The sequence below is a fragment of the Hibiscus syriacus genome, unplaced genomic scaffold, assembly GCF_006381635.1.
Source record: "Hibiscus syriacus cultivar Baekdansim isolate YM2019G1 unplaced genomic scaffold, ASM638163v2 tig00007043_pilon, whole genome shotgun sequence".
Lineage (NCBI taxonomy): Eukaryota > Viridiplantae > Streptophyta > Magnoliopsida > Malvales > Malvaceae > Hibiscus > Hibiscus syriacus.
Window position 1 is genome coordinate 200,663 of NW_024062124.1, and position 144,179 is coordinate 344,841.

General features: G+C 32.8%; 14 protein-coding genes, 1 long non-coding RNA gene and 3 pseudogenes across 22 annotated transcripts in view; 4 read left to right on the forward strand and 14 right to left on the reverse strand.

Moving 5' to 3' along the window:
• Positions 1 to 3,860: 3,860 nt before the first annotated feature.
• Positions 3,861 to 5,830, reverse strand: LOC120201209 (annotated as a pseudogene).
• A 650-nt stretch (positions 5,831 to 6,480) lies between these two features.
• On the reverse strand, positions 6,481 to 10,109 carry LOC120201207. The gene is made up of 3 exons (XM_039201864.1): positions 9,776 to 10,109; positions 6,925 to 8,693; positions 6,481 to 6,811 (listed from the first exon to the last, which is right to left on the reverse strand). The coding sequence occupies exon 2, from the start codon at positions 8,606 to 8,608 to the stop codon at positions 7,541 to 7,543; it is 1,068 nt and encodes a 355-aa protein (XP_039057795.1). The 5' UTR covers positions 8,609 to 8,693; positions 9,776 to 10,109; the 3' UTR covers positions 6,481 to 6,811; positions 6,925 to 7,540.
• LOC120201179 lies at positions 6,641 to 7,418 on the reverse strand. The gene is made up of 3 exons (XM_039201838.1): positions 7,299 to 7,418; positions 6,925 to 7,242; positions 6,641 to 6,811 (listed from the first exon to the last, which is right to left on the reverse strand). The coding sequence occupies exons 1-3, from the start codon at positions 7,416 to 7,418 to the stop codon at positions 6,641 to 6,643; spliced, it is 609 nt and encodes a 202-aa protein (XP_039057769.1).
• A 5,361-nt stretch (positions 10,110 to 15,470) lies between the features above and the next one.
• Positions 15,471 to 18,299, reverse strand: LOC120201180 (zinc finger protein HD1-like). The gene is made up of 5 exons (XM_039201839.1): positions 18,255 to 18,299; positions 17,219 to 18,037; positions 16,671 to 16,793; positions 16,151 to 16,279; positions 15,471 to 15,578 (listed from the first exon to the last, which is right to left on the reverse strand). Exons 1-5 carry the CDS (start codon positions 18,297 to 18,299, stop codon positions 15,471 to 15,473), a joined length of 1,224 nt encoding a protein of 407 aa, XP_039057770.1.
• A 614-nt stretch (positions 18,300 to 18,913) lies between these two features.
• On the reverse strand, positions 18,914 to 20,712 carry LOC120201210. The gene is made up of 5 exons (XM_039201865.1): positions 20,565 to 20,712; positions 20,340 to 20,468; positions 19,827 to 19,922; positions 19,533 to 19,631; positions 18,914 to 19,337 (listed from the first exon to the last, which is right to left on the reverse strand). Coding segments are annotated over exons 1-5 (579 nt in total). The 5' UTR covers positions 20,566 to 20,712; the 3' UTR covers positions 18,914 to 19,083.
• Positions 20,713 to 28,492: 7,780 nt separating this feature from the next.
• LOC120201186 lies at positions 28,493 to 30,924 on the forward strand (annotated as a pseudogene).
• Positions 30,925 to 40,004: 9,080 nt separating this feature from the next.
• Positions 40,005 to 42,428, forward strand: LOC120201211 (probable folate-biopterin transporter 9, chloroplastic). Its single transcript, XM_039201866.1, is given in 4 exon segments — positions 40,005 to 40,186; positions 40,188 to 40,265; positions 40,267 to 40,364; positions 40,881 to 42,428. Coding segments are annotated over 4 exon segments (1,368 nt in total). The 5' UTR covers positions 40,005 to 40,145; the 3' UTR covers positions 42,032 to 42,428.
• Positions 42,429 to 48,701: 6,273 nt separating this feature from the next.
• On the forward strand, positions 48,702 to 49,697 carry LOC120201192 (S-adenosylmethionine decarboxylase proenzyme 4-like). The gene has a single exon (XM_039201849.1). It carries the CDS (start codon positions 48,702 to 48,704, stop codon positions 49,695 to 49,697), a length of 996 nt encoding a protein of 331 aa, XP_039057780.1.
• A 3,496-nt stretch (positions 49,698 to 53,193) lies between these two features.
• On the forward strand, positions 53,194 to 57,567 carry LOC120201212 (putative E3 ubiquitin-protein ligase RF298). 2 transcript variants are annotated; one of them, XM_039201868.1, is made up of 5 exons: positions 53,196 to 53,245; positions 53,378 to 53,433; positions 53,530 to 53,575; positions 53,792 to 55,940; positions 56,854 to 57,567. In XM_039201868.1, the coding sequence occupies exons 4-5, from the start codon at positions 53,799 to 53,801 to the stop codon at positions 57,394 to 57,396; spliced, it is 2,685 nt and encodes an 894-aa protein (XP_039057799.1). In that variant the 5' UTR covers positions 53,196 to 53,245; positions 53,378 to 53,433; positions 53,530 to 53,575; positions 53,792 to 53,798; the 3' UTR covers positions 57,397 to 57,567. The 2 variants fall into 2 exon arrangements, with proteins under 2 accessions (XP_039057800.1, XP_039057799.1); XM_039201869.1 differs by lacking the exon at positions 53,378 to 53,433 and having other exon boundaries at positions 53,194 to 53,245.
• Positions 57,568 to 57,800: 233 nt separating this feature from the next.
• On the reverse strand, positions 57,801 to 59,578 carry LOC120201181 (pyrimidine-specific ribonucleoside hydrolase RihA-like; the record flags this gene model as incomplete). The annotated part of the gene is given in 8 exon segments (XM_039201840.1): positions 57,801 to 57,864; positions 57,866 to 58,080; positions 58,176 to 58,408; positions 58,411 to 58,477; positions 58,620 to 58,821; positions 58,905 to 59,158; positions 59,258 to 59,455; positions 59,528 to 59,578. Coding segments are annotated over 8 exon segments (1,284 nt in total), but the record flags the coding sequence as incomplete, so codon positions are not given.
• Positions 59,579 to 60,809: 1,231 nt separating this feature from the next.
• Positions 60,810 to 64,020, reverse strand: LOC120201213. Its single transcript, XM_039201870.1, has 4 exons — positions 62,893 to 64,020; positions 62,677 to 62,784; positions 61,113 to 62,189; positions 60,810 to 61,038 (listed from the first exon to the last, which is right to left on the reverse strand). The coding sequence occupies exons 1-4, from the start codon at positions 63,976 to 63,978 to the stop codon at positions 60,814 to 60,816; spliced, it is 2,496 nt and encodes an 831-aa protein (XP_039057801.1). The 5' UTR covers positions 63,979 to 64,020; the 3' UTR covers positions 60,810 to 60,813.
• A 3,345-nt stretch (positions 64,021 to 67,365) lies between these two features.
• On the reverse strand, positions 67,366 to 74,151 carry LOC120201187. Its single transcript, XR_005523629.1, has 4 exons — positions 74,026 to 74,151; positions 73,791 to 73,898; positions 72,548 to 72,690; positions 67,366 to 67,376 (listed from the first exon to the last, which is right to left on the reverse strand). It is a non-coding gene; the product is annotated as an uncharacterized LOC120201187 (long non-coding RNA).
• Positions 74,152 to 74,969: 818 nt separating this feature from the next.
• Positions 74,970 to 81,127, reverse strand: LOC120201214. 3 transcript variants are annotated; one of them, XM_039201871.1, is made up of 12 exons: positions 80,846 to 81,127; positions 80,615 to 80,692; positions 80,384 to 80,497; positions 80,152 to 80,265; positions 79,642 to 80,040; positions 79,454 to 79,510; positions 76,694 to 79,047; positions 76,339 to 76,608; positions 76,182 to 76,262; positions 75,965 to 76,076; positions 75,813 to 75,879; positions 74,970 to 75,420 (listed from the first exon to the last, which is right to left on the reverse strand). In XM_039201871.1, exons 1-12 carry the CDS (start codon positions 80,970 to 80,972, stop codon positions 75,330 to 75,332), a joined length of 3,864 nt encoding a protein of 1,287 aa, XP_039057802.1. In that variant the 5' UTR covers positions 80,973 to 81,127; the 3' UTR covers positions 74,970 to 75,329. The 3 variants fall into 3 exon arrangements, 2 of the variants coding, with proteins under 2 accessions (XP_039057802.1, XP_039057803.1); XM_039201872.1 differs by lacking the exons at positions 80,152 to 80,265; positions 80,384 to 80,497; XR_005523631.1 differs by lacking the exons at positions 74,970 to 75,420; positions 75,813 to 75,879; positions 75,965 to 76,076 and having other exon boundaries at positions 76,237 to 76,262; positions 76,339 to 76,525.
• Positions 81,128 to 82,333: 1,206 nt separating this feature from the next.
• LOC120201215 lies at positions 82,334 to 85,601 on the reverse strand. Its single transcript, XM_039201873.1, has one exon. The coding sequence runs from the start codon at positions 85,431 to 85,433 to the stop codon at positions 82,599 to 82,601; it is 2,835 nt and encodes a 944-aa protein (XP_039057804.1). The 5' UTR covers positions 85,434 to 85,601; the 3' UTR covers positions 82,334 to 82,598.
• A 4,621-nt stretch (positions 85,602 to 90,222) lies between these two features.
• Positions 90,223 to 95,046, reverse strand: LOC120201216 (annotated as a pseudogene).
• Positions 95,047 to 122,023: 26,977 nt separating this feature from the next.
• LOC120201188 (CASP-like protein 1D1) lies at positions 122,024 to 124,189 on the reverse strand. The gene is made up of 3 exons (XM_039201845.1): positions 123,885 to 124,189; positions 122,509 to 122,635; positions 122,024 to 122,363 (listed from the first exon to the last, which is right to left on the reverse strand). The coding sequence occupies exons 1-3, from the start codon at positions 124,154 to 124,156 to the stop codon at positions 122,139 to 122,141; spliced, it is 624 nt and encodes a 207-aa protein (XP_039057776.1). The 5' UTR covers positions 124,157 to 124,189; the 3' UTR covers positions 122,024 to 122,138.
• A 12,862-nt stretch (positions 124,190 to 137,051) lies between these two features.
• On the reverse strand, positions 137,052 to 139,620 carry LOC120201217 (E3 ubiquitin-protein ligase MIEL1-like). 3 transcript variants are annotated; one of them, XM_039201875.1, is made up of 12 exons: positions 139,464 to 139,620; positions 139,268 to 139,355; positions 138,799 to 138,855; positions 138,663 to 138,695; positions 138,515 to 138,592; positions 138,083 to 138,126; positions 137,959 to 137,999; positions 137,748 to 137,830; positions 137,576 to 137,667; positions 137,409 to 137,478; positions 137,296 to 137,334; positions 137,052 to 137,204 (listed from the first exon to the last, which is right to left on the reverse strand). In XM_039201875.1, the coding sequence occupies exons 1-12, from the start codon at positions 139,520 to 139,522 to the stop codon at positions 137,079 to 137,081; spliced, it is 810 nt and encodes a 269-aa protein (XP_039057806.1). In that variant the 5' UTR covers positions 139,523 to 139,620; the 3' UTR covers positions 137,052 to 137,078. The 3 variants fall into 3 exon arrangements, with proteins under 3 accessions (XP_039057806.1, XP_039057805.1, XP_039057807.1); XM_039201874.1 differs by having other exon boundaries at positions 137,052 to 137,207; positions 139,464 to 139,613; XM_039201876.1 differs by having other exon boundaries at positions 137,075 to 137,217; positions 139,464 to 139,618.
• Positions 139,621 to 142,572: 2,952 nt separating this feature from the next.
• The window catches only part of LOC120201219 (lipase-like), a 3,707-nt gene continuing 2,100 nt past the window's right edge, over positions 142,573 to 144,179 (reverse strand). For 2 of the 3 annotated variants that reach the window (XM_039201878.1, XM_039201877.1), the window contains exons 9-11: positions 144,008 to 144,179; positions 143,438 to 143,526; positions 142,573 to 143,061 (exon numbers count right to left, since the gene is read on the reverse strand). The exon at positions 144,008 to 144,179 is cut by the window's right edge and continues 23 nt beyond it. In XM_039201878.1, the coding sequence (XP_039057809.1) occupies positions 142,842 to 143,061; positions 143,438 to 143,526; positions 144,008 to 144,179 (481 nt within the window). In that variant the 3' untranslated portion in view covers positions 142,573 to 142,841. Of the gene's footprint in view, positions 143,062 to 143,433; positions 143,527 to 144,007 lie in introns of those variants that run through there. The other variant, XM_039201880.1, reaches the window with a different exon arrangement.

Consider the following 144,179-nt stretch of genomic DNA (forward strand, 5'->3'; position numbering starts at 1 on the left):
GTCGTACGCCATTAAACTGGTATGAACTCAAAGATCGAAGTGTTCTTGGTCTGGATTTGATTCAAGATGTGGAAGAGAAAGTTCGAGATATTCAACATAATCTCAAAGTGGCATTTGATCGACAAAAGTCCTATTCTGATCTCAAAAGAAAAGAAATTGAATTTGAAGTTGGAGAAAAAGTTTTCTTAAAAGTTTCTCCTTGGAAGAAAGTATTGTGATTCGGTCGGAAAGGAAAATTGAGTCCTAGATTTATTGGACCTTTAGATTGTAAAGAGTAGGATGTGGCATATCAGCTAGCTTTACCCCCTGAGATGGAAAAGATACATGATGTTTTCACGTTTCAATGCTTCGAGATATAGATCTGATCCCTCTCATATCGTGACACCAGAAGAGATTGAGGTTCGACCTGACTTGACTTATGAGGAAGAACATGTTCAAATATTAGCTCACGAAGTGAAACAACTAAGGAATAAGACTATTCATTTGGTCAAAGTGCTATGGAGAAATCATAAGGTAGAAGAAGCAACGTGGGAACGTGAAGAAGATATGCGGCATCAGTACCCCTATCTATTCGTACAATGAAAATTCGAGGACGAATTTTCTTAAGAAGGGGAGATTTGTAACATCCTCAGTACCGGGTTAGTGATTTAAGTGTAAGATATTTTTTTTATTCAATGACCAAACTAAATAAATTGAAAAGTGAAGGAATTAATTGAAAGATGTTGGTGTAGGATTGATTAATAAGTGAAGGAGAAATAAGAGGGTAAAAGGGTCATTGAGCAAATAAAGGAATAAAATAATAAATTGTGGGTATTATAATACCCATATGAATGAATTGAAGAGATAAGTTTTCAGAGACTTATCTTCTTCATCTTCTTCTCTCAACGTAAGGCACCCAAGCTTAAGGTAAGAATCTAAACCTTGGTCGTTTCTTTGATTTTTAGTTTGGAAATTGAAGTTTGGATGTTATATAAGCTAAAGGAAAGCTTATATGACATTAAAACAACAAGATAAATGTTTTAGAGATAGATTTGAAAAATGGGTTTTTAGATGAAATTTTGATATGGATGAGTTTTTGAGGTTTGAATAAGATTTTTGACTTGTCAAGAGGTTAATTAAGGAATATAGAGTGTTAGAATTGATTAATAACAGGTTTGAAATTTGGGTATGATTCTTAGTTTTAAGAATTTGGATGAAATATTGGAAATAATAAAGTGTTGAAATGATAGAAGTTAGTTAAAATGGTTTTAGTTAAGTTTGGTAGTATGAAAGGAACTTTGTATGAGAAAATTTAGTGAAGGGTTGATGATTTTCGGGCTTGAATAGTAAAATTTACAGATTTTGCAGAGGGAACCGATACCCCCTGGGGGGAATCGATTTTCCCTAAAGGAAAAGTTAAAATTGGTTCATTAAATTTGTTTAAGCTGTTAGAGGTTAATTGCAAGGCTTAGGATTTTGATAATTGTCTCGAAAATTATGTTCATGTAGATATCGAGCCTAAACGAGTTCCGGAACAAGGGACAAGTAAGATCGATCGAGGGAAAGGCAAAGAGATTTAGGTGAGTGCATATGCATAGCATGAACATAGTGTTATAATCAGTTTCTAGACTTGTGATAAGTCTAGATTCAATATTTTGATACATGATCACATTCCATATTATGATACATGACATGAATTTATATTATATGCATTATGTGACATGAATATGCAAGAAAAGTTATATGAGTGCAAATTTAATTTGTACTTATTTTTATATAATAAACATTAACTTGCGATGAGTCAGTGACGGAGTTATTATAGTAAGAAGGGACTCCTAAAATTATTTTACATGAACTAGTAACCCGTGCCCACGCCTTAACTAAAGACCTCTTCTGCGATAGCTTAGAATGAATAAGCCGTGCCCACGCCTTAACTGAAGACCTTTTTTGCGATAGCTCAAAATGAATAAGCCGTGCCAACGCCTTATGCGAAAACCTCTTCTGGTCTTTTTGTATTTAAATGTATGATTCCATAAGTACAAACATGTGAATGATATGATACTTATATGTGCATGAGTACCTGAATGTGAGTATATGTGTCATATGTTATTATATGTGACATGATTTATGATATATGAATATATGAAAATATGATATGTCTATGAGATACACTACGTGAAATGTAAAAGCCCATGTTATGTAGATGAACTATAAGTATAGTTGGCATGCCAAGAGTAGATGGTCTACACGGTCTTTGGGAAAAAATTATACGTGGTCCTTGGGACGTATATGTACGTGGCACTTCGTGCATCTCTACGCGGTCCTTCGGACAAATTCTACGTGGCACTTCGGTGCAAATTTATATGAGTTGTGGTGACAACATAGTGTACAACCTCACAGTACTCACATATCGGGTTCAGTATTGTATCATGGGCTATTGAATCTATTGAACTTATAGAATTATTATATGAATTTATGATGATTAAATTGAGAAGATTTTGGTAAGGTACATTGTTATAGCTTACATTGATTACATAGATGTTTTCGTTACGTTTCATTTTATTATAACATCATTGTTATATTTCATTGTTATTGTGATGCCTCACTAAGTCTATGACTTACTGTGTAAGCAATTTAAGCGTAGGTACGAAGAACCAAGATTAGCAGAAATAGAAGTGGCAAAAAACAACAACACTGCTAGAAGATAAGATCAGAATAATTAATAAAGTATGTATTTTGATTGTGTATAATGTTGGTATGTAAGAAATAATGAGTTGTTAATACTAACGCTCTAATCTTTTCTAATGTTTTGAACGTATTTATGTAAATGTAAATGTATAGTAATGGACAGTTAAATTTTTACGAGTTTTATGTACTTTACGAAAGTACTGTAGTAGGTACTATAGCATTACCGTTCACGGTACTATCGATTGTTGTTCATTCGTATTTTAATGTACACAAATACTTTTTACCTAAAATTTATAATAAACATAATTCATAATTTATATAGTATTTTCTTAAAATATGTTCAAATGTTTTTATTTTGTAAGGAAATGTTTAAAAAGACAATGTGACATCTCGGACTCGTATTCGGATCGGATACGGGTTGGGGTGTTACAATATATTTAAGAATAATTACAAAATTACCCCTCTATATATACTTTTTTCCAATTAAATCACTTTTTTATTGAATAAAATACATTTTATTATTATTTCAAGTCAAGTTAGGTTTCTAAGTTTATTTATCATGTTGGGTTCGGGTCGGTTGAATCTTGTTTTGGTTGAGTCGATATCGGGTGGAGGATCCCTTTCTCGGGTCGGGTGGACCAAAAACCCAATCCATACCCATCCCTAGATACATATTTAAAATTTTCTTAGTTACTTAACAAGAAATGACCATCCAGCTCAGTTGGTAGAGCATAAGGTTTTTAACCTTGAAGTCGTGGGATCGAGTCTCATGGAAGGCATTTCATAATTTGGAGGTCTCCAACGGAAGCTGTTTTCAACCTAGTGTTGGAGACAGCCTACTATCTTACCTTCCCCTTACCCCATTACATATGAGAACAATGAACAACCATTTTTAGTTACTTAACATTAAGACACACTTTCTTGACACAATTGTTCGAACTCAGAACTCCTTTCTTTTTACCATAAACACCATTTAATGGGTAGATTTTTTCTAAGAAACATCATTTTAGAAATAATACAAATACGTCAAAATCTATATAAAAATTGACACAATTGTTCGAACTCAGAACTCCTTTCTTTTACCATAAACACCATTTAATGGGTAGATTTTTATCTAAGAAACGATCAATTGGGTAAATTAAAGATTCATAAAATATGGTAATTTATCATATGTAGAACATCAAAAATCTCTCTTAACATAAAATTTTGATCTTGGATGGTATTAACTTAGAAAAAAAACAACTCACGTTCAAAATATTCCAATTATCCGAATTCGAATCCGAAATTAGAAAACACAAAGATATTCAAACATTGTATCGGCCTTTGCCGATCTTCCTTTCTTGAGTCGTCCTACAACGATCAAAGCACCCGGTCACAATAAGAGATAAGCATTTTAGGTCGCAAATACCAGCCGAATAAACACTTACATGGAAGCTATATGTAATTTTATCGTTGACATCGATTATCTCCTTCCACTTCCTACCAATGCCCATCTAGAAAAAAGGGTTCGAATTAGCGCCAACACGTGCAATTAGAAGAAGTTCAAAATCATACATCGGTCAACAAATGCGTGACATAATCGACAAGTGGTGACCAATACCTCAGTGTACTTTTACAAATTATACATTACAACCTATGTTGCTCGGACTCGATATGAATGTCATATGCATAAACATGTCAAGCAATGCAACAGCAAACAGAGGTAGATTTAAGCATGTCATTGTCGTATCAAAAGCATAGAAACATCAAAACAAGTATGAGCATAAATTTCACATGCATAAACCAATAAACAATATTTTGCAGTGGTCGATCACTAAGTTCGAAGTAGAACTTAGAAAAGCTTATGAGCATAAATTTCCCGGGGGGGGGGGGGGGTCAGGATAAATGAGCAAAAAAATTAAATCCATGAACACATTTAGGAAACATTGATACTTAGACGGTCTCACAAAATATTCCTATACCTGAGCAGCCTCGTTTGTTGATGTCTTGGTCCACAATGCAAGTTTGTTCTGCCTTTGACGTACACTAGCCACCACGCCACAAATCTCATCCGACTCATCAAATTGCTCCCCGATCAATGCCATCAACTGCAAAACAAAAGACGACAAGTAAACCAAAATCCCGACGTATCTGTCTATGATTCACATCGCAGTAAGCATATTGGTTAGGCACAAAGTACTCACAGTTTCAAGCCACATCGTCTCGAGATTAGCCTTTCCATTGCTAATAACAGTCCACTTCCCACCATTAGCACATTCGGGGTCTTCCATTTGGGTTCGACTCCAGCCTTGAACAAGTGAAATCAGCATTTCCCGGGGGCAACTTGCTCGGCTTGAATATTTGATCATACAAACTGAAACATGAAAAAAGGTTATCTCCATACTGTAATTGCAACAATCGAAAAATAACAAAAAAACAACTCAAGTTCCCTCGAAGCTAACCGGCAGAGATACCGATTAACTGAATCACAGGGAAAAATGGACAAGTTCAACAATATCACACAAACATGAACAAAACATTGAAAAATAACTAAACCATGAAAATTATACGATATCCAATGATATGATACAAATTCACACACACACACACACACAGATATATATATATATATATATATATATATATATATATATATATACCATCAATTATATAGTACAACATTAGAATGTCACATCGAATGCAGCTAATAGCTAAGAATTCAGATAAAACACCAAATTTCACATTTTAAACACAAAACAAAATACCATTTCTGTTTAAAAGAAAGCAAATCTACAATAAATAAATTCAGATCAACCACCCAACCTATAAATCGAGCAAGACAAAAAAACAGCTGAAAATCAACAGATCTTTGAAATATAGGTGAAAAGGACAGATGGGTGTTCGATAAAAGTACCACCAAAATTCTTCAACGGTGTCAAAAGTGTAAACTTTGCGTAAAGTAGAACCCCAAGCGGCGCCTTGCTTAGGCTTGATTCTTTATCGAACCAAAAGGTCCATTTTCTATCAAGTTTATGTGGTTGTTTCTCTGCTACAACCTCCTCCGGTACGGCGTTAACTTCCGCCGCCGCGCTTGCCATGCGTTCTCTCTCTCTCTCTCTCTCTCTCTCTCTCTCTCTCTTTTAGGGAAAAAAGACAACAGAGTAGGATTTTCAGTTTTCAATCTTCTATGGTAGGTTTGGGTTTTGAACTGATTAATGGGTTTTGGTCATTCTCCATAATTAAAAGGCTGATGAAATAGATAATTTTGGCCCAATACTGTAAACGGGCTAATTATTTAGCCCATTACGACATCAGATTTTTTTTTATTTTGGGAACTATAACATTTACCACAGTGACTTTGACAATGACTTTGAATTTATTCCATCAAAAATATTATTTGAAAAATCTCATTATATGGACGTGACGAGTTTGCCTTGTACTGTTTCATTTTCGGTAGATCCCAAATTAATTTTCGAGATGGTCTAATGTGCTACTTTTTTCACTCACTTGACCTATTTGGCCAATTTTACCAAGGAAATAAGGGCAAAATTGGCCCATTACAGCTCCCGGGTAAATTATTTTGCCCTTATACCCGCGTGTCAATCGGTCCAAATTAATCAAGGTAAGACTTTGAAATCGGGAGGACAACAAAAAAAAAAATAAAAAAATAATATATTTTGATTATAATTATTGTTTTATCGTCTTGGATTGTTATACCTCTAACACTCCGATCCGATTCGAATATATCCAGTTTAGACATGTATAAGAAATCTTTAAATTTGTTCAAGCATAACTGCAAATCTTAGTTAATGGTTACAAGGTATAGAATACATTTGGTAAAAATTCACTCAATCTAACTCTCCATTCTATTATGAACAACCGATATAAGATACCGATCACGGTTCGTGTGTAAATACCTAAATTTTCAAACTTACATACTGTCATGGCATGGTGAGAAGGTGACAACTAACATGAACTTCGGACCCGGAACTTGCTACCTCGTCGGCTTTATGTTTTCCGGTCGGAAACCCGGACTTTGCGCATGGATGTATGCGACTGCAATTGAGAAAGACTGCAGGGCTGAGAGTGCTGATTGAAAATGAATATAATACAGGCCATCACGAACGTTTGCTATCCTCAACGTCGGAGAACCGTTCTTCAAGCCCTGAAAATTTTCGAAGTAGAGGCAATGGTTATCGCAATGATTATTCGGGTTGTACCATCTGTTGTTCGATATTTTCTAACATTGCAATTGAGGTTAAATCATAGTGACAATACCTGAACGAAAAAATCGAATAGCTTGCACGCATCGAATGTATCCGTCGAAGGCAAACATGGTTCTTTACTTGATCTGGATTTAAGTACAGTCAACGGACAGCCCAAATCCCAGCCGCCGCAGTCGCAATGTCCACCGGATCTCCATCTGTCGATAAGACTAGAGGGGCCACCATTTCTGGTTCTTGGACCATCATGAATACCTGCAGGAACTAGAATATCCATACTTGTCGAGCAATCACCGGTATTCAGAGAACAAGCACATGAAACTGAGGCTTCCACGGTTTCAACATGTTGCTTACCCGCCGTTCTCCGGAGAAACTTTAAGCCCCAACCCCCGACTTCGGGCAGAGGATTTTAGGAAGATGGTTCCTCACAACAATAGCAGTCAATTCAAGATTCGGTGGAAGTTCCTTCTCTGAGTGATTTGTCGTCGTATCGAGTGAATCGGAATTGTTGACTGCATCTTGGCATGGACCCCAAGAAGAATCCTCCATTATGGAAGTAGACGACCTTGTTCTCAGCTTGGACGAATGACTGCTCTTGAATGCTTCTACCACCTTTTTCTGTAGACCCTTATTCTTCCTGTCGTTATGGCTCGAAGTTTGAATCTCCGGATTCAAGTTTCGATACCACCAAACAAAACAAACTCCGTCTCCTTGATTTTAGAACCTTTGGGACATATCGAGAACGAACTCGATACCTTCATCTTACCGACAAGGTTCGACTCGATGTCACTAATCCCATGTTCCTTGTGTCTACCCTTGCTTGAATGGAACAAGTAGATACAGTCCGGACTGTTACCCCGAGCTGATCCTTCCTTCCACATACTGGCTACGTATAACTCCCTCTGATTATCCAAGGAGAAAACGAAATACGGATTCCCACCCTTCCATGTGCATTGAAGCATTCCCCGAGAAATTGTCGAAGTCGAAGAAACGGACTGATCAGAATATGTTGAGTTTGTACTCGACTTGGAACTTAACCTTTTATGCACAGTCTTGGATCTGTATTTACGATTTTCGGACATGGGTGTTTCGCTTCCTAGCTTATGCGAGGAATAGTTACTGAAACCACCGGGAGAGCTCATTAAGTCATAACTTATCCTTCTTTTAACGTCATTTGAACTTGGATCGACGTCGAGTGGACCAAATTTCTGTAACAATGGGCTCTTCGAGATATTTGCCATACTCCGACTGCGCCTTTTAGAACCTACGACCCACTGTTCCACAGGATGAATGACTACTCCAGCGGTCCCAACTGCCGGTGGACAGTCGAAAACAAACCTTCCGAATTCACAAGCATCTTCATCCCCGATTTTAGCTGAATTCAGTGCACCAGACAAAATGTCCATTTTTACTGAGCTCAAGTTCACGGGTATGTCGCAATGAGCTGCTTTCGTCGTGTTGATACGAAGCAATTCCAGGCAACGTCGAAGGTATTTCTCATCTAGAGTAATCATATGCCTCGGAACCATATTGCCTAAGCTAAAAATACTTGGAAATCGTTTACCAGCATTTCCTATTAGAGAATGCTGTGGAGTTGCCCTTCTAGCCAGCTTTTTCGATTTTAATTCGTAATAATCCGTTCCATTCTCTCCCAAAACATCCCTGTTTTCTTCCAAGTTTCGCAGTGACTCGTCTTTACCCTCGTCGTCTTTCCGACCATTACCAAATGTGTCGTCCATCTTCGGTCTCGGATCAAATATATAGTTCCTAATGATGGGCACACATCGTTACCATTTTCCGCCCGATTCAAACTCCACAAGAAATCTGTCGAATAAGATGATGAATTACATCATGATCTCTAGACACTGAAAAAGATACAAAGAAAGGTATATATGTATATTCATATACACACATATTGACATACATACATACACACACACATACATTTACAAGGAAAACATACATTCTGAAACCTTCCAAGCATCACAGGAAATCTAGCAGCCATTAAAGATCTTGAACAATGTATGTATGCATGTTTGACATCCAAAGTAAGCGATTCCCCTGCATAACCAGACACTAATATTCCCATTGTCCTAATTATGTTAGCAAACAAAGTATTCTAGACACTGAGAAAGATACAAAGAAAGGCATATATGTACACACACACATGCATACATAAGGAAAACATACACTCTGAAACCTTCCAAGCATCCCAGGAAAGCTTGCAGCCATTAAAGATCTTGAACAATGTATGCATGCATGCATGTATGTATGTATGATATCCAAAGTAGGTGATTCCCCTGCATAACCAGGTACTTAGATTCCCATTGTCCTAATTAAGACAGCAAAAAAAGGTAATCTACAAGGGAAAAAAACAGCCAACTCAGCCAAAATTACCTAAAATCTCCAAGGGGAAAAGATTAAATTTAAGAAGAAAATGACAACTTTTAATAAGTGAAAGTAATCAACAAGAACATATGCTTTCCCTTGTCCTTTTTTACATTTATGCTCCTGGTGTCTGTATATGATATAAAAGCAAAGCAACATGTAAATTAGAAGTAATTAATTAATTAACATTCAGAATCGATACTTATAATACTTTCTTTTCAATGTCTATGTACCATAATTATGGCCTACAATCAAATTTAAAAAGCTTGACTAAGTCAACATCAAGATCATGAGCAAATCACAAACACACAACACATAATAGCATTTAAATTGAACTCAGAACCATCCAATAGTATGAAAATGGGGTTTCTGAAATTCAAAAGAAAATGAAACAGTTAACCAGAAAAAAACACTCAAACTTTAGCACAAAGCTGGGAATCAATTGCTATCAAAATCAAAGTTAGAATAAAGAAGAAGAAGTTGCAAACTTTTATGCATAGAAAAGTAAAAAGCTGAACCTTTTTGTTTCTCTTGCCTCAAAGAAATGGATCCAATAAACAATGATCAACAACTCAAATCCAGAAGAGCTTAATCACCCCATTAATCCTTGAGCTTAAAAGCTTCAACTTGCACAAAAAAAGGGGGCAGCTTTACAGTTTGATAGAAAGAGAAGAAGAAAAAAAGGAAGAAGGCAAACAATACAAGCTTCCAAGAACTGTGTGTGTGTGTGTGTATATATATATATTGTTAATAGGAAAATTTCGTAAGTTGCAAACTGTTTTTCAAGGCACTAATCAAGGTTCTTCTTTTGCTTAATGAAGAGGAAGGTTGAGCTGGAAGGCATGACATGAAGAGGAATCCACTAGGGCCAAAATAGAGCAACTTGCATCAAAGTGAACTTTCTTGTTGTTTTAATGTTTGATTTTATTTGGAATTTTTTATTTTTCAAATAAATTAAAATGTTTCCAAGGCCTCATGTGAAGGAGAGAGAAAGAGAGGTAAAAGAATAGTCTTGGTTTTGAATTTTCTTGAGTCATGGCAATGATCAAATCAAAGTTTATTCAAGTTGGTGTAATATTCTTTATGTATTAAGATTTTCAATATTAATTTTTTGTTAGAAAATCTCTTAGACCCCTTTTAATTTTAAAATTAAGCAAGTTAGTCCCTACTTAAAAAGAGAGTATTTTAATCCTTATCAAATTCAAAAGTTATTTTTTTATTAAGCATCCTTAATCACTCGATCAATTAATTGATCTTCAAAAGTCAACTTTTAAAGATTTCATATTTTTTAAATTTACAAATGTATGAGTAACATAATCATAAATTTAACTCTTAATATTTACACATTATTTTAATTTGGTCCCAATTTAAAAAAAAAAAATTAACACGCACATACTATGCAAAAGTTAAAGGTTAAATTTGTTATATTTATTAGAATTGATTAGGATTTTAACGAGACAATGTGCAAATATTAAAAGTAAAATATATTAATATGTCAACAGAAATTATATATGATCGGCAGAAAATATTGACATTATGATTAGTTATCCTTGATTCACGTACTGACCGGCGTTAAATTGTTCTTTTCTTAAAAGGACTAAATTGTTTAATTTTAAAATTAAAAAGACTAAATAACGTATTTAACCCTTAGTTCCGCCAATTGATTTTTTATAATTAAAATTGTGAATTGTGTTTAGAATATATGCTGCTGCATCTTTTGCATGTTGTTCTTGTCTTATTGTACAGTTCATAAGCTCTTTTAAGTTTATTTTATTTCTTTTTGTTGAACCCTAATTTGTTTTTTTATTTAATTTATTTTTTTATTCACTATAACCGATTTTACTCGAATATTCCAAAACATCGTCAATTTTAAAGTTAATTTTAATAATATATCATCACTTAATTCTTTAATAAATTATAAATTATATACTAATAATGTTAATTTGATTATTATTACTAAAAACTTATAAATTCAAACATGTTTTTTTAATTAATATGGGAAAGTGCACCCTGACAGTGTATATTCAAAGATAACTTTTAATTATTCGATAGTGAACATTCACACACTTGATATTTCTGGTACTCGAACCCGAGACATTAAAGAATAACAACAATTCTTTTAACACTAAGGTCGACATGCATTATCTATTTCATATTTAACTTTTTATTATCCATTATAAATTTGTTAGTGGTTGATGGTCTCAATGCCAAAGTGAGCCCAATTAATGGGCCATACCACATGAATTTTGTGTATAAAAAAGTTGTTAACTCCACTAATGGGGCATTAGGTGCCATGTGACATGGACAACTCAAATTCAATTTTCTTCTTCTAATGTCTTTAAACATACAAATTTCAAATTTCATTATTTCATTTGCCTCTACTCCTTGACTTTTTATCTTTAACTACCACACTAGAAATGTTTAAAGTTTGGGGTTGGATTAAATTTTTATAATGATTTTAAAAGGTGAACCCAATCTATATTTTTATTTAGTTTTTTTAATTAATTATTGTATCCGATCTATTGATCGACTATCTAGATCAGGTACTACAGAGACGAGAGCGACTCTCCCAACCCAGTTCGGTCTATTCGCAAACGCTAGGATTCGAACTCCTGACCTTGCTTAAGGGACCTAGTGCCTCATCCCACTAGACCAACTGGTTGTTGGTACTATTTAGTTTTTTTAAAATAATATTAAAAATAATATATATATATATATATACACACACATATACTTTAAAGAAATTATTTATTGCATCATATATGAAAAAAATATTATGCAAACATTGATTTATTATTATCATGTAATTTATTTGAAACTTATAATTATATGTTTTGGAATTCAAGGTTTTAGTTTTAAGGTTAAAATTATTTAAATATGTTAAATAATATTAAAATAGATATATTTGTGGAATAGTTTTTCTCTACAAGAAGTACATAAAATAATAATTCATATTTTAATATTAAAAAAAGTACTAAAGTTAAATTAAAATAAAACCTTTTTAATTATGGATTTAAATAATGATTAGATAGTAAAATAGCGGTCATTATATAAAGATAGCAACATTATTTAAAATTGTTAACGTAAAAAATAACAATACGAGGCGAAATCAGTCAAATCACACTAATATTGGTGGATCGCGATCTTAATTTAACGAGTAACGATCAATTACAACAATAACAAACCATTATTCTCGTTATTATTTCACTAATTTATTTTTTAAAGCAACTCTTTCTAAAAAGTAAATTCTTTTAAAAATATTCATGGTCATAATATCTACATTGGCCATAATAACATTTGTCATGTTCGTAAACTTGATAAATACAATACAACTGAAAATACAATCATAATCATCACTAGTGGAACACAAGCTAGACTAGTGGGGCCATGAGCCCCCAAAATTTTAAAAATTATAATTTAAACCCTTAAATATTTAAAAAATTAATTTGGCCTCCCAATACTTTTAGAAATTCATATTAAATTTTAAACTTTTTGAATGTTTTTAATTGAACCCCTCCCATAATTTTTAAAAATTCTCATTCAGCCTCTAAAAATTTCAAAAAAAATTATAGGACCTTAATTTTTTGGGGAAAAATAAACTAGACCCTTCAAAAAATTAAAATCATAATTTAAACCTCTAAAATTTTAAAATTTTAAGTTGACCCCCAAACTCTATCGCCAAGTTCCGCCACTGGTAATCATAATTTAAATCATTATTTTTAAATATTCAAATCATTTCCGGAGGACTTACTCACCAAATTCAAATATGCAACATGGTCGTCTAAATTAGTCAAAGCAAACCTTAGAATCGGGAGAAAAAAATTATCCAATCCGAACTATTTCCCGAACCAATTCCTTAGTAAGAGAGAGTAAATGGGCCCACAATATCATATTTTTTTGGGACAATTATAGATTTTATCAAATGAAAATCAAAGTTTTAAACGAAGCAACCTTTGGATCTTCTTGGGAACCGGCTAAGCAACAACCTTGTTGACAAAATGACAACCTCTTTTGTTGTCTTGCTAGAACCGAAGCCTCATGTTCCAAAAACATACCTAACTTCATAGCCTTTCAATTTTGTCAAATCATTTCCCTTCTATATAGTATCATTCAAGTTGTATATAAACGAGCTAAATTTATTATGATTAGCCACTTTTAGCCATGTTAGAGATGTTCGTGGGTGCAATGATTAAGCATAATTAGACATAATTAAAACCCCATTTATCATGATGTACTTATGGATGTATAATTATGTATATTATGTCATATTCATATTATTAATTTTTTCTACATTGTAATTGTCTCATCCTCTCAGGTATGTTAATATCGACCGAGCTCGGATCAAACATTGAGAGAGATAAAATATTAATTTTAAAAATAATAAGGACTTATTATGTATTTATCTAAAATTTAGGGGTTGGACAAAATTCCAATTTTATTTAAGTTTAAATTGGTAAGAACTTAAACTACTATTAAACCAAAAATTTTGGGAGTGGCAAGAGCGCCTCCCAAGCTCTATATAGCTTCGTCCGGGTATGTATGCAATAAATTGTTTCGAATTTTTTTATGTTATCGGTTTTCTATTATATGAAAATTAAAGATAAATTCCACGAGAAAATGAGAAAAAAAATTCACGAGAAAATTTTTGGATAATTTCAAATACATGGGTCGAGTCTGATTAGATTTTTATTCTCCAAAATTCGACCTGGACATAACACTCCTCTACCTATTATCCTACATGAAACCTAACATGATTTTTAAGGTAAAACCTCACACTCGGCCCGGTTTGTATATAATTTTTATTAGGTAAAATATGAATTTAATTGAAAAAGTATAGAAAGAAGGGTACTATAGCAAGTATCTCAAAATATACAAATGTAGATTATGCTATTATTTTCGAATAGAATATTTTTTATCTTAAAGTCGAACTCGATCCAACCTTACCCTCAAAAACCGATCTGACTTGAACCCGAAATAAAAAAATGATCCTATATAGTCGAATCGGATCAAAACACATCAAATTTGAATTAAATATATATTTTTAATCTCATACATCAATTTATACTCGTATCCAGTGTGTCTCTGTGCGTGGGTGGGTGGGTGGGTGGGGGTTGAAGGAATAATTGGAAGTCTTTACTAACATTATATAATAAGTTTGGTACTTTGAAAATCTAAAGCACTGTGGACCACAATTAAAAGTCAACTATTTATTTCTTATTTGGTATTCTATAGATTTTAGAATTCAAACTTTTGAATTAGCCTTTTGAAGGAGGACGACTTTAGTAATATTTCACTATCAAGTACCTCTTTTTTAGGGATGGCAGTATGACCCGAACCCGACGGGAAAACTCGAAATCCGGTCAAGTTCGGGTCGGGTCGGGTTGAATGATATCGGGTCGGGTTCGGGTTCGGAGCAAGGTTTCCCGCCCCGCCCCGATTTTATATATATATATAATGTTTTATATATTTTATATTAATTATATATATAATATTTTATATTTTTTATATTAATTATATATAAAATATTTTTGGGTTCGGGTTTGGGTATAATATTTCGGGTCGGGTTCGGGGACGGGACAAAAAAAATCCCCGACGGGGCACTCCGATAAAAAACCCGTCGGGGATCAGGTCGGGGATGGGAATTCATTTCGGGGACGGGGCGAGCAAAACCCGCCCCGAACCCGACCCGTTGCCATTCCTACTCTTTTTTCAATATATTATGAAACCACAATGGGTCGGGTCAGCCCAAAAAACAATATTCTATTTAAAAAATTAATATTGAAAAATTCAGATATTAATGTTTATAATAAAAATAGTTGCACGGTTCGAGTGTTCAATATCAAATGATTAAGAGTTATCTTTGAACAAATATTGTCTTGTATTTATCACAGATTGATCGAAAAATAATAATAAAATAGTTTTTATTGGGTAAATAATAATTCGGGTAGGACATTTTTTTTGGACCACAAAAAGATTAGGCCTTTTTCTAATTTCATAGTATTAAATAATAAAAAGAGTCCAATTGTGTTATTGGGCTTGGTGGATTTCTTAAATAATTTTACTAAATCTCCATTTTCTTCATTTTTTACATTATTTTCCTATATAATTAGACAAATCAATAATTTTTATTTAATTATTTTAAACTATATTTTTTTAAAAATTTATACCGATCCAACATAATAGATAATCTCGTATTATTTTAAAATTATATATTTAAATCCACGATTGAATTGAATAACTTGGTTTAAAGGAGTTGACACCATTGATATGAGCAAAAATATCCCAGGAATTAACCATGTCTTCATCTTCTTTCATGATAACCTGCATGAAATCGAGATAGAGAAATTAAACCAAAATTATTGTCAATATATATATGGGTTAATTGGACCAGCATTCTTGAACTATCGTCTAGATTTTAAATTAATCCTTAAACTTTAGAAAGTTCTGATTGAATTTGTAAAGTATCAATTTATATCGAAAGAGTCCTCTTATCGGCTTAGCCCTAATTAATTCAGACATTAAACTCAAACTTATATATATGACATGGAGCATATTTAAAACTCTTTAATCACATTGTAAATATGTGTACACATATACAACATGAACAACTTGGATACGACGTATATACAAAATATACAGTTTTGTTCATACAATAGATATATACGTATTAACAATTTGATCCAAATGTTTTCGATATGCTTTGTACGTCATATTATAATTGAAATTAATTTAATGTCTGAACTAATACTTTTGAGCTTGATAAATTGGTCTGATCCGATACGATATTGATACTTTATGATTTAAGAAGAGCATTTTCAGAGTTTAAGGATAGATTTAAAATCTAGATGATAATTCGAGAACGGCTGGTGGAATCAGCCATATATAGATCTTACTTGATCGTCATCATCATCTTCCTCAAGATTGCTAGAAGCTTGCCTTTGGGTTTCTCCAAAGTCATCATTCTTTGCAAATCTTCCTCTCACTCGAGGTCGGCTATCCGCTAATGTCTTGCGGCAGGCATACTACACACATATATTTCATTGCAACATAAGTACTTTACTACAAAGCAAACTCTGGTTCATGCATGCACATGCATATACGTAGATGTATACATATATCTGGTACCATGATATGTATATGCATATGCATATGCATAGGTATAGGTATAGGTATAGGTATAGGTATAGGTATAGGTATAGGTATAGGTATAGGTATAGGTATAGGCATAGGCATAGGCATAGGCATAGGCATAGGCATAGGCATAGGCATAGGCATAGGCATAGGCATAGGCATAGGCATAGGTATAGGTATAGGTATAGGTATAGGCATAGGCATAGGCATAGGTATAGGTATAGGTATAGGTATAGGTATAGGTATAGGCATAGGGATAGGCATATGTATATGTATATATACCTTGATTTTCTTGGTGAAGTTCCTTTCATTGCGTTTCTTCAGGTACCTATGGATCTTTTCTTTTCTTTGTTCAACGGAGAGTTTTCCAACTCTGTTAAAAGATGAATCTTCCAAGCTTGAGATCTATGATGTTAAAGGAGTTGAGCTCATTGTTGCTCCTACCACTTGTTGATTGTCACAGCTTAGTTCCTTTTGCAACCATCACAAATAAAAACATGTTATTTTGATATAAATATTAACATCGACGCAGATCTGATGCTAAGTATATTTAATACACGTGGATAAAAATTTAACTATTATGGTCATTTGGTTCGTGCAAATAGATTAAAACATAAGTATGTACGTACTTATTGGAAGGATATAAAAAAAATACAATTCTATTAAGTTTTAAATATGCTCTACGACTAATTGGATCTAACATCAAATGACCCAGATAACAGAATGATACTTTCAAAGTTCAATTAGGATCAATTTAGAATTTAGATTAGATTTTGGGATGTTTAGTGCAATTAAACTGGATTAATAATTTTTTTAAAACATGTGTATACCTCTAGATCTCCGGGTTTAAACATCCGTTGCATTGAATCCGGGCAGAAAATCCCAGAATTATCGCCTTGAAAATCCAAGTCTTGTGGAAAAAGTTCACGAGGAGCCGTGAGAATGTTGCTGGCGGCAAAAATCTCATTATTATTAGCAGGTAAAGCAGCAGTCATCGGCATGAAAGCCGCCATAGAATGACCGCCGAGAAAAGAGCAAGAAGGAGATGAAGGGTTTAAAGGCAGATAAAAAGAAGGCATCGAGGAAAAGCAATCGTCGTCGAAAACAGACGTCAGTGATGGCGGTGATGGCCCAATAAGCGAGGCGGTCGTAACAATGTGACGGTGATCACCGCCTCCATATTGAGAGAGCCCATCGTCGACGGGCATCTGAAGCTGATTTTGCACTAAAGAGAGGTCAAATTGGTGTTCTTGTTGAGTAAAAAATGATGGGGGAACTGAAAAATTAGAAGGGGATTGAAGGTGAAAGAAGTCTATGGAAGCTGAAATGTCGTTGTCGATATCGTCCGGTGAGTCGAAGATTATGGACAGATTGTTGTTGTAATCATCGTCGTCGTTGGTCATGTTTTTGTCATTGTCAGAGGTGGCGGCTGTGACGGTGGTACTTGTGGTGGTTGTGACGACGGGGTTGTTGGCAGCAGCAGTGGGAGTCTCTGAAGGTGGCAATGTGAGCTTCTCGCCGTAGTTATTGCTTTCATCGAAGGAGCAATTACCATAAGTCACCTCCGAGCTTTGCACGCCGGCGTCGGAGAAGGGATCGGCGTCGAAAAAATAAAAAACCGGTCCGCTAATCGGACTCGAAACATTATCCTGTAAAAAGAAGACAATTTCTTAGGGTTTTTGAATTATACGTAAACTAGAAGATTGGATTAAAATCTCGAATAAAATAGCAATTTATGAGAATTTCATACGTAAAACCACATGCAAGCAAAAAAAAACATAAATTCTTCAAAAATCTCTTAATTTTCCCGGAAATCTTATATATGTGTGTATGTATGCATGCATAATGAAGAAACTGGAGAATTACAAGGGGGAGCTGCTGCTCTTGTGGATGAATCACGTCTTTCAACATTGTTTTTGATTCACTTTTTCCAGAAAACATTAACCCTAATGATCTCAAAGCTCCTTTGAAATACTTAAAATGCAGCGAAAAACATAACCCAAATTAGGGTTTTTTGTTTGGGGATTTCTTGAAAAACAAAAGCGAAGTGTGTTTAGCTGTACGGGAAACAGGGAAGGAAGATTTAGGGTATGGAAAGCTGAGTTTATATAAAGAGAGCTGGAGGAGTTTTTAGGGTTATGACTTAAACCCGGTTCGCCACTCTGGCACTCCCTGTATCCCCTCCGACAATCGCGTCCGACCAAGGGTTCGAAAATAATTCCTAGATTATTGGGAGTTCTTTATTGAGTCCTCAACAATTAAAATTTACAAAATGGTCACTTGATAATTCATTATGTTCCAAACTCGTACTTTTCGTTGAAAAAATGTCGATTAGTTGAGTTGGACGTTAGCATGCTGACTGAGATACGATAGTCGTTTGAGATTATAAAATTATATTTTATAACGGGATGTTTGGTAAACAACTTTTTGCTTTTTTGAGCATAAATAGTTTATTGATAATCAAACCCTCCATTTTTATCGATTGGTAAACATCTTTTTAAAAGAACTGGTTGTGCAAAATAAGCTGAAAATGAAAACGTTGGAAAATCTAACTATTTGAGAGAGTCGATGGTAAAATAAGAAAATAAGACGTTAAATGACTTGACATATTTGACCTTATTATTTCCATACATCCTTGCCATAAAAACTATTTGTTTGGATATGTATCTCTTTCTTGAATTATTCAGCTACACTTCTAGGGATCTTGCCAGCTTGGTCTTTCGGTTAAAGGTTGTTTCGTCCGAGCCGAAACAGTCGTTCCCGATCCTTTCTTCCCTCTGATTTCGACATCACGACCATCATCATTCTTGGACCTGGTCGTTCTTACCGGATTTCCATTAAATACGTGGGTCCGGGTCGTGTGTCGGTTTCGAACCGTGCTATGATCCTTCGAAACTCTCCGTTGTCTCCCTTCGATCTTGTTTTTATACCCGATCACCGCATCGTTATCTAAATTAAAAAGAAAAATGCGTAAACATCAATGAGTTATAGAGCACTCCATTGTTGAACGAGTTATAGATCCTTTTCCCATACACCTAATCATTCGTGTTCGACGAATATTCGAATATCGATACGATCTTCCATGAATCCTCCGCTTATATGAGAAAAACTTTAAATCGAATTCGAATAACACGAGATAATTACCGGGACTAGAAATGATGGCCCGGGGCCGTGGAGTTGAACTCACTCTAATATTTGGTCTAGCTTCCTCCTCCTCGGACTTCGTCTTGCTTTTCACTGAGCCTGCATATGACCTATATTGCATTAAACTATAGCATGTATTCGAATCCGATACGATCCTCTGAATATACGAAAAACTATGAAAAAGAAACTATCTCCGATAACAAATACATACTCGTATCCGACACTTATTCGAAATTCGAATAACATAAAAAGTAAATGAATTAGGAAGTGCATAAAGGGGAAGAAAAACCCTACCTTCAGATGAGGTATCTGAATGTTTCTCTACTTGCGGTACATAAGACTTTGGAATTCTTGCTGTAGGCATTGGAGAAACATCTTCATGTGTTTTCACTGTTAAATACGATAGCGTTATGTTATTCGAATTCTTAAATTTCTTCTATATAAACATCGTATATTTACCACGAATCAAGTAATCTCGGTAATAAAGAAATTATTATTATTCTCGGAGGTTTCGGGATTCGAATTCTTCATTTTCTTCTATATAAACATCGTATATTTAGCACGAATCAAATAATCTCGGTAATAAAGAAATTATTATTATTCTCGGAGGTTTCGGGATTCGAATTCTTCATTTTCTTCTATATAAACATCATTTTCTTTGCAGGCCATATTTGATTTGCTTTAGGAAACAGATATAATTACATAAATCAATCATCTTTGACAGTGTTTCAAATCAATCAAAACACGATAATCAAGCACGCCCAGAACCCAGAAACTGATTTACAGAGACAGAAAAGAGAATAATACCTGGAAAACAAGAATCGAGCATGGAGAGAAACAGGACATCTTTCAGAGACAAAACAGAGTTCATCTTGTAATCCTTAACAACTTGTTCATCCTCTTGGTTTTCTTCTTTCACTTTCACCCCTGGAATCACTACAAAATCCCCAAAAACAATTAAAAAATCAAAAACCCACTTCAGAACAAATCAAACTTCCAGAGAGAGAGAGAGAGAGAGAGAGAGAAACCCACTTGGTTATTTAATCTGTTTTTTCATAAAAGAATGAAAGGATGAACTTTTGTTTTGAGGGATGAATTCCGGGAATCCACCATTAAACCAAGGCGATGATCGACATGGAGGAGTCGTTTAAATTGGAGAAAGAATCGTATGTGGGATCCATTAACCATAATATTTTTGTCTAAATAATGTTTACAAAATCAGATTGAATACGCCACTTAAGTTGACCTTTCCATCTTTAATGGCTCTGGTTCTCTGTCTCCACAGCTTTCGACTTTATGCCCACTTGCCATGCGTTGCACACGCGTGGAGATTAAATGAACTTTTTAAAAAGAAGGTTTAATACATTTGAGGTGCATAAATTATATCTAAAATTGATTTTTTTTTGTTTAAATAATTTTTCGTTAAAAATAAGTGTTTAATATTTTTTTCGTTGCATTTTAGGTGTCTACCGTTATATTTTTTATTTTTTATTTTTAATAACAATAATATTATTTAAAAAAGAAAAAAATTCAAAAAAAATAAATCTATGTGTCATCCCTCTCCTTCTCATCTCCCTATCTCTTAAGCCCGTTCCAAAAGATATATAGGTATTATGCTACTTTTTAAAGCGAAATCCCTAAAATATTTTATAATAAAGTGAAATTGTAAAATATCAAAAATTTAAGAAGATTAAAAGTATGATAAACATAAATAAAAATAAATTGTTCGTTAAACACCATAAATTTGATGATTTTTTAAGAAAAATTTGATTACAATTAAATTATTGAGATAATATGAGAGAAAAATAGAAGGTTTTTTTTGTTAAAACTTGTCAAGAAAAAATATTTTTTTTAGGTTAGTAGATTTTTTTCCCTCAAAGTGTGGGCCTTTAAATTTGGGGTATTGTGATGTATCACATGCTACACTTGTCAATGGACGAGCTTGCCACCTCCGACGACGACGAAGAATTACCATCGATTGGGTTTTGTTCGGAGCAAGGCAAGGAATTCAATGGTGGTGGTCGTATAATGTACAACCAGTTGTAACAGTTGAAATTGTCAAAAACATCGAAGGAAAACTTAGAAGACCAACGATCATTCGCAATCGGCATATTTTGGGGACCGGATTTTGGAGCAATTTCACGACGATTGACACAATTTCATGGTGGGTGAGTGATTGGATTTTGGTCGCAGTGGCGAGACGGTTCTTATGGTATCAACGATGACAGTCATGGAGCGGGTGGCTAATCGACGATGGAATCTTAGGGTTTTTTTGGTTTTTTAATTATAATAATATTTTTTTGAAAATTTATATGCGTGAGATGTGTCAAATAACGGTAAAATTTAATGGTCGTTATAGTCTAGACACCTAAATGTGCAATGTTGAAAATATTACACACCTATTTTTAGCGAAAAATTCTTTAGACACCAAAAGTCAATTTGAGGTATAGTTTAGACACCTAAATACACTCGCCAAAGACGAAAACGACTAAACTTTCAAATTGAGTCACAAATCCCTAAACTATGACCCTTATTCTAAATTAATTCTTATACTTTTAAACATTCTAATTTCATGCCTAAACTATGACGCCAATTCTAAACTCTTTCCTAAACTTCAAAATGTTTTAATTTTATCCCTGAATTATAACTCCTATTCTAATTTGATCTCAAACTTTTAAATGTTCCGTTTTTTTAAACCATTGATATATGCTAATAACGTCCTTTATTAACAAAATTATTAAAAAAAATATTAATTGCCATGTGAACAATCAAAAATATGTATTATGTACAACATAACTTAGTTTGACGATTAGTTTAGACCCTTCAAAAGTTTAAAACAATTTAAAAGGAGAGTTATATAAATTAAAATGTTTAAAAGTTGAAAATTAATTTAAAATGAAGATCATAATTTAATAACATATGGTGCAATTAATTTTTATCGAATATATGATTCGATTAATTATTCCCTTCGTGATAATCAGTAGGTAATGTTTTTATTGAATAATATGTAGAACATATGGGTTTAAATTTAATTAGTTTAAATTTGTTCTATGTTTATAATTTTTTTTTGTTTTTTTAATAGTTTAAAATGGCTACATGATGGTATTATTAAAAAATTTATTTAATTTATTTACAATATTCATATACTTCCAGATACAACTGCTTAAATTCAAATATTTAAAAGAAAATTAAATCCTTTACTAATAAAGCTATTCAATGATTTTAAATCATTTTTATTTTTCAAGGTATAAGATATTCATGCCTATATTATTGAAAGGCTTAAAGTAGAAATAAGTCCTTAAATTATATTTTTTTTCGCTTTGGATACTTAAAATTATTTTTTGGTCAAACTAAATACTTATATTATATTTATTTATTTTAAGTCCTTCAGTTAGAAAATTATTTTTCGACCAATAAGATATTGACACGCCTTATAAAATCGGGTACTTATTTTAACTAAAAATATAATTTAGGGGCTTAAAGAAAAAAGGAATATAGTTTAGGGACTTATTTTGATAAAAAAAAATAGTTGAGATAGTTAAAGTGGTTATATATAATAATTTAGGTACCTAGTTTGACCAAAAATAATTTAGATGTCTAAAACAAAAAATAACATAATTTAAATATTTTTTGAGTTTAAGCCTTATTAAAATATTAATTATACGTTAAATAAAATTAAGATTCAATTCACATAATCATAATTTTTAGGTTTAATACACTTTTAGGTGCCTAAACTATATCTCAAAGTGACTTTTGGTGCCTAAAGATTTTTTTCGTTAAAAATACAACACTAACGTTTTCTCCGTTACACTTTTAGGTACCTACCGTTATATTTTTTTAAATTTTTTTAAGGCTCAACACACTTTTAGGTGCTTAAACCATACTTCAAATTGACTTTTGGTACCTAAATAATGTTTTGCTAAAAATAGATGCATTATGTTTCCAACGTTACATTTTTTGGTGTCAGGACCGTAACGACCGTTAAATTTGGTTGTTATCTGACACGTGTCACTCATATAAAATTTTATTAATTTTTAAATATTTAATATTATAATTTAAAAAACCCCAAAATTTCATCATCAATCTAACACCGTTAGTCCGTGGCCATCGCCGTTGACATCATTAGGACCATCTCTCCGTCGTGATCAAGACCCAGTCCCCTACCCACATTGAAACAACGTTAATCATCGAGAAAAACATCACGTAGGGTCATTGATTTTCTAAGTTTTCCTTTGTTATTTTCTGATGATTTCGATGACGACAATTGGCCATACATTATACAGTCGTCACCATTGAGTTCCTCGCCCTGCTCTGAACAAAATTGTAATACCCCAAATTTTTGTTAGTGATTAAAATGAAAGTTTTAATAGTTTGGTGGCTAAAGTATAAACTTTGTAAAATTTTAGAGACTAAAAATGTAATTTTTTAAAAAATATATATTTTAGACTGTAAATAAACATTTTGGTCTAAAACAATAATTTTCATGAGAATCAGATTTTTGGTACGATATTTGTATTAAAAGTTATAAAGCAATAAAGTTCAGTATAGAAATCGGGTAGTCGGATATAATCAAAATTTTACGAAAATTTGAAGGATACTAGACAAGGGTTGGAATTTTATTTCCATGCTTTAAATCAGTGAAATTTAGCATGGATCAGTGAAATTGAAATTAATTTGATAGATTTGGCCGAACAATAGAAATTTAGTGACTAAAATGCAATTTTCAAAAATTGCATGGTCAAAGTAGAAATTCAAAGCCAAATTAATTCATTTGTGACCAATGAATATTTTAATGGAATATATTGCAATCATAATTCGTAAATATCAAGTTTCATTAATGGTATTTTGGGGATTTCCCATTAATTAAATTTTAATTTCAATTAAATTAGTTTAAATGCCATGTGTATTATGAAAATTACTAAAAAAAATCAAATAACCCTTCTTCTCCATCAACTTGCTGCCATGAACTCCTCCAAGGTGAGAAAAAAATATTCTTCTCCATCAAATTCTCTATAATTCGGTATAAGAAATACATGCTAAACATGCTTGGATGATGAGATTGAGAATTTGGGTTCATGGAGAACATGTTTGATTTTGAAGAATTTATGGAAGATTTTTATGTTAGTGGCATTAAGGATTAATTCTAAAGCATGTGTAATGATCAAAATGATGTGTATGTTCTTATATATCATTTGGCCATGGCTAGGGTTTTAAGAGATGATTGGATTTTGATTTAATTTGGTGTTGTAATGATTAGAATAGCATGAATTTGATGTAAGGAAGTTGAATTCATGCTTGAAATTGAATGGAAATCAAGCTCTGTGTACTTCAATAGGTTCGGCCATATGAAGAAAATTAAGGGAAAATGTTGAAAATTTTCCTATGGTCTAGGCTTTATATTAGAAGTGTTATATGTGATTTGGAGATCAATTTGGAAACTTGAATTAGAAAAAGGACTAATTTACAAGTTTTGAGAATATTGGGACATTAATGAGTAAATGCAGAATTTGAGGTACTTAATGTTGATTTATAATGATTATAATGCTGGAAATTTTATTAGTATGCTGAATTTTGAGTTTAAATATTAGTTTGGGATCAAATTGCATTATCATTAAAGTAGGTTGTTGAATTCGAAAAATTTAAGGATATATAGGATGAAATTGCAATCTTTTGAATGTTAAGGCATTGAATTGAGCATATTAATAAGGTGCTGGAAATTTTGGTAATTAGTGTGAAATGATCATAATGGTGAAGGGCTATTATGAATTAAATGGAAAGGTTTATATGAATTCTAAAAATATTTCATAATTAGTAGTTTGATTGCGAAATTGGAAAAAGTTGGAGGGTGGATGATGAAAATGAATATATATGGAATCTTATGAGTACTTTGGGAAGTTTGAAATTATGATAGAAATATGATTTAGTTTCATTATTAATTTAGTATCGATTTTATTTTATAGATTTTTATATTGTTAAAGTTAGCTTATGCTAGTATAATACTAACATATAGTTAAATATTTTGTGTTATTATTACAATGTTGTCAGACCTCGATAAATCTAGCGACCCAAACACCCCAAAGGAAATGATAAAGCATGTGATTAGGAATATCGTGTAAAAGATTGGGTAGTGAGAAAATGTGAGTGCAATTTACTTATTTGATTATTATGTTCGAGGACGACTTGCGATAAGTCAACCTCGTATTATTTTAAAGAATGTTTTTATTTTCATTGTTGATTATTTCCATGATGTTTTTATAAAGTTTTATGAATTATTTAGGATATAACTGCTCAAATTATACTTTTATGAATATGATTTAAAAGTAAATGTGATTCGGAAATGTTGAATATTAAATGAATGTAATATGATCTGGAAGTCCATTGTATGTTGTATTGAGAGTCTTAGGTACAATTGGCATACCATGAAGTGAAATTATTATAAATTAGTTTCTAGTACATTTGGTATATTCTGTGTAGCATCGTTGGTACAAATGTTATGATTGCACTTGGAGTGCATATTCTAATTTTGATGATAGCATCGTGAAGTGTTTATTGCACACACTCGTCTGACTCACGTGCTTTATATTCTCTTAAATATATTGTTGAGAAAACATTTTGATATTTCGATATAACAAAAGTGTTAATAAATTTTAAGATTGAATTTTAAGATTTTATATTCGATTCAAAATTATATATTCGATTCAATTATTCGAATATCAAAAATAATACTCCAAGTTTTCAAAGATCAATTTTTATTCCTTACTTAATGAAATTTTTTGATTTATACTTAAAATATTTTTAGAACAATTTTTACAAAGTATTTCGAACCATAATTCGAGTCAAAATTTGATAGGGAAGTACCGATACCCCCTTAACAAGTATCGATACCCCTCAAACATCGAATGCAAAAGAGGTACGGATACCCCACAGGGTATCGATACTCTTTTATATAGGAGTACCGCTACCTATCCCAAAGGTACCGGTACCCGTCATTTGGTTTTGACTCCGAGAAATAACAGAATGCAATATGAGTATCGATACCATGACAGGTATCGATACCTATTTATATAGTAGTATCGATACCCCCTTGAGAAGTACCGATACCATTGGTTTTGCAACGGTCAAAATATTTGAATTTTATACAGGTAGTACGCTCACAGTAGCTTTTTCAAGTGGATTTTCACACTACAACGACTCTATTATCACCAATTTGATTTCCAACGGTCTGAATTCATCCAAGGTGTATTTAAACAAGTTTTGAAGCCTTTGATCATTAAGTATTGAGAAAAAAACAAGTTAGAAACAAGAGAGAAAGCATCAAACATCAAGTTTGAGCAATTCAAGCCAAATTCCTTTCAATATTCATTTTGCTTTCAAGAAAACACTTTGTGCTCAATTGTATTTATCTTTGACTGTTCTATTCTTGAGGGTATAATTCTTGAGGGAGTTGTAAGATTACTCTTTGTCCTCAAAAGAAAGACAAATTAGTGAATTTGTGGAAAATCCTTAATGTGGATAGCTAAGGTAGTGGACGTAGACTTTGGTTGAGAAAGTTGAACCACTCTAAATCGCTGTGCAAATATTTTCAATTTTCTGTCAAAGCTTCCACCAAAGTTTTAATTGTCAATTCACCCCCTCTTGGACGATTCATCCGATCGATTAAACTTAACATATATTTTGGGCTAAGAAAATGAAATATGAAAGTTATGAAATTGTCCGATGAAATGGTTATTTTACCTCGTAATGTTTTTAATGATTTCAAATAAAATCATGAGATGAATTGATTTTCAGGTTTACGATGAAGAAATTGGCTTGAATAAGTTAGTTTGATGTTTTATTTAAATGGATTTTAATGTTTTACGTATTTATAATAATTTATATTTAATCTCACCTTAGCTTATAACTATCTCAATAAGTTATATTTAGCGCGTGATGATTTTCATACGTAGGTTCTAATAGACATGTGAACATTTAGTGAAGAGCCTATCAAGCATTTTTTGGATATCCTACCTATTACATGTATCAGTAAGACATCTCTGATGTTATTTTTGAATGTTAGTGTCATGTATATTTATATTTGTTAATTGCTTTATCAGATTTACTTTTATAGTGTCTGTAATAGTAAATTAGAACTATATCGCTTTGGTTGGTTTTAGTATATATAAATTATGTATTTAAAATGGTTTTCAAGTTAAGCAGAATTTATGTAGTTTTAAATAGTTTATGAAATAACATTAAATTGTCTAATTGCTGCTTGAAATCAGTTTCGATTTTTATGATTAAATATTATTTTATGATTTTACACAATTAATAAAATAGTATTTAAAGTTGAAAAAGAAATGATTTTTTTTTAAAAAAATAAGCTTGTATGCTCGACAAAATTCTGTAATATTGATGTGATATCTATAACTTGCATTTCGAAATGTATACAGGTTATGAGTGTTACAAAAAGTCAATCGATGGTAACCCTTCATCGTCGTTGGAGATAGGGATGAAAGGGATCCGACGACGATGAAAGGGAGAGTGACGACGTGGGGGAAGGTTTATTTTTTTTAAAAAAAAATTATTATTATTTAAAAAAAATAAAAATTATAACAATAAACACCTAAAAGTAAAATAGAAAAATGTTAGACACTATTTTTAATGAAAAGTTCTTGAGACACTAAAAGTCAATTTGAGATATAATAAACACCTAAAAGTATATCTTATTTTTTAAAAAAATCTTTTGTAATTTTATATGGCACAATACGCATTATTTAATGATCCAAATTTAACAATCGATGTAGTCTATACACCTGAAAATATGATATTAGAAACGTTAAATACTTATTTTTAATAAAAAAATTAAATATAAAAAATCTAATTTAAAATCTAATTTATACACATAGAAGTATATTACTCCTAATTTTTAAACTTATAAATCATTAAATCTATGCTTTTTTTACTCAGCCCGTTCTGGATAACTGATATAACCATTGCCAACCCATCTGAACTCATCTTATCCTCAATCTTATCGGACAGAATCTGGCCACGTCAGCTCGGATAATTCTCCACCATCCCCTTTTTCTTTCATCTTCAACCTCCCACCGTCACTAATTCCCTTTGTTGTTCGATCGACAATAACATCCACCATGGCTGCGACAGCTGCAGCAGCAGTGGCTTCATCCTTTTCTCAGTCCATCAACGCCGTCAAATGCATGCGTTTCAAGCAACTCACGCCCGATCACCACCATCAGTCCCTCAGGATCCCATCCGCCACCGTATCATCTCGTCTTCGTCATCATCACTCTTACTTCACTCACGAGCTTTTTCCCACGGTCCGGAAGCGGCGAACGCCCGAGGTGTCCGCGGCTGTCGCTCAACAGGAGACGGCGGAAGAAACCGCCCCGGTGGAAGACAGCTCGGCGGAGGAGAAAGGAGAAGGTGAAGTCGAGACTGTTGTGAACACTAAGCTCTACTTTGGGAACTTGCCTACAATGTTGACAGTGCTCAACTTGCTGCGATTATACAAGATTATGGCAGTCCAGAACTTGTTGAGGTATGCCATTAATTAATTTAACCATCAATTAATTACTAATCTTATATTCTGTATGAGCATTGAACATGAATAAAATTATAAAATATGTATTTAACATATGAAGGATCCATAGTAATGATCAAATGTGTGGATTTTGTTCGATGTAGATTAATCATTTTAATTACCAACGGGTTAGGTTCAAATGGTAAGTAGCTTGATATCGTTTAAGTAAATTTCGAGTTTGAGTCATTGAGTATGCATAAAATCCTCACCTAAGACTCACACACCAAAAATACCAAAAATATGATCTGAGTCGATCTGATTAATCAAGACAAAACTTTGAGAATCAGAAGGACAATCTTCTTAATTGATTGGATTTAGTTTAATTGATATTATTATTGATATTACATATATAAATGTTCAATATCTTATGATCTATGGATGAGAATAGGGATATATATTTGATTCTAACTCAACCCTATAGGGAAGTTTTTTTCAAGGACGAGATTGAGTCGGATTTAAGGTGAAAAATATCCGATCCAATCTCACCCGAGAATAGTAGTATAATTAATCTTCATGTATTTAGAGATTATTATTATAATATCTCTTTATTTATATATATTTTTAAGACCTTATTTCATCTAATAAAAATAGAACATAATATATACTTGTGTCGGATAGGGTTTCGAGTCTAATGGAACTTCTCAGAATCTAGATCAGAGTGATCTTATTTTCGAGTGAATCAAACTTGATTCGATTCGATTTATGATCATATCTAAATAAGAAAATTTATAATAATTTTTCATATCCATGAATGTGCAAATTATCTCATTTTTCTCTTATTTCCGATAAATTTTATGAATGATCTCAGGTACTTTACGACAGACAAACTGGGAAAAGCAGAGCTTTGCATTCGTCACAATGAGCACCATTGAGGACTGCAACAGTTATCCAAAACCTTGATGGAAGCGTAAGAATACTACTCGTCTTAATTAAACACTATTAACACGAACACGAATGTCTCGACAATTCAGACGATGTACTCATCGATCTTTTGGTATTTTTCTTTTCCCCAGGATATCTCGGTCGAACGTTAAGAGTGAATTTTTCCGACAAGCCTAAACCGAAAGAACCGTTGTACCCCAACCGATTCAAGCTTTTTGTCGGAACCTGTCGTGGTCCGTGAATCGGAGACCTTAACGCAGGCTTTCCGGGAATACGGGAACGTGGTCGGAGCTAGGTTTTGTACGACGGCGACACGGGAAGGTCTCGAGGTTATGGTTTTCGTCAGCTACTCACAAAATCAAGATGGAAGCTGCCATTCAATCTCTCAACGGTGTGGTATGTCTTGCATATAAATACATCTAGATTTCCTTTTCATATCAAACTTCTAAATTGATTGGACCTAAATGTTATAAAACCAAAAGTTTCGGGTCTAATTATAGACATTATAAAACACCGTTCTTCTTCAACGTATACTTTCTCAACATTCATGTGTGCCATTTTGGGTCTAATTATTTTTCCCCGCCCCTAGTTTTTGAATTAGACAAACTAGGCCCCTCCTAGTCTTAAATAACCCTAAGTTTTTTAGGTCCAATTGCATTTTAGCCCCTCTTAGTTTGAAACTCGTAAAATTAAGGTCTATGAATAAATAAATCACTCGTATGTTTTATTGATTGATGTGTTAGGAACTGGAAGGAAGGGCATTGCGAGTGAGTCTGGCTCAAGGAAGACGATCGTAATCAACCTGAAGATATGAATTTCCACAAAGCATTATTGATATTTAGCTAACGGAATGTAAAATTATTTAAAGTACAATTCATTAAACTTTTTTATTATAGATTTTGGGTAAATTATCTATTTGACATTTCATCTATTTTTCGGGTTTTTTCCAATTAATTTCCGGTACATTACGTTTAGTACTAAACTATCAGTTTTTTGTCCCTTTTAGTACCTAAATTTTTAATTTTTTTTGAAATCATACCTACACTTCAGTTTTTGTTCATTTTAGTACCTCATTCAAAATTTAGTGTAAGTTTTGAAAAGATCGAAGTTTATGTATTAAAACGGATCAAAACTGATAGTTTAGGTACTAAATGCATTAAGTTTTAACGGCATATACTAAAATGAAATAAAACTCAACGTTCAGTATTGTTTTTGAAAATTTTGAAAGTTTAAATATTAAACGGACCAAAATTGTGATAGTTTTGGCGATGAAAATTTACCATCTTAGAAAGGCTATTCCTATTATCAGAATGAAGAATTGGTGAAATCTCTCCTGATGGTTCTTTAATATTTAAAATTCTTATCAATTTAGTGCCCATTCTAATTTGAAATTATTAATAATTATTAATGAATTAATATTTTCTTATTAATTTAATAATTTATTAATAATTTAAATAATCAAATAATAATAATTAAATTGTAAGAATTTATTAAACTAATACAATAGAATGATACTAAAGTGTTTGTCTTTTAAGGTTGCTAGACATGAAGTATTTCTAAACAATATTAGAATTACATAGTCAGGGAAACAATAATTATTATCGTTTTCAAGTTTAGCATAAATTAAGTAATAAAACAATCATAATTTGAGTTTAATAAAAAAATACATTAAGAATCTATTAGGAATTTCCCAGAATGATTAAAAAACCCACTAATATCTCCAATTACAATAAAAATGTACAATCATAATCGTAAATTAAGCACGTAATTAGGAATATTTCCTATAATCATTGAAATAAAACTAGCAACCTAAGATCACATAAGGACCATATAAGGAAATATTAAATCTAACCAAGAACTCGAACAAAGATAAATACAAACATATCTAATAGCATCGACAAACGAATCACAAAGGTGATCAAGCTATTGAAAGACACCGACAATCCACAATCAAAATCGAGCAACGTGAAAAGCTATCCACGAACGCAAATTGGGTATTAGGTATTCAAATCCAATATGAAGTCCAAAGCAGGGAAGGTCACAATATATTATATAAGTGTCATCTTGATCAGTCGTGGCGATGTCAAATTAACCCTTAAAAAAATAAATGAAAATACGACCTAATAACCAAAAAAACATGTAAAAAAACATAAGAAACGTGCCATAAAAACATATGAAAACGTGCAATACAGACAAACTTATTAAATATATATATATATGATATAAAAAGAAAAATACAATAAAACAATATCAGTGGTCGACAACCAACATTAAAATCGATACTGCCACCGACCAACAAAGACGAAAAAGAAAAGAGTTTGACTGTACACAATAAGAGAAAACTAATTTTTTTTATAGAAAACTTCTTCAAAAAACTTTTCTCTATCATACCATATATATATATTGATTAATTTAAAGACGATAATAAGATAATATATGTTCGACAATAAAAGTTAAAACACCTCTAATATACGATGTGTTTGAATTTGAGACCTTTTATAATAACAATAATTTATTTAATCATTGAGGTAGCTTGATTCATTGTCAGACAATATATATTTTAAATGACTACTATGATAAGATAAATATAATTTTTGGTATTTATATATAATATTTTGTTTAATTTTTTTATAATTAAGTATATATTTTATAGGTACAATTAGATCTAACTTGTTAGTCTAAAATAACATTCTAAAATTAACGTTATAAAATCAATGGCGGATCCAGAATATTTTTTAAGGTAGATACATGGGCTAACAACACATATTTTAAATGGGTGGACACAATTGAAATTTTAAGGTGGCCAGAAATAAAATTTCAATGTAGGCACCATCAATAAATAAGAAACTAACTAAAAAAATTATGTACACCCTCAAATATGTGGCTCCGCCGCTGTCTAAAATGATCGACTATTAATATTATTTACGTAAAAAGATGTGAATTTGATTATGTTTAAGTATACAATGTTCTCTAATTTAGGTGGTTAGAGATCATATCCTAAAACAAATGTCAAAAGATAGAATCCATTCAAATTCAATACTTAAAATATATTAAAAGAAATGAATATAACTTTTAGTCCCTAAATTTAATATATTTTAAAAATTGATCCTTCAACTTTTTCTGATCCGCATTAATTTTCAATTTGACACAAACTCAAAATTTCTTACAAAATAAATAAAACTAAGAAATGTTAAGTATATAGACTAATATGGACAAAAATTATTAGGGACTAAATTACGAAAAATTGCCAAGTCCATGTATCAAAAGTTACTAACCCAAAAGAAAGAAATGAAAACGTGTGGAATAACAATATATACAACACTGGTAACAATCTGCGCTTGTTAGCAATTTGGGCTGTTTAGTGAAAAGTTTAATTTTTTTATTAAAAAAAATGTTCCTTTTGTTTTAAGAGAGCCCACAAGTCTCATTTCACAGTGATCGGGATTAAAAATCAGATATCGTTTAGGTTTCATTTGGATTTTATCAAGTTAGGTCAAATCGAATAATAGGTCATGTTAGGTTAATTGATGGTTCGACTCATATTAGTCGGATTCAGATCAAATCAGTTCAGTCAATTTTAGGTTGATTTGACATCAGATTCAGTTTAGGTTCAGATCGGTTTAATTTCAGTTCTAATCAATGTCAGTTCAGGTCTGAAGCAATTAAATTCCAGGTTAATTAAGATTCAGATGGACTTCAGTTAGATATCGTTCAGATCGGTTCATCATTAACATACAAAATTCAAGACGATTCTTATTGGGTACAGATTGAGCTCAGGTCTCATTTTGGGTTAATTATTTTTCTTCTTTCATGAACGACAAATTGTAATTTATACTGTATATGATTTAGAGTAAATATAAAAATATAAAATTATGGGTCAATTTTAATAAAATATAATTTTAAGGACTAAATTGAACAAACATGAATTACAAACAAGAATTTAAATAAATTAAACAACACGCATGAATAAGACATCAAATCAAATAATTATAAAATATTATGTTGAAATTATTTAAAAATGGACAAAATTTAATCCATTTGAAAAAATGGTGAAAAAAGTTTAAAGGATTTGGAGATTATGATATAATTTATAGAGTTTGAAATGAAGTTTATTATTTTGATTTATTGCGTTGAAGTAAATTAAAAAATAGAAATAAGTATGGGTCAATTTCAGATACAAAAAATTTTAAGGACTAAATTAAATAAATATAAAATTATAAGTTAATATTTAATAAATTAAACAACACCTAGGGATTAAATCAAAATAATTGTAAAATATAAGCTGAAATGAATATAAAAAATACTGAATCGCATTCATTTCAAAAGTTGAGCTAAAAGTTTATAAGGTTTTGGATTTTATAATATAATTTTAAGGACTAAATTGATTAAACATTAAATTACAAACTATAATTTAAATAAATTAACAAGGCTCAAGGATCAAATTGGAAGAATTATAATATATATATATATATTACAAAGCTCATATCCATTTATTTACAAAGTTCATATATTTCTCTCTAAACTCATTATATAAATACCCATTTATAAAAGAATTCTGGAAAGCCCACTTTTTAGCCCAATATGAAGCTTGGGAAAAGCTGGTGGGGCCCACGATTTTATTGCATTTATGATTCTGCCAAGTTGGTAATCCACGTGGAAAAGGATGAAATAGTGGAGACCTTTGATGAGGCTTGAAATCCAAGGCCTTAGATTCTGCCACGTCATCCATTCTTGTGAAGGAAGCAAGACCAATCTTAGTCAATGACAGAAATTTAATTCAAGGGTTTTGATTGCAGCACGTCAGCAATCTTTGGGACAAAGCAGAAATCAATCACAGTCGTTAGATCGGGATTGCATCTAACAACCGAAAATACATCCCAAAATATAATCGTTCCTTGTTCATTATCGGCATGTGGTCGGTGCATGTGGTACGCGACTACGCGTGCCCGTCGGTCGTCTCACCGCCATATTTTCGACGTTGTGCCACATTCTTCATTTTTACGTTTGCCGCCCATCGTCCGAACATGGATATATATCTTTGTGTGTGTACTTAATTACATATAAGTATATATATATATATATATATATATAATTATATATATATATATTTATATATAAACTTAGATTTGATCGATGATGTATGTACATAAGTTTAAGTTTTCATACTTTCACAAAGTTTCGAAATTTTCTTCAAAAGTATCAAAATACATATGCAGATGGACTTTATTGTATGTTTTTAAAGCTTTCCAACGGTTATATCTCGTCCCCCAACAGTTATAAACAGTTAGTAACTCATTTCACACAAGTAAAACAATCCAAGGATATAACACTCATTTCAGTATACGTCCCAATACACGAGTCACAGATGTCACATGACTTTTAAACATTTCCGTATTTGAAATCAGCAAAAAAAATTTCTTTACATAAAATATATTTTAATATATAATAATAAAAACGTTCATTAATTATTAGTAGGTAAAATAACCATTAAAGTTCTAAATAGTAAATACTACAACATCATAAGTCAAATACATTCCAGAGCATTATCATAAATCTATTACATGCCATCTAGTAAGATCAAAAGTAGATATAAATGTCATACAGTTATGATGAAGCAAACTTTAATTTACGATGTCAGCTTTACTCCTTACTTCGCTCGTGTGCTATTTCCTACGCGTGAACCAATCACACGCTAAGTATTCACCTAGTGAGACATAATAATATAAAGGGGGAAATCAAAACATCACATATCATAAAATATCATAATACAAATTTAATCGTATAAATAATAATATGCATAAAACTAATTTAATAAGTCAAATTTCTTTCATATAACCTGTGAAACATATTTAGTATGCCCAACACCCATATTCAATAATTTTCCAAAGTATCCATTTATTTCCCAATATATGTCAAATGAGAATGCAAGGCTATGGGTGTAAACGTGTCGAGTCGAGCTCGAGTATGCTCAGCTAGACTCGACTCGAAAACTCGCGAGCTTAAAAGTTTTAAGCTCGACTCGAACTCGAAATCCTGAACTGAAGCTCGTGAGCAGCTCGAAAAGGCTCGAAATGAAAAAAAATCTTAAACTTAACTAGATTGAATCCTCAAACTCAAACTCGAGCCTGAACCTTAAATACATGAAAAACCTTACTGTATTTTTTTAAAAAAATCAACACATAAATGTTAATATTATTAATAATTTATTTAAAAATAAAATATTATATATTAAATTTTCGAGCTGCTCATGAGCTTTTCGAGTCGAGTATCAAGGAGCTCGTTTCGGCTTGTTAAGAATTTTAGTCAAGCTCGAGTTCAACTTGAGTTCGTTCGATCCGAGTATTTATCAAGCCTTGACCGAGTCGATCTCGAGTAGCTCGCGATCTGTCTCGTCTCATTTACAGCCCTATACATGAGTAACACCCAAGTGCTAAGCGATCATATGTTATGTGATAACAACAACAATATACTAAGGTAACGAAATGGTAATTCACAAACTCATTATGAATATCATGGGTTGTACATAGTGCCAAAATTGTAATTCACAAACTCATTATGAATACCATGGGTTGCACACATAGTATCGAAATGGTAATTTACAAACTCATTATAAATACTATGGGTTGCACACATAGTGTCGAAAGTACACATAATATTGATACGAAAATGCAACATATGCATTAAACAAAATGCACCTATGACTCTCAATGCATATACAATAGGCCTTTAAGTCAAATTCGCAGATTAAACATTTATTTTGAAACATCGATAATTGTTCCAACAATATAAAGTTCGTCAATTTATTTTAGGGCAATTCATACCCTAAAATTATTCGTAAAATCATTTTCAAACTTTATGAAAATATTTCAAAATACAATAAAACTGCTTTTATAAAAACATTCGAGGTTTACTCATCACAGTCATCCTCATATCATATAGGTACAGAATAAATGCACTCACCTAGTATGCCTCAATATTATGCCTTAATGTAGTCTGACTATTCTGAAACCTTATCCTTGCCTTTTTGTTTGCTTGTCTCATGAATTTAACTACGATCTACACAAGTATCCATAATCACACATACTATAAAATATAATGTTAGTATACTTACTAACATTTATAGAAAATTAATACTCAAAAGTACTATTATTTATTAATTCTTTTTAAAATTCATCATAACATTTCCTTTTACTTATTAGGGCCTTATAATAAATTCTTCAATTTCAGCCCTCAACAGTAATTTCCACTAATATACATCAAATATTAACAAATTCACATTTACAAAAACGAAATAAACCATCCACTTAAAATTTCAGACTAAATAGTATCGGTACCCCTCCACAGTATCGATACTTTTTTTCTATGGTACTGATACCCTCTTCAATATTGATACCATTTTGCATTCTGGAATTCCATTTTTCAATTACAATATCGATACTTCATCTTGGTATCGATAGTACTTCAATAAGTATCGATATGTTCATCAAATTCATATCTTTCCTCCAATTTAACCTTATAGTATCGGTATTGTTCTTTCAGTACTGATACCCTTACCCAGATTTACTTATTTCACTTCGAGTTTTACCCAAATTTCACCTAAATCTCTTACTCTTATCTTCAACCATGTCATAAAACTCATTATCACTTATTCTAACTAATTTACATTCGTAAATCTCCTTATAACTCCAGTTTCTCCAAATAACACTTAAAACTAAAAATCACACCAATATTTAAACATGCTTTCAACCACTTCTAAGACTCCAAATCTCTTACTTACATCTTTAACAAGTCAAATATGCTTTTAAAATCCAATTACCGACCAATTTCATCAAATCACTTAAAAACTCATTTTACTAATTCATTAATAAATCACTAATCTCTTAGTTTAATCATCCTTAAACTTTCATTAAGCTTCTATATCACTCAATGCTTCAAAACCAACCAAAAAATGAAAGGAAAACCCAACTTGAAATATATCTTACCTTAGCAACTGGAGTTACGGGGAAGAGAAGAAGAATAGAGAACCAAGTTCCAAACTTTATCATTTTTCCCATATTCATCACTTAATAAATATCTCTAAAAGAAATGAATATTAAATTCATTTCCTACTAAAATTATCATAACGCCCATTCCATTTTCCATCCTTAATAATAAGTCCTAAACACAATTTCCAAAAATCGATGCTTATACTTTTCAATTTCATCAATTTAAACCACCAAATTTTAAATCCTTACATTATAGTACTGACCCGATGTTCGGGGAATTACAAAGGACACTTGAAAAAGGTTACTACACCTATCCAAACTTAAAGATCAAGAGAAAAAGAGTTTTCATTCTATTTTTATTTTCTTTTATAGTGTATGGAGGCTTATTGAATATCTTGTATTCATTCTTTGTGAGCTTAAATATTTGTAAACACCTACTAGTGAGGTATTCTTGTTTACCCAAATCAACATTGTAAAAGAGGAAATCTCAAATTCTAGGATTTTTAATTTGGGGTAAAACGGGTGTTACAATAATGGTTTTTTCTTTCCAAATAATTTTAGGATTTACATATATATATATATATTAATCTATTTGGATTTTTATTTGGTTTTAAAATTAATTAGGTTTTTAAAATATTAATGGGTTTAAAGTTAAAATTATTAGGTCTTAATATTTTAACGAGTTTGGAGAATGGACTGAATATAAATGAATGAACGTAAACAAATATAAGCGAACATACATAAATAAACGAATGGATTACCGAACGTCAATGAATAATAAACCCTTTGTTCGTATTCGTTATTTAATTAAATGAACATAAAATATTATCCATATTTGTTCATTTAATAAATAAATGAACTTCTCACCAAACGGTTCGTTGAGCATTCGTTTCGTTTACGGGCTAATCTTATAAGACAATGAAATTCCAAATAAATAAATACAAGCAAAGCAAGGTGGTAGTCAAGAATTTGATAAATAAGCTACATCATTATTATTTTACTATTTTATTATTCATGGTTGATGTTCCTTGATTCCTTTCTTTAATTGATTTGTTTTGAAAATTCTTTGATTATAATTTTAGAAAAAAAATATTAGATCAAGATATTATATTTTCAAACTATTACGATGATTTAAATTTATATAAAAAATAATATAAGCATCTTTAATTCTTAATTTAATTAATAAATTTTTTAAATTTTAACAACTCTTTGTTCTTTCCTTTAAATGATTTTGTTTCGAGAATTGTTTAGACTTAGAGCTTAGGTCAAATGATCCAATTTAAGGAGAAATTATTTGAGGATTCTGGTTCACGATATTATCTATAATTTCAGTAAATGAGATTATAAATTTTAAAATAACTTTTAAATAATTATTTATTTATTTACATATACGAAAAAGATAAAAAACATCTTAAAAATAAATAAAATAAAAAATTATTATTAATTGAGACAATAAGAATGTGATAGCCGAGATCATCGAATAACTTTTTCACCTTACGGGATTCAACGGTTAGTAAGAATTGCGAACAAAAATGTCACACGTGTCATCACATTCGTAGCCCAAAAAGGTCATCATCATCATTTTATATAGATTGGATATGGCCCCATAACTCCAAGATTGAAGATCCTATGAAAACCAAATTCCATGGGACCTTCTCCAGAAAACAACAAGAACAAGCGAAGTTAAACAACGAAAATGGCTGGAAAGCTCTCAAATTTTCTCATCGATTCTCTCAAATTATTAGTTTTATATTCATGGCCTCCGATTGCACCACTCAAAACCTGTCTGGAACTTTCTCTCTCCTCAAACACTAAGGATGTATAATTTCTTCTTCTTAGAGCAACATATCTTCAAAGTGCCGGAATGTGGGATTTATAGCATACTTCTCCCCCCCCCACCATCAATTCTCTTCAAGCTTTTACCAAAGCCAAAACCATGGTTTACCCGTTGGTTCCATTAAAAACCCTGTCTTTTTAACCAACCCAAATACCCCAAGAGTCCAGGAGAGATGCTCAAAGTTTTCAACTTTTCAATCATTCAGGTCTTTCCAGCAACAAAAACCCAAGACCCAGTTTTTATACCGTGTCATAGGAGCCAGCCCTGGTGAATTATCTGTGGGAGAAGGGAAGAGAAATAAGGGAAGTTTATGGCAAGATGGATCTCAAGAAATGATGAGATTGTGTGGGTTGGGGTATTGGGTTCAAGGGTTAGGTGTTTTCCATGGTTTGCTTGAACTTCCACATGACTCGTAATCTTAACTTGGACCCTTCAACATTGCAGCTTGTGCAGAACTTGGGAACTGCCCATGGTGGCTAAGCCACTTTGGGATTCTCTCAGATGCTTTTTTATTGGGGGTGCTCATAGAATACCTTATATTTGCATTGGAGGTCAGTTTGATATGGCCTTCCATTCATGTTTGCTGCTTGATAAATTGCACTGCATTTTTTTACCTATTTCTTTTGATTCAATTATAATGTCTGTGCTTTTGATTTTGTGTTCTATAGTGCAAACATTGTTGTTTGTATTATTCCTTTGTCTGGTTTCAAGTTCTTAACATTTTCCCCCCATATTTTGAAGACTTATGGATGTTGTAAATCTGTTGAAATAAAGCTGTTTGTCAAGAATTAGATTATGGTTTTTATTTTATAAGGAGTTGCAGATGCTAGAATTCGAACTTCGTCTTTGTCGTAAAGCTTGAGTTTATGAACTAACTAGACTAAGCACTCCATTCAAGTGATAGTAACTTTAAATTTATTATTATCAGAGAAGAAAATCTAACATCCTGTGTAAGAAAGGAGGAATTCATACTCTAGATTGACTTCATTGGAAACATTTTGAATTCAAGAAGTTTTGAGTTGTTGATTGAAAAATGGATTGAATCTTACTTAGAATCCAACTTTCAGTCCTTCTGCAGGTCCTGTCTTGGGGTCAATTGGCTTTGTTTCCAGTTTCAGGTCAAGCCCTTCCCGCTCTCATGGCATGTGTTCTTCTCAGTAATACAGGGGCAGCCATTACCGAAGTCGCAAAGGATGCTCTTGTTACAGAGTATGGCAAAAAAAACCGAATTAGCGGACTTCAGTCTTATGCCTTCATAGCTTTAGCTGCTGGTGGGATCTTGGGGAACTTACTAGGTGGATATTTCTTACTCAAACTACCATCCAGAATGATGTTCCTTGTTTTTTCGGTTCTATTGTCCCTCCAGCTTGCAGTTTCTGCATCGGCAAGAGAAGAATGTCTTGGTTTAGCTCGACCTTTGGGTCATATTCCAACAGGACAGTCAGTTTCAGAAAATATCAGAAAACAGATGTCTGATCTTATGATTGCCATCAGTGAAGACAGCATTTTCTGGCCTTTAACTTGGATTGTAGCTTCCATTGCTTCGGTTCCTATTCTGTCGGGCTCAATCTTTTGCTATCAGACTCAGTGCCTACATCTTGATCCCTCAGTTATTGGAATGTCACGAGTAATTGGCCAGTTGATGCTTCTTTCCTTGACCGTGCTTTATAACCGTTATTGGAAAGAAATTCCCATGAGGAAGTTGATCGGTGCTGTGCAAATTTCGTATGCATCTTCCCTTCTTCTTGATCTTTTTCTGGTAAGACAAATCAATCTCTGTATCGGAATACCCAATGAAGTGTTTGCCCTCTGTTTTTCGGGTTTGGCAGAGACTCTTGCACAGTTTAAGATCCTTCCTTTCACGGTGCTACTTGCAACTCTGTGTCCACGGGGTTGCGAAGGATCTCTTACTTCTTTCTTGGCATCAGCATTGTGCCTATCATCAATTGTTAGTGGATTTTGCGGAGTCGGGTTGGCTACTTCTCTTGGAATACAATCCAGTGATTACTCAACGTTGCCTATAGGAATTTTGATACAGTTCCTTGCTGCACTGTTGCCTTTAGGATGGATTCATCGAGTACCTATGTCTCTATCTGATGAGAAGAAAATAAAGAAAGGTCTGAGTAAAAGAAACCGAAAAACTAGAAGGGTTGGAAGAGTTGTGGTCGGTTCAGTTTATGCTTACCGACGAGAAAGAGAATCTGATGCACAGAAGTAGAGAAGCTATTCAACTTGGATGTGAGATCTTCTTATGAGCATATGAGCTGAAAAAGCAAGAACATGCCGGACAGTTGAAGTCTGTTATTTCATTGAGCTAGGGTCATCAGCAGTACGAATTCACCCAGCAGTTTTGCAACATACAACAAGGTCTTGCTTCCGAACATTGCATTTCTTTTGTTTTGAGCTCCGGCTCTAAGGAGATCGGCTTGCAGTACCAACCAGATCATGAGGCTGTTGTTGCTGACAGTTCATATCGTCTCGGTGGTGTCGATGTGCGGATTGAGGTTCACCATAGATTTAGTATGATGTGCAGATGAAAATTTTGTAAGAAAATTTTTGATTGGTTTATGTTGTTTGCTCTGTAACAATGATCTTAGTTCGAGGATAATGAGATTACTCCCTGTAAGATTATAAATAACTAAAACAATATGCCATGAGACTAACCTGAAACAGTTGGATCTTTCTATCAAGAGAAAATAACTTCAGTGGCCGAAAATGTCTTATAATATACGATTTTAACCAATTTTTTTGGATTTGTGAAAATAACCAACAAAATTGCAACGCGAACACAAGCTTCGCAACACAGTTTTCAAATTCGTAACACGATTCTCCAAAATCGCAACACGGTTTTCAAATTCGTAACGTGAATTTTATTTTCGCAACGCTAATTACCGATATAGGTAAACACACAACTCAGTTTTCAAATTCGCAATGCGATTCTCCAAAATCGCAACGTGGATTTCGTTTTCGCAACGCTAATTACAGATATAGGTAAACACAACTATTCGCAACGCGAATTTCGTTTTCGCAACTTGAATTCGCCAATTTCGCAACTAAATTACCGACATAGGTAAACTTGGTAGAAAAATTCGGGTAAAAGTCCGAATTCGACAATTTGAAATCTGAATTGTGTTTACCTATATCGTTAATTAGCGTTGCGAAAACGAAATTCGCGTTGCGCGTTGCGAATTTGAAAACTGAGTTGCGTGTTTACCTATGTCGGTAATTAACGTTGCGAAATTCGAGTTGCGATTTTGGAGAATCGCGTTGCGAATTTAAAAACTGAGTTGTGAATAGTTGTGTTTACCTATATCGGTAATTAGAGTTGCGAATTTAAATATCACGTTGTGAATTTAAAAATCGCGTTGCGATTTTGGAGAATCGGGTTGCGATTTTCTTTATCATATTTATATTAGAAGAATTTATATTCAAAAAAATATATATCAGAATAAAATAGGCAATCAAACATGTTGGAATTCTAATTAATCTCTATTTAATTTTATAATTAATTACTTATCTGGCATCTATAAACAAAGGTAAGATAATTTTTTTAATCTTCTATATTTATAGTTTTGATCAATTTAGCCATAAACAATATAAATGTAAATTATTTACAAACTATTTAAAAAAAACTTAAAGTTTTATTTTATTTATTTTTATAATTATCATATCATAGAAATAAATTATAACGACCAAATTTTAAATTTTAAAATTCTGTAAAAACCTTTAACATATTTTAAACTTGAATGTACCGTTTTTTCAACTTCATGGTTTAAGTCAATAATCATATTTTAAACTTGAGTTTTTGGCTGAAAATTAATTGTTTGGGAATGTTTTTAAGTTTCAAACGAAATTTTAGATAAAATGAAAAACCTCCATAAGCATTTTCAAAGGGCCTTATAGCATATACTTATTTCAATATTATTGTCAAATATTTTAATAATTATTTAAAAAATATTTCATTACATGGTATTTATACAAATCTAGTTAATTGCATCATAGGTTCCTAAACCATAACCTTCATTTTAAATTTATCCTTAAACTTTTGAATATTCTAATGTCATCTTTAAACTATGACCCTCATTCTAAATTAGTCTTTAAACTTTTGAATATTTCAATTTCATCCCTAAATTATGATTATCTTTCTAAGTTAATCCTTAAACTTTTGAATATTTCAATTTCATCCCCAAATTCATCCATATATGTAATTAGTTTCAACCATGGTTTAACCTAATTTTCCCCCCAAACTTATACTAATATAATTTGGCCTAACGATTCCATTGACAAGGGATGTGAGTAGTATATACATATAATTTAGGATGAAATCGGAATCTTCAAAAAGTTTATGGACCAATTTAGAATGAAGATCTTAGTTTAGGGATGAAATTGGAATGTTCAAAAGTTTAGGGACTAATTTAATATATTTAAAATTTTAATGAACAATTTAAAATTAAGGTCATACTTTGAGAACATATGTTGCATTAACTCTCTAATAAATCTATTTACAATAAGAGTAATGTTGTAATGGTTACAAATATGAATAGTTTGAGATGGTTACAAGGTAGTATTTATTCATAACTTTCTTAATTAATTGACAAAACACTCTCTGTAGATGCAACTGCTCGAATCCATGATCTTTAGGGCGTGTTTGGCTCACGTCTTATTAGATTACCGGGGGAATGGAATGTCATTCCCCTGTTTGGTTGGCCATCAATCATATTCCCCGATAATCTTTTATTCCCAACAGTGGTATTTTTGGGGTATATTATCGGGAATGTGATTACCCCCATTCCCTTAGGTATTGTTAGATTATCGGTGTTTTGGACTAAAATGCCCTTAAAATTTTATTTTTTTCTTCAAAAATATCCTTCTTCTGTCGTTGAATAATAAAAATTCTACGGAGGTTAAATTACAAATTTATCCTTAAGCTATTTTAGATTTACAAAAAAAAGCCCATAATTATAATTTTATATGAAGTTTAGGGGTTAAAATAAAATTTTACCCTTTCATTAAACCTATTTATCTTTTCAATTTTGTCAAAAAAAATTATATAAATTTTATGAATTCAAATTTTTTAAAGAAAATATATAAATTAATTATAGTAATATTATAGTAGAATTCAACTTGTTAAAAAACAAATATATAATAAGGACAATTTGCTAAAATATACATTCCAATAATCTTTTATTCCTTTTACCAAACATTGTAATCTAACATTCCTGCTAAACGAATCAAACACAAAATACAACATTCTTAGTAATCTTATTCCCGCCAGTAATCTTATTCTCACTGATAATCTTACATTTATGAACCGAACGCACCCTTAAGGAGAATATCATTTTCTTTTACCGTTGAAGCCACTCGATAACTTCACCATCATAATCATTTTATTATAAGCATTGAATTGTAGAACTAATTTAACTATTAAGATATCAATCAAACGCATATATTTGTGGAGTCTAAATTTTAGAGTAAGTGTATCGAATAATACAGTGAAAGCATTGTGGACCATTTCTACAAAATGTATGCGTATGATACAGTAGTTCTCTGTAGAGTTACGAGGAAGAACGCTCAGCCGCCATGTGATCCTTGGTTCGAAAAGCTCTATCAGAGTTTCCCTTAATTCAACCGGTGGGAGGTCGAGTCCATGACCTAGGAATTCGAGGCATTCAAACAGGGTATTAGCATTCATAACCTTAACTCATAATTTTGATTGTCGGAGGTCTTTCTCGAAAGTTGCTCTCAACCTAGCGTTGGGGGCAATCTACTATTTTACCTTCCCCTCACCCCATTATATATAGGAATATGATCTGCTAATTTATGTGATAACCTTAACTCTAACCATTTAGTGAAAATAAGTTAACAAAATTATATTTATTTAATTAAAAAATAATATTTAATTAATGTAGAATTAAAATATAATATTAACTTAATTAACAATATTTTATACATATCATTATTAGAGATGTCAATAGATAGGATCGAACTAAGTTTCTAAATGAAAATAAGATTGACGAGTGGAGAGATTGGTGTAGTGAGTTTGGTGGGGTGCGCATGCTGCAGCAGAAGTGAGTATTATGGTCATAATGGGGTGTGCCACCCACCCATAAGTTAATATTTACATTTTGAATCATTTCTTCCTTTCAAAAAATTGCAAAACCTTTTTTTTAATATAATTGGTATCATATTTATTAATCAATTAATATGAACATGTATTATAAAGACGAGAACAACCTTTTAATTCACTTTGCTCCATTCGGTAAATATCAATATTCGAATCTTTAACACCACAAAACTTTTATTTAAAAACTCACCATTCTCCATCATTGCCTCCCAATTAGGGATGGGCACGGATCGGGTTTGGGTCAACTTTCGATTGGCCCGATCCGACCCAAAAATTTTACACCCTGAATTCGATCTGATTTTTTGAGATAAAATCTGAACCCGATCTGATCCGCTCCAAAATAATATATGTATTAAAAATATTATTTTATTCAATAAAAACATATTTTATTGAAAAAAGGTATTAAGAGGGGTATTGTTGTAATTATTCTGAAATATATATAAGATAAAATTATATTTTTTTCTCAAGTCGGGTCAGATCGGATATTTTTCATCCTAAAACCGAACTTGATCCAACCCGACTCAAATACAACCTCTAAAAAATCTAATCAAATCCAATCCAAACCTAAATCTTTTTTTTAAAAAAAATCTCAATCAGGTCAAAACTCGTTGGGTTGAAATCCCATGTCCATCCCTATTCCTAATCCTCTTATTTTGTGTATATTTTGTTGTCCTGCACCACCATTTCTATTTCTATAGTAAGCTAAGTTAAAGAAATAATATTTTTGAAAAAATAAATATTAAAGGCAACTTAAGAAAATATAGAACATTATCTTATTGAATCAACGTTTTGAAAGCAACAACGAATCTAGTTGATATAATTAAAATATTATTTTGTTATATTATATTCTAATCAATATATTAATATCTAAATCAGATAAATATCATATTTATAATAATTTTTAACGTTTTGATAGTTAATTAAAATAATTTTTATTCAATAGTTAATTAATTATAAATACATATTATTAATGATAGATTCAAATATTTGTAAATAAAAATTAAAAATTTAATACTCATTATTTCAATAAAATGAGTATTTTAATTTTTTATTCCATTAATATATTAAAATATATTTAATAATTTATTAAAGATAATAGATATGCATTTGACCCCTATTAGTTCTAATAACTTATAGAAAATAATGAATATGCAATAGACCCCTCTAGTGCCAAAGTACATCTGCTCATACATTTTTTAATGAGATATTTTTATATGTGTTTAATTGATAATGTTATATATTTTATTATCACTTTATGATATAATATATATTATATTATTATTTTAAATGATGCAATGCATGTCACAATATTATTTTGATGACATCATATTATTATATTGACATAACATGTATCACATAATTAATTAAAAAATATAAAAATATTATATTAATAATAAGTGTTGATTGTTAGTCAACTAAAGATTTAAGTTAAAAAATAATAGTAATTAAAATATTAAATACTTATATTAATAAAATTATTTATATACTTACATAAATTTATATATATATATATATATATATATTATAGAAATAACTAATTTTATTCAAAATATGAAATATCCTAAATTACAATAAAAATTTATATTCACAATTGTAAATTAAACATATAATTAGAAAAATCCCTATAATCATTTAAACAAAACTAGCAACTTAAGATCACATAAGGATCATACAAGGAAAAAAAATTAAATCTAACTAAGAAATTTGAACAAAGATAAATACAAACAAATCTGATTGAATCGACAAGCGAACCACAAAATATGATCAAGGTATTCAAAAATCACCGACAAAACTGTAAATTAGACTCGAGTGATGTGAAAAACCATCAACGAACACAAATAAGATAGGGGCGGAACCAAGGTGGGGCAAAGGGAGCCTTGCCCTTGCCAATTATAGTTTTAATTATTTTATTTTATAAAAATATATATTTTTTAAAATAAAAAAAAGTTATCAGATGCCCTCAATTAAAAGAAATTTTATTTATGAAAAATAAAAAAAATATTTTAGCCCATGCTATAATAAATTTATAGTTTCGCTCCTGAAATCAGGTATTCAAATTCAATATGAGAGTCCAAAGTAGAGAAGATCAACAAGATATTAGATAAATGTCATCATGATCAGTCGTGACAATGTCAAATTAATCATAAAAAAATAAATAAAAAAATCCAAAGAACAAAAAAATTATACGAAAAAAACATAAAAAAATATGTCATAAATACAAATGAAAGCGTACAACACATATACATTTATTAAAAATAAAAAAATAAAATAAATATATAATATAAGAAAAAATAATCGACAATCTATATCAAAATTAAAGATGCCGTCAATTAATAAAGATAAAAATAGATAAATGGTACACAAACAAGAAAAAATTAGGTTTTTTTCTTTATAATTTCTAAAGTATATATATATATATATATATATAATTTAGACAATTTTTACATTAGGTCTGGAATATCTATAAACACTGGTACCGTACTTAGTATCGGCATTCCCCATGTAATTAGATACGATTACATGTCTTATCAAAGATCTTCCCCCCAAATGAAATCCCAAAGTTAAGTTGGCAACATTAATCATCATCTTCCTCACTTCATTAAGCCTACAAATCATCATTCTTCCTTGCCCTCAACCCTCATGCCTTCCCACTCCCAATCCCAATCTCCCTATAAACTCCCCTCTCTTATCCTCCATCAACCTCCCACCATTTTGTTCTTCTTTTCAACTCTGTTTTTCCGATTTGGTCAAGGTTTTTCCGGCAATGGCTGTTTCTGGTTTCGAAGGCTTCGAAAAACGGCTAGAGCTTCATTTCAACGGAGACGACAATGGCCTGGCGGCAGTCAAACTCGGTCTCCGGCGAATTGATTTCGATTCAATTAACAAAGTCCTACGTCTCGTCCAATGCGACGTCGTTTCGGCCGTCGGAAACCATTTCTTCGATGCTTACGTGTTATCAGAATCGAGCTTGTTTGTGTACCCAACCAAGATGATCATCAAGACATGTGGGACCACTCAGGTTCTCAAATCGATCTGGCCCTTGATACGCTTGGCGAACGATCTCGGCCTCACGTTATGCGGGTGTAGGTACACTCGAGGCAGCTTCATCTTCCCTAAATCACAGCCGTTCCCTCACGTTAGCTTCAAGCAAGAAGTGGTTTACATCGAAGAGAATTTACCGGACAATCTTTGCTTCAGGAAAGCATCTGTTATGCTCTCGAAACTCCCTTCGTGTTCGTGGCATGTTTTCTCCGCCGGAAACGGTGATCATTTCCTTTCCGGTGACACTTTCACCGTCGAAGTTTGCATGACGGGACTTGACCGAGTAATGGCTCGGAAGTTCTTCCAAACAAACCACCACTCGTCGGCTGCAAAGGGAATCGAAAACATTAATCCCCGAGCTTTCGTTTGTGATTTAGAGTTCGATCCTTGTGGTTATTCGATGAATGGGGTCGACGGTGATCGTTACTCGACGATCCATGTTACGCCTGAAGAAGGGTTCAGCTACGCGAGCTTCGAGTGCGTCGGATCCGTTTACGATGACCAGGACGACATTTTCCACACCTTGAAGAAAGCGGTTCAGGTCTTCAAGCCGGCGACGGTTTCGGTCTCGACTACGAGCCATCAACGTGAGGGTCGGACGAGGGTGGCTCGTGCCATGGAACCGTTGGGACTCAATTGCCGGAGTTTTGCTATGGACAAGTTCCCTGCCGCCGGTACGATTGTTTTTCAGACGTTCACGGCGGCTCGCAGAAAATGATACCGGGAAAAAGGACAGCATCATCAACGACTACGAAAGGTGGATAAGATGTTAAAAACAGTGAAAGTAGATAGGGTTTTTTGTTGGGGGCATTTTCGAGGTCAAATTGTAATTTTGGTCCAGTACTATACTAAAACATTAAGACTTAGTCCTTATATTTTATTTTGGTATAATTTCATCATCTATTGTTACAATATCATTACTTAGTATAATTCATTAACATTGTTAACTATTATATTTAAAATATGAACGAGTTTTACCTTAAAAATATAATTTCAACTCATCATATTAACATAACTTTCGATACGAAGTGATTATGCTTATGTCATGAGGTTATTATCTTATTTTCAAAACACATGTTTGATAGGATATGCTTCATCACAACTTATAACTTCAAGATTCTCTCTCTCTATCTTTGTGATATGGGATCCATGTCGCCTACCTCTCTAAGGTGTGATATTCTCTCTCATTCAATCTTGTCACAAGCCATTGTTATGGTTGTCCATCTCGTCTATCCTATCACTAGGACGCTCGATGTTAAATTAGAAAGTCAAACAATTACTATGATATTACTGTCATGAGACTATTATCCTCTTTTTTAAAGACATGTCTGATAGGGTGTGCCACCATCTATAAACTCAAGATCTCTTTTTCTTTTCTAATATGAGATTCATACATTTACTTTTCCGAGAAGTAACATTTGTATCATCTTCTTTTATATTGAAGTGGACAGATTTAAGAAAAAAACATCAATAATTGAATTAATTCAGTTTTTAGATTAATAAATGATATTATAAAATTATAGGATCAAATTATGGCAAAATTATATATGTGTATTATTTTCAAATTTAATCACAGTATAGGGACCAAAATTAAAATTTGACCAAAAGTTTAAAAGGATAAAAAGGAGCGGTCGGAAACTTATGATGACGTGGATGGGTTCGGGTACAAATGGTCATGAATTTGGGGTTGACTAAAGCAAAAGGTCAAAGTGAAAAGAATGACGGTGATGGTTTGGGATGATGACGTGGCAGTATCGGAAAGGTGGGGGAGCAGGGGTGTGGGAAACTGGAATCACCATGATAATGCACCCTACTTAGGAATATGCTCATGGTTTCCACCGTTAAAAATTTAAAACTTTAATAAGTTGTTTTGTCATCGTCAAATTTTAATTTTAGGGTTTTAAAATTATAAAAATTTCTTAGATCAATCGTGATAATCAATCGTTTGATTGGATGTGATAGTCGGTCGTTTGTCCTTTGACCGTTTGTCGGTTGGATGTCGTGGCAGGAGAGGAGGAGAAGGGAGAAAAGGGAGGGAAACGAGGGACGTCACTGTTTTTTTAAATTAATATAAATTATATATTTTTTTAAATTCAAAAATACCATAATATGACACTTGTCATTTAATGGAGATTTTTAACGGCAGTTAATGTCTGCACACCTAAAATAGTAATAGAGAAACGTTAGACACCAATTTTTAGCGAAAAATTCTTTAGGTACTAAAACGTTTTTTAAAGAAAAGTTTAGACACTTATTTTTGTATTAAGATAATATTATAATTAAACTTTTATTATTTATCTAAAGGTAATTTTAATGTAATATATGTTTGAAAGACTCTTAACTCATTTGACAATAAATATTCAAAAAGCCTTGACATTCGTTGTACCTGAACCCGATAATTCTAAGAATAACAAACATCTTTTTAACCACCGACATAACTTGATTCATTATAATTAAACTTTTTTATTAGATATATAATGTAGCACAATATATTAATTATTGGTAACTTAAAAATAAAAAAGGAAAGAATGTGACCTTTTTTATAAATTGTCCAAGTCAATTCGTCATTAATGTTTAAAACTTTCCCATAATAAAAAAGGGATAATTGCATCATATATCCCTAAATTATATGATCCTTATTCTTGCTCTTCAAACTTTTAAATATTTTAATTTCATCCTTAAATTATGACTTTTATTCTAAATTAATACCTAAACTTTTGAACCTCCTAATTTTATCCCTAAAACATGACCCTCATTCTAAATTAGCCACTAAACTTTTGAACATTAAGTTTCATCCATAAATTCATCCAAATAAGTAATTAGTTTCAACCATGATTTAATTTAAATATTATTTTTATAAAACATATAATAAAATAGTTTGACCTAACGGTTTTATTAACACATGATGTGATTAGTATATACTAATAGTTTGGGGAAAAATTGAAATGTTAAAAAATATAGAGACTAATTTGGAACAAGTGTTATAATTTGTGATGAATTGAATATTTAAAATTTTAGAGATCAATTTAAAACACGAGTCATTTTGAGAATGAAATTACAGTACTTGAAAGTTTAAGAGTCATAGTTGTTGCTGTTATTGTTGGGTAAGAGAGGAGTGAGAGAAATAATTGAAGTTCAAGAGGTAACTAAAAGTTTTTCATGGCACAAGACTGTCTGGTATCCCCTTCATATTCCCAAATTTAGCATTATTACTTGGCTTGCAGTCTTGGATCGTCTTCCTACTAGAGAAAGACTTACTCGTATGGGAATTACAAACATTGCCTCTTGCATCTTATGCAATGATGGCATTGAAACGAGGAATCATTTGTTTACTGAATGTCCTATGGTTGCTGCTCTTTGGAATAGAATTCTAAATCTTTCTCTTTTGGATAAGCCTCATATGTTTTGGGATTCTTTTCTTGCTTGGGCATCTTCGATTTGGAAAGGAAAATCTCTCCTTACAATCATATTGAAGATTGTCTGGTGCTCATTCATTTACTACGTTTGGGAAGAAAGAAATAGACGTTTATTCCAAGGACGTGTTAGAACCATTGATGATTTGCACTTTTCAATCAAAGAGATTGTTAGTGCTCAACTTAGGAATAGAGATACTAATAGTCTTGATTTTGTTAATATGCAACTTATGACTAATTGGGGCATAGGATAATCTTTATTTTGTTGTAATTAGCTTGTTTTTATCCTTGTTTGGATTCTTTGTATTGTGAACTTCTTTGGATAATAAAATTTACTTATCCAAAAAAAAAAAAAAATTTCATGGCGATTTTCTTGGTTGAGTTTTGGTAAGTTGAAAAGTTAAAGTTGTAGAGGTGGTTGACAAACTGGTTAATAGACTCTCTAGCATGACAATTAACGGTCTAGGTAAGCGATTAACGGACCGGATAAGTTTTTTGTCACTCACGTTAACATTTGTTAACATCATATGACCAATTTGTTCTAAATAAAAAAAAGTTGGTGATCAGTTTATTAATTTTAAAACTTCAATGGAGAAAATAAAAACTTACTCAAATATTAGTAACCATTTGTATAATTTACCCTATAAAAATGATTTCTTACATAATTATAAAGTCAAAAATATTTTTCTAGAGAGTGACAGAAAAATTTCAATGCACAAATAATAATAATAATAATAATAATAATAAAACTTCAGGAAAATCAAATCGTCGCTTATATATATATATATTCCTCCTTTTTCCACCGATGCTATGAGATAGGCGAATTTTCTCAAACAAATAAGCATTCAATCGGGTATGTTTCCGGTCATCGGAATCTGATCGTTAATCTAATGATGCGGTTCTCTGTGTTACCTCTTCAGTGACTCAAATTATAATTATTTTGTAATATTTCGTTGATCTATTGATTTTTTTAAAAAAAAATTAGATTCTAATTTTGGGTACTGATAGATTGAATTCAAGTTTTGAGGTTTTACTCGCTGGGTATGTTGTTTATAACTCGATTAATTAGTTTTTTGAATCTGAGCTGTTTTATTTTTGATTGATTTCTTCTTCTTCTTCTTCTTCTTCTTGTTGCAGAATTTTGATTGTTGCTGTTTTTAATTTTGATAGTTGAGATTAAAAGGTACGATTTCGATTTTTAATATATAATACGAAATTAGCAGTACTTTTAGTTTGCTAGTGGATGATCTAATGAGCTTATTATGTAATCCTTTCAAATTTGGAATTTGGATTCAGGATTGTGTTTTTGATTAAGTTTGGCGAATGGGTAATTGGATAGTTTAGTTTTTGCATTGAGGATTGAGAGATAGTTTGATATTGTTGTTCGTTCTTGATGCAGCTTAAAAATGGCATCAATGGTTCTTAAAGGTAGTAGCAGTAGTAGTCATGTACCTCCGTTGATGTCGACTCAAGAAAAAGGTAGCCGGAATAAGCGAAAATTCCAGGCTGATCCACCATTAGGTGATCAGAGTAAGATTATAACCTCACCTCAAAATGGTTGCCCAAGTTATGAGTTTTGTGCTGAGAAGTTCGAAATCACCCCAGTCCATCATCAAGCTAGTGTGTGCGACATGTGTGGTGTTAGCCAAGACCATTATGACGGATTAAAACTCGACCTGAGATTGTCTAGCACATTAGTTTCTTCTGAGGTTGGGCCGAGTCGGCCTAAAGAGGAACTTGAGGCAGATGAATTCCAAGATGCTGATTGGACTGATCTCACAGAATCTCAGCTAGAGGAACTTGTTTTAAACAATTTGGACGCAATATTCAAGAGTGCAATAAAGAAAATAGTTGCTTTTGGCTACACGGAAGAAATTGCTACGAAGGCAGTTTTGAGATCAGGCCTTTGTTATGGTAGTAAAGACACCGTCTCAAATATAGTGGACAATACCTTAGCATTTCTTAGAAGTGGCCAAGATTATCATCCTTCAAGAGACCACTGTTTTGAGGATCTGCAGCAGTTGGAGAAGTATATATTAACAGAACTGGTTTGTGTTCTTCGAGAAGTTCGACCTTTCTTCAGCATTGGGGATGCTATGTGGTGCTTAATGATTTGTGATATGAATTTGTCGCATGCTTGTGCTATGGATGGTGATCCGTTGAATGGTTTTGTTGGGGATGGAGTTTCCAATGGGTTTTCTATTGCTTCGAAGCAGCCTCAGTTGAAACCCAAAGCCGAAACCTCTGAATTGAATCTTCCAAATCCATGTAGACTGGTTCCGTCCTTTCCTTGTTCTCATAGTTCCCCACCTGAGGTACCGTCTATCAGATCTAACAACACTGAAAAATTGAAGAATTCCGTTGTTCCAAGTGGTGTAGTCTCAGAGAAAGTGGGAACAAACTCCTTTGCTGGTGGTGCAGATGAAACTTTCAGTGCGGCAGGAACATCTCAATTTTCGACAATGGAAGAAAAGTTAGTGGGTAGTAGAAAGACTCACTCTACCAAGAGAGAAAATCTTCTCCGGCAGAAATCACTTCATCTGGATAAAAACTACAAGACATACGGATCTAAAGGGTCATCAAGAGGTAAACTGAGCAGTTTGGGAGGTTTAATCTTGGACAAGAAAGTAAAATCTGTCTCTGACCCTGCTGCTTTTAATATAAAAAGTTCTTTGAAAATTAAGGCAATGGGAGCCGATGTCCCTCAAGATAATAGGAGTCATCTTTTGGTTAATTCGGAACCCTCCTCTTCCACAACATTTTGCTTAGATAATGATAACAATATTTCTCCAGTGCCTAAGTCCGATGTAGCAACTATTTCTTCCCCGGTAAACATGCCACCTGAATTTCCACCTATGAATAACCCATCTGCATTATCAACTGCTGATACCGAGCTTTCCCTTTCACTTCCTACCCAAAGCAATTCACCTGTGATGCCTTCTGTTTCTTGTTCCGAGGCTGCTAATCCAAGCTATGTTGAGATGCCATTTGGTAATTACTTGGGGAATTGGGTCCCTCGGGATAAGAAGGATGAGATGATTTTGAAGCTGGTACTGCGGGTGCAAGAACTACAAAATCAGCTCCAGGAATGGACTGAGTGGACTAACCAAAAGGTTATGCAAGCTGCTCGTCGGTTAAGTAAGGACAAAGCTGAACTTAAAACATTAAGGCAAGAGAAAGAAGAAGTTGAACGGCTTAAGAAAGAGAAGTTGAATTTGGAGGAAAACACTAGGAAGAAGCTTGTCGAGATGGATGTTGCTTTGTCCAAGGCTAGCGGGCAGGTGGAACGTGCTAATGCTACTGTCCGCAGGCTTGAGGTGGAAAATGTGGCAAAAAGGCAGGAAATGGAGGCTGCAAAATTACGAGCAGCGGAGTCAGCAGCTAGCTGTCAAGAGGTATCAAAGAGGGAGAAGAAAACTCTGATGAAAGTCCAGTCTTGGGGAAGGCAAAAAACCTTGTTCCAGGAAGAGCTCATGACCGAAAAATGCAAGGTCACCCAACATCTACAGGAATTACAAATGGCTAAGGTTATCCAAGAACAACTTGAGGTATATCTTAAATAATGTTTAATTTGCAAGCATTTCTTTTTCTTTTGTCCTTTCCTAGTTCTCTCCTTATAGGAAACAGTAGTAATCCTTGATATATTCGGTTAACTCTTACCAGTAGTTTTTGCAAGTTCTGTAAAAATGAGACTTGTTGAGGAAGGTATCCATTGCATGATGGATACTGATAGGTTATCGTGTGACGTATTTTGAATGGTTAAAAGAAGCTTTCAATCAACTCAAAGCAGAAATTTTGATCTAAAATCTTTTGTATGGAAGTTTTTGGTGTCATGTTTCGTGTAGTCTTTTTGACATTTACATCATATAAGCACATCAAAGACAATCGGTAAACTCTTCTGATATGGCCGATGGATATGGTAAACACATGTACATGGTGCTTGTAATGGAAATAAGTTATGTTTTTTTTATGGTAAAAGGTATTGCAAATGCGGGAAAAAGGAGTCCGATTATTTTCCGTTTTCCCGTTGTATGACATACTAGAAGACTATCGCTAACCAAAATTTCTCCAGATTTGTGTGTCAATTCTATGCTTAATTTCTTTTCTTTATTTCCAATTTTAGTTTACATGATTCATCTAAATTTTGATGCCAAAATTGATCAGAAACTAATATTTTCTATACCCTCTCTCCCATCTAATATTAGATCTTAATGTTTGGTTGTTGGAGTTGTCCAATAGCATATTCATTTCACCTTCTGCTTTTGCTCACAGTTTTTCTCGTTTTTCCGATAAATTCGTGTTTCGGACTGATTGCGTATATAACAATGTCAATTGTATGATATCAAGGCAACACTCATATTAGTATTTTTTGGTATGCTACTATTTCGATGAAAACCGTCGTAATTTATGGCTTATGCTATGATGACTTTGTTCTCAATGAAAATCGAAAAACCATGGCAGGTTAAATGGCAACAGGAACTGAAGGCAAAGGAAGAAGTGCTTACTTGGGCTAGTTTGATAAGAAAGGAACGAGAACAAATCGAGGCTTCAGCAAAACTAAAAGAGGACATGATTAAGTCGAAAGCGGAAACCAGTTTGCAAAAATATAAAGAGGATATTCAGAAACTTGAACAAGAAATCTCTCAATTGAGACTGAAGACGGACTCTTCAAAAATTGCTGCACTTCGAAGGGGAATTGATGGAAGCTACGTTGGAAAATTTATGGATAGAAAATATAGCACAAACCAGACGGAATCTCGAACCCCTTTAATCTCAAAAATGGTGATGGATTTTAAGGACATCTCCGGGAAAGGAGACGTGAAACGCGAACGTGAGTGCGTGATGTGCTTGTCAGAGGAGAGGTCTGTGGTTTTCATCCCCTGCGCGCATCAGATAGTTTGCACCACGTGCAACGAGCTCCATGAGAAGCAAGGGATGAAAGACTGCCCTTCTTGTCGGAGTCTGATCCAGCGCCGTATCCCCGTCCGGTACGCTCGTTCTTAATTTTAATATTCAAAGCCAGTCGAGTGATTGTTCTGAATAATGTTTGTGGGAACTCTTTGAATTGAATAAATGCAATTTGAGCTGCATTTTTTGAGAGTTGAAAACAGTAAAAAAGTTGTATTTACAGTGCAAGATGCTTCATTTCATGTTCATCCTTATTTTAACGAAATTAATGATCTATTTAAAAGTTGAGATCCACAATGAAAATGATAAAATCCCAAATTTATATTGTATTGTGAATGAAACAAATTCAGTTAAAGGAATCGTTCTTATAACGAGTTTCTGGTGTACTCGATCTAAATTAGTTGGTCAATGATTTTAATACTAGTGTTTATACAAACTGTTTGGTTGGTGAGAAAACATAAAAGAAAAAGCATGTCAAAGGAACAAGAAATATATTTCTTTCAAGTTATAATTGGTGGTGTATTCCACATTTTTCTCTGTTCATCATAGCTTCCTATTACAGCTCAATCTATCTGCAAATTGTTCATGACATGCCATTGGATCAATGTTTTTCAATATCCGAACTACTTTCCCTTGCTCTTCATCAATCAAAATCTGCCCATCAATCGATTCATCGCCTTCTGCAACAACTTTGATGGCCATTTCTTCCATGGTGGACTTCAGTTTCGGATCTTCTCCTTCCATTAGTACAGCCCCGAGGATTTCGCCGAAGAATATATCCTGTGGAACAAAATAGATTCTGTTGTTTAGATAACGACGACGGTATTCGTTATGCATCTATAATCGCGATGACCATGAGGAACCGGAAACTTTACCATATGGTGATATCTGTGATGAGTTTGCTTCAAAGCGTATAGCTTGGACAATAGGCGCTTCACAAACTGAGACTCGGGAGTACTTGTCTGCTGCAGCCACTGTAAGGCTTCGGCAAACTGACTGACTTTGTGTTGAGTGCCGATCGGAATGAGCGTGATGTTTAAGCCGGATTCGAAGACTGTTTTCGCAGCGATCGGATCGAGAAACATGTTGAATTCGGCATATTTATTCGAGGAATAGTGAAGACATTGCCTTTGTCAAGGCTACTTTGGTTGATATGTCCAACTACAATATACACATTCTGAAATTACATTTGAAAATCACTGCTTGATTTCGTATTCGACACATACTCGAACATGGGTACGATGATATGATCCACTAAAACGGAAATATCGACATATAGTCGTGTTCGATACTCGTAACCGAAGGTAAAATTCGAGTACCTGTATGAGTGAAACTGTATCTGTTTGAGTTATAATCTTGGCTAAACTTGTCAACGGTCCATTTGTCAGTACAGTAATTTTAGTTCCATGATCCATAGTTTTAAATACTGAATTCCAAATTTCCAATGCCAAGGGTTGTCTCATTTCTGGGTGATCTGTGTCCCTTGGAGCTCCAAATCTCACCGAATTTTCTGCTGTATACCTGCGATAAATTGTGTAATCCGATTAAACCGACCGAACCGATTCAGTTAGTTTAATCGATTATCAATTTTAATATTCGGATACCTTCTGGGACTTCGTGGTAAGTCCCAGGCAAGGCCATAGAGGGTATCCGAATCCAGAAGTCCACCACTCCCATGTGTGATAGCCTTGGCATATTTACAGTCGCCAACAGGGCGGAAAAAATGGTCAGATTGGTTCGTTGCGAATACGTCTCCGAGACCGACCGGAATGTCGTCGCGCCCCATCATCTGCAGCAAATCGTAGACGATATCGATCGTTGCAGCATTGGCCCAACCTGTTGGACTCACTAATATTGCCTGGATATCCATTATGTTTCCATTGTTAGTGGCCGTTATTTATTACATATGATTGCAATAGCATTTGTTGTGTCCACAAACGATGCCGAAACAACTAACCTTAAGGTCAAGCATTTCGACAGGCACTTTGAGGAGATAAAACAAGGCCATGAAATCTCCGGCACTCATATCCATGTCGAAAACGACCGGTTTCCCCAATGTTTCGTCTCTGAAATCCGGTTTGTGAAAGACATGTCTGAAATGAGGAAATTCTGTTGTGAGATTGAACATCGCCGTGTTTTCGGGTCGATTTAAAACCTGCATTCGTTCCAGCAACGTTTAAGAGTAAGAGGAGAAAATGTAATAATTTTCGTGGGAATTTTTACTTACATCAATAAAGTTTAAGAAAAATTCTCTGTTGAGTTTGCTGGGAATGTTTTGATTGGATTTAAAATCATAAGAAAACGTGTCATAAAGATAGATGAAAACGTGCAACACAGACAAATTTATTTAAGATAAATAAATAAATAAAAATACGATATAGAAAGAAAAAGACAATAAAAAAAATCAATGGTCGACAATTAACATTAAAGTTTGTACAGCCGTCGATTAAAAAAGAAGAAAAAGAAAAAAATCGAGTTTTAGATTCAAGGAAATATTAAAATTATGTGGAAGGAAATATTAAAATCGAGTTTGGTTCACGGAATGTAAGATTATCAGTGAGAATGTAAGATTACCAGGGAATAGGATTACTGAGAATGTTGTATTTTGTGTTTGGTTGGTTTAGCAGGAATGTAAGATTACCGTGTTTGGTTAAAGGAATAAAAAATTATTGGAATGTATATTTGACCAAATTATCATTATATATTTGTTTTTTTAACAATTTGAAAAATATTTATATATTTTCTTTAAAAAAAATTAAATTCATAAAATTTATATATATAGTTTTTACAAAATTGAAAATATAAAAAATATTTAATGCAAGGGTAAAATTTTATTTTAACCCCTGAACTTCATATAAAATTTTAGTTATAGATTTTTTTGTAAATCTAAAATAGTTTAAGGATAAATTTGTAATTTAACCTTCGTAGAATTTTTATTTTTCAATGACAGAAGAATTATATTTTTAAAAGAAAAAAATTAAGGGCATTTTAGTCTAAAACGCCGGTAATCCAATAATACCTAAAGAAAAGGAGATAATGACATTCCCAGTAATATACCCAAAAAAATCTACTATTGGTAATAAAACATTACCGGAAATGAGATTTCTGGCCAACCAAACATGAGAATGTGGATTCCATTCCCATAAGAATCTCACATTCCTTGATCCAAACACCCCCTTAATCTCGGGTAAGATCCTGAATGTTACCTCATCTTATTTTTGTCTAACGTGACACGTTACCTCCCGTTAACCCTTCTTCTTCTTCTTTAACAACACAAGTGAGATTGTTTTTACCAGTTTGATGGTGGTGGAAGAAGCTTTTGCTTCAGTGAACTCGTATAGAACACAACTTCGGTGTGAAGGACATCATTTGTGAAAAGATCATTCTGCAATAATTTTATAACAAACATGAAGTAATGTCTGAATAAACACAATAGTTTCATACATAATTTTCAAGATCTGTATAATGACACTAATTTCACACAGAATTATTTATAAAGCCAACTTCACTCTCCTATTCATCTTCAGAAACCTCACTCTCAGGTTCAGTTTCAGAAACTTCATTCTCAGATTCAGCTTCAGAAACTTCATTCTCAGATTCAGCTTCAGAAACTTCATTCTCAGATTCAGCTTCAGAAACTTCATTCTTAAATTCATCTTTAGAGATTTTACTCTCAGATTCAGCTTCAAATGGGCACGAGTCCAATGCCAAATTTGAGGAAGCTGCAATTTCTTCCTCCTGCGAAAGCATGGATCTTGGTGTCATACTTTATTATAATTTTAAAATTTTAGTACAAAGCAATGTGGACTTACCGAATCGAGCGCACAACTAATGTGAGCAACGAATGTTCCTCCTCGACACTTTGTGCAGTGATAGGCATGATATGTAGCCTCTCTTTCTTCTTCACAGATATCACAATAATATTCCCCTGAATCATCTTCTTCGAAACCATCCTTACGAGTTAGAGTTAAAGGATGGATGTGGTATTTGGATTTGAGTGAACGTGGCAAAACACATTCAATATGGAACTTGGTATCGCATTCCATGCAGAAACAGAAACGAAACTGCCCAATTGGATGATTGCATTCACCGCATACCTTGAACTCGTAACCGTAAGGCTCGGATCCAAAATAGTAGAGACGATGAGTGTGAGACTTAGATTTTAGGACCCGCTTCAAGGATTTGGCACAATCAGCATGGAGATACAGATCATCACACTGCACGCAACCATAGCTTATTTTTTGGAATTCGAACGAACCTTTGCAGACGCGACAAGGCTGTGATGGGTTGAACAGAAGGTGAAGTGGGTGTAGCGGATGGAATTGGATTTGCATTTCCAGTGGAATAATTCCAACACACCTTTCATGAAGAGAATATTCACACTCAGAGCATTGGAATACCGGACCTAAAATATTTAGACCACAAAAACCGCAATTTTCATATCCTAGTAAATCGGATATAATAACAAAGTATCCCAACTCATGGTGGTGATTGAAAAGGCACAACTTGGATTGTGTTTCCATATCCTTTAGCCTTTGAGTCTCATTTTTAGGCACCCATGAAGAAGTAGCACATTTCACATCCAGTTTGAAATCACACGCATAACATATGTAAGCAAACCCTGGATTCAAGCTTCGACATCCTTGGCATATTAAATAAGAACGGGGCCGCGCTGATAACCGAGGGTTTAACTTGAGAGAATGTTGGGGGTGAAGAGGATGCAGCACTTGAGAGGGCAATCTAATGCATGTTTTGTGTATGTAGTAATATCTGCATCTTTTACATGCATAAGCTCCATCTGAGATTTCAAGCCAACAAGCATAGCACCTAGCTCCCCTTTCAATATCCTCATCAAACATCAGCTCATGTCCTCGTTCACAATGCATAATCTGTATTAAGTGAAAAAGAAAAAACCAACTTAATGAATATGCTTACCAAGATATAATTCATACTTGTTCTTAATTGCATTTTCCCCTTTTATATATCTTAACTCGTACGTATTGTAATATTTTAAAATAATTTCTTTAATTTAAAAACAATTTTATGTTATATGATTGATTTAAGTTATATGATCTCTCTCGCACTTTACAAAACTACAATAATTTTGTTCATTGTCATACAATTTATTATTTTAAATTTACTTATTAATATATGTATTGGATTATAATGCGTGTACTAAACATAATATAAATTATTACATTAATATATTTTATAATACAATTAATATTTAATTTATTGATAGCAACTCAAATCTTATATATATAAACTTAATACATATCATTTTTTACCCTTAATAAAAGAAAAAAATCCCATAAAAAAAATTCTAAAAATCACACTTTTACTTTGGCAATATATGTATTAATAATTGATACCAACCTCAAAAGGAGAGAAGTTTGCATTTCTCTCGTTTATTTCATCTTCCTCCATCAGTTTTCCTGTTGAATCTTTGTCACCCACCAAGTTATAGGTTGGCTCATCTTTTATCTGAGACATTGCCAACATTAAAGCAAAAATGAAGAAAACAAATTGGATCTGATATGAGCAGTAAATGTGAAAAAGGATTAAATAAGCTTTTCACAAATCGCAACATACCTCATTGAGAGCGCATCCAATATGAGCAGTAAATGTGCATTTGTTACAACAATAAACGGGATCGTATGCGTTTCTTTCTTCTTCGCAAATATCACAGTAGTAATGGTCAGAATAATCCTCAAGAAACACATCAGTAAACATAAGTTCATGCCTGTGATATTTGTGTTTAATACTTAATGGTATCAAACAACGAAGATGAAAATTGAATCCACATAAAACACATCGATAATAATAACAATTAAACACAGAGTCTTTGCTAGGACGAATCTCCTCCGAGCACTTCTTACATGGATCTAATTCCTGATAAATTGACGAGGATTTCGTTGGAAGAAGGATAAGACTATGATCATGCAACTCATGTTTCAGACTAGGTTTGAATTTAGCACAACTAATATGAATGAGGAATTGACACTTTTCACAAATGTATCCTTGAAGAACAGCATACCTAGTGCGATAACCACATACATCGCATGAAAAGGGCGACACACTATACCAATATATTAACTGAAGCTGGTGGGATGAATGAAAGTGATGTTTTGAGATTATATTGGGTATGTTGATCAAACAAGTTTCATGAACGAAGGACTCTGATGGGGGACATTTAAAACAACCATAAGAGACTCTAGACAAAAGCTTCTCACACCAAAAACAACTATAGTGATACTTGCTCACTTTACGATACTTGAACCGTGTCAATGAATGAAAATGACAGAAATGAGGGATTTCTTTATATCCATGACTAGTGATAGTAGTTGAAGAAGCACAAATGTGATCAAGGTTGAAGTTGCAATCTGCACATCGGTACAAGCAGCTTCGAGTAAGACTGGAACACCCATTACAAAAGAAATGGGAAGAATCATCATCTTTCTCGGTGACCAATTTAAGAGGGTGTTCTGAATGGAGAGGATGTGAAATTTCAAGAGGCAGTTGTTTCACAGCACATGAACGGTGTAGCCAAAACTTGCAGGTTTCACAAGTGAAGGCCCAACCATCAATTTGCTGATTGCATCTATCACAACAACCCTCTTGTTTTTCATATTTATCGTAAACCAAGTGGTGTTCATGAAGGAAAGGTTTGAGGTTCATCCTCTCAAATGCAAATAGAAAGGAAAGATGGAGAGTAGATGGTTAGAGATATATTCAGGAGCTTAGAATATATAGAGAGAAAAAGAATGTCACATTGCAAGCCTGAAAAATACATTCTATATATATATAACACATCTCTTGTGATTAGAAGAAAAGAATATCACTTTTTTTCTATTTTAATAAACATAAAAATATTCATTGGTAACATAAGATTCGATGTTAACTTTAAGTAAAGAATATTAACCTTGCTTTCAAATTAGTTTACTTCTATTCATTGGTGGAGCAAAGCAACACAGAGGAACATTGGTACTGGCGAAAGATGGTGTGGAGGTTAAATGATGGAGGGAAAAGAAATAGAAAAAAAAAATTAGTACATATTATGAAATAATATTTAATATTTATTTCATTTTAAGAAAATAGTTATCGGATCAAATCGTTATTTCTTTAAGAAAATTTAAATAATAAAAAATTAAATGATGAATTTATGGTTTAAATTTTTTGATATTTTATTTAGAACAGATATAATTAGATCGTTTGACAAATATAAGTTTTAAGAGTTAATATAACTAAATAAAAAAAAGTATTGAAAATATTTTCCGTTTAGTGATAAATAGGTCCTTAACTACTCAACATTTTGTACATTATTTTCATTAAAATTACAACGGATATTTTTTATTTTAAATTATCAAATATTTTTAAAATATTATCAATAAATTTTTTAATTTTCAAAAAAATAAATTTTATTAATGTATTATTAAATATGTCTTAAGTATTCGACATTGTTACTAAATCTTTTGCATTAAAAAATACTTAAACAAAAAAATAATATTTCATATTTTTTATAGAAGAAAGGAATGATACTTTTCCCATTTTCCTAAACATAAAAATAATTTATAAGTAATCTAAGATTCAACGGTAACTTTAACTTAAATAAAGAATATCTGAAATTTTAAGAGTTTGATATAATTTACTGGTAGAATTAGGGATGGACATGGGTCGGGTTTCGGCTAACCCGACCCGACCCGAAAATTTTACATTCTTCACCGACCCGACCTGACTCGAAAATATATACCCTCCACTCGTCTCAAATTCATATTTTTTGAGATAAAATCCTAATACAATCCGAAATAATAAAAAATATTATTTTTATTCAATAAAACAATGATTTAATTGAACAAATAATATATAGAGTTGTATTATTGTAATTATTCCTAAATATATAAGGTAAAAAAATTTCGGGTCGAGTCGGGTGTAGGCTGAACATCACCTTTAAAAGTCCGACCTGACTCAAACCCATTTTTTTTTAAAAAAATCCACCCCGATCGAATCGGATCAGGTCAGAACCTGTTGGGTTCGGGTCTCATGCCCATCTCTTAGGGATGGCAAACGGGCGGGTTGGGTGCGGATACCCCCTCCCCCATCCCCATACCCACCTAATATTTTTCAATCCATCACCCGCCCACCACCCATGATGGGTACAAATTTTTAAATCCACACCCGCCCACGCGGGTACATTCTCAAATCCATCCCCACACCCACTACCCACAAGCGACGTATCCGTCTAGACCCGCCTGAAAACAAACTTTTTTTTTACGGAAGAGGTTTCGGGTTTTGGCTTTTATGAAAAGCAATGATATGTAAAGATGAATTTATATTTACAGTCCTTCCAACCAGAGTCATAAATTTGATGAAATTATTAATGTCTTTATCACGTTCACAGGTGCGGTCAATAAAATACATTCGTGCTATGCTTGAGACCCTCTGGAAATCTTTTCAGCTTTGAGTGTATATAATGGTTCATACTCAACGAAGAGGTTTGACAGGTAAAATTCCAGAATAAGTTTATCTACACCAAACATATGGTATCTTGCTAATTCACAATTCACAATTCCAGAATAAGTTTTGACAGGTACAATCAACTCAATGATATCAAATACTTCTTGTGGTACAAACAATATTCCCAATAACAATATTTGGTTAAATTACATGTTATATCTTATACAATATTACAATTTATAAATTAGTCTCTAAAATTACACCTAAATTCATAATGGTCCAAAATTTAATGGATATTTAGCTAGACGGGCGGATGCGGGGCGGGTAATGACTCAAACCCATTACCCGCCCACTACCCGCGACGGGTATCACTTTCTAAATCCACACCCGCCCACTACCCGCTAAAATTATACCCATCCCCGCCCCAATTGGAGCGGGTGCGGTACGGAATCCACGAAACTGTACCCGTTTGCCATCCCTACCATCTCTAGGTAGAACCCTTATTTATTACATAAAACATCGTATAACTATATATATTATTTTTAAAAAGTGTATAAATAAAAAGAATATTTAATATTTTTTGTCAAAAAGAAAAGAACAACTCTTTTTCCTGTTTTGGTAGACATAAAAATATAGTAAGTAGCATAATATTTGATGATAATTTAAGTGAAAAATATTTGAGATTTTACGAGTTAGATGTAATTTATTATTAGAATTTATATTTATCTCGTAAGACATTTTGTAATAGCATATAATGCCTTTAAAAAATACATAAATAAAAATAATATTTGATATTTCTTGTTAGAAGAAATGAATAATTTTTTCTATTTTTTTAAACATAAAAAAATCATAAGTAGCATAATATTCTATAATAAATTTAACTTTGAGTAAAGAATAGCATCTACTGTCTTTAAAAAGATGTGAATGTTTTATATTTTTTGTGGGGAGAATCGAATAATACTTTTACCTTTTTTGGTAAACATTATACTCAAGTAAAGAATGTTTGAGATTTCATAAGTTATGTACAGTTCAATATAAGAATATATATTTGATATCTCTTGTCGGAAGAAAGGAATGTCACCTTTCTCGAATAAAAATAAAAGAATTCATATGTAGCATAAGATTCAATGACAACTTCAACTTAAGTAAAGTATATTATCATTACTTTCGAGTTATTTTACTCGTGTTCATTTTATGTTCATTTATGGAGCAAAACGCAGGAGAATTAGTGGTCGCAAATAATAATTTGAAGGTTGAATGATGAGGGGAGAAGAAATAGAAAATGAGTTATAACGGTGTCGATACCGTTTTTCACCCGGATGGGGAAAAACTAGCACACCTTGGGGTTTTTCTTTGAAAAGATTTTGAAATGCGAGGAGTCGCCACCAACTATTTAAGATGCGATTGGGACACCATAAAAATTGGTGATTTTAATAAAACATTTTATTTTTATTAAAATACCGAGTTTTGGGGTCTGTAAAAATCCAGAAATCAGGCTCGGGAGTGGGTTACACGTGGAGAAGGGTTAGCACCCCCATAGCGCCCAGAAATTAGTACCTAGTTGATTACCCTATTTTGAAATTTAAAATTTTTGAGTTCGAACTTTATTTAATCAAAAACTCCTTATGCATGCACAGTTGAAAATGATGTTTGATTATTTAAGCCAATAATATTCGCCTAGCACAAATGCGAGAGATCAATTATTATGCCCAATAATTGAACATTGCCTAGGAATTTTGGAAACATGACAGGTTTTTTGAAAAAGATGTCGACCTACTTCAAGAATCACCAGTAGTCACCCCCTGAGCATACTTGCGGGAGATATACTATTGACTCCCTAATAAGTGAACATTGCCTTGTGTTTGAAAATATATGCAATCAATCGATCGATTATAGTCCTAACTTTACTAGGTTAGTTTGTTAAAGGATTTCTAACCTAGAAGTTGTCAAATTATGTAATTAAAGAATGTGGAGGACTAAACCTAAAAAGTGTAAGCTCTAATATTAATCCTAATCATTTTTGGTAAATTATTGAATTGAACAGCCAAAATGAAATCTCAAGCATAACCGAAGGCCAAATCAAAAATTATCCTAGATTAAAGAACTAAGTTTAAATTAAACCTAAAATGGAGGCTCTAAACATTACCCTATTCGATTTTAATTAATCATGCAATTCGAATAATTAAATTGGAACCTTGAGCAAAAGCGAGGACCAAATTAAGAATTTTTCTAATTTAAGGATTAAATGTGAAATTAGGCCTAAGATGGAGGCTCTAATATTAATCCTAATTAATTTTAGTCAATGGTTGAATAGAATAATTAATTTGGAACCTTGAGCATAAGCGAGGGCCAAATCAAAAATTCTCCTAAATTTAAAATTTAAAGACCAAATTTAATATGCTGAAATAAAGAAAACTAAATTAAATTTAAATTAATCAAGAAAATGTACCTTAAGGGATATACCTAAAAAGAAATGAAAGAAGTAAATTATAATGCTTATTAAATATCTTAATTAAAGAAAATAATTTAAATAAATAAATAAATAAAATATGGAAAATAAAATAAACAAAGTTAGTGAAATAAATGAGAAGAACGATAAAAATAAATAAACGGAATGTCGGAAATTTGATTCGGATAACCTGAAATGAAAATAAAATATTGAAGTTAGTGAAATGATCTAAAATATGGGCTAAATTGAAATAAAATAAATCAATTAAAATTAGGGGCTAAATAGTAATGAATTAAAAACAAATTAAACAAGTGACTAATTTGAAATAAATGCAAAACATAAAATTGCATAATTAAAACAAGGACGAAAATGTAAAAATGTGCATAAACTGCGGGGACCTAAAAGAAAATAAGCCAAAAAGTTAATACTTAGAAATAAAAATAGAAATAGCAAGATACAGTTAAAACTCTATAAATTAATAATGTCAGGACCGGAGAAATTTATTAATTTAGAGAGTTATTAATTTATCGATAAATTAATAATTATTAATTTAAAGAGTTTTTAAGTAACTATACTGTACATACCAAACAAAAAGACAAATTAGTCTATGCCTCTTAGAATTACGTTGCAGCGAACCTTGGGACTCAACGTAAATTAGTAACTACACTGTGTTCATATGCATTGGAAATCAATAATGACTTTTGAAGTACAGTAAATGTAAACAAGAGGAACAAATGTGTTCAATGTATTCTTAAGCAAGTTTGGCATATATAAATTACATGAATGTGTATTCAAACCATATCTCACAAGATGGCTTCTCATCTAAAAGGTGTTGCAAAATCAACTATGTCAGATCAAATACGTAAGGAGTTGTGTGAGTACAAGAAAGATAATCCTGCAAGCACACAAAAAGACTTGCAGAGATGGCTTGAGGGAAAATTTCAGTTGAAAGTTAGTTAAGGAATAATATCAAACACACTTAAGCGGTCAAATGACTATCTCCCTGCTGAAATAGAAAAGGGAAGAGCAGAGATCAAAAGACACAAACCAGTAAAATATCCTGACATGGAGAAGGTTGTTTATGGTGGTTTCTCCAGCATCAAGAACGTGTGAATATCACAGGAGAATTAATTTTGCAGAAGGCAAGAGATACAATGAAACTCGTGTACCCTCATGATGATTCAGATTTTAACTTCTCTATAGGATGGCTTGGGAAATTCAAGCACCGACATGGCATAAAGTCATTTCTTCGTTTTGGCGAGAGTGGGTCTGTTGATGTACAAGACATGGACCAGAAATTGGTATCGATTCGGGAGAAAATTGATCAGTTCCCTATGAAAGATGTTTTCAATATGGATGAAACTGGTTTGTTTTATAGGCTACAAGCTAATCATTCACTGGCAACAAAACAACTTGAAGGAAGAAAACAAAATAAAGAAAGGTTGACGATAGTTATTTGTTACAATGAAGATGACTCTGAAAAATCCCTCTATGGGTTATTGGGAAATATGCAAAGCCTCGTTGCTTCAAGAATGTCAACATGAATAGCTTGGATTGTCAGTATCGAGCTAACAAAAAAGCATGGATGACTAGTGTGCTTTTTGATGAATATGTTCGTTCATTTGACCAAATGATGCATGGTAGAAGAGTTCTACTTGTGGTGGATAATTGTCCAGCACATCCAAAAATTATTGAAGGGCTAAGAAACGTCGAGTTCTTCTTCTTGCCACCCAACATGACATCAAAGATTCAACCTTGCGATGCTGGGATAATAAGAGCTTTCAAGATGCATTATCGTAGAAGGTTTTACCACAAAATATTGGAAGGTTATGAGGTGGGAAAATCTGATCCAGGGAAGGTAAATGTCCTTGATGCTATCAATTTGGCAATCCCAGCTTGGACGATAGATGTTCGAAAAGAAACAATAGCAAATTGCTTCCGACACTGTAAAACTCGTTCAGCTAGTGACGTTGCAAGAAATTTGGATGAATCCACTTTTGATGAAGAAACTCAAGACCTCGAGACTATGATCAATCAATGTGGCTATCGTAATAAGATGGATATCGACAATCTAATGAACTACCCAGGTGAAAATGAAGCATGTTCGGAGGTTCAGAGTTTAGAAGATATTGTGGGTACTATCATTGAGAACAATGCAGAGGATGACGGTGAAGATGATACAATGTCTTTGGAGCCTGTTACGCGAAAGGAAGCACTTATGGCGTCAAACACTCTTCACAACTTTATGATACAATACAAAAATACAACACCTGAGCTATTGGATGCAATAAGAAAAGTTAGATATGAGCTCCAAATAGACTTGAACTTTAAAGGAAAACAGACAACTATTGAATCATATTTCAAAAGAGTAATATATTTTTTCAGTTTCTATGAATTATTAATTTATGATTTTCTTGGGACCTAAAATTATAAAGGGATCTCACGAAAAATTATTATCTTATTATTTTATCGAGTTTTTCAATTTTTTACATTGGCCCAAGTCGGGACCGGACAAATTTATTATTTTAGAGGGTTTATTAATTTACCGAGTATTAATTTAAAGAGTTTCTACTGTAATGACATTAGATTTAAAATAAAAACAAAAAGATCGCATGAAAGTGGCCAAAATGCAATGTAGAGAAACTTGGGAGGACTACATAAGAGATTAGACCCTTCGACGCCGTATGGGGCCAAAACGACGCCGTTTGGATTCGTCTATAAATACTCTTTTTTTTTTCTTCTTCAATCTCTCCCCCCAAATGATCTCCCCTCCCAAATTACACAAGCTTGTTCGCCTCGACACGATGGTTGTAGATCTGGGTGTGGCTTCACGAGACCTCCAACGCCGTGAAACAAGGCCGAGACCCAATTTTTAATTTATGGTTTAAATTTAAATAATAGATATAATTAGATCGTTTGACAAATATAAATTTTAAAGGTTAATATAACTAAATAAAAAAAGTATTGAAAATGTTTTCCATTTAGTGATAAATAGGTCCTTACCTACTTAACATTTTGTACATTTTTCATTAAAATTACAACCGATAATTTTGATTTTAAATTATCAAATATTTTTAAAACATTATCAATAAATTTATTAATTTTCAATAAAATAAATTTTATTAATTTATTATTAAATATGTCTTAAGTAATCGACATTGTTACTAAATCTTTTGCATTAAAAAAAGTACTTAAACAAAAAAGAATATTTCATATTTTTTTTTATAGAAGAAAGGAATGATACTTTTCCCATTTTCCTAAACATAAAAATAATTTATAAGTAATCTAAGATTCAACGGTAACTTTAACTTAAATAAAGAATATCTGAAATTTTAAGAGTTGGATATAATTTACCGATAGAATTAGGGATGTGCATGGGTCGGGTATTGAAAAATAAGACCTTCTAGAATTGGTTGTCACTTTTTTCCCATATGTATGGGGTAAGGGGGAGGTAAGATAGTAGGCTGCCCCCAACACCAAATTGAGAACAGCTTCCGTAGGAGACCTCCGAATTATGAAATGCCCTCCATGGGACTCGATCCCACGACCTCAAGATTAAGAACCTTGTGCTCTACCTACTGAGCTGGATGGTCATTTCAAGACCTTCTAGAATATTCCCCATAATTCGAGAAACTTCATGTAACTCGGGAGCCTCGAGGCTCGGACGAGCAATCATGAGCATAAACCGTTAAACGGGTATGAACCGATGGAACAAAGAAATCTACCATAATCTGTCTCATAGTAAATGAATGGCATTGTTAACTCGCTCAAAACAAACAGAATGTAATGTTCTTGAATATAGTCATGCTCTAATGATCTTTCTTTCCGTTGATGCTCCTCAGTCTTCACTAGAAAACCTATGTTACTCGGACTTATGGGTGAGTTCTGATGAGCTAAAGGTTTCGGTCTCCCTTCGACGAGAACAGCGATAAACGGAAGGCAATTGCTTCCAAAGTTCCGTTAATCCCCCAGTGACACGATCACAACCAAGGGACCACAACAGTGTCCAACACAGATATGTTCAGATTTTACAAGTTTCGTGTATCTTTGGAAATTCATATTCCTATAACCATGTTCAAATATGTGCGAGGAATGTGTATCTTAGGATACTGATCACATGAACAAAGAAGAAGAAAATGACACAAAAATCAAGCTTCATGACTGTAATCATTCCGAAATTCGGCCTATCAATAAATAATCCACAAGACAGGTTGCAAGAAAGTATCTAACCGGAATAACGTCCAAGCAGGGATCGAAGCTCGAAAGGGTCGATTAGTTCTTGATGCCAGAAAATGCATTTAGTTACTCACCGAACTTCGTTCCGGAGGCAACTATATTCAAAACAAATCAGATGTGGCTCCATTAGGAACATTTTCTTTCTTGTGCATCATGATTTCTCCAAGGATTAAGAGCTTCTCTCATTGCCTGAGCTTCAGGGGAATTCTCCCAAGCTCGCTTCTCAGACTCTAGAACAGTCACTTTGTCATCTACAACATAAAAAAGGCAACGGTTCAAGCAAGAGTTACATGCAAAAACGTGGCAACTGACTCGACGAACACACGAAATCGTAAACATAACCATATCATAGCGATACTTGGGCTATTATCTCTCCTCGAAATAGATAGATATCATACCCATCTCCCTTTACATTTACCAAGGATTGCAGATAACAGATCAAACCAAATCTCTTTCAACCCAGCACAAGCATCCATTGAAACTAACTTTCACCAATGCTTGTTGTCGCTAATGACACAGTCATAGACTAATAGCAGTAAGACATTACTTTAAATTATTAAGACCGAAATTAACCTACAATTAACATAAACATAGGAAATTAGCACTTAGAAATAAGAATATCAGATCCACTTTGAAGATCCTGCGGACGCAACCGGCTTTGATATCCATTTTATGTGACCGAGATTTTTAAAACTAACGACAACGAGAAAATGTTGAAAATGAAATCACCCTAGAGCTTAAAAGTTTTACTTGATTAGCAACACTATGACTTGAGTCAATCAAAATAACTGTAAGAAAAACCCATCAATTAACAACAATAATATGGTACTAATATACCACTTTTCTCCATCATCTTTCTTTGAGTACCGTACCCATCTTGGGATGCAAATCTCTAAATATACGGAAAAAATTGAAAAAGAACAACCGAGCATATCCGTGTTGGATAAATGCACGCATCCAGGGGTAGACCGAGAGGAGTCCTGGAGGACAGTCGAACCCCCCAGGAAATTTCAAATTCCATATAGTTTAGTTATTTTGTTTGTGTTTTATATTGATGATCCAATTTCGTACCCCTGAAATTTTATAATTTTGCACCCTTAAATTTCTAAGTTCGTCCCTGCTGGTATCTGTCACACATCTTGTGCGTAAGTCTCAGTAACATAACTAATATCTTATGAAATTTAAAGATATATATCAAGTTAGCAGGCAACCAAAGAAAGGGGAAATCTGTAAAAAAAAAAAAAGGAAATCAAAGACTACATTTTTTAGGTTTTAAAGAATAAACTCATAAAATGCTGATATGAATCAATTTAGGTAAACGAAAGGGAGAGCAAATGGAGAGTTCTCACACAGAAGCCAGTCTTGATCATGAATAACTCCATGGAACCTCCAATTAGAGCCGAACCAACTGCAACCTTTAAGTACCAATCAAGAAACTTTATTGCCATTTTTCTTTTAGCTGCAATTTTTTTTTTTTTTGCTTAGTTAGAACATTAACGACAGAATCAAAAATCTGATCAAGCTAAAACTATGAGCACTGATATTTATTACTTAGCTAAAACTTCAAAAAGAACAAAGAACGATACCTCGAGTGGCTTGAGAAGAGGATGAAACAGAAGTGAGCCCGGAAGCAAGGAATAGCAGAGGTTTCCCTTTAACCGGAATCGTCGTCACACTAGCTGCCGGCGGCGTAGATGAGCCCTTATCGGCGATACAAAATGAATTGATGGATGGCTGGCTGGCTCTTGAATTCGCAGTGTAGAGAACGCAAAGAGAGGAAAAAAAGGTTTTTATTTGGGTAAATTATGAAGTTAGTACCTAAACTGTCAGTTTTGTTTCGTTTTAGTACCTAAACTTTCAAATTTTCAAAACTATACCTAAAGTTTAGTTTATGTTTCATTTTAGTACCCATGTTTAAAATTTAACGTGAAGTTTTGAAAAAAAAATCAAAGTTTAGATACTAAAACGGACAAAAATTGATAGTTTAAGCACCAAAAACATTAAGTTTTTAACAGTAGAGTACTAAAATGAAACAAAAACTAACATTAGGCATGATTTTAAAAAAATTGAAAATTTAAGTATTAAAACGAACCAAAGCAGATACTTTGGGTACTAAATGCGTGATTTACCCTTTCCATTTTCACATATTGAGAAATTAAATGTAGTATTTTTTTATAGAAAAATATGACAGATTTTATCACATGATTAAAAAAACAATATATAAAAATTATGTTTAAAATGTAAAAGAAAAAACTTAATATATTTTTTATTTTAAAAAATAATGGATAATCAACTGTATTAAGTAACTTATACTGAGTTAAATTTATAAAATAGATAAATGCTAATTTGACTGTTTATTTTCAATTTTTAATAGTTAATGATGATGTTGGAGAATTTAAATATTATTTTAACCATTCTACATTGTCAAGATTTAAAATTTAATCTATTTTAATAATCGATAACATTATTAGTAGATTCAAATTGATAATATAATTTCTTACCGTAAAATAATAGTTAATTTATCAGAAATATAGACATGATGTCATATTTACGAACAAAATTACAGGGGGGAAACGAAACAAGCATACATCTTAATCATTTTCCATATACAGCTAACTGATTCCAAGACTGCAGATCAGGATTTAAATTGCGATTATAGTCGCATTTTCGGTTGTATTGCAGGCGCTATTGCAGTCAATATGCGCATCGTGATCTTGTAATAACGGTTTCGGACGGTACCTTTACCGCTATATAATGGCTGCTATTCCGATAGCGAACCACTATCTAAATCCCTACAGCAGATACCCATGTTCGAAATTCTATGCCTACCAAAACTGTGCCGGAGAAAAATTCAGAGGAAGCTGAAAAAGAAGAAAGCAGGAACCTTCATTTACACTTTTGTCACGGGGAGGAACTTATTGTCTTTCTTCAGCCATACGGTTGATCGGGTTCGTCGAACATGATCTTCGAAGAGCCGATGCCTACAAGTATATATATAAGGAAATCAAACTTTTCATCATTTCTTAGCCAATGCAGAAAAATGAACCACCAATCATCTGATAAAATGACCAACACAAGGGTACAAAATTTTGGGTCTGCATAAAGAACTTTTCATCCAATGTGCATGGTTGGCATATGTTGCTCAGAGTAAGATGAGAGTTTCAGACATGGTACACGTATGTTGTTTTTAAAAAAAAAGTTTTTTCGTGTATTTGAAAGGTTTTTTAAGGGTCCAAAACCTCATACCCATGTCTGGATATAGGTTGAACATGAGTACTTTAAGAAGAAAAATTGGAGCAATATAATCGAGTCGTGCTCCGTTGTAACAAAAGCAACTGGGAGAAGGATGTTTTCATGATGATATAGTACGAACCTTTCATAATCCAACCTCTGTGTAACTATTCCGTTTAGTAGCAGCTCTGAACTGTAAATCTCTGCCCCTGAAAGCGTAACGGCTAAACGTTTGAATAAAAGCTGAATTTCGCAGAAAAGCCATAAAGGAGCTAATTTACAAACTCTTATTACCTATTTCGAGGAAACGAACAGACATTTCATAATCTTCTTCGCAAGATAGAACCAACAAATCATCTGGGAATTTGTCATCCTTCATAGCAGAACTGCTAATTTTCTCAACTGCCTGGAATTGTTGACCCATATAACATAAAAAGGAAATGATTTTTCATGATAACACATCCATACATATGTATTTTCGAGATAATTTTGAAGGGAAACCACCATATACCTGACCGTTAACTGAGGTCACCAAACGTGAGATTGTTTCTTTACCAGGCTTCGTATTTGGCGTGATTAAAACTCGTCGACCCTGCATAACTTCCACATTGCGTGAAAATCGAGATGGAAAAAGCAGCCAAAGCAATAGGTAAAACAGAAAATTTCACCTGTAGTAACGGTCTCTTGCGTGCACGTGCTAAAGAAACCGGCATGCAAAAGCCAAGCTCTTTCTCTTTTTTGATATCCCTCAATACATAAGCTTCTTCATCGATGTGAATATTAACTTGTCCGATGCTTTCAAGCCATAAATGTGTGACAACTGGTTTGCCAGAAGCAATTGCTTCCAACATATTCCTGGTGCGCACAAAATTATCAGTTACAAAATGTGTCGCATCCGAAATAGATGATGCCTCGGAGATACTTAGGCGAGCCAAGATCTGGTTAAAAAATCGAGGAATAAGATTTACTTAAACAAGCTTTTATACCTTCAGAGAGCGACTGAAATTACAAAATAACTAATACCTTTTTCTGCTGTTTAAGTATGTCCTCGTCTAGGTGGTTGCTGAACAAGACTCGAACATCAGCTAAATTCCTTCTCTTCCTCGAATCTTTCAAAGGGGAAATAGGTTCAGGCTCGATCGGGTATAAGCTTCTGAGTTCTTTCATAAGTGAAGATTTTAATAGGTTCTTTCGGCATGACTGTTTAAAGTATTCTTCACCCATACAAACAGGCGATGTGGTATCGATTGGTGTAGGACGGTTAGTTGGCGTAGTGCATAGAGAACCAGGTGATCTTAATTTCTCTTTTGATGATTTATCAGAAGAAACATTCACTGCTAAATTTTCAGCATCTGACGAAGATATTGTATCAGGATTTCCACCGGCGTGCTTGATTGGCTTAGCTGCCTCGGACCCAATTTTTCTCTTTGATATCACCCTGCTATTCTTCTTGGTAAGATTACAATTGATATCATCATCACCTGAAACCTGTTTATCTGAACTTTGATGAGATAATTTTCCTTCTGAATTCTGGTTTGCAAAATGCAAAAGCGGACAAGTATTAACAGATGATTGTGTAGTCCTCCTAGTGGATGGTATAATGCATGTGTTTTTATTGCTTCCTCTCGACCTTTTCGGCACAGTAATTGGACACCCATTGTCATCTGACTGAACAGGTTTTCGGGACTGTTCTTCCCTTTTGTCAGACACACCAACATCAACAGGCGTTTTCTGGGAGGATCTTCTTCGTTTGGGATAGCAAGTTACATGATAGCCACTACTTTTCGCAATCAGCTCCAAATGAACATCAATACTTAATTTAACATTTCCATTTCCATGTCCTCCGGATTGATTGGAATGCAATATAGAGAGTCGACCTTTAGCATTTGACACTTCAGATAGCTCAACATCCGTACTCCCAAATCTACTTTCTTGAAGGAAACCAGCTTCTTTAATCCGTTTTCTACCTTTTCTACAATCACTTACTAGAGCCTCAGCCATTTGCACATTTTTGACTGACTGCCCAGTTCTATGAGCAATGGGTGTTCTAGTATGAACCTCTTCAGGATGTTGCTTCCTTATTGATCCACCACCACGAAGTTTAGCTTTCTTCAATTTTGGCAGAAACAACTCCATGTCACAGTCCTTCCCTACACTTTTGGAGTGTTTCTCCACCAAAACTGAAGACTCTTCACATGGCTTAGTTCTCTTGGATCGTCTCGTAAATCGATCTACATCAGAGCAAGAAGCACCCTTTCTTGACGTAGAAGAAATTTTCTTCACAGTTTTTCCCCTATTTGAACCTTTAGAGGATCCCTCGGATATGCTTTGGACACCTTGATTAGCTTTAGGGTCAGTAGCCGCCTCCCCATAGAACAAGGCTTCTATAGCTTCAGCAGCCATCTGAGTGTCAAAACCTACGTCATTTGGATCTTCAGCAGCACCTATCTCTGTGGCAGTGGCTTCCAATTGCCCTCTCGAGGAATCCAAATTAAACTGTTCATCAAACTCATTGGAAAGATTTTTTCTAAAATTCATTTGACCTTGTTCTTTCTTGTCATTATCTTTCGACTTGCACAAAAGTAATTTTGAATCAGAATGAATTGTAATTTTATCAGTGGGCTTCGGTTGGTCTCCATTACAAGATTCATCTAGTTTCCTTCCTTTACGCTTCTGGGGGTGGGTAGAAGATTTCCACGAATGGCTTCTATTACCATAGAATTCTTCCTTCATTCTATGATAAATATCACCCCCTCCATCATCCTCCAGAAAACTATCCCATTCAAAATTCCCAGCATCACCAGCGGTGCTTCTTTCGATAGTTTTCTTGGCCAAGCTTTGTGGCCCTTTTGCACATGAGATAAGTTTCGATTTCCGCCCCGTATTCTTACCCAAATCAACTTCATCATCAAGTTCCATCAAATTATCATTTACAAATCTTTCCACGAAATTAAGTGCATTAGCTTGTGATAACTCCCCAGGTTCTTGAGAGTCAATATAACTTAAACCTGCTGATGGACCATCACAATTGGGAACCTCGAGCAAATCTTCTCTTGCATCTGTGTTTTCATTGTTCCCAGAAATTCCTGGATTTTCAGTAAAACAATCCTTGGCAAAAAGTTTTCTTGCAGTTGCACAACCAACCCTTGAATTGATAGAGTTCTTATCACAATTACCCTGATCTTGTGCCTGACTAATGTTCTCCACGACTTCCGGATTTAAACCATTAGTATCGACTGCGCACTGGTCCGAAAACTGACTATCAGTTGGGATAGAACAAGACTCGCTGTTCATTTGTCGAAATGCCACATTGCGAGCTGCAAGACCAGAGGCCCGCATGGACGCTGCACGGACAGAAGTAAACCTTCGGACAGATCCTAAGAAAACAAGAAACGTTAATAGAGAAATTGAAGGACTGTGTATTTAATAAAATTGGCAAACTGAGAGTTCTCACCATCCTATCTATGATATTTCAATATGAATGATAATGCTTCCAAATGCGAGTTAAGTTAGAAAATAAATTGCTCTAATATTACTCACCATCACATTTGATCTAGATTAAAAGTGGAAGAATGTGCAACCATTGATGAAAAATATAACTTATCAAGTAACTTTCTTAAGGATATTGACTAACGAGGGTAGCTTAATCTTGCAAAAAAGTTTATTGAACTGCTTATCAAAATCAACTGATCCCCTAAGACAATAACCAGTAGTTGATTCAAATAGATCCACAACATATCAAGAAAGTGATTCCCCGGCCATGAACAAGTCATAGAAAAATACCAGGTTCCTGTTCCGACACAGCTTTGACATCCGGTGTTGCTTTAGGAACATGAATTCCTGAAGAAACGTGCAGCACAATATCATAAATTCAGTTGAGACAACAGGATCAACTTCTTGCCATACAAAACATACAGATATACGTAGCCAATACTACAACACTTGCCAAAAAAACTCAGAATAAAACATACCCGAACTCCTCTGTTCGTCAGTAGGTGTATCAAATTTCTCCGAAGATTCCTTCTTCTCCTCCTGACCAAACAATTGAACATGATCGCTAATTACTACCTCATCATCCCAGACCTCATCACCATCATCCAAAACCTCAGTTCCATCTGTTCCTTCACTTTCACTATCAAGAGAACTTCCAACATTGAATTCATCCAACAATTGGGTCTCCATATTCTCACAGCAATCTAAATCATCCAACACTTGTGTTTCATCGCCAATGTTCAACATGTGAGTTTCCTCACCAAGGTTCAGACATTGGGTCTCAAATTCATCCTCAATTGAAACATTGTTATCATCTACAGGAACCGTATCTTGTAGAAGGTTTAATTCAACATCATCCTCATTATCATCTCTATCACCTATATGTATTTTTTTCAAACCCATAATTCATATAAATTTCAAATGATTTAAAAGCATAAATAACCAATACTAAAATATTAAGTGGAAATCAAAGATTGAGATAAACATACCACGAAAAGGAGAATCAGGAAACTGACAATCAAATTCATCTTCAATTGGGACATTGTTATCATCTACAGGAACCGTATCTTGAAGAAAGTTTAATTCATTTTCACACCCGTCACCTATATGTATTTTTTTCAAACTCATAATTCACATAAATTTCAAATAATTGAAAGCATAAATAACTAATAATACTAAAATATTAAGCGAAAGAATAATCAAAGATTGTGATAAACATACCACGATATGGAGAATCGGGTAACTGAGAGTCAAATTCATCTTCAATTGTAGCATTGTTATCATCCACAGGAACCGTATCTTGAAGAAAGTTTAATTCATTATCACAACCGTCACCTATATGTTTTTTTTCCAAACTCGTAATTCACATAAATTTCAAATGATTCAAAGCATAAATAACTAATAATTCTACAATATTAATCCAAAAAAAATCAAAGATTGAGATAAACATACCACGAAAAGGAGAATCGGGAAACTGAGAGTCAAATTCATCTTCAATAGAAACATTGTTGTTGTCTACAGGAATAGTATCTTGTAGAAAGTTCAATTCATTATCACAACCGTCACCTCTATGAATTTTTTTAAAGCTCGTAATTCACATAAATTTCAAATGATTTAAAGCGTAAATAACTAATAATACTAAAATATTAAGGGGAAAAGAATCAAAGATTGAGATAAATATACCAGGAAAAGGAGAATCGGGAAACTGAGAATCAAATTCAAAGGGCTGGGTCTCGGCATGTGCGGAATCGGTGCTTGGGCTCATTTCAGAGGGTTTGGTTTCGCCATCGACGTCTCCGATACTGCCCATTTGTTCACTTCAATTCATCTGCGAATTTGTTTAAAGAAGGCAAAACCGCATCAAATCCCTAAAATGCAGACACCTCTTTACATTAGAAAAAGGAGGGATTCAACACAAGCTTTTTGTGGTTTTGGGTGTTGCAGAGTGAGTGACAGAGTATTATCCTGCTGCTCTCAGGTGGTTTGTAAAAAAGATATAAGAAAAATAGGGCACCGTTATTTAAGAAAATCAATGGAATTTGTTTTAATTTAATAATTACATTTAATTAATAAAATGTAATTAAATATGTATACTTTTATACTATATTACATATATATATTATGTTGATTGTATTTAGGGGTGTAAATAAAACGAGTTTGAACAAATAAGGTTATATTCATGTTCGTTTGTTTATTTTTGAAATTATTCATGTTCGATTTGTGTTCGTTTAAATTTTTAGTATCGTGTTCGTTTATTTATTTTTGAAGGTGTTCGTTTATATTTATATTCTTCACGAATATGTTCGTAAATATGTTCGTTTATATGTTCACAAAAGTGTTCATTTATATGTTTACGAATATGTTCATTTAGTGTTCACAAATATATTCGTTTAGTATTATTTTATTATTTGTTTAGTGTTTATATAATGAACTTTTAGTTTTACTCTTTTCTAAAAAATGGTAAAATTACATCATTAGTGCTTAAACTCTTCAAAATTCATAATTTTAATTTTAATTTTTACATGTATTCAATTTAGTCACTACCATCACCAATATTTAAAATATATAAAAAAAAAAGGAAGATCGAGTAAACGAGCTTGTTCATGAACATAAATAAACAAGTTGATGAACGAGCTCCTAAACAAGCTTATAAATGAGCTTGTTCATAAATATAAACTAACCAAACACACATTTGTTCGTGTTCGTTCGTTTATTAAATGAACATAAAAAAATTTATTCATACTCGTTTATTTAGCTTAACAAACGAACATAAACAAAAATTATACAAAATATTCACGAACAATTCACCGAACACTCTGTTCATTTACACACCTAATTTTGCACTCCTAATTTTATTGTTGTGGAAGTGCGGATGAAATAAATTTATTCAATAGTAAATTTTTATATTGTAAAAGATCATTCTAATAATAAATCTTGATATTGTAAAAAATTATTCTAATAATAAAAATCTTTTTTAATATCCGACAAAATTACTCAACCAATAAATGAAATAAATTTATGCAATTTCAATTATTTCTAGCTCTTTTCATATGGATTAGTAGATCAATAAATACGATAAATTTAATCGATTTCGATCATCTCAATTAATGAATGGATCGATTAGTACAATCCCAACAAAAGTAAAGCCTGAACAAGGATAAACTCATGCTGTAATGACAAAAGTCTTGTATTAAAATGACTACAACAGGATTAACATTAAGTCATCAAAATCATAATGATGTTACAATTGCTTCACATCAGAATATGACTCGAAGATTAAGGACATCCTTTTACACCTACAAAAGTTAAGACATCAGCCACAAGCTGTCATGTTTTTTAAACCACTGACCTGTCGAGCATCATGTAATGTACACATAATGTAGAAAAAAAAAAGGGAATGCATCATTAAACTTGATAATCTTGTTACTGAATCCTATTAGGAATAATAATGTGGTGGCAGTGCTGCAGGATCAAGCTCCCAGCATCCTCTTAGACTGCCGTTTCTCTCAACGGTTAGCTGGAAACACGGAATCTGATGAGAAAATCGAAGCTGATTGACCCACGGGATTTCGAGTGTGACGTTCGTTTTTCCTTTTACTCGGGGCTTGAAAACAGAGTGGAAGCCGTCGACTTTGTCTAAAACACATACCTTGAAGAGAAAATACTTATCCTCTAATACCTGCACTATGTCATATTCCCAGTTCTCCAAGTCGGAACATTTGATGTCGCGAGTCCAGTTGCGATACAAGGCCCAGATTTCCCCTCTTCTAGGTACAATGGTGTATTCGCCCTTCAAACCAGTAGGTTCGGCCTTTAACAAATGGGAAAAGGAATCGGTGGAGGTGTAGGCCTGGGAGCTGTTTCTAATGACAAATTTCCCGCAACAAGTTGGCATGTCCGGATCAGACCACTCGACCATGTCCGACGGGACAGGGAAAAGCCATTTCACATATATTTTGAAAACCGGATGGGAGTCGATTTTCTTGATCTCGCCGTAGTACTTTGGCAAGCCATCCTCATCACCATACAGTGCCCAGATCTGACCATTGCAGAACTTCTCCTTGGTTTTGTCGGCATCAAAACAGTAGAATTCTGATTCTGGAATTTCAAAGGATTTCGAAGTCGAAGCTGAAGGAACAAAATTATTTGATCCTACCATTGGCTTCCCCGTTTCTGAATCGCTGGGACATGAACTACTAGGATCTCTGCCATTACCTTCCTCCTTCAAGTCCTTGGAAACAAAAATTTCTCCAGGTAAAGAAGCAGGATCGAGTTCAAATGAACCTTTCGGCACCCCTTGTCTCTCTTCACCAGTCAGCATAAAAGACGGCACCCTGTGTGAAAACCTGAATCGTTCATTGGGTCGGATAAGAAATGGATCCTTATTCATTGGAGCGAAGACACACACAAACCCTTTGACCTTGGTCAAGTAAGAAACCATTATTCCTACACCTTCAGCGTTCTCTGATAAGATCTCAACATATTCATATTCATATTTCTGGGCACCAAGCTTCCATTTGATGTTCCAGTTCCTAAAAAGGGCCCAAGTTTCTCCTTTTCTTGGAAACATCTTATAGGTATCTCTATATGTCCCTTTTTCCCAATATATCAAATGGGAAAACATACTACGCTCTTCAGTGTTTTCAGACTCCCCGTGTTTGAAGTTACCACAAGAAGCGGGCAAACCTTCACTGACCCATTGTATTTCATTCTCATCATCTGGATCTGGTTCCAGCCAAGTTATCCTCAGTTTGAACCCAGACGAGAAAACTTTTCTGATCCGAGCATAGAATCTAGGCATGGCATCTAACGTATCGTACAAAGCCCAAATCTGCCCTACCGAAAAACACTCTTCTTTCTTCTCTTTGTCAAAGTCATTAAACTCAGGGTCAGGGAAATCAAAATGATCGGGCTCTTTTGTTTCTTTCAAACTTGAATTTGACACAGAATCATCAACATCGGGTTTTGAATTTCCCTTGATACCATCAGCAGAAGCTTCCCAAGTATTCTTTCCATTGGGTAAGCCCGCCTCAAACCTTTTACCCGCTCTGAGGTCCGTTGCTTTCTTCTCTTCTTTCGCTTGATTTTTGTGTACAGGCTTGTCTTCATCAGCCATTTCTTCAGTGGCAAAGTGTGATCCACTTCCCTTGGCCTTTTTTGCGGGATTAATTGTATCCTCCTCGTCACTTAAATTTTCCTTATAAGAGACATGTTGCTTATGCCTCCCAGATCTCCGCACATTCTGAGGTACTTGAGAATCAACCTTCTTTCCAGACAAAACTTCATCATCGACATCAATCACCACATCCTCCTCTGACTCAATGCTACTTTCACTGTCACAGCTTTCACTGGATTCAACAGTTTGTTTCCCACTGTCACAGCTTTCACTGGATTCAACAGTTTGTTTCCTTCCTCTTTTACCATTCGTTTGGGCATCTGAAGTGCTAGCCGCCTTTGGAGTAAAAGCTGTAAAAACATTCTCAGTGGTGAACTTCCTTTGAGATCCTTGATCAACTCCGCGAGTACTCTGATTCTGGACAACTCCTTGTCGAGTAAAATTCGAATGATTCATAGTAGTTGCCTGTGGACCTGCACCTGAGTCATAGGCAACAAAGTACTTGCTGCAATTTTGACAACTAAGAGATCTATTAAGTACGTCTGTATAATATTGGAACCTAAGTGCACAGTACGGACACTTGGTCCAAAAAGTGTGCTGGCCATTGGAGAACCCTGCTTGAGTTGGTGGTTGTCGCTGTTGTTGAGAATTCAAACCAGAAAAGTTGGGGATATTATTCTGGGCAGCTGTGTACGGGTGCCAACTTGGATTCTGCGGAGGGCGAAATGCTGCTGCCGGAGCCGGTCTATTAACAGTCACTTTGCGCCTCATGTCATGTGCAGATCTTTTGCCCTGATCCAAAAGAGTCCGCTGAGCATCCCCAATCAACATAAAAGCAGCTTCTGCTCCCGGAAACTTATTCTTATCTGGGTGAAGTTGGAGGGCGAATTTTCTATACTGCTTCTTTATAGTACCTTCATCAGCTGTCTGCGCCACCTTAAGTATGGCATACCAATCCTTCTCATTACCAAACAAAGGCTTCTCAGCAGCACAATGCACGTCACACACCATTATCATCTGAGAAATATTCTCCAGATCCCGGAAAAGTTGTTGGGCCTTGTTTGCAATTTTAAGAGCCCCAGAAAAATCCCGATTCTGCATCTTCTTCTCCGCAATGTTTTTGGCTCTGATGGCTTCTTCCCTGTTGCAATCCATTGCCAAAAAAGTCCAAACAGGAGCTGGTTGAATGTGTTTCAGACACACAAAAAAGCTAATGATTACTCTAGTAAACTAATTGAATTAAATTGTAACAGAATCCAGTACTCTTCCTCCAAGACCTGTCAAAGATCAGACAAGAAACTCATCTATCGCCTCCTCATGGGTCCTGCAGTAGTTTTATCACCATTAGAACAAGGTTAAAATACACCATTCCCCACTGAACTTTACTCTCTCTCCTATTTTACTAATTTACTCACTGAACTTTCGAATTGCTCCTGTTTTGATCACTCTGAATTATTTTTTTTTGTATGACTGATATTTTTATTATTATCTAATATAAAAATAATTTAAATTTTAAAACAAAAATAAAAGGTGGTCGGACGCCACCGTCGGCCACTGTCAACCGCCATAGATGGTGGCCGCTCGGTCCCATATATGACAGCCAGGAATCCGAAGATTTCAAAATCTTATCTATCATAATCAATATCACATTTAACATTATAAGTTGATTTGCGTGCATGAATACAGCGATGTAAAAGCTCTACAAAAAGGGTGAAAAAAATGTATTTGCAGCATTCTTTGAAATCCATTGAAAAGATAACCAGCGGAACATACAATTGAGGGATCAAATTTTTTGATTAGAAGCTTAGGGAAAATAAGAAATGATAGAAGATATTGAAGTCTTCATAATTCTGCATTGAACAAACCATCCAGCAAAATTTCCTACTGGAAACTATAACTAAATGTTTCGAAAATACCTTCGCAAAAAAAGCCAAAATGATACCATGGACACACGCGTGAGAATAAGAACAATTCAGTGAAAAAATACAAAACCATGCAATGTCAACACGAGTTATAACGTATGCTTTTCCACTAACATTGTTTCCATAATGAGAGAAACCGAATAAATTCCCTCTTTCGTTCTAGCATTGAGACTAAAACCCTAGTTTGTAACAATTTCAACCCGGTAAAAACAATTAAACGTAAATAGAAACCTAAAACCCAAATTCAACCCACAGAAATGAACTAACGTTTATGAAAACAAAAATAAACCAAATCCATACGAGCCATGAACAAACATGAACGGCGAAGAAAACACATGCATTCCGGTGACACAAAACCCATAATAACGCAAGCAATCAAAAAATCAACAAAAAACCCTAAAATTTGAAAGAGCAATAAATTGAAGAAACAGAGAAATACAACTTGCCTGTTTCTGAAATTGCAGAAGAGAAGAGTGAAGAATTCTCAACAACGTCCAAAGAAAAGGTTTTAGGGATTTGAGGGACAGAAATCAGGGGAAGGAGTACGAAATTGGGGGAAACACAAAGTATGCGGGGTACGACTTAATTTCTCAATCGGCACTGTTTTTGTAATTCAATTCTGGACATGATTGTGATTTTGGTCAACTTTAGGGGCTTCTCTGGGAATTAAATTACATATATGCCCCTAAAATTTCATGAATTTATATCCTAGAACAAGGATAAGTATGATCGAGTTGAGTCGAATTGAGCTGAAAATTTTGTGTGAGTTGAGTTTACGGGTTCTATCTTATAACTAAAATTTTGTTTTAATTTTTTTCTAGTCGACCCTAGTTTATAAAATTCTAGTTAATTCAAGTTGTTCGAGTTTATATTTAAATTTAGGGTAAATTATACAAATGATTCTCTAACTATAAGATATTATTTTATTGAATCTCTTGATAATTAAAAGTTACAAAACAAAATAGTATAACTATAAAAATATTACTTTGTTGAATCTTTCGACTATTAAAAGTTCATGCATAAATGGGGTAATTTAGAAAATAAAAGCAAATGCAGTGGTCATTTAGAATAATGGACGCAAATGAAAGGAAACGAAGGAGGGTAGTTTCAGTAATATGCTAATTAATTGAGGGCAGTTGTGACAAAAGCTTATCTGTTTAAGGGTAATTGTGGCAAATAAAATCAATGAAGGACAATTGTGGCAAATTACTAAAACATCCTTTTAAATCAAATTTATATTATCATAGGGATATTCTGATTTTCTACATAATGTTTATTTGAATAAAAGGGTAAATTACATCATTCACTGAACTTTACTCTCCCTTATTTTACTCATTGTACTTTCAATTTTCGCAATTAACTCACTCAACTTTGAACATTGAATTTTTGGGTCACTCGACCATTTTCTTATTAACAAAGTTATCATATGACTTATTTTAATAATAAAATTTGCCACAAGGGATTTACAATTTAAAAAAAAATCTTAAATTCTAGTCTCAAACTCTAATTATATACCTTAAAACCCTAATTTTAAGCTCCAAACCATAAATCATCATTGTTCCTCCCCTCTTTCAGATACCCAAAATTCTAATGTACAACGACAGTATGTATGGTGGTCGGAATATGAATTTCTTCAAGTTGAGGAGAGAATACAGAGAGAATAGGAAGATGAAGAAGAAAGAATGAAAGTGGGGAAAATTTTAATAATTTTCATCTTTTTTTAATGATTAAAAATATTTATTTAATCCATGTCATAACGTCGTTACAAAGTTAGCGGTGGAGTGGCAAAAAAGATTCACTGTACAAAGTAGAGTGAGTTAATTGATAAAATTAAAAGTAGGTGAATGAAATAGGAGAAAAATTAAAGTTCAGTGAGGAATAATGTAATTTATCCTTGATAAAAAGAGCGTTGAAATTGTTTCTATCATTTGTTTTAGACATTTAAAGTTTTTTCTCCCAAGTAAATGCTTAACAATTTCAAAATTATCTTCTAAGGTGCTTGAAGTTTCATAATTATTTTGAAGTCATTTCGCTAATAACTTTTTAAAAAATCTATTAATCAATAATTATTTGACATATGTCATTAGTTTTTTATTAAAACATTTTTTTAAAAATATTAAGTCTTAAAATTTCTAAAATTCTCTAAATTCATATTTTCTCAAACCCCAAAATCTCTCAATTTTGGTTTGACCCACATACATCAAGTTGGAGATTTAAGTGGCTCAATTTTGGTTTGGTCGACGGTGAATCTTCATCGATAATAATAAACTTACAACAACAATAAAACCCTATTCCCATATGTAATGGGGTAAGGGGAAGTAGGGTAGTAGACTTCCCCCAACGCCAGTTTGAGAGCAGCTTCCGTGGAAGACCTCCGACAATACGATAATAATAAACTTACGATGGATCAATAAAGATTGATTTTATACAATAAGGTTTATGGACGATGACATGTAACTACAAGGATGTGATTGACTAATAAAAGTCCAATAACAAAATAAAGTGGCTAATTTAACGACGTATGAGGTTTAAAGATTTGGGTTAAGAACATAAGAGATTTAAGAATTTGGAGATATTTTTAAAGAAAATTAATTATTTTAGAATTTTTAAAGAAAACAAATAAAATAAACACAAAAATATTCTATATGTCAAGCATTACATCGAAATTATCTTTAATCTTAGATTGAATCTCAACTTTCCCAAAAAAAAATTACTTTTAAATCACCACTGACTTTTTAGGTTAGATAGTATCGTATACTTAAAAGTAATCTTTATAATATTATAGAACAATTTTTAAAAAGAAAAATGATATGTCTTACGAGATTTACAAGGCGTGAGCATAGACACTTATCGACCCTAAAATCTAAATTTTCTTCAAATAATTACTTATTTATTAACCGTACATATCATGGAATAGGCTTAGGGATGGCACGAGGGCGGGTCGGGTTTTTGGTCGCCTGACTCCGACCTAAAACATAATACTAAAATCCGATCCCGTCCTACTAAGAAAAATTTTAGGTTTTTTCTCGCCCTAGACCAGCTCGAATTTAGATTAAACCCTAACTTCGACCTGAATATAAATTTTTTAAATAATTAATAAATATTAATTATTTTAATATAATATATTATATATATTATATTATATATATTAAGTACAAGACAGTATATGTCTAAGATAATTCTCAACCTCTTAACATTAAACGTTTATACCCCTAACGTTCGCGATGCTCGAACCCAGGTCTCAAGGAACTATAAATGTTCCTTTACCACGAAGACCACTCGGTTCATGCTTAAATAATATATGGTTCATGCTTAAATAATATATTTGAATAACATAAAAATAAAATTCTTAAAATATTAAATGTAATATATATATATATATATATTTAAGTATAAATTAATTGGTCTGGTCAGGTCGGGTCGGCGATTTTTCACCTAAAATCCGGCCTCGACCCGCCCCAAAATTTCACACCTTATAATTTGTTCCGCCCCACCCCTAGCCTCGATTTTTTTTTTAAAAAACACCCTTATAGGGTCTGTTCAAGTCGGGACCCATCGGGTTTGAGTTTTTTTAGCATCCCAAACTCACATTTGACACTCTTGTTGCTTAAATCCAAAACCTCAAGGAATAACGAAAATTCTTTTACTATCGATGTCACTAAATACATGGATCTAAAATAATATTAAATCAATTATGAATTATCTCAATATTAAGATTTTATAAGGTTGAACATTTCAAGTGTGTTTCGAATATACATCTACATTCTGACCCGTATTAGTCGACATAAGATCTATTTAAACTAATTTACTTAATTATTTTTTATAGTGTATAATTATATTAAAATTACATTTTATATTTTATATCTTACTATTTATGTGCATATAATCATGATAGATTTACATTATAATATATATATATATATATATTATTTAAAAAATAACGATAAATAAACCAAGCATTAAGTCAAAAATACAATCTCACTATTGACAGTTTAACACAACAAATACAGGAATACAACCAAAAATTAAACAGCTAACACTGGACAAAGCTGCTGTTATAATCAATTTGCAGAACTCTTAATCTATATCAACACAAACTTCACACTGAAGTCCGGCTTTTGAGCTGTTTTCACTATGAATTTATGAAACTAGTAGTGTTTTAGTATCCTGTTAAATATCGGCTTCGAGTTCCTTTTTTTCATTGCCATTGATGACCGTTTTGTTCGGTGGGTGATCCGGGAACGAAGGGAGCGAAACCCCTTCCGCCGAATACAGGTCGCATGAAGGAGTCATCGAATTTTCTCCAGTAATAGTGCACGGTGTGGGAAGGAGTGGTCAGGAGCATTCTTAAGCTACTAGGTCGGACTACGCTTCGGTTTCCTTGGTCGGCCTCGGATTCTTGCCCGTTGTCGAGAAGTGGCACGATGAATGATTTGGGAGTAGATGGTTCAGATGAAAGCATTCTGGTGAGATGTTTTGGGGAAGGAAGCAAGATTTTAATTAATGGTTTAGTCAGCAACCCAAAAACCTGCATGGTTTCAGCCAACAAAATTACATACGAGTTAAAAAGAGAGGTGGAATCAGTTCGATTACAACTGCTATGCTGCAAGAAGCATGAGCTCAACTCAACTTAAAGCGCAAATTTTTCGATAAAAATTGAAGGACTTTAGTTAATTCGATTAGGTGAACATAAACAATAACTTAACGAGCATATCGTTCACCCTAGACTGCGATTCGGAAACAGTTATGTCGGGAAAAGATTGAAAAGTACGACAATAAAGATACGAGGTCATAATCAAGCTTTGTATAAAATCATGTCTTACCACTGTGCTGAAAAGAACAACCGTGATTGTGCTCGTTATCATCATCGCATTCCCTCGCAATTGTGTATGGCCTAAACTGGTAAACTGCAAAGTGAATACTAAATTCGTCATCGCTGCATAAAGGAAAGTCGAGCTTGCAATTCTACACTAGTTTTCTACTTTTCATCGGCAAATTATCTCGACTTGGCATACTGAATTAACAAATATGCAAACCATGGCCTGAATAAGCTTAAGTTAAAATCTTCGTACCTGGTTATAAGCAAGTGCGATCGAGACAGCACCGCGCATAAGACCCGCCCACCAAATAGTAACCTGTAAAGTAGATGTTCGCAAAGAGGTATCAATTTATTGAACTCGGGCCTACTAGAGATACTAGTCAGAATGGTTTGAAACTCGTACCTGCTTTTTGAAACCAATTTTCTCATATGGAGCTTTCTTCATCAAGTTGGATACGAAGGACAAGGGGAAAACAAAGGCTGCTCTTCCAACAAGAATCAAACCCAACAGAATCGAACTCACCCCAACCGATTTTCCGGGGCTGAGAAAAAAAAAGAGTTGTGTTAACTTGTAATAACCCAAACTGAACTTTTAAGCCATTGGTTAGATCTAAAATCGGCGTATCAAATATCAATATCATTGGCCTCACGTATCACTAATGACTCTCCACTTCTCAATGTCCAGAGCATCCATTCCAACATAGAGGAAGATAAAGATCTCGGCAACAAATGACAGAGTGGCAAAAGCATGCCTGCAATAATATTTGGGGTGAGATACAATAACATGAAGTGTTGGCTACAGTTCAAAATAACAGATATTGGAGACTGAACATACTTCGTCGTCACTCTTGAACTTTCCGTAACATTATGCCACGTATAGTGAGACATAACAATCCCACAAAAGAATACCGTAAGAATCCCACTTAAATAGAAAAGCTGCAAGATAATAGTTCCAACATTGTCATAGATAAGATTGCCTTTTCTCTTGATAGAAAAGACGAAAACAGTCGATGAAGAGGGGTCCCGCAAGGCCTAAGAAACCTTACTTCGGCAAGCATATATGAGAGGTAAGCCATGAGAATCATAAGAGCAACCTCACGATCAGTTGAATGCCTGTTTTTGCAAGAAGAGAAAGATATGAGATCACTATTCAAGACGATGCTATTATTTGAAAGAATAACAGCAAGCATTTACCAGTATATCTAACTAATTAGATTAACAGTATGACAAGTGCTTACACCTTAGGCAGATATATAATCTAAGTATGTTCAACCAAAATTACAATCTTACTTCAACTCTTCATTTTTTTTCTTTTTGAAGCACTGGTCGGATGGGGATATGAACTACCAGAATTCCTCCAAATACATGGAAAAAACTAGGAACATATTGAATACTTTCGTGTTGGACGAATATCCACATACGACACCCAAGTTCAAGTAATATAGATTATGGTTGAGAACGTTAAACTATTCCGCACTTTTTATACACCATGAAATTACTAGATAATTCAATTTATCCTCAGCAAGTTAAATGAGGCAAAATTATTTACATCGGACTAACATCCAAACCTTCCAAAATAGAGCTTTTTAATGATGAAAGCACTAAGCAGTCCAGTCTGTAGAAAATAAAATAAAAAAATTATCACAAGGAATACCACACCATAATCAAGGATATCCTCAAATTGGGAATAGAAAGAAAGCCTCACCACAACTCCCAGCAAAGTACTTGAGATGAACAAATACAAGAAATTTCCAACAATTGCAAAGCAGTGGCAGTGTTGATATGAGAAAGGTCAAAGCTCTGGATTGCATTGAAAAGAACCACTGATGTGGCATCATTAACAACTCCCTCCCCGAAAACCAGACTGTACAATAAAGGTGTTTCATCTTGATTAAGAACCTGAACAAACAAGCAGAGTATAAATCGATGGGCACAATTTCTGTTTAACTGTTGTAACCGTAATCTAGATCTCCGACATACATACTTGCAAAGTGCAAACAGAATCTGTGGCAGAAAATATTGCCCCAATTGCTGCAGTTCAGATTGTGAGGAGAATTAGCAAAGACTGAAACATAAATATAAAAATAATATAGGAAAAAGAGATAGCGGCATGAACGTTACCAAGATAATCCCCTATCTGCAGATCCCCAATATTCATTTTCCTGAAAATCTCAATTGCACCTAGGCCACCATTAAAGATGACAAAAAAAAAAGATATTACGATAAAATTAGCAAAAGTAGTATTTGTTCAACCATAGAAATAATACCTTACTTGACAAGATAACACCGATATTAATAATTTTGTATGTGTGATTGTGTGCAGACGTGCATGTTTGTACACTCAACAATAAGTATGATCAGACTCTATGGCACTCGGATTTAGATATGAGTGTCAAATCATGTACGGGTTAGGTCAATATTATTCAAGTTTTTCGATGTATGTCAATAGTCATATCTCCATACCCTGTGGATAGTGTTGGACATAGGTGTCAAACAAGGGTAATGAAGAGTTGGACCAATTTATAGCACATTTCTATAGAACTTATAAAAGTGGTGCATCATTTACAAACTTTCACTAATAATATGAAAACAATGTAAAAGTCATATAAACACTAAACATACCTACAGATATGATGCTAAATGATATTAAAGTACCAACTGCACCAAACAATATGATTGTCATAAAGTTGCGAAAAAATTGCTTCTTCTTCACTTGGAATCTGGTAAAAAGAAAAATGTCAATCATTGTCAATTTATAGCATGTTTGTTGATTCTTAATTTACAATTTTATTGAATTCAATGCACTATTTTTATTAAAGTCGAGAAAAATAATGCATTAGCCGTATTGTTTTGTTCACAAAGTATGACTTTTACCTGTCACTAAGTTTTATATCTCCAACAAGGTCCTAAACTAATTTTTTTTTGGATAAAAAGGTCCTAAACTAAATTAAAAGAAAAAACACACATCACCCCACCCCCCCAAGAAAGAGAAGAAGTTAAAGCACTTTAAACATCAATAACTCACCCCGCATTAAAAATAATAGGTGGAAGCAAATAAATGAAGAACAAGTCTTCACTGAAAACTAACAGATGGGAGCTTTTTCCTCCCGTTGTAAGCAAAATCACAACTCCAGTGCACACGCCCTGCCATTAAAACAAACCAACATTATGAAAATTAATGCCTTTTTCTCTTTAACAATAATACAATATGTATGTATGTATGTATATGCAAAAATACAACTTACAATGGCAAGGGCAGTAATGGACTCGTTCATCCATCGGCTTTCCTCCAGTAAATGACCGATCACAATACAACCGCAAAGAAGCGCAACAAATAAGTTCATCGAAACTACTGAGCTATGATCGGAGGCTAAAACTGAGTTTAGGATCCCGGTCGCCATGTTGTACTACTAACAATCAAGAATCTATTAGTTTAAAGTACGACCTAAGAGTTTAGTTTATATAATATCTCAGGAGTTTTACTTCAATTATAATTCAATTTCCCTTAAGTATTTGATTTGGATCCGAAAACTCTCATTCAAGAGACCTTCCACTTTCAACTCCTAGCCTGACTGAAACTCTGTTGAAAATGAGGAAAAAGGAAACAAAAAACAGAGAAAAATTAAACACAGAGCTGATGCTTGGATCAGTCAATCAACGATGCAGCTCAGTTCCAAGAAATTTCTAATTTGGCCGGAAGTTTCAAAATCAAAATCAATAAGTTAAGAAAAACGAAATAATTCAAACTTTCAGAAATATAAACTCAAAGAAACTAAAACGCGAGTAATATAATTTTCCTTTTCCCCTCTTTTTCTCGCCAGCCAAACATGCTCAACTTGAAAGCTTTTAAAAAAATAATATAAAACCGAGTCAGAATCCAACTCACCTCAACTCGAGTTCTGAATCTCAAACACGTAAACTGAAAACAACACCGATTTGGCTCATAAACCTCCAACCGCGAATCTGATTCGTAAGAGCTCAACGCAACGAAATGCAGAATCTCTCTCTCTCTCTTCCAAAAAGAAATTGAAATATTTTAATTTATTTATTTTTTAAATGGAGAAATAAATGAGTGAACGCAGAGAGAAAAATACAAAGTGTTACGGTTCAGAGAAAGAGAGAGAAAGGAAAGCGAAAAGACGGCCAACAGAGATTTGTGCATTACGCCTCTTAGGAAAAAGATAGTTCGAAGTTCAGAAACCGATTTCAACCGTTGATGATAACTAGTTAGAGAAAAGTATTGCAAATGAATGGTTGTAATTGGGTTGGGTTTGTGGGGTCGGCTGCATTTGATAATTTCGTTGGTTGGAGGGAAGACTGAGATGGAGGCAAAATGAAAGAAGGCACCCACGTTGTATTTTTGTCGACTACTTCAACGGGCGATATTTTAATTATTGAGTAAAGCACCCACATGGTCCCTCGACTATAGGACATTACTTTGTTGATTCACTCAATTGTTAAAAGTTACAAAACGATCACCTTACTAATCATATGTTCCACTCATAATTTTCTGTTAAAAAATTGATGATAATCTGAGGTGAACATTAACCTACTGATTGGGATGTGATAAAATATGATCATCGAATCTCAAATGACTATCATATCTTAATCAACACGTTAACTTCCAACTCATACGACCATTAATTTTTTAAACAGAAAATAACGAGTTTAGAACATATAAATATACGGGTAATCATTTTGTAATTTTTAATAGTCAATGGATTTAATGAAGCAACACCCTATAGTTGGAGGACTATTTTATAATTTTTAATAGTCGATGAACTCAATAAAGCAATACCCTATAGGTGGTGCTCTATTTGTGTACTTTACCCTTAATTATTTTCTTTTATTTTTATATTTTTAAAATTTAATGTTTTTAAAGAAAGATAAAACTAAATAATCAATATGATACACAAATCAGATTATAATTAAAATCAATATATTCACATAATCACAATTAAATCAATTAATATACAAATAGATTCATCTGTTCAATAAACTAACATTTAAGTAAGAAGAAATTATTTTATAATAAAATAAAAGATACAATAAGTACCTTACAAGTTATTTCTAAGGACTCTTCATATATTAATGTGAATGAAATTATTGGTTATTAAATATATTATCTTTTATCAATCGGCATGGCATAGAAGAATTCAAACTTCTATAAATTATTAGTAGCCTTATATGACCTTCATAAACATTGGTTTAACACAAAAGATGACTTTAGCAATCAATTATTTTGAATAAATGAAGTAAATTAATTATTTTAGTAATTAATAAAAGTGTCGTTCTCTTTTTAGATTATGGATTCGAATATATGTGTTCGTAGGATGCGTGTTGTTTATGATTAAAAAAATATAATTAACATATATTATATTAGAACCACATCATACAGTTAAAAAAATTAAAATATCAAGAGTTAAATATTCTAAAAAAACAAAGGCAGAGTGACCATTTATATAAACATTGGGTATTAATTTTATCATTATATCAATAAAATTTTAATATTTTAGATTCAATTAATTAAAGAGTTGATATTGTCGGAACGGCCCTTAAGTTTTTTTACGGCTGGAATAAGATCGAACCAACTTAATTTTAAAACTTAGGGTTTAAGAAAATAAATTTGGAGTCGCCATCGACCTTTGGGTTAGGTAGGTCAAATGCCTGAAAATTTACCTTTTAAAATTGTTGAGTTAATCGATTGACGGAATCGGCCAAGAGGGGGGTGAATTGGCAATTAAAATTTTGGTGGAAGCTTTTGCAGAAAATTGAAAGTAATTGCACAGCGATTTAGAGTGGTTCGACTTTCTCAACCAAAGTCTACGTCCACTACCTTAGCTATCCACACTAAGGATTTTCCAACAAATTCACTAATTTGTTCTTTCTTTTGAGGCCAAAGAGATAACCTTACAACTCCCTCAAGAATATACCTCAATTCTTGAGAACACTATTTTCTCAAAGAGAAGATTACAAATTTGCAAACTTACAAGAAAAACCTCACAAGGTAGATTGTTTGCACAATTCTAGAACAAAGAAAAGAACACTCAAAGATGAATACAATTGAGCACAATAAGTATTCTTGAAAGCAAAATGAATATTGAATGAAAATAGACTTGAAATACTCAAACTTGAGGTTTGATGCTTTCTCTTTGATTCTCTCTTGATTCTAGTTGCTTGATGTTTCTTGTTGTTGATCAATGTCTTCTAAGCTTGCTTAAATACACCTTGAATCATTTCTGAACGTTGGGGATTATTAGTGAAGATAATATAGCCGTTTTAGTGTGAAATCAATAAATAAAACAGTTTGGAGCGTGGGGGGAATCAGTACCCCTTGAGGGGAATCGGTTCCCTAAGTGTAAAATTCAAATATTTCGACCGTTGAACAGGGGGGAATCGGTTCCCTCCGAGCATTCTGGAAATCTCGGAGCCAAACCATTCAGGGGGGAATCGGTACCCCCTTGGGGGGGAATCGGTTCCCTCTGAGCAATCTGGAATTTTTGGCTTTGAAATGGTTCGAAATACTTTGAAAATTTATTTTGAAATTGTTTTAAGATTAAAACTTAATTTTACACTTAAGTAAGGATTAAAAATGATTTTTGAAAGATTTAGAGTAATGTTTTGATATTCGAATAATTATATCGAATATACTTAGAAAATCATTTGGAAAATCTTAAAATTCATTTAACTTAATTTGTTATATCGAAATATCAAAATGTTTTCAACAAAAATCATTTTAGAAAAAAATTAAATCAAAAGATACAAGTAAGTCGGTCTGTGTTGAACTAGTAATCCATTTTAAATATAAGGTTCGTGAGTCGATTACGCGTGAGGAATGATGAACACACCCACAACACCTAGAATTTGTACCAAATTGATTATACGTTTTTTTTTTATGTTTGAGGATTGTAAATTTTAAATAGTATATAAATTATGACCTTTCTATATAGATAATCCTCAGAAACACACTTCTCTTATATTTGAGAGACTTTTCTATAGATTACTCGTACAAAATAACAATGACCCAATTTTTATTTAAGGCGGCCTAAAATTGTATTTAACTAATATTAATGTTAGAACGTCCTAATAAACGTATGAACAATTTTCAAAAACGCACTTCTCTTATATTTGGGATATTTTTTCACGATTCCACCTACAAAGTGATATGGCGAAAGTAGACTATCCTAAATGAAGATACTAATTTTTTACCCACATTATTATTATTATTATTATTATTATTATTATATTATTATTATTATTATTATTATTATTATTATCATTATTATTATTATTATTAAATATATATTAAATAAATCTATATAAATAAATAATTACAGACCAATTACAACTGGACCGGCCCAGTTACAAACAAACCAGAACCAATCCAGATCAAACCAGAAACCCTAAACATTTGGGGTTCCAGTTAGGGTTTCCTAACCCTAATCTAGTCGGCCGCCTCATCACAGCCGTTGGATCTGAGAGATCCAACGGTCCAGATTGCCCCAGATGGAAACCCTAGGGTCTGATACCCTAGGGACACGCGGCCGCCGCTGCTATCTCGCCACCTCCGCCGCTGCCACGTCCCAACCGAAGACTCCAGAAGCTAGAACACCAGCCGTCCACGCCATAGCTACGGGGTGAGTCACCACTGGCAGTCCGGTGACTCACCGAGATCCCATCTTCGGACCGGTCCGATGGCCACACCGGTGGTGGCTATAAAAGCCACCACCCCAAACCTGAAAAAAAAAAAACAGAGACAGAAAAAGAGAGATACAGAACCGGAGAAAGAAAAAAAAACAGAGAAAGAAAAAAAAAACAACTACTAACCAACGATCTCAGTCAAATATCCCACAACCAGAAACAAAAAAAAGAAGGAAAAAGGAAGAAGGAAAGACTTACCGAGGAAGCCAAACGCCGGATCTCACCAAAACCTTCGAAAAACCGAAGGTATTCTTTTTAGATTTGCTCCGATTGGGAGCCGTTTAACGGAAAAGAGCATCGGAACCGTCCTTAGGACGGTCCGATCTACGTTTAGAACAAAAAAAATTTTTCCGGCCACCGAAGACGGTGGCTGGCGGCGGTGGTTGACGGCGGACGAACGCCGACTGACGGCTGCCGGCCGGCTGGGCTTCTCTCTGTTTTAGAGAGAAGCGAGAGAAAATTCTCTCTCTCAGAGAAGAGAGAGAGAAGGAAAATGAAAAATGAAGGCTGGCCCTTCGGGCCAGCCGGTTTTGGACCATATATAGGCCTTCCCGAACGACGTCGTTTCGGGAAGGACTATGCGCGTAATTAAACAATAGTTAAACCCCGTCCGCAGTCCTCCCAACTTGTAAACTTTACATTTTAGTCACTAAATCAAATTTATAATCCTTTTAATTTGGTTCTTTAATTTTAATTTTATTCATTTTAGTCTTTTATATTAAAATAATATATTTAGGATAAATAGCAGATTTAATCCCTTAATTTTAATAAATAATATTTTAATCCTTAGTTTATATTTTTAATTTATTTTATTATAATATCCGAATTTTAGATAATTTTATTTTAGTCACTAAATAAATAAAATAAAGAAATAGCATGTTTAATCCCTAATACTTTGATTAATATTGAATTAAGTTTTTAATTTTATTTTTACTATAATTTAGTCATTTATTTTATAAGTTTTCATTTATTTTATTGCTTTTAAAATATATTGTTTTAGTGGTATTTTTATTGTTTTAATTTTATTTGTTTATATTTTAAATATTTTATGTATTCATAAATATATATAATAAATCTGGAATAAATTTTTTAATGTTTATTTTAATATCGAAGAAAAGGACAGTCTTAATACAACTGGATGTCCTATTCTGATATTTTTTAAACAATATTATTTAAATTAATATTTATCAATATCAAAGAAAAGAGCTGTCTTAAGGCACCTAGAAGTTCTTTTCTGATATTTTTAAATAAATAAATATTTTTTTATATAATTTTGAAATAATAGGATTATAAATTAAATATATTTTTGAATTTTTATAATTTTAATAATAGAGACAATTTATAATTAAAAAGTACCAATTTTGGGCGTTGTATGGGTGCTAATCCTTCCCTAAACGTAACCGACCACGAATCCCTTTTTATTATTAAAAAGAACGAATTTTTGGTTATAAAACGCAGATCAGTTCATCTTTTAAATGATGTTTTCTTAAAAACTCTTTTAAAAGATAATTTTTAGGTATTCGACCTACCTGATCCAAAAGGCCGATGGTGACTCCCAAATTATTTTTCAAAACCATTTATTCACATCACTTTTTCAACCAAGTAAAAAAATTCGTGCCCGGGCGAAAACCGGTTACGACAGCTTGGCGACTCCGCTGAGGACGGTCAAACTTTTAAAAATCAATTATAATTTGTCTCCATTAATTAAAAATTAAAAATTTATATATTTAATTTTTAATTCTTTCTTTTCAAAATCTTTATATTTACTTATTATTTTTATAATATTTATATGTTGTATTTTATTTGCAATTATTTTATTTCATTATTTATTTTGTCAGAGGTATGAACATTTCTCCTCACACACAATAATTGCATTACATAACATAAAGCTCTATAATTGAGTTGTCCTTTTTAAGTGGGAGTGAAAGCGGCGTCTTCGTGAGAATTTATTCTCCGTGTCAGACCTAACAAGTAACTTTCGGGGTTCATATGCTCTATGTCTTCGTGAGAATTTATTCTCCGTGTCAGGCATAGAGAAATGTATCCCCTCGAATTGAACTCGATCCATTTTAGTCTGTGATGGACTAGGATTGAGGGTTAGCAGCCCAAGGGGACACTAACAAGGACAATTCGGGTACCTTATTCTTAGATCTGAAACCTTGCATATAAAAAACCTTAGAAACTCTTCCGATCAGAAGTCATGCCGAAATTTTGTCCAAAATAGGTGTACACACAGGAGAAATGAATTCTGACTTTCCTATTGTTTAAATTACATGTTTATTTAAATTATTTAAATTCAGAAAAGCATGTTTAAATAAAGAATATTTATGTAAATGTTATTATTGAATTTTTTATTATGTAAACTAATTTATTTTTTTTTGTGTTCTTTATTTTTCTGTTTGCATAGCATCATACAGGATAAAAGGCATTGATCCTTGTGTTAATTGTCTCATTGGAAAGCCTTCATCTATGGATAAAAAGTGTTCAAATCAGTAATTCTAAACTCAGAAGTACGACAGTGGGCTGAGGACTTACAAAGACAAGAAGGAGATAGTCTGCAGGATGATTATGTATCTGACTTGGCCAGTTATGCTCCAGTTTCACTAAAAAGAAATGATACGCAAGATTTGCGAAGCATTTGGGAAAGTTGGGATTCAAACAAAAAATTGTAGTTTTATCAGACGTACGGAGACATCCCATATTTGCTCTATGTAGAAGTTGATGATGAATTACTCCGAGCCCTAATTCAATTCTGGAATCCAGGGTACAATTGCTTCACTCTCAATAAAGAGGATTTGGTCCCTACTATTGAAGAATACACAACTTTGCTACATATAGATGGGGTTTTGGAGAATCGAATCTATTCAAAGTCAATTAAAACTCAACCCTTTCGAGTTAAATTAGCAAAGATTGCTGGGGTACGAGAAGAATGGGTGGCATCCCGTACAAAACAAAAAGGCGAAAGCGAAGGCATTGCTTGGACCAACATTAGAGAATTTATTCAGAGCCATCCAGATTATAAAGTACGATTCGATTTATTTGCTCTGGGTATATATGGTATGGTCATCTTCCCAAAAGTATTGGGATATGTTGAAGCTGCAGTGGTAGATTTGTTTGAACAGCTACCGAAAAAGATTAATCCTGTTTCTGCAATCCTAGCAGAGACCTTCAGATCGTTAAATACTTGTAGAAGGCTAGGAGGTGGACGATTCTCAGGGTGTAACCAGTTGTTATATGTTTGGATCCGTAGTCATTTCTGGAGGACAGAAAAGGTTTCATACCGACGCTTTAATAAGAATTATTCACCATTAAAAGAATTTCTGGAGCAGGAATGGCCTAAAGAAATTAAGAAAGATATGTGGATTAATGCCTTTCGAAACCTGCAAAGCAATGACGTTGTTTGGCGAGCCCCGTGGCAAATACAAAGGGAATTCTTTTACAGGTGTGGTGATTACAACTGGATAATGCTGCTCGGATTATGGGGAGGAATTGGATATGCACCACTTCTGGTTATAAGACAGTATGAAGGTCGTCAATTTGTACCTATCACTGCTGGATTACAGTCATCTGAATTCGCATTCCACAGCAAAAATTATAAAAGAAATATCATGGAAGCCGTTACAGCTTGGAAAACAACTTTTTGTATCCGAGCTAAAGCAGCAAAAGAAATGCTAACTCCTGATTATGAAGATTGGAGATCTGTCAGAAAAAACGAAAATATTCCTCTACCAGATCAAAATGAGGATATTTCTATGGAAGATCGCATTAAGGTGGTTCCATCAGAGATTGAAATCTTGAGAGCTGAGTTTGAAGCAGAAAGAGAAGGCTGGTCGAAAGAATTAGAGCAAATGAGACAAGATAAAGCTATGTTGGGGGTTGACATTGACTTTCATTCATCACAATGTGCAATGTTGAGAAAAGATAAAGAAAAAGGTGAGGATGAGTACAGAGCCTTACAGAAAAATTACCAGGAGTTATATAAATCCCGAAAAGCATCAGGACCCAGCCAATCGACGGTACAGATGACTAGAGAATTGAATATCGAGAAAAGACGAGTTGAAGATCTGAAAGGAAAGAATAGCCGTCTACTCAAAAGCCTTGAGAAAGGAAAGCAAAAATGGAAGATTTTGAGGTCGACAGAAGAGAGCGAATTATAAAACACAAGGCTGAACACCGCGAGATCATGAATGAAATGCAAAGAGAAAGGGATCGAGCCAAAGATTTAGAAGAGATGAAGAATGACATCTTTAATAAATTTGAAGGTGAGAAAAATATCATGTTCAAGGGATTTGAATCTGAAATGAACCAGTTGATTGCTGAACTTGAAGTCAGAGGCCAAAAGATGGAAGAATCCAATGTTGAAAAGAAAAATGGGAGCTGGAAAGAAAAAATTTCAACACCAGACTTGAGGTAGAGCAGGAAGTGGCTAGAAATTGGATGCGAAGATGCAGAAACAAAGATGGTCAGATCCAGAAGCTTAATCAAAGAACGCAAGAAGCACGAACAAAACTTGAAGAAGATCTGGATCAGTCTAGAAATAAAAACTCAGAGTTTAATGCTTACATTTTGCAACTTGAGGAATCGTTGTTTCAAGAAAAGGTTCGTCTAGGGCCTAATGATCTCAAAGAAAGTAATGAGGAAAATGCTTCACTGCGGAGACGCATTAGAGATCTTGAAAAAATTCTGCACAATTGTCAAGTCAGAATCACTGAGTTAGAACAAACTCTTGAAGGAACAAATGAACAATGGCAAAAGTCAACTGAGTTCTATGTTGAAAGAAGTGAAGAAAGAAGTAATATGGTGTTCGAGGCCATGGTACAAATGAGCGAAGTTGCTAGATATGTTGGGGAACTAGCTGTTGAAGCCAAAATAATTGAGCATCACGTTGATCCAGTTTCTAAGTGCGGAAAGAAGGTGTCATGGTTAATGAAAGAAATTATAGAGCTTAATAGGAAAGCTACGCCTTATCTGTAGTTCTGAACTATTATAAAGAAAATTTTGTATGCCGATGAAAGTTGTTCTATGACAGTTAACTTTTTGGGATCAATATCTTTTTTGCATACATACATTTTGCATACATTCATCATTCATTTCATAATTTTCGCTATGAATTATTTATTTATTAAGTTAAAATTCATTAATTAAAAGTTGAAAAAAAAATATTAAAAGATTTTTCAATCGCAGTTACTCTGGCCAAAAGAGAAATACTACATCACTACGGTACTAGACAAGCTACTAAGAGAATTATGGAGGATAAAATACAGCGTATTGAAGAACAGCATCATAAAGAACAAGAAGAAATGAGAATGAAGTTGGAAAAAATTGAAGCCAGTATTGCAAATTCACAAGACAGTATGATGAAGAAAATAGAGGATATGTTTAAAAGGCAGGCTATTATTGGAAAAATGCCTGAAAATCCTGTATCTTTTGATCAAGAATCTATGTATCCTCTAGGTTTTCCACCAGAACCAATTTATCATTCTAGTACTACACCTATACAAATCAATGCTCGTACATCTGCATTACAAGAAGTCAAACCACATGAAGATCAACAAGTGGATCCTGCATCTTCAAGCAAAAATCCGCTTATATCAGATGTGAAAATAGGGGATCTTAATACTGATCATTTGATCCCGGATTTGAATGAGCTGAATGAGAAACAAAAAGTAAATGAACAACTGACCAGACAGATCAAGAACTTAGAAGAACGAATGAAATCCGTGGAAATAACTGAATCATTCTATGGGTTTGATGCTAGTGAGTTGAGTTTGGTTCCAGACCTAATCCTCCCCATCAAGTTCAAAGCTCCCGAATTTGATAAATATGACGGTACTACGTGCCCTTCATCCCACATTACTATGTTTTGTCGAAGAATGGCAGGATATGTGAAGGACGAGAAATTGTTAATTCACTGCTTCCAGGATAGTTTGACAGGACCGGCTTTAAAATGGTATACTCAATTGACCAAAGCCAATATTAGATCCTGGAAAGATTTGGCTAAAGCATTTTTAGAGCAGTATCGCCATGTAACAGACATGGTCCCCGATAGATGGACTCTCCAAAATTTGGAGAAAAAGAATAATGAAACATTCAGACAGTATGCCCAGAGATGGCGTGACACTGCGGCCCAAGTTCAACCACCTTTGTCAGAAAAAGAGGCTACAGTAATATTTGTTCATACCTTGAAGGCTCCTTATTTAAATCATCTAATGGGGAATGCAACCAGAAATTTTGCAGATTTGGTCATTTCTGGAGAACTCATTGAAAATGTCTTGAAAAGTGGCAAGATTGAATCAAATGATGGGTCTAGTTCCAAAAGACCTACGTACCGGAAAAAGGAGAATGAAGTCAATAATGCAAATTCTTACAGCAAGGATTCATCGAAAAGTGTTACAATAACCCAGCCAAGGGTTAAGAAAGAGGAAACAAACACTAATCGAACAGAGTCCAGAGGATCTCGAAAGGAAAATGAAAGGTTGTCTTTTACACCTTTACCAGTACCGTATGCAGAGATCTATGATTCGCTGTTAAAAGCAGATGTTATACGGCCTTATCCCTTGGTTCCCATGCAACCACCATTCCCTCCTTGGTATGATACAAAGGCACACTGTGTTTACCATGAAGGAATTACGGGTCATTCCATTGAAAACTGTTTAGCATTCAAAAGGGTGGTTCAAAATTTGATCAACACTGGGAAGTTGGAATTCAATACATCATCTGCATCAAATCATCCATTGCCAAATCATGGAGATAAAAACGTAAATGCAATTCAGGAAGAGAACATAAAGAAAGCAAAGACTGATATTTCTGAAATTAAATCTCCGTTTGTTTGGGTATTCCAGCAACTCTCTTTAGCCGGTATAATTCCACAACAATTCAAGCCAAAGCAGAATGAAGGCAATAATTATTGTGAATATCATCAGGAGAAAGGGCATAAAATTCAACTATGTCCTGAGTTTAGGGATTTGGTGCAAAAATTGATGAACAACAGAGAAATAGAATTCTTTGAAGAAGAACCAAAGAAAAAAGAAGATGATGTTTGCTCATCAGAGGATTCTAAACCAAGTCAAAGAATAAATGATCCTGTGATCATTAATTTGAAATCATCTACGGCGATTCCTGCACCAATAAAGCCGAAAGTAGTTATTACCACTCCTCTACCATTTCCATACAAAGATACCCGCAGGGTACCTTGGAATTATACTACCAATGTTTCAATGGTAGGAGGACCTGTTTCTTTAGAAAAAACAGAAGAGAAAATCCAAAGCCTGAGTACAACATCGACGTCTGAAGCAGTGAGTGAGGTCGGTTTCTTTACAAGAAGTGGGAGATGTTACTCTCCCGAAACATCCAATGCTTCAGAACAAGTGAAAGCAAAAGGAAAAGCCATGGCAATACATCAGAAGGTATTTGAGGATGAATCCCTTCCAGTATTTAATGAGCCTGTGACAGAAAAACAAGCTCAAGAATTTTTGAAATTTTTGAAACATAGTGAGTATAGTGTGGTTGAACAACTACACAAACAACAAGCGAGAATTTCTATTCTTGATCTCTTGATGAATTCAGAAGCACATAGAAATGCTTTGATGAAAATCCTCAATCAAACATTTATCCCCGAAGATATATCCCTCAATAAACTTGACAGAATTGTGGGACATATAGCCGCTGACAATTACATAACGTTCACAGATGATGAAATACCGGAAGGCGGAATGGGGTCAGTAAAAGCTTTGAACATCACGACACATTGTCATGGTCATGTGTTGCCAGGAGTATTGATTGACAATGGATCCGCTCTCAACTTGATGCCTCTAGTTACACTTCAAATAATGCCTCTGGATCAATCACACATGAAGAGTTATCAGAATGTGGTACGAGCATTTGATGGTACTCAAAAAGAAGTGCTTGGGAAAATGGAAATACCGTTGTTAATCGGCCCAGTCGTGTACAATATTGATTTTGTAGTGATGGACATCCACCCCACATATAATTGTCTATTAGGGAGGCCATGGATTCATTCAGCAGGAGTCGTTCCTTCTTCATTACATTAGAAATTGAAATTTGTTGTTGATGGACAACTAATATGCGTTGGTGCTGAAGAAGAAATCATTGCGTCTGTAACAAGCGATGTTCCATATATTGACACCAATGATGATGCTCTTGAATGCTCTTTTCGAGCTCTTGAATTTGTAAATGCAACCTTTATTGCAGAAGGAAGCAAAATTCCATATCCCAGATTGTCTGATTGCACCAAGATGACGGTACAACAAACTTTAGGCATCGGAGCTAAAGCTGGGAGAGGTCTAGGAAAGAATCTTCAAGGGATTTCAGTTCCTGTCAGTATAAAGATGAAGAAATACCGTTTTGGGCTAGGGTTTAAGCCCAATCTTCAGCAAAAGAACAAAGAGATGCAAAGAAGATGTGAAGACAGAAAGGCAAAATTGAAAGGGGGAGAAATCCTTTGGAAACACATGTCTTTCCCACAGTTGAAGACAACATTCAGATCAGGGGGAACAATTAATGTAGAACAGCAGCTTGTTGAAGCCTTTAAAGAAGAAAAGTTGACGAAAGATCAAGACATAGTTGAAGAAGCTATGAATGGATTATTTATCAACATGATCATGAATGACAACAAAACTGGCAAATACTTGGATAGGATTCGACCATGTCTTCCTGGAGAAACACTCACCAATTGGACCACTGAAGATCTTCCTATAGTTTTTAATATTAATGCAGAGTAATATTCAGAACTAATCTTTATGTTTAGCTCAAAAATATGAAAACTTTTTTGTTATCTTGTAAAGGAAATTATGTTAAATATAAGGAATTTTCTTTAAAATTTTCATATGGCAATCATTCTTTACATTTTCTTACATTTTTACATTTATTATTTCATAAATTTACTATATTCTTTCGGAAATATGTCCGACTTAAATTTGCAGGTGTCACCATGTTAATAGCATGTTTATTCCTAAATTTAATCCAGTGATAAATTTAGAGCAGCCCATATGTCTGGAAGAAATCAATGGGTGTGAGGATGAACTGGAATGTGATGTTCCTACTGAACTATTAAGATTGGTAGAAAAAGAAGACAAACAAATTCTACCCCACAAAGAAAAGGTTGAGACTGTGAATTTGGGAACAGATGAAGAAATAAAAGAGGTGAAAATTGGTACCACTCTGACAGTCCAGATAAAACAAGAATTGATAAATCTCCTTCAAGAGTTCAAAGATATTTTTGCCTGGTCTTATCAAGATATGCCTGGTTTAAGCACAGATATAGTGATACACAAGCTTCCAATCAATCCAGAATATAAACCGGTCCAACAAAAGCTCAGACGAATGAGGCCAGAAATGTTGTTGCAAATCAAAGAAGAAGTGATGAAACAGATCAATGCAGGTTTCCTACAGGCATCTAAATACCCAGAATGGGTAGCCAACATTGTTCCCGTACCAAAGAAAAATGGGAAAGTTCGAATGTGTGTGGATTACAGAGATCTCAACAAAGCTAGTCCGAAAGATAGCTTTCCCTTACCCCACATAGATACATTGGTAGACAATACTGCAGGACATGCATGGTTTTCATTTATGGATGGATTTTCAGGATATAATCAGATAAAAATGAATCCTGAAGACATGGAAAAAACAACATTTGTAACCATGTGGGGCACATTCTGTTATAAAGTGATGCCATTTGGATTGAAAAATGCAGGGGCAACATATCAAAGAGCCATGGTAACTTTGTTTCATGACATGATGCATAAAGAGATTGAAGTATACGTAGATGACATGATTGCCAAATCCCGAACTGAAGAAGAACATATTCAAAATTTGAGGAAACTTTTCCAGAGATTGAGGAAGTATCAATTAAAGCTCAACCCCGCTAAATGCACTTTTGGGGTAACTTCTGGGAAACTTTTGGGATTTGTGGTCAGCAAAAAAGGAATAGAGATTGATCCAGATAAAGTCAAAACAATTCAAGATCTTCCACCACCCAATACAAAAAAAGAAGTTCGAGGCTTTTTGGGAAGATTAAATTATATATCTCGGTTCATTTCTCAATTAACTGACAAATGTGATCCAGTGTTCAAATTACTTCGAAAAAACAATCCTGAAGTCTGGAATGAAGAATGTCAAGAAACTTTGGATATTATTAAGAAATTTATCCAATGCCCCCACTTTAGTATCACCAATGCCTGATAGACCATTAATTCTCTACTTGACGGTCTTCGAAAATTCGATGGGATGTGTACTAGGACAGCATGATGAATCAGGAAGGAAAAAAAAGCTATTTATTATCTGAGCAAGAAATTTACTGATTGTGAAGTTCGATATCCACCAATACAAAAATTATGTTGTGCTTTGGTATGGACTACTCGAAGACTCAGACAATATATGTTATACCATACTACTTGGTTGATATCAAAACTTGATCCTTTGAAGTTCTTAATGGAATCACCAGCTTTGACAGGCAGAATGGCTAGATGGCAGATATTATTATCTGAGTTTGATATTGTATATGTCAACCAAAAAGCGATAAAAGGAAGTATAATAGCTGATTTTCTGGCCAATCGTGTATCAAATGATTATCAGCCTTTGAACTTCAATTTTCCCGATGAAGATTTGTTATGCATATCCATGAATGAAGAAGTCAGAACAAATGATGAATTTGCAACTTGGAAGCTTTACTTTGACGGAGCATCTAATGCTTTGGGACGAGGAATCGGGGCAGTGTTAATTTCTCCAGAAAATGTTTATTATCCCTTTACAAGTAGACTGGAGTTCTTTTGCACCAATAACATGGCGGAATATGAAGCTTGTGTCATGGGATTGAAAGCAGCTATAGAAAGAAAAATCAAAATTCTCAAGATATATGGAGATTCATCCTTGGTGGTGTATCAATTGAGAGGAGAATGGGAAACAAAAGATCCCAAATTGTTGGAATACCGAAATTTTACCCTCGAATTAGTGAAAGAATTTGAGAGAGTTACCTTCAATTATCTCCCTCGAGAAGAAAATCAAATGGCAGATGCTTTGGCTACATTAGCTGCTATGTTTCAAGCAACTAAGAAGGTTGATATGATGCCAATCAAAATGCAAGTATATGAAATTCCTGCACATTGTTATAGTGTGGAAGAAGAGGTAGATGGTAAACCATGGTATCATGATATCCTACAATATATCAAAAATCAAAGTTATCCACCAAATGCATCGGAAATTGATAAAAGAACTTTGAGAAGAATGGTTGCTGGATATTTTCTTGATGGAGAGATTATGTATAGAAGAAGCAATGATCAAATGCTATTGAGATGTTTAAATACCAGCGAAGCTCGAAATGTCATTGAAGAAGTACACAGTGGAATATGTGGAACACATGCAAATGGTCTTTCCATGGCCAGAAAGATAATGAGATATGGATACTATTGGGCTACTATGTACACAGATTGCATTGATTATGCAAGGAAATGTCATAAATGCCAGATATATGCAGACAAGATTCATGTACCCCCATCTCCTTTACATGTAATGACAGCACCCTGGCCATTTTCTATGTGGGGAGTAGATGTCATTGGAGCAATCACACCAAAAGCATCGAATGGACATTGTTTCATCCTTGTAGCAATTGATTATTTTACCAAATGGGTTGAAGCTGCTTCATATGTTAATATTAAGAGGTCCACAGTCTGTAAATTCATAAAGAAAGAGATAGTTTGCCGATATGGTTTACCAGAAAGGATCATTACAGATAATGCTCTGAACCTGAACAACAAAATGATGACTGAACTTTGTGCACAGTTTAAGATCAAACATTCAAACTCAGTGGCGTATCGTCCAAAAATGAATGGGGCAGTTGAAGCAGCAAATAAGAACATCAAGAGAATCATTACAAAGACTACTGAAACTTACAAAGATTGGCACGAAAAGTTACCTTTTGCTCTATATGCATACCGAACTACTGTTCGAACATCTACTGGGGCAACGCCTTTTTCTTTAGTCTATGGGATGGAAGCAGTCTTACCAATTGAAGTTGAGATTCCATCGCTTCGAATATTGAGAGAAACAAAATTGGATGAATCTGAATGGATCCAAGCTAGAGTTGATCAATTGAACCTTATTGAGGAGAAAAGATTGAAAGCTATTTGCCATGGACAGATGTATCAGAAACGGATGATGAAGTCTCATGACAAAAAAGTACATCCAAGAGAATTCCAAGAGGGTGATCTAGTACTAAAAAAGATCTTGCCTATACATAAAGATTTCCGTGGGAAATGGATGCCTAATTGGGAAGGGCCATACGTTGTGAAAAAGGCCTTTTCCGGAGGAGCGTTGATCTTGGCAGAAATGGATGGAAAAATTCTGAAAAATCCAATAAACTCGGATTCTGTCAAGAAATATTATGCTTGAAAAAAAAAAGGAAAAAAAGAAAAAGAAAAAAGAAAGAAAGAAAAAAAAAGGGGGGGTCAAGGTGAAAACTCGCAAAGAGCATCTTGTAACCTAAGGAAGGATTTGAGTTGAAAACCTGAAAAGGCGACTCAAATGAAGTTTGATATTAGGCATCCGGCAATTGAACTCTCTTAAGATTTTGACAGTTTGGGAGAAACTTCACATCTACAATCATTTTGACAACGTTTGAGATCTTCCAGACAAAAGCTTACATCATCTCTAAATTGTGTCAACTTGATTAATTTAGAAATACTTATGCTTATAATTTGCTGAGACATTTGAATTTTTATCATTCTTATGTTTGCCATAACTTTGAATACAATTCTATTTATTTCAAGTTCAATTTATTTGAGATTCAATTTATTTTTGGAAATTCAATTTATTCTTCTATAATTTAACATAATTTTGAAATAAATTAAAGATTTCTGAATATCACTTTATGTTAATACTTTTAAATACGTGGAATACAAAGTAAGCAAATCATCACCATCTTGAACAAGGTCGAATTTGACAATTCTACTCATCAATTGCTCCAACCGATCACCATTCAGTTCTTGCACATCTGTTTTCAAAGATATACTAAGACAGTAGAAGGCGATCTTTGCAGCACTGATTCCAGCAAAAAGAAACAAGACATTGATATCACTGGGAAACATATCTCTATACAGATTCTTGTGTATGGTTTTTAAGGAAACCTAGAATCATTTCCACCTCATCAGGTTCAAGTGGAGCAACTTTATTCCTTCCAACCCATACTAGATTACATTTTCAGCACTCATCAAGAACATACTTCTGGACACTCGAAGGTGGCTCATTGTCATAAGCTTCAAGAGCCTTACAGATCTTTTCTGTCAATTTGGCACTTCCTGTACATGTTTATAAACAGTTCAACTTTGTTCTTGGATCCCAGAAAGGCCATCATTTCTTTGTCAATGGAAAAGCATCAGCACATGGAGGAAGCAGAATAAAGAGAAAATCTGTTCTTAATTGGCAGAATTATGAATATAGCCCTTTTCAGTGTAGTGATGGAAATGCTTCGAATCTACAAATTCTGGCTCTACATCGAATAAGCATTATGATATCCTAGTCCAAACATTAACTGGAACAAATATAATGTGCTCAATAGCATCTTCTGGAAGTGTTCTTTGAGTTATCTGATCTGGTTAGACAGAACCAATCATTGAATTTAGAAGATGAATTTGCTCATAGCATCTTCTTGAAGTGTTCTTTGAGTTATCTGATCTGGTTAGACAGAACCAATCATTGAATTTAGAAGATGAATTTGCTCATAGCATCTTCTTGAAGTGTTCTTTGAGTGATCTGATCTGGTTTGACAGAACAATCATTGAATTTAGAAGATGAATTTGTCAATAGCATCTTCTGGAAGTGTTCTTTGAGTGATCTGATCTGGTTTGACAGAACAATCATTGAATTTAGAAGATGAATTTGTTAATAGCATCTTCTGGAAGTGTTCTTTGAGTTATCTGATCTGGTTTAGCAGAACCAATCATTGAATTTAGAAGATGAATTTGCTCATAGCATCTTCTGGAAGTGTTATTTGAGTTATCTGATCTGGTTGGACAGAACCAATCATTGAATTTAGAAGATGAATTTGTTAATAGCATCTTCTGGAAGTGTTCTTTGAGTTATCTGATCTGGTTTAGCAGAACCAATCATTGAATTTGGAAGAATAATTTGCCAATAGCATCTTCTGGAAGTGTTCTTTGAGTTATCTGATCTGGTTTGGCAAAACCAATCATTGAATTTGGAAGATGAATGTGCTCATAGCATCTTCTGGAAGTGTTCTTTGAGTTATCTGATCTGGTTTGGTAAGAACTACAGAACCAATCATTAGAATTAAAAGATGAACTGCATGATCGTCTTCATTAAGAAGTTTCTTTTCAAGCTTCTTTTGCTTATTCCTTTCCCAAAAATCATAGCACAAGTTTCGCCTTTGCTTGTAACTGGGATCATCACATAATGGCTTCCCATCTTTTACCGGAAGAAAGCTATTTGAAGTTTCAGCATCTGAGAATCCCATTTTTTTGTCAAGTATAACAGTTTATTCTCCTCATCAGAATCAGAAGTCAAGATTTCTCGGTATTAGAAGAACTATCGATATCTGTGAAATCATCTTGAAAGGTCACTTCATAATCAGATGAATTGTTATCAGAATCAACATGTTGCCTGAATACAAGCTTTTCAAGAGCCTATACTATTGAGTTTTATTCTCAAGAGGTTTTGTGACATTATATCTACATTTATATTTGTCAAAGATGATAGATTCTTTGTTTTGAAGAAGAAAGATCTATTGGGTTTTTACAATTGAAGAAATACTCAATTCACCAATCTGAAATCAAACAACTTAACATTCATGCATCATATTTAGGCATTTGCAAAAATAGATGCATTTTCATTCATTTTTATTCTTGTTGAATTTTTAACAGGAATTTCAAAGATTTTAGCAAAGATTCAAATCTATCATTTGATGGATTGACATTTCAAGAGAAGGTTCATGATGAGAAGAACTCATCTGAAGAAAGAAGAAGAAATTCATAATGAGAAGAATTTGTTCAACCTTCTGCCTAATTCTATCACTTGATGGATCAGCTTTTCCAGAGAAGGTTCATAATGAGAAGAACTCATCTGAAGAAGGAAGAAGAAGTTCATAATGAGAAGAATTTGTTCAACCTTTTTCCTGAATTCATTAATTGATGGATTATCTTTTCCAGAGAAGGTTCATAATGAGAAGAACTCATCTGAAGAAGGAAGAAGAAGTTCATAATGAGAAGAATTTGTTCAACCTTTTTTCTGAATTCATCAAATTGATGGATTATCTTTTCCAGAGAAGGTTCATAATGAGAAGAACTCATCTGAAGAAGGAAGAAGAAGTTCATAATGAGAAGAACTTGTTCAATCTTTTGATTGAATTCATCATTTGATGGATCAACATTTCCAGAGAAGGTTCATAATTAGAAGAACTCATCTGAAGAATGAAGAAGAAGTTCATAATGAGAAGAACTTGTTCAATCTTTTGCTTGAATTCATCATTTGATGGATCAACATTGCCAGGTAGAGTTCATAATGAGAAGAACTCGTCATCTGAAGAAGGAAGAAGAAGTTCATAATGAGAAGAACTTGTTCAATCTTTTGCTTGAATTCATCATTTGATGGATCATCATCCCCAGCAGAAAGTTCATAATGAGAAGAACTCATCTGAAGAAAGAGAAGAATTTATTCAATATCTCCATTATAATCAAGTGAAGCCAAATGGATAAAAAAAATTTATTATCTTTTCATCTTTGCCCTATTCTTGTTAACACAAGAATGAGCAAAGAGGGGCAGCTGAAGATACTAATTTTTTACCCACATTATTATTATTATTATTATTATTATTATTATTATTATTATTATTATTATTATTATTATTATTATTATTATTATTATTATTATTATCATCATCATTATTATTATTATTATTATTATTAAATATATATTAAATAAATCTATATAAATAAATAATTACAGACCAATTACAACTGGACCGGCCCAGTTACAAACAAACCAGAACCGATCCAGATCAAACCAGAAACCCTAAACATTTGGGGTTCCAGTTAGGGTTTCCTAACCCTAATCTAGTCGGCCGCCTCATCACAGCCGTTGGATCTGAGAGATCCAACGGTCCAGATTGCCCCAGATGGAAACCCTAGGGTCTGATACCCTAGGGACACGCGGCCGCCGCTGCTATCTCGCCACCTCCGCCGCTGCCACGTCCCAACCGAAGACTCCAGAAGCTAGAACACCAGCCGTCCACGCCATAGCTACGGGGTGAGTCACCACTGGCAGTCCGGTGACTCACCGAGATCCCATCTTCGGACCGGTCCGATGGCCACACCGGTGGTGGCTATAAAAGCCACCACCCCAAACCTGAAAAAAAAAAACAGAGACAGAAAAAGAGAGATAAAGAACCGGAGAAAGAAAAAAAAAACAGAGAAAGAAAAAAAAAACAACTACTAACCAACGATCTCAGTCAAATATCCCACAACCAGAAACAAAAAAAAGAAGGAAAAAGGAAGAAGGAAAGACTTACCGAGGAAGCCAAACGCCGGATCTCACCAAAACCTTCGAAAAACCGAAGGTATTCTTTTTAGATTTGCTCCGATTGGGAGCCATTTAACGGAAAAGAGCATCGGAACCGTCCTTAGGACGGTCCGATCTACGTTTAGAACAAAAAAAAATTTTCCGGCCACCGAAGACGGTGGCCGGCGGCGGTGGTTGACGGCGGACGAACGCCGACTGACGGCTGCCGGCCGGCTGGGCTTCTCTCTGTTTTAGAGAGAAGCGAGAGAAAATTCTCTCTCTCAGAGAAGAGAGAGAGAAGGAAAATGAAAAATGAAGGCTGGCCCTTCGGGCCAGCCGGTTTTGGACCATATATAGGCCTTCCCGAACGACGTCGTTTCGGGAAGGACTATACGCGTAATTAAACAATAGTTAAACCCCGTCCTCAGTCCTCCCAACTTGTAAACTTTACATTTTAGTCACTAAATCAAATTTATAATCCTTTTAATTTGGTTCTTTAATTTTAATTTTATTCATTTTAGTCTTTTATATTAAAATAATATATTTAGGATAAATAGCAGATTTAATCCCTTAATTTTAATAAATAATATTTTAATCCTTAGTTTATATTTTTAATTTATTTATTATAATATCCGAATTTTAGATAATTTTATTTTAGTCACTAAATAAATAAAATAAAGAAATAGCATGTTTAATCCCTAATACTTTGATTAATATTGAATTAAGTTTTTAATTTTATTTTTACTATAATTTAGTCATTTATTTTATAAGTTTTCATTTATTTATTGCTTTTAAAATATATTGTTTTAGTGGTATTTTATTGTTTTAATTTTATTTGTTTATATTTTTAAATATTTTATGTATTCATAAATATATATATAATAAATCTGGAATAAATTTTTTAATGTTTATTTTTAATATCGAAGAAAAGGACAGTCTTAATACAACTGGATGTCCTATTCTGATATTTTTTAAACAATATTATTTAAATTAATATTTATCAATATCAAAGAAAAGAGCTGTCTTAAGGCACCTAGAAGTTCTTTTCTGATATTTTTAAATAAATAAATATTTTTTTATATAATTTTGAAATAATAGGATTATAAATTAAATATATTTTTGAATTTTTATAATTTTAATAATAGAGACAATTTATAATTAAAAAGTACCAATTTTGGGCGTTGTAGGGGTGCTAATCCTTCCCTAAACGTAACCGACCACGAATCCCTTTTTATTATTAAAAAGAACGAATTTTTGGTTATAAAACGCAGATCAGTTCATCTTTTAAATGATGTTTTCTTAAAAACTCTTTTAAAAGATAATTTTTAGGTATTCGACCTACCTGATCCAAAAGGCCGATGGTGACTCCCAAATTATTTTTCAAAACCATTTATTCACATCACTTTTTCAACCAAGTAAAAAAATTCGTGCCCGGGCGAAAACCGGTTACGACACTAAATAATTTATTCAAGTAAAAGGATGATTAAGTTACATTATTTATAAAGGGAAATTAATTAAGGATCTTATAATATTACTCATTCGGTATTAAACATAAAAAAAATATTACAAATGCCCTTTAAAAATAAATTGGAATAAACATAAATCTTAAAGCATGGGGACTTAAATATGTAAAACAGAAACCAAAAGGACCATTTATAGAATTTACCATGCAAATATGGACTAAAATGCATACATAAATAAACCAGGAGGACCCAAAATAAAAAAAAACCAACCATTCATAACATAATATTCGTAATAATTCTAACAGTGAACGATGATCAAGATATAAGTATACAGAAACATAAAGGACTTAAAAATAATAAAACATATTTCATTTAAGGATCAAAACGTAGATGGTACAAAGATAAGGCCCTAAAACACTAATAAACTGAAACTCAAAACGCTCGGCCTCTCCCTTCTAAACGATGCCGTTTAGTACAAGATATAAAAGCTCAAAAACTAGGCCAAAAATGGCCTCGACTTTCATATGCTTACTCTTTTTAATTTAACCCAAAACAGAAAGAAAACCATCTCTCAAAACTCTCCTCTCCCCTCGCCGTGAAAAATAAAAGGCTACACTCCGGCCACCGTCGACGGGGCAACCAAACCCAAACACCCTTTCTTTTGGAACCCTGAAGCCTCCTTTTTCCGTTTCTAAGCCTTAGACCTCTAAGGAAAACGCAAAAATAGAACCTTTGCAACCCTCAACCCTCCCACAAGCCTAGATCTACAAAGGAAAAGGGTTACCTTCCAAAAAGAGGTATATATACGATATATAATAATATTTATTATTTTTAAAACTATAATATTTTTTGAAATCCATATATGTTTTTAAACCATAAAATATTTATTTTAAAAAGTATATTATTTTTTAAAAACTATATATAATATATACTATTTTTAAAATTATTTATATAATATACTATATATATTTTTAGCTAAGGCATGCCCATTGGCGTAAGTACCACACACTCCGTCATGTGCATCTTTAATGATTGTTTTAGCTTAATTGACATCCACACAACAGAACTTGATTTGGGCTTTTTTTACAAGATCTCACCATCTAATACATAACCAACATATATTCTTATTATGGTTCTTTTATTATTTTTCGTCGCTTCCTCGGAGTAACTCTGATACTTGATATATTGTTAGATATCATAACACCAGGAATTTCCATCCTCCTCTTCAATGTTGTAACAATGAATCGGGTACTCATAAGCCTACATTTTGATAGCCCTTATACTTGAGTACTCGTTTACTTTGAAAGTTGATGCTAAGGTAGCTAAAGCATCTGCCATTTATTATCTTCCATGGGGAGGTAATTAAATGTCACCTCCTCAAATTCTTTAATCAGTTGCATGATTAATATGCGATATTCTACAAGCTCGGGATCATTTGTTTCTCATTCACCTCTAAGTTGGTAAATTATAAGAGTTGAATCCCGTACACCTTGAGTGTCTTTACTTTTCGCTCAATAATATGTCTAAGACCTAAAACAAAAGATTCATACTCAGCCATATTGTTTGTGTAGTCAAAGTTCAACTGACTAGTGAAAGGGTAATGATCTTCTTCGAGTGAAACCAAAATTATCCCTATTCCATGGCCTAGTACATTTGAAGCACCATCGATGTTCAACTTTCAGTATCTATTTATAGGGGTGCTTGTTTCTTATAATGTTATAGTCATTAAATATTCGTCAGAAAAATCAAAATTCAGTGGCTCATACTCATCAGAGGTTTTACTTGCTATGAATTTTGCTATGACACTCCCTTTAATTGCTTTTGACTCATATACTTGATGTCAAACTCTGATAATAGGAATTACCAATGAGTTAATCTTCCAGATAAATCTGGCACACCCATCAAGTATTTCAAGGGATCCAATTTGGAGATCAACCAGGTAGTATCATACAACATATATTGCCTGAGTCTAAGAGTAGCCCAGACCAATGCGCAACACAGTTTTCGATCGGTGAATTCCTCACCTCGTAGTCAGTGAAATTTTTACTAGGTAATAAATTACTTTTTCCTTTTTCTCGGTATTGTCATGCTAGTCCAACACACATCCTGTCGAGTTCACGAAAACTTATAGGTATAGAATCAATGGTTTGTCAGAGATAGATAGTCCTAAAACTGGGGTATTAGATAAATACAACTTTACTGCATCAAAAGCTTTATGGCAATCATAACCCCATATACCTAGGTTATTTTTTTCGAAGAAAACGAAAGATTGTGTCACATTTCTCGGTCAATTACGAGATAAATCGGGCAATGTAATTCAATCTTCCTAGAAAGCCATGAACCTTTTTCTATGTTTGTGAAAGTGGCAAACTTTGAATGGTTTTGACTTTGTTAGTGTCTATTTCAATCCCTTTTTTGCTAACCATAAAACCCAATAACTTTCCAAATGTTACCTCGAACGTGGATTTATTCTGATTAAGTTTATATCATGAAATAATGTCACCATAACTCTCTGGTATATTGCTCATGCATTCTTTAGCCCACAAGGCATCACTTTATAGCAAAATGTGCCCCATACGGTAACAAACGTGGTCTTTTCCATATTTTTAGGCTGCATCTTTATTTGATTATGTGCAGAGAAACTATCCATAAACGAGAACATGAAATTTCTAATAGTATTACCTACCAGGGTGTCAATATGCAACAATGAAAAATTATCCTTCGGACTTGCTCTATTAAGATCTATGTAATCCATAAACATACAAACCTTCACATCCTTCTTTGGCACTAAGACAATATTTGCTACCCATTCGGGGTATTTGGCCACTTTGAGAAATCTTACATCAAATTGTTTCTTCATATCTTCCTTTATTTTTCAATAACATTTCGGGTCTCATCATTCTTAGTTTTTGTTGCACTGGTTTGCACTCAGGTTTTATTGGCAACTTATGTACTACCAGTTCTGTATCCAAACCTGCATATCTTCATACGACCAAGCAAATACATCTTTGTACTCTCGAAGCAACTCAATCAAATTTTGACATCCTTCAGCCGACAAAGTGGTGCCAATCTTTACTTATTTTCTTTCTTCTTCAGATCCCAAATTCAAAATTTCTATCGGCTCTTCGTGAGGCAGAATCTGCTTATTTTCCCTTTCCACCAATTTAAACAATTCAGAAGGCAAATCACATTCCTCTTTATTATCATAATTCTCGACTTCCCCTTAACATATGAGCAACTTGAAATTAATCTCGGGGTCAAAATTATCACCATCCACGCCATTGGTATAAAGGGTCCTGACAGAATAAAGAACAAGATGATATATATATATATATATATATATATATATATATATATATATATATATATATATATATATATATATATATATATATGGGTATATATATATGGGGGACTCAATCCCCATATTGAAATAGAAATAACTATCATACATACATAATGAAGAATAAAAGAATGAATCGAATGAATATTTTCCATGCGAGATTTTAGGAAAAACATCTTTTATTACCACTTAAAGCATGTAGTTAAACCCTTGCATAAGATCACCCATTGCCCCAGGTTTGAACAATGGGGAAAGTTTTCGTGCATTACTCTGAAAAAGTTTTATAAACTACAGGTAATTCCTCTGCAGTCCAATTATCCTTAAAACTTCCATCAATAGCCATTGCCCTACCTCATCCATCACCGATGACCCCCAAAAACAATCATATGAATATATTCAAAAATTTAAAACTCCAAAAAAACAACAAATCAAAAAACTAAGAGAAAAAAAGGATATCAAAGCTAAAAAATAAGTACTAAGAAATAAAAAAAATGTATGAAAATTAGAAAAGAATATATAAAATCAATAAAATTAAATGTATGACCTAAAAAGATGGAGAGAATGAAAAACAAAAGAAATGAAATGAGAAAATGAGAGTATAAGAAGAACAAAAGTTGAAAAAAAAAAAAAAGAAATTGATGAGAAAGGGAGATACCTAGTAAGCAAGCTACAGACCAAGATAATAAAATATTGAACAAAACTCTAAAGAATATATAAATAGGGAGTGACATTTTAAATAAATTAGTTAACTCATAAATAAATTTATAATTTTACAATTTAATAGTATTAATTAAATAATTTTTTTATTTTTTGTTTGTAATATACAATTATTATTATTTGTATTGTAAATTAAAGGATTGATTGATTTGTATTATTTTAATATATTGTTTATTATCTAGATTATATTTAAAATAAATAATATTACTATTATTTTTTGAAAGATATTATAGAATTATTAATCTAATCATATGTTTATGGTATAGTTTAAATTAAAGAAACGGTAAACTATAATGTTACCTTTTTTTGTATGTTTCAGTTTAGTTAATAGCTTTAAAAGTTACAATTTGGTCAGTTTTATTTTCAATCTTTTTTATTTTGGTCAATGAACTGCTAACTCTCATTACATTGATGACACATTAGAGGAAATTATTAAATTTTAATATGACCCTTAAATTTTAGATAAAATATTAATTTGATTTTAAATTTTAGATAAAATATTGATTTAATCTTTGAACCTTAGATAAAATATTAATTTAACCTTCCAATCCATTAAAAAAACTCACGTTTTCGGTAATTGCTCATCATCATTGTCGATCATCATTATGTTTTAGATAAAATATTTGAATTATTCCGTTTGATACATACTATGAATAAGGATGGGCATGAGACTCGAACCTAATGAGTTCTGACCTGACCTGAATTTTTCAAAAAATTTCATGTTCGGGTTAGGTTTTTTAAAGGTTATGTTCGGGTCGGGTCGGGTTCGAGTTTAGGGTGAAAAATACCCGACCCAACTAGATCAGAAAAAATTATAATTTTACCTTATATATTTAGGGAAAATTGTAAAAATACTCATCTATATATTATTTTCTTTCAATTAAATCCCTATTTTTATTGAATAAAAATAATATTTTTAACACATATATTATTTCATGTCGAGTCGAGCCGGGTTTGGATTTTATCTCAAAAAATCAGGTTGGGTTCGAGTTGGATGAAAGGTGTATATTTTTCATGTCAAATTCAAGTCGGGTGGAAGATTTATAATTTTCGGTTCTGATCGGATGGACCGAAAATCTAATCGACCCGAACCGACCCGATCCATGTCCATCCCTAACTATAAACAATGATAACAAGAAATATCAGTTGAATTAAATTTCATTAAACTAAACTACTACATGAAACACCACCAATGGCCGACTTACAAACAAATTGAAGACAACATATTAACCACATAACATACACATGAAATACGAATTAAAACATCATTTGCAGACAGAAACCATCACCTACTTCATGACAAAAACAACACCAATTAGCATTTATCAAATGCTTCTTAAGCTGAAAACTAAGACGACATCGAAGACCTGCCTAGTCACGGATCTTTTTGTAAAGTTTGAAGGTTGACATCATCGAGAGCAACGCCAGAAGAATGGCCGCGAACAACGCGAGCGCGATCGAGCTCGCATTGTATCGACAAAACTTGGAGTAAACGTTGCAAATTTTGGTCCACCCGACGTGACTGTTGCCCTTCAATCCGATATAAGCGACGCCTCCCGCCGCACCGGTTGCGGAGGCAACGATCCCTACAAACACCTACATCATATGATCGGGGTCGATATGGGGTTATAAATTATCTAAGAAATTCAAATTCGGTTCACTCGGTGGTTCAAGCTCGGAATCGATTCGACAGCTGCCGAGAAAAATTCGAAATTTTCTGAATCGAAGTCGAGTAACTTACCACGTCTAGGAAAGCGAAAGCGAGCAAGAAGGTTTTGGAATAAACTGGTTTGAGGATGACCGAGACTGATGCCAAAGTGGTGATAATGCTGTATAAGCCTGTTACCGATAATGCTGCTACGAAGTATCTGCCAATGTAAATAATTTATATGGTTTAATTACATTTTAAGACACCAATAGTTTTAACCTATTAAAAACAGGTCTTTACCCCTTTTAAAAAAATTTAGGTTCAATTATTTTTCAGGACCTTCCAGTTTTAAAATAATAAAATTAAGTCCTAACTTCTTAATTTTTATGGTTCAATTATTTTTTAGGATCCCATTAGTTTCAAAATCAACTCGACCCCTTATATAGTTCAATATTATTAACTCCGTGGCAATAATATTCTTTATTTTTTGAATCGGTTTATTCAATTATCATATGTCATATGCTTTATATTTTTTATGTTAATATTAAAATACTATTATAAATATATCGAATAATAAATATTTATGAGAATCTTTTAAAAATGTGAAAAATAATTTTAAAAATAATAATTATATATGAGAATCTTTTAATGTTAATTACCAACGTCAACTTGGTGTGTTTCTCTTCATCCTAGGCCACCATTCAATCGATGACAAATGCTAGCTATCAGACACAGACATCATCGTCTACTTTGGTTGTCTTCTCTAATGAAATTTCCACAAGGAAATTCCAAATTTCTTCAATGTCTGTGGTACCAAGATGTGTAATAGGGACATTTTGTTCTTCACTTAGCCCCCAAGTGTGAATTTTTAAAAAAAAAAATCAATCCGATCCGATTCGTCTATTTTTAGACATATACACATTATAAGCAAGAGTGGTCATAGTCACCCAACTTTAATGATTTAATTATATTTAACGTCACTAATAATTTTAAAATCACTAAAATTAAGTAATTATCTCTCTCAAATTTTTTTGATTTAATTATTTTAGGGTGTATGATTTTAAAATAAAAAATCAAGTTTTGATCTTAAATTTTTTATTTAATATCTTTCTTAATTTTTATGATTTAAGTACTATTTAGTGTTATGTCGGTCTCAAAGTTGAACAACTTAACTCCTTGTAATTCAGTCCAGACTTTGTCCATATATTCTGATTGTTTCAAGCTAGAATTAGACCACAGATTTAAATTGCGGTCGCGTTTTCGGTTACACTATGTATCTTAGTTGTATAATAATGATTTTAGACGACACCTTTATTGCTATATAACGGTCGCAATTCCGATATCCTTAGTTTTGCTCAACAAATAAGCCTCTCGTACGCCCAAAAAAAACGTCCAGACTGTAAGACTTAAACTTGAGTAAATAAAACCATGTACAAATACGTATAAATTATGGTATAAACTATACTTACATGAGAGCTGGTGAATGATTGAACTTCGCTGGAAGTGGGAGTCTAACTCCGGGCAAGCCCGGCACCGGAACCACCTCCGTCTGCTCGCTAGTAACCATGACCACCACAGAACATAGAGCCGCCGCAAAAACAAAGATCCGAGCAGTGACATCTACGAACGAATAGTCGAAAGCAAACTTAGCCAGCGCCGCGTCCGCTGCCGCTTCCGGTGGGACGGCTTCAGACTTCGGTGGCGACTCCGAGACTACGGCGGGTTTATCAGTTGATGCCATTATTGGAATCTCAGACCTCAAAACGCTGAACAACTGCTACTGCATATTTGTTGTATATATGGAGTTTTAGAACAGACCAAAGGTGACTTATCTCATAAGAAAAACCTAATTAATTTGGTTGGAATTACACGCACACCAAGTTTTTTATAATTTGGTTGCTTCATGCAATTATCTTTTAGGGGCTCTTTGGTTCACGTCATATCTTATTATCGGGGAATGAAATCTTCATTCTCCCGTTTGGTTGGTCAATATTTTCAGGTCTCGATAATCTTTTATTACCAACAGTGATATGTTGGGGGTATATTATCGGGAATGCGATTACCCTATTCCCTTAGGTATTGTTGGATTACCAGCGTTTTGGACTAAAATGCCCTTAATTTTTTTTCAAAAACATTCTTCTTTTGTCGTTGAATAATAAAAATTCTACGAAGGTTAAATTATAAATTTATCCTTAAACTATTTTAGATTTACAAAAAAAAAAATTATAATAAAATTTTATATGAAGTTCAGGGGTTAAAATAAAATTTTATCCTTTCATTAAACTTATTTAACTTTTCAATTTTATAAAAAATTATATAAATTTTGTGAATTTAAAATTTTTAAAGAAAATATATAAATTAATTATAGTAATATTAGAGTAGAATTCAACTTGTTAAAAAACAAATATATAATGACAATTTGGTAAAATATACATTCCAATAATCTTTTATTCCTTTAATCAAACACTGTAATCTTATATTCCTGTTAAACCAACCAAACACAAAATACAATATTCTCAGTAATCCTATATTACGTGAACCAAATACACATGGTAAAATACATTGTAGTCCACTGAATTATTAGTTCGATTATATTTCTTTTTAAAATAATTATTTATTTAAAATATTATTATAAATATGCCACGTATTATTAAAATTAAAATCTTCGAATGTGATATGGAAAGTAATTCAATCTTAGTCCCTAAAATTTATACATAAAATAATTCAATAAATGTAACCTTTTATGTTTAATTTTTTTATTAGTTTAATTTTTTTTGATATTGCTAGACCAAAAGAGTTTATTGGATTAAAGAAATAGTGAATAATTATATTATTTTAAAATAACAATAAATTATTATATTAGAAAAATAATGAATATTTTTTAGAGAATAAAAAAAGATTAAGTTCGATTCTGGAAACTAGTTTCCCAAACGTATATGATTCTGATTTTTGGTTAGATTCTGAAGAAAGAGTGAAAATAATTTTCTACCTTAAAGTGACCATGATTGTTGCAGAACAGGGCCAATAAGTTGGTGGCTGTCCATTTGGATAGGGTATTGGGTATTATTTTGTTAAGTTCTCCAATTATTAAAAGTTATAAAATGATCCCCGGTTATAGGTCGTTTTTTTGTTAAGTCCCTCGACTATTAAAGTTATAAAATGGATATTGATTGTTCATATTTTAAACTCGACATTTTCTATTAAAAAACTTATGGTTGTCTGAGCTTCACGTCAACCCGTTGGTTGAGATATAATAAAATCTTATCATAGAATCTAAAACGATTGTACAACTAAAACAGTTTTAGTATCAGATTTGATCATATCACGGTCAAAAGGTTAATGTTCAGCTTAGACACTCGTCAGCTTTTAACGAAAAAAGACAAGTTTTGAACATATTAATAGTTAGGTGATCATTTTGTAATTTAATAGTTAAGAGACTCAACAAAACAACACGTTATACTCGGTGGATCATTTTGTAAATTTTAATAGTCAATAAACTTAACAAAATTGTGTTTTATAGTAGATGACCATTGTATACTTTACTCTTAATAAAATTACGATGACATTAAATATATTTAAATAAACGTTAAATTTAAAAATATTAAAATATTTTAATATAAAATATTTTAAATTTTATAAATCAATAAAAAGTGAGATAATAATGTAAGAACTGAAATAAATCATTTTAAATTTTAGAGGTTTATTTAAAATAAGAGTCACGATTGTACGGTTATCTCAAACTTTCTTTGTTACATCTATACAATAAATAAATATTTTTTTAATAGTATGGGTATTTATAAGATAATATTTTGTTTAGAATATTCTTAGTTTAATAACAACGATCGCATACCTTAAAGACACAACCAATAAATAAAGATATAAATTGTTGGTTGATGATATGATATAGAGACAAACAAATAGTTAAAAAAATTCAATCTCGATCGGATACTATAGAATCTTATTATAGGGACGATATTTTTCAATCCAATTTAATCCATTCATAATATAAGAATTTGAGTCTACAACTTAAAAGAATGTAATATCTTATCCCGTTAAACTAATCCATAATTGATTATTAGTTACCTTTTATTTATTTATAGGATAAATTACACGCTTACTCGATGAACTTTACTCTCTATCTCCTATTTCACTCTCCATACTTTCAATTTTTTATATTTGCTCACTAAACTTTAGACATTGAACTTTTTTTGTCACTCGACCGTTAAATTTCTAACGGCATTATGATGTTGCAATATTAATTGAAAAAAAATAAAAGTATAGTGAGTAAAATAGGAGAGAGAGTAAAGTTCAGTGAGTAAACGTGTAATTTATCTCTTTAATTATAAGTCTTATGCGGCATGTTTTATTATTAAAATAAACCACATGAGCACCCCGTTACTGAGTAAACGGTCGAGTGACAAAAAAAATTAATGTCTAAAATTTAGTGAGCAAATTGAAAAAATTGAAAGTACGATGAGTGAAATAAGAGAGAATAAAGTTCAGTGAGTAAAAGTGTATTTTATCTTCGTTTATATAGGTGTGTGTATATATCGGTGGTAGTAGTAGATGAAGAAAAGGTTGAAAATCGCAATCAAATTGTAATCTTTGGAAGTGAAACCTTATCCTTTTGTTGTTCTTAATTGCTCATAGTCAAAACCTAATCACTTTCTCCCCTATGAAGGCTATGCCCTTAATTAAATCAACCCAAAATATTAAACTAATTAAAACCCCAATTACAAATTGACAAAGAAAGTACCTAATCACTTTCAATTTTTTTAACTGGACTTTATAGATTGAATTTTTTATCACTCTGCCTTTAAATAATTAATGGCGTTATGAATGGTCGTATTTTAATCAAAACGAAGTCGTTTTAGTCTAAATTTAATTTTTTTCAAGAATTCAAAACGACTTCGTTTTGATATAAATTGCAATGTCATAACGTCATTAATCATTTTAACAGTAGAGTGACAAAAAAATCCAATTTATAAAGTTTAGTGAGTAAATTGAAAAATGGAAATGCATTGAGTAAAATAGGAGAGAGAATTAAGTTCAGTTACCAAAGGTGTAATTTACCCTCATACTTAATAATCTCATATTATTATATAATTACAATATAAGTGTTGGTAAATGTTGTTGTTGCTTACTACTACTTTCACGGAAAACACGTCATCGTGATTGATTTGTGCGCAATTTATTCAACAAGTTTTGGCTTAATTGCGTCATACGTCTTTAAATTATAATGTTTATTTTAAATAATCTTTAATTTTTTAAATATTCTGATTTAATACTTAAACTATGAATCTCATTCTAAATTGGTCTCATAACTTTTGAATCTTCCAATTTTCATCCCAAATTGTGACCCTCATTCTAAATTGGTCCACAACTTTTGAATCTTCCAATTTCATCCCAAATTCATCCAAATATGTAATTAGTTTCAACCATAGTTTAACCTATTTTTTCAAATGTATAATAATATAGCTCGACCTAACGATTTTATTGACAAGCGATGTGGTTAGCATATACTGATAGTTTGGGATGATATTTACATATTCAAAAGTTTGGAGACTAATTTACAATAAGTGTCATAGTTTAAGGGTGAAATTAAAAATTTTAATAGTTTAAGGATTAATCTAGAATAAGATTCATAGTTTGAGAATGAAATTGAAATATTTTAAATTTTAGAAATTAATTTAAAATTTGAGTTATAATTCGAGGACATTTAATGCAATTGACTCAAAACAAAATATGTATCCAAAAATACATTTTTAATAGAAGTCACTAGTTTTATTAAAAAGAAGAAATATTTAGAATTACGATAAAGGTTTACGACTATAATTATAAACTAAACATATATTTGGGGATATTTCTCTATAAATATTAACACGAGAAACTAGTTACTTAAGATCATACAAGAAAAAGTTTAAAATTTTCAGTAAAAAAAATTGAACAAAAGATAGACACGAACAAATTTAATTGCATATGTAAATGAACCACAAAACGAGATCAAACTACTAAAGATCACAGTGAAAGCGTAAATCAGAGTCGAACAACAAGAAAAAAACTATCTACAAACGCAAATCATGTATCAAAATTCAATATGAGGTTCAAAAGAGAGAACATCAACATGACAACAAATAAGCATCATTTTGATCAATAGAGGCGACGTTAAATCCAACCATAAGAAAAAATAAATAAAAAATACCAAAATATTGATAAAGAAGATCGACCCAAAAAATAGAAGAATACATGTCATAAGGACATATTTTTCAAAAATTAAAAAAGGAGAATAAAAATGTGAAATGAGAAAATAACGAAAGTACGACAAAGGAATAATTCCCTTAACATGAAAATTTGAAGTTTTTAAGGGATGCGAGAGTCTCTACATCCTTCGATCCATTCCTATTTACTTCTAAAATAAATTAACTATAATAATAAAATTATATTAAGTAAATAAAATTAACATTAAAATAAGAACATAATTATACTTGATTAACTCAAGCACGACACCCTAAACTTGTTGTGCAAATAATTCCCTTAAACATGTATCAAATAGCCTAGATATAGTATCGATTTCATAAACTCATGCAATCAACGACTGTAATTGGTTGTTAAATTCAATAATTGAATTATTAAATTTGTGTATTTTCTAATACAGTCAAAATTAATTTAATTCTAGGGTAAATTACACAAATGGTCTTTAGATTATTGGGTATTATTTTATTGAGTTCTTTGACTATTAAAAGTTACAAAATGATCCTTTGACTATAGAGAATTATTATGTTGAGTTCCTCGACTATTAAGAGTTACAAAATAGTCACTCGACTATTCATTATGTTCCAAACCCGTCTGAGTTTGAGTTGGATCTTAACATGTTATCTGAGAAATGATAGTCGTTTAAGATTGTGAGATCAAATTTTATTATATATCAGTCAATATGTTAATAGAAAAAGGACAAGTTTGGAACATAATTAATAGTCGGGTGACCATTTTGTAACTTTTAATTGTCAATGAACTCAACAAAACAACTCTCTATAGTTAAAGAACCATTTTGTAACTTTTAATAGTCAAAAGATTCAATAAAGTAGTATCCTATAATTGAGGGACCATTTGTGTACTTTACCCTTAATTCTATATATTTATATATATTGCCATTGATACGGCACCACGTCAAACCAAACTAAATGAAATAAGTTTTAAATTTCTTGTTGGCTAAAACAACCAGCACTTCTATTCCTATGCACCTATTTTTTTTTCATGATAGGGATGGCAATGGGTTGGATCTGGACCGGATCTAGCAAGATTCAGATTCAGGCCCATTTTCAGATCCTGGATCTAGACTCACCCCAGATTTGCGGGTCTAGAAAAATTGAGGCTCAGATCTAAATCCAACGGATTTGGATCCAAAACGGGTCTATTAAAAAAAGACCATTCAACCTATTTTTTAACGTAATAAAATTGTCATTGACTAAATTCACATCACATCTCCAGTTTCAATATAACTAGTAATAAAATAAAAAACTATAAACTAAAGTCTCAAATAAAAACTCCAACACAATTACACAAATATCTTTTGAATAACACGAATATTAAAAAAATGTAGATCATGAAACATTCTATTATCGTAAGCTTAGTTAAAACCTATTATAACTCAACCCTATAAGAACTCAAACATCTTTCTCTATAAAATATTTATATATATTTTAAAAGATATTATGTCATTTATATATATATATTTCAAAACCAAAGGTGGACTTTTATATAAAATGGGTAAACGAGTTCAGACCATGTATCTTAGTGTCAGATCTGGATCTGGATCAATACTTTAATTAGATGATTCAGTTTCGGTCCGGATCCGTTGAGTCTAAAATTTTAGGATCCATACCCTATAAAATGAATATGGATCTACATATTCGGATCGAGTCCTTAATCCATTCCTAATGATAGTAGGTTAACTATTAGAATTCTATTTTGCAATTAGGATGGGTATTCTATCCAAATTTAGTGTGTTTTTATTTGACTTGATAAGATTAAATTGTGTTTTCTTTTAATTCGAGTTCAGTTTATATTATGTTGATTTTTTGAATGATGAAATCGAGTTTAAATCTAAAGTGAAAAATCTTGATTTTATTCAAGATAGTATTATAATAATCATTTATATATTTAGGGATAATTATAATAATATCTATTTATATATTATTTTTTTCAATTAGATGTTTATTTTACATAATAAAAATGATATTTACATTTGGGTCGGTTTAGGTGTGAGTTTTGACCTAAAAGGTCGGATCGAGTTTCAGGTTAGATGAGACTCTTCTAAACTCAAGTTGAGTTGGGTGCGAGTAGAATAGTTTAATTTTCAACTCGAATGTGAGTGAGCCAAATGTGTTGACACAATTTGACTCATGATCATCTTTACTTAAAAGATTACGAGTTCGGATATTGAAAAATAAAATTTTATAGTATCATATAATTATTTTTGTAAATTCTAAATCTAATCCTAAAAGGAAGACTCTATGTTGACATTTTATTTTTAGTATATTTTCATTTAACGTGAGCTCAATACATGGTTTTTCTCAAATGTTGACATTTGATTTTTAGTATGTATACCTATTTTGATTGTTATTTTTATGATAAATTGAAATAGTATATTTAAAATTAATATGTATATCATTAACTCAAAAATTAATTTAGATTCATACATTAACTTAATATATTTTCAGTAATTTAATATATAATTTAAAATAGGGTAAATTACGTGTTTAGTACTTAAGCTATCAGTTTTGGTCTGTTTTAATACTTAAACTTTCAGTTTTTTAAAATCATACATAATGTCTAATTTTTATTTCATTTAGTCTCCACTGTTAAAAACTTTAGTTTTTGTTTCATTTTAGTACCATCGATACAAAGAAACGGACATATTCACGAGTGTTAAATGAACCGAACATTAACATCTTTAAAATAAACAAAGAAACATGAATGCTTTCAAAAACAAACAAGCAAACGTACACAAACAAACAAAAACAAAAACTTATTTGTTTGCACCTCAACTCAAGTTGAGAGCAATGCCAAAGAAGGTGGGTTTAAGTTTTGAAAAAAAAAAAGTTTAGGTACTAAAACATACCAGAACTGATAGTTTAGGTACTAAACGCGTTAAATTTTTAACAATGGCGGTACTAAAATGAAATGAAAACTAAGCATTAGGCATGATTTTGAAAAATTAAAAGTTTAGGTACTAAAATAGACAAAAACTGATAGTTTAGGTATTAAATGCATAGTTTACCCTTTAGAATATTAATATATAATTATCTTCATTCAACTTAATTTTAAAATATTTTTATTAATTAAATAAATTATAAATAAATAGGAAACCTCAGCTTTATGGGGGCATTAAGGTATTGTGTTAGGTAAAAATACCAAAAGTTAATGATCCTTAACTGTATTTTCTACCATTTAATGCTCTAAATGTCAAATTTTGAAGTACATAAATGTTGCCACAGTATTATATAGATTTATCTATAATCTATCTATAACTATAATTTATAGTTTTGATAAATGATAGGGTAAATTACATATTTAATCACTCATCTGTTCACATGTTTCTGTTTTGCTCATTCAATTATTTTTCTTTAAAAATATCCCAGTGTTATGTTTGATTTTTATTTTATATTGTGTCTTTAAATTGACCATTTATTAAACAAAATTAGTGATGTGATATGGTATGATAATAATTCTAGTCTTCAAAACTTACACATTCTATCAAATTGATCATAAATCAAAATAATTCAATAAATTCAAAATATTTAAATTTCCTATTAATTTATTCTTTATTTTAATTTGAAATATTTTTTGTTACTTTAATAAGTTAACATTACATTTTAAAGGATTAATAAAAAAATAAGTGCCTAAACTATACTCAAAATTGATTTTGGTGCCAAAATAATTTTTTTGTTTAAAATAGGTGTCTAATTTTTTCTCCGTTATACTTTAAGATGTCTACTGTTAAAAAAATGTTAAGTGATATATGTCACATTCATATTTTTTCCTAAAAAGTAAATTTTAAATAATATTTATTTTTTAAAAAATAAAAATATAAAAGTGACATGTGTCATTTAACGGGTTTTTTTAATGGTAGACGCCTAAAAGTGTAACGAAGAAAATATTAGGCACCTATTTTTAACAAAAAATTCTTTAGGCACCAAAATTCAATTTTGGGTATAGGTTAGGCACTTATTTTTGTATTATTAAAGATTTATTAAATTATTTTAAATTAAGGTCAATTTGATAAAATATATAAGCTTTGAGACCAAAACTGTTATTATACCATTCTACATCATTGTTTTCATTCAATCAATGGTCAAACTTAACAACAGAGATACCTAAAATAGAAACAAATTGTATGATCAAAACAGAAATATGAGAATAGATAAAATATCAAATAAATTATTTACCCTATATAATATTTGTCCAAAAAAAGGGAACTACAGTCACAATAACAAACAAAGTAGTATGTATATATATACATATAAAATACATTTTTTTTTTATAAATATGGGTAAACCTGAGGTAATATTTGTTCAAAGATTCAACTATTTGGCAATGAACATTCATATCTCTGGCCGATAGGGATGGCAACGGGCCGGGTTCGGGCCGGGTTCGGGCCGGGTATTGGTCCCCCCGTCCCTGTCCCCGTTTAAAAAACCGGTACCCGTTCCCGTTTAAAAAACCGCGGGGATTTAAACGGGGATCCCCGTCGGGTAATCGGGGAAAACCGCGGGGAAACGGGTATCTCCGTTTAGCATAAACGGTTATTTAAACGGGTATTGGGCCAGGTATTGGGTCGGTATTGGGCCGAGAATCGGGCCGGTATATATATATATATATTTAAATTAAATATATAGTTTTTATTTAAATTAAATTTATTAATATTATATATATATATAAATAATTATTTTTAATATTTATCGGGTCGGGTATCGGGGCGGGTAATCGGGGCGGGGATTACCAAACCCGTCCCCGTTTAAAATAAATGAGTTTTTCCCGTCCCCGTACCCGTTTATCATCCCCGAACCCGACCCGTTTAATTTGATTTTCGATTTTTTCCATCGGGTTCGGGTTTTTTTGCCATCCCTACTGACCGACATATGTCGTGCTCAAACATGAGGCCTCAAGAGACAATAACAAATCCCTTAACAACTATGGCTATTTGATTCATGCATGTGCGCGCGCATGCGTACGTGCGATTTAATACACTTTTAGGTGCCTAAATTATTCTTCAATTTGACTTTTGATGCCTAAAGAAATTTTCACTAAAAATAGGTGTGTAACGTTTCCAACGTTACACTTTTAGGTGTCTGAACAATAACGATCTTTAAATTTGATCATTATCTGGCACGTGTCACACATATAAAGTTTTAATTTTTAAAAGATTTAATATTATAATAAAAAAACTAAAAAAACCACAAAATTCCACCACCGATCGGCTATCGTTGGTATGTGGTCATCACTGTTAACATTATCAGAATCGCCTTGCTATCGCGACCAAAATCCAGTCCCTCACATACCGTGAAACTACGTCGATTATTGTGAAAAACATCATGAACGGTAGTCGGTTTTTTAAGTTTTCCTTCGTTGTTTTCTGACGATTTCGACGACTACAACTAGTCGTACGTTAACGACCGCCACCATTGAGTTCCTCACTTGCTCCGAATAAAATTCAACCAGTGGTGACCCTTCTTCATCGTTGGAGGTAGGGGATGGGAGGGAGAGAGACGACGTGGGATTAATTTTTTTTTGAATTTTTTTTTTAAAAATAATATTTTTATTATAAAAAATAAAAAATAATAATTGTTGACACCTAAAAATTTAATGGATAAAATGTTAGATACCTATTTTTTTTTTAAAAAAAATCTTTAGACACCTAAAAGTAAATTATAATTTTTTGGGCCTAAGTAATTTAGTTCACTATTTTTTGTATAAAAATGCTAAAATTTAAAAAAGTTGAAGACAAGTCGAGGCCCGAGGGAATAGGGAGAAGCAGGCTGTGGCCTATCCCTCCCTCCCTAAACCCTGAACACAACTACATAAGAAGAAGAAGAGGAGCAGTGTGCTGAAGGAACAGAGGGAAATTGTGAGTATCTGTGACTCCATCTCAAGGGTTTTGGCACTGCTTCTAACACTAGCGGCAGCCATAATTGTATGCGTAAATAAGCAGAACAAGTTCGTCCCCGTTCAGTTCAGGCCGGCCTTCCCTCCCGTCGACGTTGCTGCCAAAGCTAAGTGGCACTATTTCTCTGCCCTTTGTAAGTTCATTTCTTCATCATCGTAGGGTACTTAAATGAAAAATATGATATGCTTAGAGTAAATTATGTGTTTAATACTTAAACTATCAATTTTAGTATATTTTAGTACCTAAACTTTCAATTTTTTAAAATCATACTTAAACTTTAGTTTTTGTTTCATTTTGGTACCCATATTCAAATTTTAATGTTAAGTTTTGATATTTTTTTGAAAGTTTAGGTATTAAAATGGACAAAAACTGATAGTGTAGGTACTAAATGCGTTAAGCTTTTAATTGTGAGATACTAAAATGAAAAGAAAACTAAACATTAGATATATATTTGAAAAAAATTCAACAACAACAACATCAACAAAACCCTATTCCCATATGCAATGGAGTAAGGGGGAGGTAGGGTAGTAGGCTGCCCCCCAACGCCCGGTTGAGGACAACTTCCGTAGAAGACCTCCGGCAGTCAGAAAAATTTAAAAATAAAGATAAAAATCCAATGCATGTATAAATAAATAAAATTAATAAATACATAGTTAAACAATCATCATATGCAGTTTTCATACGTGCGTCTGTAATGGGAAGTAATCCCTGCAAATAAGTCCCTGTGTAAAAATCTCTGCATATAGACAGAAACGTAATTCCCGCCTAATTTAGAAAGAGAAAACATGAAGAAAATGATACACAGAAACGTAATTCTCGGCTAAATACAAGGTTCTTAACCTTGAGGTCGTGGGATCGAGTCCCATGGAGGACATTTCATAATTTGGAGCTCTCCTACGGAAGCTGCTCTCAACCTAGTGTTGGGGGCATCCTACTATCTTATCTCCCCTTACCCCATTACATATGGGGAACAAAGGACATCCATTTGAAAAAAATTAAAAATTTAAATACTAAAACTGATCAAAATTAATAGTTTAGATACTAAATGCGTAGTTTACCCTATACTTTGAGCGCTTAAAAATATGATATATTTAATACTCTTAGATGAAAAATATAATATACTTTAACCACTTATTTTTGAAGTAAGTAAAAATAAAAACTATCGAATTACGACACGGTTGAACTCGGTCTATAGACAAATCTAGTTAGATAAATCTTTAAACTTTGGTCAGGTTATAATAAGATTGGTTTGATTTGATCGAGTTATTAAGATTTTTTGAATTGTCCCTGATAAATCACATTACTATAAATTTATGAAATGGTCTCTAAATTATAATGTATTATTTTGTAGAGTCTCTGACTATTAAAAGTTACAAAATGATTACTTGACTATTCATATGTTCCAAATTTATCATATTCGTTAAAAAAATGATGGTCGTCTAAATTAGATGTTAACCTACTGACTGAGATATAATAAAATTATATTTTAATGATGTCTACTGACATTGTCGTTGCTTTTAAGCACTAACTCGACAGTATAATATTTCAAGCATCGGCTCGGCAGTATAATATAGAGAATCGATCCACAAAATACAACTCAAATAGTTCTGAAATCATATTTTATCATATCTTATTCAATATGTTTACGTTTAACTATGACGGTCACCAACTTTTTAAGATAAAATGACGAGTTTTGAATATAAGAAGAGTCGAACAATTATTTTGTAACTTTAATGGTAAATAATTCAACAAAATAACACCTTATGATCAAAGCAATATTTTTTAACTTTTAATAATAGAAGACCCAACAAAATAAAAATAACATATAAATAGAAAAATCAAAATAAAATTATATTTGATATTTTGAGAAATGATATAAAATATTTTGAAATTTAACAATTAATTTAAAATAAAACTTGGTGATTTGAAAATATTATGTACAATTGCTTCAATAAAATTTTAAATATAATATTTGTTGTTTTTAAAAAATAAAATTCAATTATACAGTTAAGAGAAAATATAATCAAACTAAAACTGCATGTATTAATTATTTATATATATATTTTTTTATAATTTTCCCGAAAAAACATGATTTAGTTTTTAAGTAAATTAATTTAAAGTGAAAAAAATATTATTATAAATTAAGAAATTTTGACATAAACACATTACAATAATAATATGAACTCATGAATGTACAAATGTATCAAATTTTACATAAACTAAAATATAATATTATAAATGCGAATATTGTAACCATATAGCGTTTAAAAACCTTTCTTGTTTCAATTCAACTCCAAGATGGAGTACGAATAACCTGAGAAATGTTTATAACATAAGAAAGATGGCAGTGTCATTTGAATTATAATCAATCCAATGGCAATGACAGATCGGGATGATCGAATCACGAAACGCAAAATCGAAGAATTCGTCTTCCGTTTTAATGGTAACCTTTAGACACCACGAGTTCATCGGCTTCGGTTCTTCGATCACGATCTCCTCAATGAGGGAGTTCTGGCGGGGAGATTGTTCGGGTGTTGTACGATCGACAATGACTGCATTTCTGTCCGATTATGTGGAAGTAAACTTCGGTGGTGTCGTTGCAGTCATTGCATAGGATCCAAACCTGCATTTCAATGCTCAAATCAACTCGATATTCGAGACTCGAACACAAAACAACAGGTTATTTAGGCATGGGAAGAATTGAAATTACAGACCTTATATCGGTAATCCTCGGGCATTGGGGTCGCTTCGATCTGTCCAAGAGCAAGATTATTCGATCATGATTCAGCTTTACAGTTTGATGACGCTAAACTCGAAGAAATCTTACCTCTTCATCTATCCTCTGCCAGGTTCGGGACATATCGATCACCGACTTGGAGCATATGGGACAACAATACCTGAGAAAAACAAATGTAATGAAACTCAGATTTTTCACCAGTGAAAAACTAAACTGGAACCAAGCTTTAGACGAAACAAAAACACGTGGTCGCTCACTTGTCGTGCTTAATCATCTCATGGTAACATTCGTAGTGCATCGTGTGACCACATTTCATCACGGTTGTATCCTTCAACGAATCGAATAGGTACTGGAGAAACAAAACGACGTGTCATTAGCCGACGAGAATAGTTCAAGATTACAAACGGAGAAAGACCGAAAGACGTATACCTCGTAACAGATGGGGCAGTGATGCTGCATTGAGTTCTCTACACAAGTATGATTACCTTGCAAGGCAACGGAATAGCAAGACCCTACAGGATCACAGATTATAAGGCACAAATCGAAACAGCAGTCAGCATGGAATAGAAACCGTGCCAAACACCGGCATTCAGCATCTATGTTTCTCGAACTCGTAAAAAGAATGAGTTCAAGTACATACCACACTTTTTGCAGTGAAAAAAATTCTCTCGGCCACCAATCCTATTCCCAAAACCATTCCATTAGTCGCATTTGAATAATCAAAAACAACATAATATTTCATATGCATAAACTTGGAAACTAACCTGCAGATCCCACAATCATGACAATGAAACTGCCCTTTCTCAGTCTGCATCATGTACAATCAAAAGGTAAACATCAAGGAAAAGCAAATGATCTGTTAGGACTCGATCACGAATTTCGGACACAGATACTTTTACATATTCGGAGAATCTTCGGATTATTATATTCATTTACTTATGTCCGGATATGTGTCAAACATCATCATCAATGAACTGAACTCTATCAACTACTTCATAATTTCTTCTACATATATATGAGCTTAGACTCAATTGTGAGGGTCAGACACGGATATTTATACATATTCAGACAATCTTCGGAGGATTATATCTATGCACTCATGTCCGGATATGTGTCAAACACTCATAATTTGTTCTTCATAATTTCTTCCATCAACCAGTTCATAATTTCTTCTATATATATACATATGAACTTACATCATCATCAAAGAAGTTGCAAATTTTGCACAAGTATTCTCCCATGTTGACGCCACAATTCGAACAAACTTGAGCAACCTAGAACAACATAATTCAACATCAAACTTGAGAGCTTGAAAGAAAGAAAAAAAATCTGAAACATACATACCGGCTGCTCTGTGTCACAGACCAAGCAAATAACCTTAAAAGAAACAAATAAGAAAGAACAAAGAACAAAGACATATTAGTAACACAAAGGTTAGAGAAAAAAATAAGTTGAAAAGCTCGGGTTTTCAATGCCGTACTTGCTTAACATCTTGTCGAACAAGCTCGTGCCTATCAAAAGGGTTACTCAACAGGCTCTGAATAACAAATAAGTAAAGTTAAAACCAGCTTCAAACAGAAAATTAAAAAAACAGATAAAGTACGTAAATAGTCCCCCAATTATTTGATGCCCTTTTGTTGAATCTATTGACTATTAAAAGTTACCAAATAATATAAAATTATAGGTCATTATTTTATTGAGCCTCGACTATTAAAATTTATAAAACGAGTATACGATTACTTGTATACTTGTATAGTAAACAGTTCTGAGATCAGATTTTATCCTATATACTAAAATGACCATTTTAAGGGACTCAACATAGTAGGTAACCATTTTGTAGGAGTATTTAATAAAGCAACATCCTGTAATAGGAGATCATCCTGTAATAGGAGATCATTTGTGTAATTTATCCTAAAAAACAGGGGAATCCAAAAGAGGAGGAAAAATACCACAGATTCGTTATGGCAATGGCGACAGGGGAAAACCTCGTTGCAGCAAGGAGCTCGAATCTTGCATCTCCTCCTATAATGTTGGCATCTAAGAAATCCAGAACAAAAACCCAGAAATCATGAGTGGAAATGAATTGAAAAAAAAAACAAAGAAAAGAATCAAACGAAGAAGATGAAAGAAGAGATATATAGATACCCATAACCCATCTTCCCAAAAGCAAGGCGTTGATTGGGTGAAGAGGCTTCCATCTCCATGAAAAAGGGAAGGGAGTTTGCTGATATGGGAAGACGGGGTTGGTTTTGGTGGTTTGTCGTGATCTTCCAAAGAAGATGAATGAAGCCCTGGCTGGCCCCTCCACCTTCCTCAAAAGACCTCTTATAATTCATCTTAATTTATTGGGATGGATTTTCAAACAACAAAATAATAATAATAATAATTTATTGAGATGGTTCGATGAATTTATAAAATTTAATATACATTAAATTATATATTTAGTATTTAAATTGCTAATTTTGATATATTTTAGTATTTAAATTTTTAATTTTTTTAAAATCATATCTAATGTTTAGTTTTTGTTTCATTTAAGTATCCCATTATTAAAACCTTAACGCATTTAGTACCTAAACTATCAGTTTGATCCATTTTAGTACCTAAGCTTTCAAAAAAAAAAAAATCAAAATTTAATGTTAAATTTTGAATGAGATAACTAAACGAAACAAAAATCAAACTTTAGGCATAACTTTGAGAAAAATGAAAAGTATAGATATTAAAATAGACCAAAATAAATAGTTTAAGTACTAAAAACGTAATTTACCCTTTATTATTTTTCTTTTCAAAATTAGTTATTAAATTCAATAGTATTTTGTAGATTGATAATTGATATCACATGTTACAATATGATATTGATCTTGAGGATTAATCTAAAAGAAATATAAATTCAGGGAACATTTCGGAATGTAGGGTATAATCTGAGGATTATTATTATGTTTTGAAAGTTTATTTATTAATATCTTATTGGTGGGTTTGATGACTTTGAGAGAAACTAGATCAGGCGCCGCAATGACAGCGAATCATGTTTCACAGGGGGCTGATGCATATCATAAAGATCAAATACATACTCATTATTGTAGATTAAATATTAATATAATTCAATATATTAAATAAAGAATAAAAAATAAATATTTTTGTATATCTGTTATATTAAAAAATATTATAATTACCAATAATCAGTTGGTTTAGAAGGATGAAACACTAAGTCCCTTAAGTAAGTCTAGAAGTTCAAACACGGACGTTTGTGAATAGAGCAAATTGGATCAGGCGGGTTGCCCTCGCCTCTGTAGTACTCGATCTAGATTAGTTGGTCAATAGATCGAATATTAATGATTAATTCAAGAAAAAAATATTATAATTGGATTAGGCAGGTCGCCCTCACCTCTGTAGTACTCAATCTAGAAAATAATTAAAAATTATTTAACTATATTTTTAAACGTGTCATTTTTAATATATATATATATATCATTTAATTAAAAATAAATAACAATATGATTTGATATAATAATAATTTTAAATTTATATTTTATTAATTTGATTTTAGCTTAAAATAATTTAATAAAAATAATCTTTTTTTTTTAAATAAACTATCATTTTAGTTATTAATCTTTTATTTTAGTTATATTATTTTTATGTTACCTTCCTAATATAGTAATTTAACAGTAATTTATTATTATCTTATAATAAAATATAATTATTCAACTATTGTTTTCATCCGATGAACTCTCTTACTTTGATAATATCACAAAAAATGAATTAAAGGAGATTTTAATATAAAGTATTAAATTATTTTAGATTAAAATAAATTAATAAAATGCGTAAATTTTAGAAACTACGATACTATTATGGTATATTATATTAAACTTTCATTTTAACTTCAACGATAAAATTATTTACTTTTAATAGTAATTTAATTGAATAATTTATTTATAATTTTAATAAAAAAATAATATGTTTGTAACCAAGATCTATAATTAAGTGATCTTAAATGTAAATTCCTATAATATTTTTAATTCAGTATTGAGGTGTCCTTATGGAGAATTCCTTTCTTGTACGCAATTCCAAAGAAGAGAAGGCCGAAAGGCTAAGTTATGGAAATGTGTGCATAGTTTTGGAGTGCCAAGTGAATTGGATCTTTGAGGAATTGAGATACATACAAAAACTTAACTTTCGCTCCTCTTAATATTCTTTTTATTATCGACAAAACGGGTCGATTTTTTTTCCGACCCACCCAACCAGAAAAATTAAAGTTAAATTACGTATTTAATACTTAAACTATTAATTTTAATATATTTTTATTACCTAAGCTTTATATTTTTCTAAAACATACCCAATATTTAATTTTCATTTTATTTTAATATTACATCGTTAAAAACTTAACTCATTTATTATTTAAATTATTAATTTGATCTGTTTTAGTACCTCAACTTTCAATTTTTCAAAACTTTATGTTTAATTTTGAATTGAGATACTAAAATGAAACAAAAAATAAAAAATTTGATGGTATGGTACTAAAATAAAACAAAAACTAAATTGTAATTATGTTTTTTTAAAAAAATTGAAAGTTTAGGAACTAAACAAACCAAAACTGATAATTTAAATACTAAATGTATAATTTACCCAAAAATTAAAAGCTCCCACCCAACCTGATCCATCCTAATTTTTAATAATATTTCACCCATCTTAAAATTTAGAGTAATAATTCATGACATTACTCGACTCGAATAAATTTTTTTATTTAGTAAGATAATATATATACTAGTATAACAATAATTATCTTTAAATATATAATAAAAAATTATTCTAATAACTATCCAAATCAGATCAAAAAATTTACATTAAACCGTAAACCCAACCTGCCCAAAACCCCAAATAAAAATCATACCTTACAGGATAGGGTCAAACCCGATCAAGTTCAAGTAAATTGATCATCCCTAAATATACCTTATCACTACACATCACATGACTAATTCAAATCAAATATTTCAAAAACAACTCGTTTATGAAAACACATTATGAAAACAACTCTCCACAACGTGGCAAAATTCAAACTTCTGACCTCGTTTAAGAAATCTAACAATAAACCAACCAGTAGTCGATAGACATTCAACAAACTTGATATACGATTCCAAATAAGTATTTACAACTCTCTTTTTCTTCTTCAGCCACCACTTATTTTATATTGAAAAAGTTCGACTCCCCGAATGATCGTGAAGACTAAGAAATAAATAAAATAGATTCGGATTTCGGACCGAACTCAAAGCTTAACCGGGTTACTTTATTGCAGGATAAAGGCTTGATCACAGGAACTGGCCATCGGCCTAATATAGACATTATAGACACTTTTGGTAGATATTTACATAAATTTATTCCTAAATTAAAGCCTACATTATGTTCATTTTCAATGGCTTTTTACATGGCTTGAATGGAAGAATGATAAAGTAGTAATTACCTGAAGCGTAGTCTGATGAACCGCGGGTACCAGGCCAGTCATTGTCCAGGAGAAACTATAAACTAGATAAATTATGCACTAGCTTTAACTTCCTCCCCATTTGACAGAGTGTTCGTTTTCAGAACACTTGTGGCTGGAGCTCTGGACAAAATGAAATTTCCTTTGAGATCTGTTTTTCCGTATTCTGAAACCCGAGGATCCATCACGATTCTGCATGATCTCCATTCTTGGCATTTCAAATCGACTCCATAGTAACTCAAATGGTCAATGACGCTGTTACCTCTTACTGACCTGCAATAATAACTCTATTTAGTCATGCCGTGTTCTCGGTTAGCAAAAGAGGAAACGACACACGGCTAAGAGACGCCTTCATCTTACATTTTCATAAACCAAAAAATCAAGAAATTGACAAAGGCAAAATTGCTTAAGCCTGTGTTAGTTGAACTCGAGTATGATTATCAGATGCGGGCATGTGTCCAATGCGAGTATGTACCATATACAATATATTTTTTAAAGTTCATGTTTTTCGAGGGTCATATCCAAATACACACGTTCAAAATGTGCTGGGTATGCATATTTCAAGAAAAATAAAGATACGAATAAATGAAGTTCATTGTACTGATAAATTTCCATCACGATCAAGATCAACATACTGAAATAGGCTTACCTACTACAGGTTGGATCTTCACCGGAACCATCACAGACCTTCTCAACTCTATAAACCATACTTCCCAATCCAAGATTATACAGCCACACCTACAAACAAGGATATAAATTAATGAACTTATCCACGTCGTTCTTTTTTAATCAGACTGCAGTCTTACATGCACCGAATATGAGTCCTTTATCTAGCACAACAGAGCACGATTGCACCCTCATATTTATGGATGTTAAATTGCGTAGACTCAAAACGAAAAGGCATTGCTTAGATTTATATTCTAAGTAATGCTGCAACTAAGGAGGAGTCTCTTTCTTGAACCATTAGGAACATGCTACATTTCATGATACTGACATTCACCGTTATTGACTTATTGTTACTTGAGAAACGAATCAACAGATGGATATGGGCAAGAATCCGGGCTTCCTCGATAGTAGAAAAAGTTTTATACTGAAAGTTGCATAATGTTCAAGTTCTCTATAATCCAATGATTGAACAGTTAGGCCTAAGTTTACATTTACATTGCCAAGCAATACCAGAAATCATAGAGAATTAATTTCAACAATCATAGATACGTACCTCTCTAGGGAAGTGATGGTAAGTCTTTTGAGGGAAATAAGTATAGTATGGCGGTAGATGAGGCACGATATCATGGTCATTTGTCACTCTAATAGTATTCGGCACAAGCTTGGCATAATAAGAAGCAAAGGCAGCATTTCCTATACGAGGTTGTCCGAATGTCATAACTTGA

Excerpts from the sequence above, each read along its gene's own strand:
- LOC120201180 (XM_039201839.1), bottom strand. The coding sequence starts at position 18,299 with ATGTTGAAAGACGTGATTCATCCACAAGAGCAGCAGCTCCCCCTT. Across the intron at positions 18,038-18,254 it reads AAGAGCAGCAGCTCCCCCTT|GATAATGTTTCGAGTCCGAT; the intron begins GTAATTCTCCAG and ends TTCTTTTTACAG. Across the intron at positions 16,280-16,670 it reads ACTTCACCAAGAAAATCAAG|TATGCCTGCCGCAAGACATT; the intron begins GTATATATACAT and ends ATATGTGTGTAG.
- LOC120201207 (XM_039201864.1), bottom strand. The coding sequence starts at position 8,608 with ATGGACGACACATTTGGTAATGGTCGGAAAGACGACGAGGGTAAAGAC.
- LOC120201192 (XM_039201849.1), top strand. The coding sequence starts at position 48,702 with ATGGCTGTTTCTGGTTTCGAAGGCTTCGAAAAACGGCTAGAGCTTCAT.
- LOC120201188 (XM_039201845.1), bottom strand. The coding sequence starts at position 124,156 with ATGGCATCAACTGATAAACCCGCCGTAGTCTCGGAGTCGCCACCGAAG. Across the intron at positions 122,636-123,884 it reads AATCATTCACCAGCTCTCAT|ATACTTCGTAGCAGCATTAT; the intron begins GTAAGTATAGTT and ends TTACATTGGCAG. Across the intron at positions 122,364-122,508 it reads CTTTCGCTTTCCTAGACGTG|GTGTTTGTAGGGATCGTTGC; the intron begins GTAAGTTACTCG and ends CATATGATGTAG.
- LOC120201179 (XM_039201838.1), bottom strand. The coding sequence starts at position 7,418 with ATGGAGGATTCTTCTTGGGGTCCATGCCAAGATGCAGTCAACAATTCC. Across the intron at positions 7,243-7,298 it reads TTGAATTGACTGCTATTGTT|TTTCTCCGGAGAACGGCGGG; the intron begins GTGAGGAACCAT and ends TGGGGCTTAAAG. Across the intron at positions 6,812-6,924 it reads TATTCGATTTTTTCGTTCAG|GGCTTGAAGAACGGTTCTCC; the intron begins GTATTGTCACTA and ends GAAAATTTTCAG.
- LOC120201215 (XM_039201873.1), bottom strand. The coding sequence starts at position 85,433 with ATGGATTGCAACAGGGAAGAAGCCATCAGAGCCAAAAACATTGCGGAG.
- LOC120201210 (XM_039201865.1), bottom strand. Across the intron at positions 19,923-20,339 it reads GCTCGATTCTTGTTTTCCAG|TGAAAACACATGAAGATGTT; the intron begins GTATTATTCTCT and ends CGTATTTAACAG. Across the intron at positions 19,632-19,826 it reads TTCAGATACCTCATCTGAAG|GCTCAGTGAAAAGCAAGACG; the intron begins GTAGGGTTTTTC and ends GGTCATATGCAG.
- LOC120201217 (XM_039201874.1), bottom strand. The coding sequence starts at position 139,522 with ATGGAGATGGAAGCCTCTTCACCCAATCAACGCCTTGCTTTTGGGAAG. Across the intron at positions 138,696-138,798 it reads TTCGACAAGATGTTAAGCAA|GTTATTTGCTTGGTCTGTGA; the intron begins GTACGGCATTGA and ends GTTTCTTTTAAG. Across the intron at positions 137,479-137,575 it reads GAGATGATTAAGCACGACAA|GTATTGTTGTCCCATATGCT; the intron begins GTGAGCGACCAC and ends TGTTTTTCTCAG.
- LOC120201213 (XM_039201870.1), bottom strand. The coding sequence starts at position 63,978 with ATGAACCTCAAACCTTTCCTTCATGAACACCACTTGGTTTACGATAAA. Across the intron at positions 62,785-62,892 it reads TTGGATGCGCTCTCAATGAG|ATAAAAGATGAGCCAACCTA; the intron begins GTATGTTGCGAT and ends GCAATGTCTCAG. Across the intron at positions 62,190-62,676 it reads CAAACTTCTCTCCTTTTGAG|ATTATGCATTGTGAACGAGG; the intron begins GTTGGTATCAAT and ends CACTTAATACAG.
- LOC120201212 (XM_039201869.1), top strand. The coding sequence starts at position 53,799 with ATGGCATCAATGGTTCTTAAAGGTAGTAGCAGTAGTAGTCATGTACCT. Across the intron at positions 55,941-56,853 it reads TTATCCAAGAACAACTTGAG|GTTAAATGGCAACAGGAACT; the intron begins GTATATCTTAAA and ends AAACCATGGCAG.
- LOC120201214 (XM_039201871.1), bottom strand. The coding sequence starts at position 80,972 with ATGGGCAGTATCGGAGACGTCGATGGCGAAACCAAACCCTCTGAAATG. Across the intron at positions 76,609-76,693 it reads TACTTAAACAGCAGAAAAAG|ATCTTGGCTCGCCTAAGTAT; the intron begins GTATTAGTTATT and ends TTTTTTAACCAG. Across the intron at positions 76,077-76,181 it reads TGACCTCAGTTAACGGTCAG|GCAGTTGAGAAAATTAGCAG; the intron begins GTATATGGTGGT and ends CAACAATTCCAG.